Genomic DNA, 144,179 nt, shown 5'->3' on the forward strand with positions numbered 1-144,179 from the left:
TTTCATTCAAAACAGCACGGACCAAACACGAACTTATCTAGCCGTTTTACTATGCTGAGAGAGCGTCAGGTTCGATGTTGTAGGTTTTGGCACATTCTAATCACCACGTGTGTGGTCCGACGTTGTAGGTTAGAGTTAAAATCCATTACTGAATGTGTGAGACTCAAAGTAACATTAGTAAAACAAAATCCTGTTCATATAGATTATAAGAGTTAATTTTCACCTCCTTCGCAAAAGTTTCCTCAGCATATAAATATTCTTCCTTAATGGAGAACAAAGCAGGTGCGTCGGTTTTATTCACAAATTCTTCATAAAAAATATGAGTTTTTGATTTTTTGGGCTTACGTATTCCGTTTTTATTCCTGAACTATATGATCCAAATTACTTTAAAAATTTTATCTTTATCTTATTCATACGAAATACCTACCAATTCAAAAACATTGCCCGACCTCGACCACTTTGAGAATCCCTGCTTCAAAGCATACACCCCTATTCTACATACTGCGAACTCTGCGAACTCGAACGAGTGATAATTTTGCATTCCCTATTTCGCACGTATTGCTCATTTCGATCAAATTATTTCATACAAACATTCGAACAGTTCGCGTTGACGACTCACCGGTGCTGCCACCTGCAATCTGTTGCTCAGTGGGATTGCTGTGAACTCTTTAAATTAGGGTAAATGATCTTGGTTTGTCCAGTCGAAAATATGATCATGGTTTGCCCACTTTTTTGAATGCTCTAGTTCAGCGCTCCTGTGTCAAATAAGGCCTTCGAATGTTTCGAAACATATAAATGAAATTGCCTTTTACATGATTTATAGTAGTTTGATAGTATATTTTTACGAAATCACATGTTTTAAAGGATTATAAAATACACCTTCTATTTGTGTCAATGCGCCCCTCATTCGAGCTAACTTTTAATCGATAACCAGATGATTATTTGGCACGTATTCAGACCTTTTCTGGATTACAACACTTATAAATATTGTAAGCATCATGCTTGCTCACCATTTGTATCGGATTTACATAGCTAAACCATTAAATTAACGCATTTTGATGAACTCAATTCTGATCATGAGTTGTCCAATTCAATAATGTTGTTTTGTCCACATGATTTCTATGGCAACCGCTTGGCGCGCTGCAGATTGTTTATGTTTGTTTATGGTGTGCTTCGCGCATAGCAGAAGTATGGTTTTTCTGTGTTGATTGTGTTGAGGTGAACACTTCTAAAATGCCCAAGAAAAGGCAATATTCTGAAGAAAGCCTAAATTATGAATGAATCAATATGATGACAGTAAACTCAAGCAATGATAAATGCAACATCTAATTGTGAATTCGAATGTTTTCATTCAAAAATGGAGATTTCTAAAACCGGTCAAACCATGATCATTTTTTTGGGCAAACCATGATCAGAGGTGGTCAAACTATGATCATAATTCTTCTTTAAGGAAAATCGTTAAAAAACATAAAAATTTGAATAATTTCAACACCTTATGGTAGTATTAGCAACTAGAGACTTGGGGCTTTTCGACAAACCCAAACTCGTATCGATTATGTGTGATTTTAATGAAGAAAAATCGATTTGCATTTACTAGTTGCGTAAAAACACCCCAAATTGGACAAACCAAGATCATTTACCCCACTATGGCAAAAGACTGTTTTCAATTCTAAAATGGCCAGTGAAAACTGTTACCATATGTTTTTTAAATGCTTGCATATATTCTTTGCATTCTTTTTACATCGATTTCATATACAATATAATCGAAATGAAAAGAAAAGCTTATATTTATATTAGGAACCATCATAAATCACTATTTATGCAAAATGTTATTCCACTAGTTCGTAGAGAACTTATCAAACTATAGTTTAGAATACATTTTTGATACAGACAACTCAATTTTCGTTCATAGCTTTTGTTTTGAAAATTTATATTCACTAAGAATTATTTATAAGTTTATAAGTTCCGCTACGACGCAACCTCTGATCCACCCGAATAACAGTTGTACGTACACGGTAACGTTTCAGCAGATCATACACGGTCGATTTTGCCACTTTCAGTGATTTCGAGATTGTAGTACCTGACCACGCCGAATTTAAATGTGGGTGTTCAAAATCGAATTTCAGTTCTAGGCTTCCATCCTACACAACTTTTTCAAAACAAAACGGATCAGCGTGAAATTTTCACCGTTGAAAAAAAAAACTGCTATAAAATGAACAATGATTCCGGATTCTAACTGAATAAAATCTTATGCCAATAACTCGCGCGTAACACTTTGCACGCCTTGATCAGTTGAGTATATCCGGGAGAATGTCTCACTTGACCTAATTTCTTTGTCCTTGAGTACAGCTGAACTTGATAACTGCAAACCGTGTGTTAATTTTCATTGGTTTTATTTTGGTCATCACTGAATAACAGACACCACACACATCGCTCTCATACTTGATTTGCCTTTTTTGGTTTTATTCTCAATTGCTTGCCCGTCCCGGGCTCTGTATGCTTAATTAGAGTTTAATAATTATATTGTGTCTTTCCTAAAATATACTTCAACTCTAACGGAGCCAAAAATGACCCTCATAATATTCAGGGGGAAAGAGAAAACAATCTAAACCCAATCTGAACGAAGAAGAGTGTTCTGATTGTTTGCGACATAGTTTGTGATTGATCCTATCTCGTAGTGTTCCTAAATCAATGCAAAAAAGTGTGTCGATCTTTAGTGAGAACACGTGAGAAAACAAAAAAATATCAGAAAATACCTTTACAAGGCCTTTCATCCCGCATTCAGAGGGGAACCAACCTCGCGTGCAACTGATTCGACACAGTGGATCAAACAAAATGGCACTTTATATATGTCTTCGTATATTACCTCTGTTTTGTATATAGGCCTATAGTTCGTTTTCGCGAGAGCATCATATGAAATGCACCCTATTAATATGCATTATTTGCTTATTACTCTATGATACAGATTTCACTTTTTTCTTATAATTACTTCCCGCATAAACTGTATGCGGTTTGCCCATACTACTGGGCGAGTGCAATTCATCTTTTATCAGAATTAACGGGCTGCTTACTGAGTGCTTCCGCTTCGACTGAGTAACAGGTTCAGATGGTCCATTTGAGACAAAAGTACAAATTGTTGGTAGAATGTTGAAGAAGAAATTTTGCAAGTTCACCGTTTCAAAATTATATTAGAAATTTCAGCAAAATGCGTTAATGAGGAAGCAATCGTTATAAATTAGAAGCACTATGGTTCACATTTTTATCGATTTCGGATCGATATCCTTACTCACTGTAACGATCACAAAACGATGACTCTAAATGCGTCTTCTTATAGTTACCTTATTCCGTAATGGTCGATGCTTCTCCATTCCCAGTTGACTTCATTTCATTATTCATGGTTTCGATCGAAAAATTTAGCTCTATTTCGTCCTAATTGACTTCATCCATTTCGTCCACACAGATCATAGCCTCCCGGTTCACAGAATAAAATGTTCTCGCAGCGATTATTTTTATTTATTTTTTAATTCAATAAATTCACAAATTTGTTTCACGTAACGTACTAAAATTTGTCGTTTCAGTTGAAGACTAGACCCGAACAGAATAGTTTTGTTGAATGCACTAAATTTTGTGTTCAAGAAAATAGTATTTCAGTTTGCTTCCGTTTCGCTTTACGTAGGAAGCGTATTTAAAGGCTTTTATCAGGCAATAAGTCTCTCTATAAATAAGAATTATATTAGATTTTTCCTCACTAACCAAATAATTTGTTTGTGTTGCTACGGAGCCCCCAAAATATTTCATGAGTGGTGATGTTATTAGCCTCAGATATATAAATTGCTAGTTTTGTTTGGACTTTGGAATCTCTGTTGGTTATAAAAAAGTGGATATATGTCTTTGAGTGAGATCCTGCCAGAATCTAAGGGAACCAACACCGTGATTTTTTTTTCCTAGAAGTGTATATATATAGGTGTGTTTATGTGTGTTTTTTTCTCGAAGCGCTTGTTTCTAGTTCAATGGCAATTGTCGCTTTACTTATAGGGAAAATGTAAAACTGTTTATCCTTGTCACCTAATTTTTGGTACAAAAATAGATCATTTTTCACACTATTGCATTATTCACGTTCTCGTACTCTCGCACAGGAAGAATAAAATTAATTCCTAACAATAATATTCCTCTTTCTATGTTACTTAAAAATAAATAACGATTCTAAAATGAAGAGAAAAATGCCACTGCTATAATATCACTTCCGGACTCTCCTGGATGAAGATGACCGAGCTCGAGCTGGCAGAATCTTCCAAAGTCCGTTTTCCCTCTCCTGGTGCCAACGTTCGGCGCCCAACAGCACCCAGATCATCGTCAATCGCTACGTGCATTTCGTGTTCGCACAGATTCCGGATACTGTCGCTGATTTGCTGCTGTCCGGTCACCGAACATCGCTCGTTCAAAAGTTCCAGCTTGTTGAAGTTGAACAGATTGCTACAGTTTAACCGCTTTATGGTTTTCAACTTTGTTTCCTCCCCAAGAATATCCTCCTCCACGGTGTCATCATCTTCGTTCTCATCAATGTACTCATCCTTTCTACTACTGCTACTGGTATGGTTCCGATGTGATGGTGATTCCGATGCAACCGTTGGAACGACTTCAAGCTCGCCATCAATCACACTAATGGCATCCTCGCTGCCGGCGTCATTCATGCTGTATTCGAGCAGTTCGGTTTGTGTCTCGGCTGATTTCATCGCACGAGACTCGTTATTTGATATGGTCGACATTGCAGTTGGTTGTTGTTGTTGCTGTTTTGATTGCTCTTCTTGCAGTTGCAAAAGTTGGTCGTGTCTCAGCACTGGCCAAAGGACCAGTGCCGCGTGTCGTCATAAGATATCCTCCAGGGATTTTAAATTCGTTTCATAATGATGCGGATCGGATACCACTGCAATGGATTCGTTCTGTGCAGCCGCCTTTGATATAATGTATTCTCCCGTTCCACAACCGGAAATCTCCGCATCTTGTACATACGTTTCTTTGACCCGACTAGACGAAGACAGTAGCATAGAATCGTAATGCTCCTGGCTATGACGATTGATATTATTGTTGTAGTTACTACCTAGGATGTACTGCTCTTTGTAGCTATTGCTATTCAACGTACAATTGGAATCCCGACGATTGCTAAACACGTTACCAGTGATTGTTACGAAGGAACAATTGTCGGGCGCGGTGCTCGAATTAAACATATCTTCGCTCAGTATGCTTACGCGCGCTGTTCGATCTTTCGTGTGCTTAATCTCCGACCCAGAATCCACCGGTTCCCCCAAGACTTCTTTGTCTTTCGCGTTCTGCACGTCGGTATTCAAACTCAGCTGTCGCCTTCTGGGGAGTGGCAACGAGGCAGTCTTTTGACGATCGATTTTCTCCGAATTCGCCCTTCGGTTTTCACCGTTCGCCGTCTTCACAGGCGTGGCTTCCCTCGAGCCGGATATCGAGTGCGATTTGTAGTGCTGGAATCGAGATGTCAACCTTTGTCTGGCCGGCGTCACGGCTGATTTTAACGACGGCGTACAATCGGTTTGTACTGGTTCCGCACTCATTACTGAACTGAAAAACGACGAAGCCGCCGGAGAGGTTGAGTAGGCCATTGTGGCCGAGGGACACGAGGAACGGTTTACTCTGGAAGTGCCCAGAAATGAACTGGACCTTTGGTTGAGCTGAACATGCTGCTTCTGCGCTGGAACGATGGGCATTGTTTGAGTGTAGCTGTTGATTTTGGTGATGTTGGCGGTATTGGTTGGATGGTGATTGGGATTGCTAGTGAAATTGTTATTGTTGCTGCTGATGCCGTTTTGAATATTTTGGGGGGCAAACTGCTAGTCGCCGCGGTGGGTGCTGCGGGGCGGATTCCTACGGTATATGTACACCTGCAGCAGGATGGCGAGATCTAGGCTAACCTAAGAAGAGTGATAAAAAAGGGGTTAGTCTAATGTTATGATCGAGAGGCAGGACAGAGTACGATTTCGAAACGTCTAATCAAAAAATATATCAAAGATTAGTGTATATGGAAATCCACATTGTATTCATCTTGTACTATAAATGCAATGTGGATTTTCGTTTTTAAAACAATGGAGGAATTTTAAAAGACAAATGCCAAACAATTTCTTTGCTGGAGTCGAAGTTGATTTCGAATTAATTCGAATCTATCGTAATATGCAGTGGAATACCAGGATAGCTTAAATGAGTTATCCATCATCCCAAATAGGACGCATTATTCTTGAAATTCAATAGAAAGTAGCACAGTATAGGGTGTAGTGAAAAGAAATTCATTATTTTTGCATGAAACTGAAGGGTAGCATGGGTAGCATGATTAGTTAATTTTGGAGCCGAAAATCAGATTTTATTCACCATAGATGTGAACAATCGATAATCATTTGGTGCCAGATTCAGTCTATAAGGTGGATGCATAAGAATTATGCAACCAAGCTTCCGAAACTCTTTTGCGCTTGTCAATGGTTTTCCACGTTCCTCACATCAAAATTACCACTTTTAAACTTGTTGGACCACTTCCACTTCTTCGCATAGAATGTTGGTACCACCAGAATATGTTGGGAGTGAGAATCGAACTCGTGATCTTTAGCGTGAGAGGTATGGATGTTACCGCTACGCCGGATCGCCTCTACAAGGGAAGCGAGTTTCATTGTAGTTTATAGAAAGAAAACAATAAACGACATCTGCAGATCGTAGTTCTTATGCACAATATCCACCAATGTAACTGCGAGAAACTTCTGATATTTTGAATAGGATATTGTTGACAGTTGGGAAAAACATAAAAAATACTCCTTTTTAGAAGATATTACTCTAATAAAAGTTCTACTATATCTCTAAGTGTGGAAAAAGTGTTTGAAAAAAAGAGGAGTATTGGAGCAAAATGTGATACATTATGTTGTAATCTCTGAGAGAGGAGTTTCCAAACCATGATTCAAGTCTGGTAGTAGTCTGGTCTTTTTATTTTATTTTTTTATCATTTTCATCCTCATCAGCCAATCAAACGTTTTTTCCATCCCGAGCATCTCTTTTCTATTTATATTCATCCTTGTCAATTTTTTCTAAAAAATCCAATACATCCCTGTTTATCCGTCCATTTTTACATCTTGCATTCATTCCAACCAAGCGCTTCCAAGCCATTTTTGGAAAAAAAATAAGAAGCGTTCCCCCTGAAAATTATAAACTACCGCGCATTAAAATGTGCAAGATAAATCACATATTTTGTTCAGTAAATATGAAAAATACCATAACTAGGTTATCCAATCCACAAAGTTTTATTGTGAAAATTGCTGCGGTGACTGATACGCCTCTATGTACAGTATACTTGTCATTTTTCCTCCAACATCCACTTAGGATGATATAAATATATTAGGGAGAGTATCGAGATACAAAACATTAAGTAAAGGAGGGTTGATTGTATTTCTTTCACAAGTTGTCATCGCAAAAGCTAATCATAAATATGGTAGAGATTTTTCCATAATAATTTTACAGGTGACAATTAGTTTCAACTCTGCTGATTTTATGCGTTTAATGAAGATTTTTTTCAGAAATATTTCCCAAAGAAATGTATTCGGAATCAATTTTTGAGCGTTCTAACTTTGGTTTGTGCTCCCGTGGCCGAGTGGTTAGCGTCAAACCTAACATGCCGGGGGTTCGGGTTCGATTCCCGTTCTGGTCAGTGATATTTTTCTTCAAAGAAATTTCCTCTGATTTGCACTGTGGCCACGCGTATTCTAGAGCTTGCCACTCAGAATGCATTCAAGGCGTGTTATTTGGCATAGAAATCTCAACTAAGTACTAATGAAAATGACGCAAGTAATACTACGTTGAGACGGCGGAGTTCCTCTAGGAACGTTAGTGCCATATAAGAAGAAGAAGAACTTTGGTCGCCCTAATTAAACTTTCATAAAAATACCAAGAATATGTGTAAACTTTTTTGAAAACATGCATCTAAAACTAATTTTTGGGTATTTATTTACTTATTTGGCTAGCATTTGTATGACGTCGCTCCGCTGTTTATAGATTATTCAATATTATGACGGCCATGAGTGCCGCACGGCACTCAAAAATTATTCCGCTGGGGTCATGAGTGCAGCACTGCAAACGCGAAATCTGCCAAAGTTTCAAACGTTCGCACTACAGCACACCGTTTACGTTAAAACTAATGTGTTTTTCGTTTTCTACTGGCCTCAATACATAGTAGAACACTCCGATCTCATAGTTTGGCATCACTGCTTATATTATTGTACCAATTACAATTTATCACTGCCCGAAGTGCTCCGAAAAGTTTTTATGTCTGGATTGTTTTAATAGAAAACATTTCACGAGTTTGAAATAATGTTATAAAAAATGTAATTTCGAAAAAGTAAATTGTTTTATAATGATTTTTCTCGATATTTTACTCGTTTACCTTGAGTTGGGGCCGCGTGTGCCGTACTACACACGGGTAGTTTTTACCCTTATATGGTAGATGGGGATGAAATTTTATGCTAGATGGGTTCCTGGCACCATCTAGTATAAGAATTAACCATTGGACCCTCCAGGTTTTTACGAACTTTTTGGCCAAAACAACATGGCCGTCAAAGTATTAATCAGACTTGCAAAATATGCATGAATTCAAAGCCTTTGAGTTTATGCAATTTTTGCAATACGAACTAAATTTTTGATTAGTTTCTGTGAAAAAAAAACTAGAAGTGGGTTATATCTGTGATACAATAATTTTTTTTTTCTGTAATCATTTGTTTGAAATTGTATCAGAATCAATTCTCAATGGATGAATGAATAGCTAATTCTAAAGATTGCTGAAAGTTTTCCTTGTTAGTGTGTGAGTAGATGAGTATGAGTATGAAATTGTTATTACCATGAAATTCAACTATTTCGAACTTGTTGGTGGTCCAGAAAAGAACCGTTGGTTTTACGTGGTTTTGCAAAAGCAACTGAGGACGTTTGATACACAATTCTATTTAGTTCTCGTTAGAATAATACAAGAGAGTTTTCATGATCACTCCACGCAGAAGCAGAATAGAAACGTATGCTCTTGGATACGATTGCATCACGGGAACCGAATGCACAAGTCTTCCTTTGCTCGAGCGCATTTGTAAGCGAGTAAAAGAAATCACAGTCTGCATGTACTCGCGATGACGGTTTCTCCAGGTGGCTTGATTTTCCGTCCGTGTTTGGGAACACATTCCGATCACCACAAAAGCAATCATCATCAATGAGCTAGATTGTTATGATTTCAATAGCCTGTTTCCAAACCGGAAATCAAATGCAAACCGCCCGGACCTGACATAGTGAACCGGATTTCAATGCGGTGTGTGGCGTGTTTTGCCGCGAGTGATTGCAAGTGAGGGTTGCCAGATGATTTATCTATGAATAGCTTCACCACCGAACTCATCGAACAAAAATAAAAATTGAGTTGTTGAGAGAAAAAGTAACCAAATGCCACTGAGAAAAATGTTTCATTTGCTGTACCTTCAATTTAGATATTCGGTAGAAGCTTTTTTGAGCAAAATACAATTTATTATCAAATTAAATATCTCACAATTCAACTGTTTACATATTTACTATCCTATCTGGCATCGTTGTGTTGGGTTGTTTACATGTAGAATGTAGCGGAATGAAACATAAAAAAACGCGCGATGTACGAAGAGAAACAAAGAATTTTGTTCGATTGAAGCTAGCGAATTCGAACGAAGCAAGTGGGAAGCAATGTAACCATACCAATACAACTCAATGTGGTTGTTTACTTTCACTATTCGGGACATCGAAGCTGAGTTTGACCAGGGGTACGACTAAAACGTCAAATCCCTCATATCGCCAGTGTACCCAATATTGCTGCGGTTCACTGACATTTTGGTTCAATCAATTACTGTTGTTTACAACTCGGTCCGGTTATATAGTCGAATAGTGGCTAACTTTAAACTCCATGTTAAATGTGAACACCTCCATGTGAAACCGAAATATGAAAATCGCTCATGCAGTTAGAATAAAGCAGCGCATTTTTGGATTTCAATCCTAGTAAATGATATGTTGATAAACAAATGACGCCATATTGATTTTGATTTTGGGTAGCCTATATTCAATTGATGTCTAACCCCTGAGTTTGACAGCCGATTTATATGAAGCAAAGATAAACAAAACGCAAGGCAAAAAGTGGTGGATTTAAACAAGTAGTTTCACAAAACTAATGAGCTTAATTTTGATAATGGTAAGCGTTAAATGAAAGAATAATAATTTGCAGAGCTAATTAGGTTAAAATATATATATTAGCAACATTAGAAACATCTTTTTATTGCTGTAGAAAATGACACTTTCTTTGCGACGGGAAAAATAAACACATCTTCAGGAACAAAATTAATCATGAAAATCAAATTCTCAGTATCAAATTAATATTTTAAGTAAAAGTGTAACGAGTTTTCTGCAAGTGGTAAAAAATAATGAGCGAAAACAATGTCTGATAATGATTTTTTTCGCGTTTTTTCAGAAGCCATTATTGGGAGAAAACGCAACCTGCAATGTATTTGTGGGCTTGCCAGATATTTTTAATTTCGCTGTCGGAGAAAGTCGTTTGGTCGTCGTTAATTTGGTAATTTTTACATGCTTGGTTTCAGGTTGGTTGATTGGTTCTTAACGGTTCAATATCCATCATGAGCCGTTGAAGCTATTCGAGGTACCAAATTTCATCCGTTCTCAATGAAACGTTACAATATTCTTGGCCAATATCTTAGTTTATAATCAGGAACGACTACACAAATCGAGCGACAGTTAGGTTCAGCGTTATGATCATATTTTTCTGTATCACTATTTCCTTATTGTTAGAGCAATTCGTCCAGTTTTTTAAGTCCACTATTCAAAGGATCTGGTGAAAAGATTTGGAAGTTCTTTTAGTGATGGTTATATACAGATCCGCATTATGTAACCTGACCATGCAAACAACATTTGAAAATGATTTTCATTCAATGTTTGAAAATTTACAACTACCTCTGAGCATGTTAATCTCAATGAAGGTACTCTTTTTCGATTCTGTATTGTGTGAAAACGAAATAAATAAACGGTTCCTGAAGTGAAAACTGCTTTACTAAGCTCCACTCTATCACTACGTATTATAAAATACAAAAGAATTAGAGGAAAAAATTGCTCTCAAAATACAGTTGAAAAACACACGTTTACATTTTCCTCATACATCCATAAAATCCGCTAGACGGCGAAACCGTACCTTCTATGTCGCGAATTGCATACAATTCGTATGATCATTTTTCTGCATCCAGTGTCACCGCCTCCTAAGTGTTTATCGGGAAACTGCTAAACATTATTGCTTCAGGCGACTTTTTCGAATGGAAAGCAATGACGGTTGTTGTAAAGACTCAGACGGCAAAGTGCGAATATGTGTTGATTATTCTGTTCTAGAAACTCATCACTATTCTCTTGCGACATTCGGAGAAATTTTGGCAAAATAACCGGCAGAAGCATGTTCAGTATATAAGTCGATTTTGACACCGAATCGAAGAAGTTCCTAAAGATCAAATCATATCGTGTATTGTTTCAATTCTACCGACTGTTAACCTGACGTAAAATCTGAACCCGGTGCATTTCACCGACTAATGAGTTGCAGGTTTTGAAGGAGTGGACTCTTTTATTCACGCCTTCATATTCACACTACAACAGAAGTTGCACATCAAAGAGTTCTCCTAATGCGACTTCAACAAGTTGGTTTCAATTTACGATTGAATAACTGCAATTTGATCGAAATAGCATTAAATTTATTGCTGTACAGTCGTTTGTTGAACGAATCAATGAATCAAACCTAGAGACGAATGAACTGAAATGTTTAAAGTCTCTTAAAGCCAAAAAAGAAGAAGGATGAATCAAGTCCTAAAATGTTTTTCTCTCGCCGAGAATCACCTTCAATCAGTACCGCTTTTCAGCCCTGGTCTCGTCAACATATTTAACCAAGGCTAAGCGTTAAAACAGCTGAGTAAGGAATGAAAAAAGTCGAAAGTTTTCATCAGTTATCTGGCTACATAATATTGGGTGGGTGTGAATGAAAATTTGGAAATTTGCAAAATATTTTCATTTTTTTTTTCCAGAAACCCCAAGCCAACGGTAGAAGCTCAAAACTACTTCGGGACCAACCCTGTATATCACCCTCTTCTAATCGCACCAAGCACAGAATGTTGTTTGATGGGATTAGAAGTACAATTTGAACATGGATTCCGGGTACCCAAGCAAAGTAGGACCAATTTGTTGATAAATCCCATAATTATGTTTATACACCTGGTGAACAGGAAATAGAGTCTCCCATCACAATTTGTTATTAGCACTGGCGCCATTGGTCACTTGGTCACAAATATTTGTATACGGAAACAATTTAAATGAAGCCCTAAGTAATTTATTCAACATGTTAGAACGATTTTTAGTTATTGCACCCATTAACAGGAACAAAAGAATACTCGTAATTTCGATATTAAAATTGTCAATAAATTAACAGTAGACTGCCGAGAGACTACGTGTTAATAATATGAATTGAATTTTCAACTAACACATTGCATTCCAGGTTAGTTGAATATGAATTGAGGGGCTTACAATGAAAGGGGTGTAAGTGATTTGATCGATTTCTCTACATCGACTCTCTCTTTGGGTCCTAACTTAGCTGCAAATACATTCCCAGCTGTTTTTACCAATGTGGAAAATAGGTCGAAACCTCATCTATCGGATTCTATAGCAAACTTAAATTGGAAAGTTTTTTCCAGTTGAGTTATTAACTAAATAAAAAGTAGATGAAGAGAAATCGATCAAGTCACTTACACCCCTTGCATTCTGAGCCCCTCAATTACTATTTATTGTTGGCATATCCAGCTTGCGGGACAAAATATTGGTTACTGTGTTCAATCGATTGAACCATATCAAACTTAGAAACTTCTGATGTTCAAATTATTTTAAAGTTTTTTTTTAAAGAAACTGTGACTTATTATGTAGATTTAAAAAACGGGCCACCGTTTTCTCATGGACAAAGTTAACCATCTCAATGTATAAATTTTCTTCCGGATACCTCCCAACAGTTTCAATGCTTACCTGTAATGTACCGCAGATCCAGAACTGCGTCGGTGCGTGCCTTAGGATAAAGTAACCAGTCTTGAACATATCACCGGCGGTCCACATGACAACCATGCAGATACTCATTCCGTGCGTGGACTTATTCTTATAATTTCTAACGAACTGGGGTGCGCCTATAAAACAAACAAAATGCTCAGTACGAAAAATTCATCATTACCTCTTACCATGCGAACCAAACTTACCCAACATCGCTTCGGTAAACACAGCCAGAAAGCCGATAGTTTCCATGAACCACGTCACGGACAACATCAGATAGGTGATGGCAGCCCCAACAACCCACACTACCAGCATAAAATCCAGGTAGGACTGGAAGTCGGTCCAGTTCCAGAAGTACCGTGTATCGAAATCTGCGGAAGAAAAAATCACATTAGAACTTGTGGGTAAAGGTGCGGAGAAAACATGCAACCATGCTGGAATGCAAAGCGGCAATCTCGGACAAACTGAACATTAATATATGACCAAGGTTCACTCGGTGCCGGCCTTTTCGACAATTAAATTAGTGCTAATGAGTTCTAATGAGCTTGTTCCCGAACGGCACAATTTTGACTTCTGACTATGGTTAATGGTTGCCTCCCTTCTCTGGTTAATAATTTATCCCAATTATGGAACGTTATGAGGATGAAAATATATGACAGGCCTGTTTTTGTCCTGTCCTTGATGTCCTCCTATCTCCGAGACACACCCATCACGTGTTTCATAAAACGAGCAAAAATGTGTTAGAACATCCATGAAATAATGCTGTTTATACTCAGGAACCGCAAAGGTTGATATGTGGTCGGAAGCAAAACAATGGACGAACGACATAATATGTGAAGTGAAAAAATTAACGCTGTCATCGTGCTTGCCCAGTCCAGTCCAATCAGTCCCTCTGAGTGTTGGCTTTTTCTCGCCATGTTGCATGTTCAACTGTGGGGAAAAAGTGAGTTGTCCCCAACCTGTCAATTTGCAGGCATACCTTACTATACCCCAGATGGCCACTAATAGACGATTGATCATCGCCTGATTTTATCGCTGATTATGCTCTATTTTTGTTGTCGGGCGGTGTCGTGTCACCACACAATCTGCATCGCACGAGATTGGTTGAGCTGCATAGAGGTCACCGACAACGTCGTGATTTGTGCGACGGTACAACAACTTCGGGGTGGTCGAAAATAAGTATGCAATATGAAATTTATGAGGGAAGACTAAAAAACGGACTCGAGTGACACGTTGCAAGGAATTGCATGCACTGCACGTGATTCTTTCGACATAAAACTTTTTCGGCGAGAATTTCAACGACTTCAACGACAATCAATCATCGGTTTATGGTCTGCTTTTGGAAAACATTTTTTGCTTCGGACATGACAGCAATAACACTCCTCCACACTTTGAATAATGGTCGCTCTACTTTGCTTGTTGTTGCTGTTTTGCTCTGCTTCTCGATTCATCGCACATAAATAGGTTCAGTTTACTTCCAGGGAATTTTTCCACCGGAAGCAAGCGAAAAGCTTTCAGCATTTCAGTAACGATGGTTGGTTCAGTTAGGAGATGATACTTTTTTGCGGTGAGCATTTTCCTATATATTTTCTCATTCACTTCATTGAAATTGGATCATCGCTTCTAGAGATTTCATTTTAATTGCATTCGAAAATATATTACAATAAGTAATTTTTCTAATTCATTGGCAATCTTTTTTTCAATTTATTCATTTTACTTATTTATTTATTAACTGGTAAAATTTAGTTTAAGGTACACTGATGAGCGACCCCCCATTTGGAATCAAAGTATTCCAATATTAAAAGATTTTTGAAAATTTTCGGTATTCCTGTAAATACAGGTCGGGCTCGATAATCCGGAGTATTTTATTTTTGATATTTCTTATTTTTAGATCGGAAATTTTGAATAATTTGTATAATAATTCCATATTGAATAATCAATATGGATATCGAATCAAGTGCTTGACTAACAGAACAAAGTTATTTATGAAAAACGTAAATCGAATATGGCGGCCACTACAAACTGGCGGATTACATATTTTCTCAGAACCCCATCAATATGGATATCAAATGAAATGGATTGACTAGTAGAACACAGTTATTTATGAAAAATACAAATCCAAAATGGCCGCCACCACAATATGGCGCCATATATATTTTTTTTCACAACCCCATCAATATGGGTATCAAATGAAAGGACTTGACTAGTAGAATACAGTTACTTATGGAAAATGCAAATCCAAATTGACCGCCACCAAAAAAGGCGCCAAAGTTATTTTCCAAAGCCTCATCAATATGGGTATCTAATGAAAGTTTTCGACTGGTAGAATACAGTAGATCATGAAAAATTCAAATCTAAGGTGGCCGCAGTTTCCAAATAAACAATTACTTTTCAATAGTTTCTTTCAGCTTGCTCTGTTTGTATGTATGCTTGAGTGTTTGTAGGGTTGTCCCACATTAATTGAATTTTTGCCCCGCTCCTGATCACTGATTGATCTGAAATTTGGAACGAATCTTTTGTTCAGTCTCACGACTGAAGAAAAGAGAAACCGCAAGAGAAAACATGTATGTACATGTTCATAAGGAACAAACGCCCCTTTCCTTTGATTCCCCTTCCAGCAGTGCACGTGCATTACATAGCGCAATAACGGCAACAACACAAGAAATAAAAACGCTGTCCATCGCTATTGCAGCATTACAACTATGCGTTTCAGCCAGTGAGACGCTCTTACATCTAAATTTTTTTGGCGGCTCAAGAAGTGTTTTACCTCGAATAGTTTTTTGCAAGTGTTTTCTATATTCTAGATTAAGTTAGTATAGTTCTAAATTAAGCTAGTAATGTAAATAAAAAGTGTAAATAAAATAGTTTAGAAAGACATTCCGTGTGTTGATTCTCACAGTGTTAAAAAGTTTTATTTAGCAGCTGATTCAACGAGAGTGGTCGTCAGCGTAGATCAGCGAGTGGAAAGTTTCGCAGCACGCAGCTTTTCAGCCATCTACTTCCCGGCGATTGTGATTGTCGCATGCGTGAGGCATCACCAGCTGTCCAGTTAATCCGAGGAAAGGGCACGAGCATCTTTGCCTCCTCCCCAACCATATACAGTCCACCATCGAACCACACACTTTAATTCTACTGTAATTATAAAACTGCGTATTCCATGATCTTGAAAAATTCAATTTGGCCACCGTTAAAAAATGAGTGAATGGCTTGACTTGGAGAACACACTACATTATGAACAACATAAATTCAAAAAGGTCGCCGCCACAAAATGATCGCCTATGTATTTTTAGCAATCCCCTCAACATTGGTATCAAATGAAATGGTTTGACTAATAGAATACAGTACATAATCAAAATATTCCGAAGAAAGTTAGGTAAGAAATAAAAATTTAAAAAAAGTTGAATGGTTTTATTGTAGAGAAGTATACTAATGATACAGATAATTTACTAAAAACTAGAAAATAAATTAAGTAAAACTTTTTAAGTTAAACGGTTTAGTGTTCTAAAAGCTAGAAAATAAATTGGCAAGTAGCAGTTAGTAGTTATTACATCCGTTCCTTCATTAATCTAGGACAATGATGAGACTAAAATAAAATCGTGGGGTGTATGATGAAACAACTAACTGTGGATAATTGAAAACCCGAGATTTATTACTTACATAATTTTCTTCGGAATATTTTCATGATGCACTGTATTCTATTAGCCAAATCATTTCATTTGGTACCGATATTGAGGTGATTGCAAAAAAATACATAGTCGACCATTTAGTGGCGGCGACCTTTTTGAATTTATGTTGTTCATTATGTTTTGTTCAGTCATTTTTTAGCGACGGCCAAATTGAATTTTTCAAGATCATGGAATACGCAGTTTTATAATGACAGTAGAATTAAAGGTGTCTTCCAAATTTCAGATCAACCAATCAACAGGAACGGGGTCAATTTTCTATTAATGTGGCACAACCCTACAAACATTCAAACATACATACAAACAGGTCAAGCTGAATGAAACCATTTAAAAAGTAATTAGTTATTTGAGGACTGCGGCTATCTTTGATTTGGATTTTTCATGATCTGCTATGTTCTGCTAGTCGAACACATTCATTGGATACCCATACCCATGAGGTTTTAGAAAAAAATATATGGCGCCATTTTGGATTTGCATTTTTCATAAATAAATGCGTTCTACTAGTTAAGCCCTTTCATCTGATACCCACATTGAAGCGGTTCTGAGGAAATATGTAATCCGCCATTGTGTAGCGGCCGCCATCTTGTTTTACATTTTCCATAAATAACTGTGTTCTACTGGTCAAGCGAATGAAAATTCGATACCCATATTGATGAGGTTTTGGGAAAACCCATATTGATGGGATTTTGATAAAATATGTACGAAATTTTGTAGTGGCCGCCATGTTGGATTTTCGCAGTTTTATAATGACACCAGGGATAAAGATGTGTTCCAAATTTCAGATCAATCGGTGAACAGGACAAGGGTTAAATTTATATTAATGTTAAATTAAATTTTTACTACGTTTACGTAGTAAAAGTAGTAGATAAGTAGTAGTAGATAAATAGTAGACAATTTTGCCATTTCAGTATCATTGATTTATTTTGTTATTAACAAAAATACTTTTGTTCCTAAATGAGTACTTTCATACAATAAAAATCCACTTGTTTAAGTTTATTTTACTGTGTTTTCTTCATCGATGCACCCCTCGGTTTCGACGACAGGTTGTTTACATCTGACATAAACATGATTTTCGTGGCTGTTTAGTCAACTTGTCAACTCGTGCATAGTAACATGTTTTTGAAGCTGAAGAAGCTTCCGAAAAATGGGGGGGTTCAAGTTTTTGCACCGGTCCGAAATTTGATTGTGTGTGACTTCTAGCGTAAGAAGTCTTAACGAAACATTGCTGAAAAGTATAAGGTAAGCTGTGGTGCGGTTCAGCTGGTCACTCGGAGGCATCAGATGCTTGTTTACAGACGCAGAGCATTTCTTAGAAATAGAATAAACAGACTTTTCACAGTCCATCTAACTCCCATTGGCAACTGTAGAATAAAAAAAATAACTATAGAATAACACGTAGAAGGTGTTCTCATTAACAGAAAACTGAAATTCAAAATCAACCACCTGTCCATATTACCCCCATTGTCCGTCTTACCCGCACTTCCCTTACATATGATAAAGTGCTTATTTTTATGTTGCCAATAATAGGGTGACCCAAATTATCGATAAAATAAAAAATCTAACTTTCTTATTTTTATAGACAGAGGTGAACACAGTTCGACAATGTTTGTTCTGTTTTGTTGTAAGTTTTGACAGCAAAGCGACTTCCGCAGCTGTGGGGTGACTCGAAACGTAAGAAATGACAAGTGTGTATTTTAAAATTTTCAAAAAAATGCTTCTAGCTGAAAAATCAGGGGGTGTCGGTTTTTCCTTGATTTCCCTTATAAGTTGAATAAATCATTTGAAACAAAAGGAATAAGCGTAACGCGATATGGAACGATTAGGCGGTACTGGGAGTAAATGAGCGCAATACTAAGTCGGTACTTAGTAATGTCGGCCTCAACCAAGAGCGGTCGATAAAGTGTTAATACTCAATTCTCATGCTTAAAAAATATTTCCGGCTTGGCCATGTCACCCATTTTGCGGATAACTGGGACTCTACTGTACTCATTATCAATCACAATTTCAAGATATTTACGTATACGTATTTTTATCGAATCTTATTTTATGTACCCAAGATTCAAGAATAATTTCCGGATTGCAATATAATCATCCAATTGCAAAAGTGTACCAAACACATAATTCAAGCATTCTTCTTTTGTGGTTTCAGGCTTGAAATAAAAGAATCCGTGTTTCAATCATGCCATCCGGCCATTCGGCAAGTTGTGGATTCCAGAATTTCACTGGATCTTGATGTTTCGGCTTTTGCTATCGGAGTTATTTACAATTTCTCCATTACCTTTTATTTTTTTAATGCTGCTGAAATACCTGTTACTTTTTTCCTGTTTCGATTGAACAGAAAAAAGTCACGGGGAGACTTGCCGTTGAACGTACGTTCAACAAAAAGTTTCTTGCGTTGCGACAGATGAACAGATGCTATGTTCGCATACATTACCCTCTATTAATCGCACAGACTAAAACGAAATATGTAAAATTGAATACGGTATTAAGTGGCTTTTGTGAATGTATAAATCCAGCCATCAGCCGATCGAATTTTTGGATATGTCTCCCGATATTGGCTGTAAAGACGTGATGAGCATCGTTATGTATCATTTAAAGTTCATTCACCATCAAAAGAATGGTTTTGCAGTAGATGGAGCGCGTTTGAATAACTGTTTACTATCGGGGAGCTGAATTGTCGATTGTGCAGTAAAATACACTCAAAATATTTTCAGATTTTCTTACAGGAGAATTTGACGATGATATTTCTAGTTAGTTGAATATGAAAATGATGAATCATCTTCGTGAAATATTTCTGTATAATATCAAAATCTTAGCTAGAAGTTCAAAAAATTATATGATTTTTGCTATAATGCCTGAATAATCATTCTTCATCAGGACTCAACAGTGGGTTTAATGTATTCCATAACCAAAACACAACCTCAAGTTGGGAGGAGGCAACAACGCTTCTGCTATTCCAACATTCAAACATCAAACCATCGTCATCTTCATGCACGTTCTATCCATATCCCCAGGGTCCCATCGTTAGCGGCAGTTACAGCAAACATAAACACCAAAAGCAGAGACTACCTCAATCTGGCTGTACATCGTAGTACAGTTCCTGTCCATTAAATAACATTCCAGGAAATATTCAGTTGACCTGCGACAACGTTGGGCGAATGTGAAATGTTTTTTTTCTCCCGAGCTCAATGTCACTGTTGCTTCTTTATTATTCAGGGTGGCCTATTAAGTTCGCTACAACGTGTTTTATGGTAGAAATTCGTGTTTAACATGGGCACCTGTTTTCAGTTCCGCTAGGCACAGTGGGCAAGCATTCCGACGAAATGATGATGAAGGTTATTGTCGTCAAAAAAATTATTCCGAACAAATAATTGGCAATAAATCCCTTACTTTCCTAGACTATTTTATGCTCAACGAAACTTGTTGACCCCACCATACACCATACACCATGTTAACCACTTTAATTCACGCTGCATCGACCATAACATTTCAGTCCGTACTCCGTGTCCTTTATGTATACAGGAGAACCTTGGAAAGCTTCGTTCAAAATAGCGCACACCCAAGCAAGAGTCTCGTGAAAAGAACGTTTATGGAGCATGAAGGATGGCCAGATACCATCGTCACTCAGCGCCCAAAGTGCGCGCGATGTATCACATTCATCGCACATACATTTCATTCGCTTACGCCCGTCTTCGCATCTGTCTGCTGCTGATAAGCAATCAACACTGTTAATCAGCTGCGGCATCAGTGAATTTAGCCTGCGACGTTGGGTTCTCGGTCAAATGTGCTGACTTGCCCACTGGGAAAGCGAAAATGGCGTGAATGGGTTATAAATAATGAAATACGTGCCCACGGAAAGGTTGGAAGGGGGTGTTAAACGTGCCCCGTGTATTTTACGTGTGCTGCGGGTCAATTTTGACGTCCTTCGGGTTGATGGTGTTATTCATCACTTTTCTGTGGTCCCTCCTTATAAAGTGGGTAGAGGGAAATTCAACGGGGACGCATGTGAAAAACTTAACATACGTCCGCGTTGAATTTAATAGTATTTAATAGTAAGAAGGTAGCCGTCACATGCAATGAATGTGCCTTCAATGTTACACTGATGGGCACAAAAAAAAACCACCCCCATTTGAAATCAAAGTGTTCCAATATTAAACAATTGGTAAAAATAGGTACTTAGTAAACTATTTGGTCATTTCAGTATTAAAAGAAAAAATAACTTTTGTTCCAACCAGGGCTGTGGAATTGGAAAAAAAATTCCCGACCCCGACTCTCCGACTTCCCACAATTATAAGTACCGACTCCGACTCCTGCTGAAAAAACTGAAATAATTCAAAACCAGTGGTGACATTGCGCATTTCGAAACGAGTGATTTTTGTTCGTTTCGACCATTTTCACATGGCTTTGACCAGCTTTGTTTACGAACCCAAAAACTTTACATTTCTCTAGGAGACAAATTTTGCTCTAAATCTAGTACACCGAAAATATGAACTTGAAAAATATACATAATACTAAAACCATTTCGATTTGAGTTCTAATTTTCTCGAAACGAGTTACTCGTTTCGAAATACGCAATGCCACCCCAGGTTTTTCATTAGAACGTTTTATTTATTTTTCCTAATTCATTGCATCGCACAATCACGACTCTTGCTCATGAATTAACGAGATAAATTAAAATTGTATATTTTGTTTTTTTTTCACTTTTCAATCCTATTGTGCTCCTACTAAGATTTTAGGGATACCATCACACGTTTGTCTTATATGAATGTTGTTTGTCGTATCACAACAAAACTCATTTTTTCCAATTGGAACACACAGGGAACGTTATCGCCATTCAAGAAGAAAATGTTACACGCTTTTATGGTTTTTCAAAATTGCAAATTACACAGTCGTAGCCATTTAGACGTAAGGGTATTCTTTCTGTTCTTCCATTGTTCAGCAGACCGGACAGCGGAGACAGTTGATGTGATAATTGTTGTGTTATTTATAGCAGAGCAGAACAGTTGTATGCAGCGTTGCCACATTTAAATCTGTACCAGAGGGGTACAGAAATCTTTCTCATCTGTACTTTTTTTTTCAAAAATCTGTACCATCGAAAATATTCGTTGAAGAGAAAAAAATAATTTATTAACATTAAAAAAATACTCATTTATTTACTACAAATACTACATTTACATTGGCAAGCCATTCGTGTGTTTGATGATGTTTATACATAGTTTTTTTTTTAATTTGATTGCATACTACCGTTTTTGAAAATTTTCGAACTGCCACCACGATGTTTGACCAAATGCTTTGATCTTAAAATAGCGTTCATCGTAACGTTGCCAAGCAGATTTCAAAGCTTATTTTTGTTCTGAATATATTCAGAAAAAAATCGCTCGACAGTTGCCGAGGATTGAGGCATAGTGAGGATGTTACAAACAAGGTATCGAAGTGCCGAAAAGGCGAATGAACCGTCAATTCTGTTTAGGCATCCAATTTTTGTCCACCAACCCTGCACATGCTCGTTTTCTGAAATTGTGATTTCCTTACAAAGTATTTTTATCTAATTGTATCTACAGATTTAATTCTCCACATCTTGTACATTCCCATTGTAGAATCCTGAAAACGCTTCTAACACAACGTTAACACGTTAAGCTCCGACCGAAATAGGGGACCGACAATGAACTTTTCTTCAGGCTCGTGTCGGCTCCAGCGAATCGATGGGGGACTTTTCTAAATATCATTTTGTAACTTTGTTCTTGCCGTTCCCAATGCCGACACTCTCCGAAAGTCTACTGTCGGTCCGGTGAGATCGGCGCGAAAAAGATGAAAAATTCAGTGTCAGACCCTAGGGACCGACGCGGGGCTTAACGTGTTAATGCTAGTCAAATTAGAAAAGTTTCTGGGATTTAACATTGCCGTAGACTTGAGCGTCGTATCATCCAAATCGAGTCTTTTCCTCATTTGTTTGATCAGCTCCATGAAAATACAGCGACAAATATCCTTTGAAATGATCTGCCTTTCGCTGTCCATTGTTCTGATAATTCCTTCTGCTGGTATTCCAACCTAAAATTCTCGTCGCTTTTCAAATGATCTTCATATTTAATAGCATTGGACATTGAAACAACGTAAGATCCCTCGCAGATATTAGTGAGAATGATCAAATAAAAATCTCTCAGCTCTTCATGTAGCATCGTGAATTCAGGTTTTTCTGCCTGGACCAAACGATTCAATCTGTTGATCTGAAGCAAAACATACGTCGCACCGTCCGACGCGAATCCTTTCAGACGATCATTGTAAGGATTTTCGTCATAATTGCATTGTAAATGCTTTTATGAACAGCAGCGCCTAGCGATACTGCGGTGTAAAAGTCGTCATGTACCTCAATGGAGCATTGTTCAAATGTAAGAAAATTCACAAATGGAAAAAAAATCTGTACCTATCTGTACTTTCTGACGAAAATCTGTACTCTATACCGTACAGAACCTGTACCAAAAATGGTGTACAATTCCAGATAAATCTGTACGTGTGGCAACACTGGTTGTATGGATGAATCTATCTGCGTTTCACCGTGGATCGATCTCCATCGCTGATGATTGTTGCGTGGACGAACTTATACTATAACAACAAAAAGATGGTCAATTGAGGGGCCTGAGTTTTGGACTCACGATCGATCGCTTATTAAGCGAACGCGCAACCAAGTGGCTACGAAGACCCCCAAATCTCGATGTTGCTTTCCGTTTTTTAACTTTCGACTGAGTGCGTGTTAGAAAATGAAATTATTACGTAGACTGAAAAATCCCGGGATTTTTTATGGAAGCAATCGTTTTATGGACAAAGCTGTATTTATTCCTCAACATAGTTTCCTTCGAGGACAGTACACTTGGTATCAGGGCCCGAAATATTCGAAGGTGGAAAATGAAGACCGACTCTACTCTCAGTAGCTTCGCTTCGACTAGGACTACAGAACAAAATGTTTACAGAAAGTGAATTGACTAGAAAATGAATTGTCTAGCGTTGAGTGATACATGAGAGATAGTAAGAGGAACGAATTCGCTTTGGGGGAAGTCACATCAAAATGCAATGAAGACGACTTGACTGGGAAGAATGAAATGAGATAATCGAATCGTAGAGGGGGAAAGCGACTAAATACCCTTTAGTCGTTTTGGCGGAGAAATTGCGTGAAGAAGCCAAAAGTCATTTCCAACTGAATACGGATATAGTCAGTCAGATACTGCCCATGTTTGTATAGGAGATGTAAACGATAAAATGAACAAAATCGACTTTTTTCCTGTTACGCATTCTACACAATGTAATACGTATGCTCAATATGCGAACAAATATGTTTTGTTGGAGAAAAATTGAGGAATTTTGAATAAACGTTTTCGAAAAATCACGCATAACAGACGTAGTTCCATACAGCTTTCGTACATCGTTCGAAAATCAACAATTACCAGTATTATGAGCTAAAAGCTAATTATACATTTGAATCACATTCTTTGAAGAGTCCAAACATGCCTTTCATGATAGTATCTTATCACTTAGCGTTTTCTAATAGATGAATATAAGAAACCATTGAAACGCTGCTTATATAGTTGCTATTCTCTGTTCACTGCACTGCGATGAACGTAGAGAAGCAATCTCGTTTTTTATGTTGTAACTACTCAAATTTCTGCATTTGAATGTTCAAGTAATTTGGTTCATAGCATTATCACTCATCAAATTCGACATAGAATAATTCAACGTACTCAACATTTAGTCATAACGTTGGTGTAAATAAAAAAAAATCAATCAGTTTCATTTACTTATTCTTACTATAATCAGTTACATAAATGAACAGCCCATCTTGCCATGCGTTATCAATATAAACAATACTTTTTCAGTCTCAATGGTATCCAGCCGAAGATTTACGATTTATATACAGCCGTTGTATAGAAATATCACTGCAAATTCAGCTGTTTATTTTATTTTGCGAGCATCTATTTTGAATACTTAACCTAAGTTCAATAAAACACATCGACATTTTTTTTATTTCATATTTATTTGCTAATCTAATACAAATAATCTTAAAATTTTAATCTATTTGAGTCTCTGGCAAATTAACCCAATAGTCATGTTTATCCATCGGTATTAGAGCCGAAATTTTTTTAATTATAAAATTCTTTTGTGTTTTTGAAGCTGAAGCTGGCCAATGAAATTAATGAAGGCTGCAAAACATCTTCCGGTTGTTTTTTGTTAATATCTTCAATTTCTTCATGTGATGATTAGATTTTATCCGACAACAACTCGACGGAGACGGTTTGACTATTATCGGAAAGGTAAATGCTACAGACAGACAGAAAAGACACTACAGACAAAACAAACTCGATGGTTACGTATAGCTATACGAACAAATGTTCATTGAAACGATTGATTGTCCGCATAAATAGACGTAAGCGTTTTTCAAATGGAAACAATATGTTTTAATCCGCAAAATCTCCTAGACTCTCTTTTTGTCGATAATACCTTTCAACAGGATAGATCATTTCATTGGAAATATACATAGTTAAGCTTGTAGGCCAAAAATCAACAAAAATGCGTTTTCCAAACAGTGAAGGTGTTGGTGATTACGTATCCTTTGCTAACATGGGCAGGATAGTCAGTTGACTATCCTCGGTTGACTATGACTATGCCGAGCTCTGAAACAGAGTATTGTTAAGCTGCTAGCCGATGACTCATTTGCATCTTTTCGCCTTATATAGAAGCAGAACTTCACGTTACATAGGAATGCCAAAATAACTCTCATTCAGACTTATCAGAATGAAATATGAATAAAATTGGTGAGATGAAAAAAATTATTATTGATATCAAGCCATAACAAATATTGGAACGTTATTTTGAAAAATTTATAAAGCTGTATGGAACCTACAATTCTGTAATCTGTAACTACAGGTTCTTAGTCTCAAAATGTCTGAAAAATCTGTATAAATACAGATTATTCTGTAGATATGGGGCAGGGCAGGTAAAAAGCCGTCAATTATGTTACAAGGAAAAGTAGTAGACCTTTGTAGACAATTGATGTGACACAGTCGCGTTGAACAGAACCAAATATAAATAAATATAATTAGTATCGTATGAATATATGATAATGTTTCGTGCTGTGGAAATGTGTATAATAAACTTGTTCGTCATTTTATGTGCAGGTGTGAATTATGCACTTCTCTCACACACCTAATCAAACGAAACACGAGAGAAGTGGGATTGTAATTGCAACAGAGAATGAATTATTCCCTGAGTCTAGGTAATTCATTTTCTTACTAACAAACATTTGTTTCTATGTATCGAAATAATTTATTCAACGGGAAAATGAAGATTCCAATAACCGAAACTCAATCAATACTTAAAGATAGAGGAACGGTACAGCTTCACAAAGAATTTTAGCTGCAATTATATTGTTGATAGAAGTTAACACAAATCAAGTCCATCCTCGAAACAACGTGAACATAATGTTCAATTGAGTTTGTTCTAAACTGTATGTCACGAAGCTAGCGAACACACAATGCTCTTCGAAAAATATTTAAAAAGTCGACACGAAAAAAGATGCTTTCTGTTTTGTCAAATAAACACAACATGCATGCATGTTTACTGTTTTCCCATCTGTTCCCAACACGAATGTCGCCACAACGAGCCGCCTTGATTACTCACTGTGTGCGATGAGCGGAGAAAAGCCCGGAGACAACACTGTCACTAGAATATATAATTGGAAGTGGTGGACAGAAACAAGAGTTTACCCAAAAGCATTTTTGTTGTTGTACCTCGTTTCCGATTTCCGGTTCTTCTCATGCCCATAACAGACACCGACTGACAGACAGAACACAACACAATGTGATATTATGTTTCTATTTATGCATCGCATTCCCGATTTGCATCCCCCTCGGGTGGGGCAATGTTTACTCATACATCGACTGCGTTTTTGTTTTTGCGAAGCATCAATTAGCGCACAACCCTCACGATTCACGGAAGTAACTGAATACATATCAGCATAGCTGTGGACAAAGTAAGCGGTGTCGATTAGTCGATCCAAATTGTGACAAACTTACTTAATAATCTAATAACGTGTAACAGTGGTTAATAATAGTGAATCATTATATATTGTTGTTATCGGGTTTAATGAAACTCTTGCAACGCAGCAAAATATTCATATTTCGAGTAGCCTAGCACGATCCAAGCGTGGCTCCACGCTTTTACAGGCTCAAGAACAATCCAACTTTGCATCGCTAAGTATGTTTTATCAATAGATATGGATAGAATACTCGAGATGGGAGAGGGAAGCCTTTATCGATGAACAATGCTGCACATGCACACGAACGTATCGCATAGTTTTAGTTGGACGGACAATGAGAGTTATCGTGGGCATATCGATGATGCTTGAGGGATGTTTTATATTCGCACTGCAGGCGACGAGCACATGGCACTTGACTGAAAAAAACGGAATCACTCAATCTGTTCCGCTGGCATACAACACAAATGAGGGACGAATACTTGACAGTTAATGGCAGTGGGTGGTTGATCGGAAGCTACGATAGTTTATCCTAGGGCTCGTAACACGTACCAACAATGTAGTGCCGGGATCGTGACTTCTTAAGATACCCCGGGGCGCCAGCCACCGGTGGCAGGGTGGATCCAATCCCAATGATGGTGCTGTTGGCCAATTTACCAGCTCCTTCGATCGCTGTCGCCGATACCGGTAGCACTCCTGGGGCAGCAGCTCTGCTATTGATTACACCATCACACTTGGGATGCTCATCGATGGCTCTATTAATAGAACCTCGGGCCTCCAGCAGAGTTTCATCTCCTGTGGAAAGGGGTATGTATATGGATTGATGCAAAGTTTTATCTTCTGTTTTTCTTTTTTGCTTATTAAACGCTTCCTACGCGATACGGACTTTCATTCTGAGCGTGCAATTAACTGTACATCAGAGTTAAGTATGAGATTTTAAACATTGTTGTAGTGATGCTACGGGTATTGCTGCTGAACAATTCGTCTGCTGTACATCACTACTTGTGGGAAGAACGGAAGAAGCGCGTGATTTGATGGAAGCTGATAACACAAAACAAGTCTGGCAAAAAGAGAGATAACACTGTCATTCTCGGATATTGAAATGGAGAGAAAGTTCCGCCGTAAACGAGTAGTATTTTCCGGTGTACTTTCTCCCCAAGGGATGAAGCGGACGAGTTCGAGAAGGGCCACCAAACGAAAACGACTGGCAATGCTGCAAAAGGAAGAATAAACCAGCAGCGAACTATATTTAGGATCAGGACAGATAACAAATGACTGTTTCTTTACGACTATCGCTGCCGATGAACAATCGCCTTGTATTGAGTGAATTAAATTATTTCGTGTTATTGTAATTCGATCATAGAGTTTCACTTCGATACTTGTCGCTTCAACATAAAGTAATTACGATGGAATGCGAACCCATAATCAATAGTATTGTATTATTAAAATTTCTTATCTCTAAAACGGTTGGTTCACAAGGTCGTTCATACAAATATGTAGAATCTAATTGTTTTATTCGCATACAAATTACCACTTTTTCAAGCTCTAATATTCCAGAGCTCGAAGTTTCGGTTTTAGAGTAACACTGCATAATAATAAGCAAGAATATGGCGGGTCAAGACATGACATGAATTGTTTGGCCTCTTTCTTCGTTATTAGATTTCAAATATAACACACCATTAACAGGAACAATTCGCAGACTGAAATGTAAGTTATTGAAGCAAGAATGACCGGGATAAAAATATATATAAGTCAATTCAAGTCAAGTCATACACGCTAAGTATAACTTCTTAAGGTGAAGGTGGAAGGAAGCCACAAATGGCTGTCACAATGGCGCTCATTTCTTTCATCTCGCTCCCTCACCCCTCGCCCGAAAATCAATAATTTTGCGAAACAGTCTGAAGAAAATGATCGTTTTCGTAAACTTCCCATCAAGTAATATCAACCAAACTCTAATTGATTACTCACAAGATATTAAATTTGCATCTGCCGTCGCACTGTATAGTGAAAAACGTCGGAAAACTCGAGCTAGTGCTCCGAAAGTTAAATTTTCATTTTTTAATTTTCGGCAATGGTTTTGTTTGTATTGGTGAAAGCATCGTTTTTTTCGACACTGATGCCAACCAACATCATCGAAACAGCTATAAAAATCACTCAATAAAATGTTATTCCTGAGTCATAGTGTTTATGTCATTGTTCGCGCCCGACGCTCCGAGTGCCGAACAAATATTCAGCAACCTAAACCACGCCCACCGAATATGCGCAACAATGCAATCCGCTATAAAAGTGGCGAGCACGATGCGCTCCACGTTCAGTTTCCATTCCACCACCAAGCAATATTCCGAAATCATCGTACAGAGTGCAGTTTGACGTCGACCACCGAGCAGTAAGCAGCAGCAATAATAACCACAGCAGCAGCAGCAGCAGCAGAAGAAGAACAGCAAAGGGGGTACAGTTGCATCTCTCCGACGGTGCAGCTACCAAAAATAAAATACTTTTTATTATTAATCGAGACACCATTCGTTCGTCCTAATAACGTTGAATTCTTGAGTCACAATTATCACGAGCAATTCATTTAAGAACTACCCTTGAAGAGTTTAAGTTTTCCAGCGAGTGATAATTGTGCAAATAATTTGACGGGTCGCGCCTGCGCCCGAACATGGTCCTTCGAACCGGATTCCATCCTGTGAGGAACAGTCCAGCCAACCAGTGAGCTTCGAAGTTATTTACCAGCGAATAAAAATCCAGCAAGCATCGAAATTACCAGCGAGTACAGCTATCCACGAGACGCAGACCAACGCCCAAGGAGATTTTAATTTTGCGATTAGAGTGGAAAAGAAATAATTGGAAATCACAAGGGTAATCTATACGTGACAAAAGTGTTTTCCATTTTATGAATCTGAGTGTTTTGAATTTAACTAACGATAAATTCAGTCGCGGTCGCCGTTCAGTTGTTCGTGGCTGTATATGCCAGTGCGTGTTTTATTGACTTCGTATCGATCCGCGTGTGGTAATCTAACCGTGATTCGTCAGTCGTCGCCGCCGGTTTAGTTTTCGTAGCAGTACAGTGCACGTTTCACCGATTAAGTTTGTTCGCGTGTGTGATGCCAATTGAACATTCCCCGAAATCAAAAGTAATGACAAGAAGTGAAGCCATGGAGCAAATTAAACAACTCGTTTATCAGCGCGGACAAATAAAGATGCGCGTTACCGCCATCGTGAAGCTGCTCGACGAATCATTAACAAATCCATCTCGTATTAACGTGGCTCAAATAAAGGCATATTCAAAAAAGTTGGAGTTGCACTATTCGGAATTTGTGTGCAAACACAATGAGATTATCTCGCAAATCGCCTTTGGGAAAATAGAAGAAGAAGACCAGTAGCTCGATGAATTCGATTTTATTCATACAGATGCTATCGTAAAAATCAACGAATTGATGGAATTTTTCCAAGCTCAAACCACTCCAACCCAAATGGCGGTTGCCGGTGTGAACCAGGCAATGCCCCAAATCATTGTGCAACAACAACCTTTGAAGGCGCCGATACCGACTTTTGATGGAAGTTACGAAGGATGACCCAAGTTTAAGGCGCTCTTCACGGATATCATTGGGAGATGTGGAGACTCCGACGCGACCAAGCTGCATTACTTAAACAACGCCTTAGTGAATGAAGCAGCAGGCATTGTAAGTGCGAAAATGATAAACGATAATAATTATGAACAAGCCTGGTCGCTTCTGGTAGAGCGTTTTGAGAATCCCAGGGTCATCATCGACACCCACATCAATGGATTATTATCTATGAAGGTGATGTCAAGAGAAGGCTATAAGGAATTGAGAAATTTATTAGAAATCTGTGCCCGACACGTGGAGGGATTGAAATTTATGAATCAACCCATAGACGCAACCTCCAGCCTAATTATAAACTATTTATTGACTAGATGTCTCGATACTGAAACACGTAAACATTATGAGAAAACATTAAAGCATGGAGAGTTACCCGACCTGGAAGAAACCATCAGATACCTGAAAGATCATTGTCAAGTTTTAGAGAGATGCGAGTCAGCGAATCCAACAAAAGTAATGAATCCAAACAATAACAACCTCAAATTTTCAATGAAGGCACCCAATCATCCATTGAGTATATCACATGCTGCAACAACCTCAAATGTATTATGTGAAATTTGTATTGAAGAACATCAAAACTACAAGTGTCCATCGTTCCTTAGTTTGAGCATAGAACAGCGACAATTCAAGGTGAGGGGAGCCAACTTGTGCTTTAATTGCCTTTAATCGTGTATCGTCGTGTCAATCGTCCAAAACATGTGGAATTTGTGCAAGACGTCACCACACATTGCTCCATGTGCAACAAACTCAGATCGAAGAAAATCCAAGCCAATCCAGGAAGGAACCAAGTGACGTTAATTATAACCCAATCGCTATGGAACGATCCGTATGCTCTAGTGCAATCCAGCAGACAAGTAACCAAGTGTTCCTAATGACAGCCATGGTGAACGTAACGGGTAGAAATGGTCAAACGTATCAGGTTCGTGCATTACTCGATTCAGGTTCCCAAGTGAATTTTTTGACAGAATCGATGGTTAAGAAACTAGGTTTACAAAGACACCCTGCAAATGTACCAGTAATCGGAATAGGAGGATCAAGGTCAAATGTTCGTCATCAAGTTGGCGTACATATCAAATCCAGATGCAGCAATTTTACAGCCGATATTAATTGCTTAATAACGGAGAAGATCACTGGCATAATTCCCATCACCAGAGTGAACGTAGAACCTTGGAATATCCCGTCCGGAATTGTACTAGCTGATCCAGAATTCCACCGTCCGCATGAGGTAGATATGATTATCGGGGTAGAATTATTTTTCCAAATCCTTCAAAGAGCTCAACTGCAGTTAGCAGATAACTTGCCTACACTACACGAGACCAAATTTGGATGGGTCATTGCTGGATCGTACAAAAATACCGAAGATTTGCCGAATCCAGTATGTGCTAATGTTGCAGTGAATATTACCGAGCCTGTGTTATTAGAAGGTAAAAAAATTCGAAACCATTTTCATCAAATTTATCAACGTGATGAAACTCAGATGAGAAACTCCAGCGCACTTGCTCCGAAACGTTTCCTGTTCTTGGAAAAACGACAGCCGAAAGGGGAAAATCCAAAAACGCCATACAAACCAGTCATCGATAAATACAAAAATTTGAATCATTGTCGAGAAATCAACGAAGAAGAATATCCGTCCAGAAAACATCCACATCATACAGTTTTGAAACCAATTCATCGTTCGTGTAATCCGACTTTCATCACAGAACTTCAGAATTCTGCAGCAAGAACAACTTCACGACGATACACTTGGACTTCTGGACCAGCGGCTATCCTACAACGATTTTGAGTGACCGATGACAACTTCAAGGAACCTTCCTGACGACCAGCAAGCTTGCACCTTTACCAATCGAAGACAAAGAAAATCAACAACCATATTTGCAAATTGAAAAATAATTTCCAACCGGGGGAGAATGTTCGCGCCCGACGCTCCGAGTGCCGAACAAATATTCAGCAACCTAAACCACGCCCACCGAATATGCGCAACAATGCAATCCGCTATAAAAGTGGCGAGCACGATGCGTTCCACGTTCAGTTTCCATTCCACCACCAAGCAATATTCCGAAATCATCGTGCAGAGTGCAGTTTGACGTCGACCACCGAGCAGTAAGCAGCAGCAATAATAACCACAGCAGCAGCAGCAGCAGCAGAAGAAGAACAGCAAAGGGGGTACAGTTGCATCTCTCCGACGGTGCAGCTACCAAAAATAAAATACTTTTTATTATTAATCGAGACACCATTCGTTCGTCCTAATAACGTTGAATTCTTGAGTCACAATTATCACGAGCAGTTCATTTAAGAACTACCCTTGAAGAGTTTAAGTTTTCCAGCGAGTGATAATTGTGCAAATAATTTGACGGGTCGCGCCTGCGCCCGAACAGTCATAGAAATCAATAAAATAAAATTGTGTTGATATGAACACAATTATTATTTTTTTGTTTAGTGAGTCTATAATGTTAGTTTTAGCAACTTTAACATTGGTTAAGCAAATTGTATTGCAGAGCTCGAAACACTGCCAAGACTGCCTATGCTGCCAAATAGTAAACGGAAAAGTATTACATTCAATCAAAATGCCTCGGCCAACGAAGAAAAAGATTAAGGCTCTCCAACGTGAAAGTGAAAACGTGAAAGAAATGAACGCCATTGTGGTAGCCAATTGTGACTTCCTTCCACCTTCACCCATAAGTTACCTTAAATTGAATTTATTTTCCCAAATTTTAAATTGAGTTTTTCTCAAAACTACATTTTTCAGTTTGCATGTTCGATAATTTAAAAAGATTCTATCAATTGTGCTGAAATTTTATAAACATCTATTCTATGAGTTCTATGTTCTAAGTAAGCTTATTTATTTAGAAAAATTAAAAAATTAATATTTTTTCGAGGCAAAAAAAAGGGAAATTTAATTGAAAATTCTTTTTTTTTTATAAAATATGGCACAGTCTGATATTTTTGTTTCCATAGAGTGCAATTGCACTGATTGCATCCACTGAGCTACGCGAACGATTTGCACAACCCCAAAGAAATAAAAAACAATTTTCACATTCTCAATTTAACTATCAGCTTCTATTTCTCTTTGCTGCTCGCTGTCTAGAGCGAAACTAAAAAAAAAAGTTATGGGAATTTTTATTTATGCCCTTTTTTGCTCGCCGCTATTTGCTCGTTTGAGACAGCACGACTGAGAAAGCACAGATTGAATGCGCCAATCAACCTATTACAACGCGAGATTTTCACTTGGATAATGGTTACCATTTTTCAATTGCTCAATAGTTGGTTTCAAAATATATATCATAAGTAATGTCCGATGTTTTGAGATATAAAAGTTCTCAATATTTAATGCAATTTTTGTGTAAGATTTTTCAACAGTGTATTTAAGAAGCCATTTTCCCAAATATTTCATTAATTTCCAAACAACTTTGACAAACACCATGTTTTTATTTGAATTTCGAGTCACGATTTTTTGAAAAAAAAAACATCAATGATTTGAATTACCCGATTAAAAAATCAATCGTAATTAAAAATGGTCTTAGGATAATATCTTTCGGCTGATTGGGCGTGGAATCGTTCCATAGCAACCATAATCAAGAGACGCCACATTTAATACAGATTGCTGTCCGCTGATAGCGGATACACGCATGGTAAACATCGTGATTATTGCATCAAATCACGTTCATACCATTGACATAAAAACTGTTTCGATTGCATCTTTATACTACAGCCAGTATGATTAATAATGGATGCACACAAACTAGCGTTGGCTGAAAACATTTCATCTCCGGCAGAAACAAATGCTGTTTGGTGTGCTGAAGGATGAAATGAACACAAAAAAGCACCTTATTCGGAAGCTTTAAACTGTTTGTGTGTATGGGAGCAGAGATTTCATTCTCCTAAACTGAATGGCAGTTGTACCCAGAAAAATGTCCAAACTATGCCAACGGGGATAGAACCAGGGCCGGCTGGAATGCAAGGCTGTTTTACACGATCACGCTATACACATAGCTACTGGTGCTGTTGCAAAAATACTTGACAATATTATATCACATTATAAAATGAAGTTGGAAAGTGTTTCTAAGAGTAAAAACAGCTTTATGCAACATCACGTCATCTTGGCGGCTTGGGCCGCCTCGATTCTTCATCCTCGATAAATGGGACTACGTCTACATTACATTGAACTCAGAATAAATGTCGAAAAACGAAAACGAGAGAATAAATTTATAATAGAAATGTGAGGCATTTGTACACATGATGTTTTTTCCGCGCAACATTATTTCTAGCCTACTACACTTTCCCTAAGTGTTTATTTCTGTTGCAGTTGGTTACTGCGGCGATTTATTCCGGCCACGGTGACAAAGTATGCGTAAAGTTTAATTGCGTGCTTATTTGCAATGTGTCTCTCGTCTCGCTCGCTCATATTGATATTATATTGCTTATATTGCGAAAAACAGTGCATGCAAATTTTAATATAAATACTTTTATGTAACATCATCCTAACAGCGAACGGTGACTTGATTTGAATCTACTAATTGGTCGTTTTTCAGATACCTGTATAATTCAAACAAGAAGAAGGACGTTCGCGATGCAAACTAAGTGCAGTCCGTGCATCGGCATAACGGAACAAATTGCGATATTTGGCCAGCTTATACAGTCTCACGAGAGCACAAATGAATCATGGATAAACCATCTCCAGCAAAGTCTAAAATACCGCACAAACCATCGGCCCTTTTCTGGGTAGCCGAAACTTTCTACTATAAAGTTAATAATATCCGAAGTGATAAACACGCGAATTAAATAAAATAATATCCTAGTGCTACTTCAACAATGCGTTCGCGTGTCCTGTACACAACCTCCCATTTATATTTTTTATTCTTTTATTCTGTACATTAGATGGTAACAACCCAAAATTAGAATTTTCATCATCAATTGACAAATTTGCATGAGACTCATTTTTCATACGATTATGTATATTCAAAATTTTTGTCTTTTAAAAAAATCTAAATCCAGCTGATTGAAATATGGCGACAAAATTGTTGGAACGTCAATAAATTATCATATTAAATACACTTTCCAGGGAACCTGCACGGAAGTCGATTTCATATTGAAGACAGTAAAATTTCAAGATATCGCCATAAATAAATTTATTTTTATTTGAGTAATGTTTAAATTTAGCAAAGCTTGACGGCTTTAAGTGTCGTGCGGAACTCCACGCCAAATGAGCCGTCACAATTCACAAAATCACAATTTTCATTATCTTATGATCAATTGAAATTACGACAGCTTTTTAAAAAAACGTATTCAAAATCATTGATCTTTATTTCAAAAAATCGTAACTCAAAATCCAGATGTCTGATTAAAATATGATGTTTGGTTATAAGGAACTGGTTATATCTCAGAAACGGTTGGTCCTACTCCCAAAAATTAATTTTTAGCACATGTTTTGACATCCCGATTTATTCCGACATTATTTCATGAGCTTAAAAATAACAAAAAATGTGCTACCCTCCCATACTAGTACAGCATTTGTATAATATAAAAGCCATAGCGATATAAAAGCAATATGAGAAAGCGAAACAGGAGACACATTACGATAATTAATCATTTCCTCATACTTTGCTACCTACACGGCCCACGTCCGAAAAGATTTACTTTCAGGCTTTTCTTTTTACTCTTAGAAAACACTTTCCATGTGTGCTTTTAAGATTCAACTTCCTTTTATAATGTGGTGTAATATTCTCACTAATTTGTACAACAGCACCAGTGGTTACGCAGATAGCGTAGCCGTGTAAAACAGTCTTGCATTCTAACCGGCTTTGGTTCGATCCTTGCTTGGCCATCGTTTCGACTTTTTTTTGTACAAATGTAAGCTGACGTTCAGTGTGAAAGAAAGAGAGGTCTACTCGAACACATACAAAAATTTTAAAACTCTCTAATTTCTCCTTCAGCACACGATAAAGCATTTTTTCTATCGAAGATGAATTTTTTTTCTGCCAACTTTCTGCCAAAACGATATATATAGTTTTTCATGTTGAATCCCATGTAGATTCTATTTTTTTATGTTACTTATTTCACGATTCCACAAAGTATTGAAATTTCAAAAATAAAAAAAAAATTATAATATTAACATTTTGGTGAGTTTACCACGGTACCACTACGCGTCAGACTTTGGACATTTCAATAAAATTTCACAAACAAATCGTAGGGCGGTGTTTTGAGTTATAAAATTTTCTAATATTAATTTTTCTATTAATAAAATTAAATTCACTTTTTGAGTAAGATTTTTTAACAGTACATTTAAAATGTTACTTTTCCTAAATAATTCATGAACTTTCCAAAAATTTTGTAAAACATCACAATTTTTGGGTATGTTCCATCATATGCAGCAAGTTTAAAAAAAATTAAGATGATCGCGTCAAAATTTGCTACAAATTGTGAAATGGCAAACCTCAAACAAAGTAAATAACAAAAAGCAGCCGACATTAACACTTTGACGGCCGCAATTTTTCAGCATGCTTTGAACTTTTCGCCGACATATATTTATGAAAGCACTATTAAAAATATAGTTGATGAAGCAGACATCAATTTGTTTTCAATAAGTGGAAATCCGTTACCTTTAAAACCGTTAAACGTAAACGTAACGTAACTGTACTGTATAACCCTTCGCTCTCCTAACAATAAGCTCATTGTCAGTCCAGTGCGACCGACATGTTAAAAACCCTGACAATCCAGTGCATAAGACACCTTAATCTATTCTCAGGCTCAAGGAAAAGAAAGGTTCATAAAATTATGTAAAACTCTCATCTTTTCAATATGAACGATATGAACAGCTACGGTCTCTTTGTTATCAATTCCTCAAAAACCAGACCTAATCAATTTTGTCGATGTTTCGCTCAAAAATTAACTTTGGGAGTGCAGGGCAATATTTTTCATGGGAAGTTCACTCAAATCCCTTTCGTTGGCTAATAAGCCATGGAAAATGGGTCCGGCAGTGCAAAACAAACGAATTTTCTGAAATGTCTACATTTGGCAAAATCTGCACAAACGAATTCTCAAACCACCATAAAGATCGGTCCGCAGTCCTCCCGGATTGGACAAGCCAAGGAATAAATACGTACAGATAATGGGTTAAGTTGTTTTGTCCAATAATAATCTATGTGTGTGTAAAAAAACCAATTCGTTTCCTTTTCAATTTATGTTGCTTACTGGATAGTGTGAGTTGGAAAATTGAGCTGAAAAAATTAACCGTACTCATTTATAATACTTATTATTTATTTGATTTATTTTTAAATTCATATTTATTTCAGCGTTTTTTTTTTTTTTGATAGAGCATATGTATTTTAGAACGCTCTCTGTCCAATTCCTATGAGGCAAGTTGAATTGCCATCTATTTCGTAAGATTTCTCCTTTTTGGTTTGTTTATTTACGGAAACTGTAAATCATTCGATTCAGTCGTTTCCGATCAGACAAAAATCATTTCAATCTATGACTGGGTATAAGTGTATTGATGACAATAATGTAATTTACGGATTTTCATGTGTTTTGTGTGTGCAAACTCACGATTCGTTTTCGCTTTTTGCAGTGTCTATCCTATATAGGGCCAAGTAACTGTTCCATAATCCTATTGTTTCTTGAAAGAGAAGTCTGCAAAACGATGAATGGAAAAGTATCTACGCATGAAAAGGGACAAATTGCAACCCTTGGTGGATTGGATCACCCTGAATCGTAAAAATTGAGGAATTGTTGCTCAAATTTTTAAAACCCATCAAATGCTACGCAATAATCCGTTGAATCCAGAAGAATACTCAAATGAAACTAGTAGGACTAATAGGGAACGATCTGGCGTTGTCCGTAAATCTCGAGCTAAAGGTCACAAGATTAATTCTCACCCGCGACATTCTTCCTTAGGATTCTTAAATAATACATGGCAGATCTTTATCTAAATTTTGGAACAAATTTATGAATATAAGTCAAATTATGTTTGAGTTTTTCAAAAGCACGCGGCTGTGGACCACATAAACTCAAAAATGCATGCTAAAAATCATTGCATATCTTTTTTTTTCTTCCATAAGCATGGGTAAAATAGAGGTACCACATGAATAAATATTGATGATAACTTCCGATCTAATAACAGTCTAGTTTAAAACATGAAACATGAACATGAAATACATGAAATTTAATTTTAACCTACAAAAAAAACTATCCTTTTTATTGAATCCCATAAATGATAGATCATGATGGATTCAAACAAGTCTTTAAATTAATTTAAAAATAATTATCTTGTCCATTTTGGACAGAGAAAAATCTGTTAAAAAGTGATAACATGTTAACACGTTGAGTGCCATGTCAGTCACCGGTGATTGACATCGAGTTTTCGCTCAGGATGCGTCAGCCACCGGTGACTGACGGTGTAACTATTATATGTTAAGGTAACTAATATAAGCATATAAGCTTATAAACATTCCTTTTTCGAACACAAATACCTTCGACTACAATAAGAAACGATGGCCCTAATACGTTTAAAAAATTCCATAAAGTCGCTATAAAACCGTGGCACTCAACGTGTTAATTGGTTTTTTTTTTGCACATAGCCATTCATTGAATAAATATTTTAGCCGCTAATCAACATCAGCCCTTCCGCAACGTCTATGTGCGGCGAACGACGAACGAATCTTTTAATACACTCAATTGGAACGAATAAAATCATTCCTCCCCATTGAACGCCAGTAATTCTTAGCCGCTGATATCGCAGCCGCGTAAAGCCGCGGAAGATTCTACAGATTCCACAAATAAGTGCGCCGAGACAAAGCGAATCGTACAGCAGTGAATTGATTCAAGGTCTCTACGAGTCCTTCTACTCGACAAAACAATATAGAGAGAAAAAAACTGGATTCAGCTTGCGAGATGGTGAGATGTGAGATGTGAGCTCTTTATTAATGCATGATTCGTTCATATCATTTGATTATCCGCCTTAACCAAATGGATGTGTTGCGAAATGTGCATGGTAAAATCTAGACCATGTTGGGGCGGCAACATAATCACGAAAGTATTTCTGTGTTTGTTCTAAAAAAAACTAGACAGCAAAAACCTAAATCAAAAATTTTCGCAATATACATGAGTCATTGATCCTGTAATCGATACTAGAGGCTTCCGGTCTGAATGGACTCTCACCTGAGAAAACCCGTTCCCGCGTCCGCATGATTGCGTTGTTGCGCCGCACCGTCACGCACACGTGAATCATTATGAACATTGCGATGTTCATAACCACACTCTGCACCAGCAGAGGAATTTCGAACCGACTGGAAAACCTGAAAAAAGGAAAGGAAACGAAAAAAAAATTTCAGTCGCGACATTGCACTATTTGACTAATGGGATATTTTCCGCAATGTGGCGCGCGTGAAGCTCTCTCTCTCTCCGGGACGACCACAATGATTTTGGTCTCGTCTTTAATGAAATAAAAACAGCCATTGTGACGACGACGTTATTTTAAGACCACGTTGTGTTTTTTACCCCCCAGCGCTGAAGGATGAACGACGAAATCGATGCCATGGGAAGCTGAAGCTGGGTGGAATTGTTGGTTCTTTTGGCAACCACCGGCAGTACAATGTCTACAGTCAAATGAAATGACGATGAAGGCAAAGTGATATAAGAATATTTTATTTTTGTCATCTCACCGCCATTGATCACTGCTGACCAGGTGAAGGAAGGGGGTGTGGTCGACATTGAAAGCAAACGTGTTTCTGCTAATTTAAAACATTGGCGGCGCTGTGGAATATTTTTTATCTTTTGCGTGACTCGGACATCACTCAAATATTTCTGAGACAACGCAGATTTAGAAATTGTTGAGACGAGACAACACGTGGTGCGACCAAATCAAATAGTGGAATGAAGTCCTCCATTGTCGTGGAACTAAGGTATATGAGAGCACACAGATAATATGCTATCATTAAACCCATACATTTCCCCGTGCTCTATTTCTGAAAACGACTTCCATCTACAAGAGCACTCTTATCTGGACAGCCTCGTTTTAATGATACATAATATAATCGCGTGATACGATTGCGAGTGTAGCGAGTTGGAATGGCTTCCAAAGATTCCATAGAGCCGTTTAGTTAGATCATGACCGTAATTCATTGCTATCATTGTTCAAAGTTTACAGCGAATAAGTTAATATGCTACTGTTTACGGTGACAGTTCAGCTTCGTAACTCATCAAGCCTACCACTGATTACAACCACAATCCATAATATCTTCACTCGCCAGAGTCGCATGTATTCGGTTCACCAACATTATTCTTCAGGTGGAATTAGGCTCTGTAGTTGTTGGTTAGACAAACCTCTCAAATAAAAAGTTAGGAAAAACATTGCTCGATAGAGCCTCGACCTAATCGTACTCACAGTAGGCCAACGAGAAATATATATACATATATTGAAAGTAGGAACCTCCATCCGGTGGCTGATACCATAGAAGAGAGAAACAAAAAACTGGGATGCAACAGGTTTATGTTCTCTGGCAATCGTCCTCATTCGGTTGGTTCCAGTGCCGGATACATTCGCAACAATAGCTACAGTAAAAGTTGAGTGCGGGTTGAGTGGGTGGAGAGCAGATTTATGTACATTCAAATAATGCTTGCGTTTGCTTCGCTTATAACACACATATTGCTGCTGCTATCCTTTTTTGCTGCCAACAAGTGTAGGTATTCGTGGCAAACGATATACTTCAGGAGACGGTCGTTGCGCTGAATAACAATCGCAATGATGGTCTTCGGGGAGGCTAGGGAGACTTTTAAGACACAATTCGGGTATCGGGTTTGTCTTGTAGAAATGTAGATTTGGCAAACATCCCGTATGGTGTCAATGGTCGTTAAGCTGGCGCCTAACAAGTGCATCGGGGGGTATGAGAAGAATGCAAAACACACGTGGGCAATTATTTTTCTGCATGTATGGAGGCGTTGGAAGCTCTCGTCCGAAATTTAAAATTATAGCGGTCGAGAATTGTACAAAAAAAAATCATGAAAATATCACATTATGAGGAGGGTTTGTGGTTCTTCTTATTTGTATATCCTGTTGACAGTACCTACTATTAATGACATTCATGCCAAGTACCAGCTTAACAGCTGCTCGTTATTCTTGAGGACAGAAATTCATTTCAATCAACTTTTTTTCGTCGCGGCTATTGTTTCGTTACTTACTGTGTATTAGAGATAGGAAATTGCGTTACGTAGGGGGTAGGGGGTCCAAAATCTGGTTTTTTATCGTTACGTTATTTTGTGAACGACGCCTATCATTAAAAATTTCCAAGAAACTTGAATAATATATTCTTATGATGATGGGAAAATGGAATCACAAATTAGATTCGTGATCCCGCGTCTAATACAGAAGTGAAAGAACGCCAGAAGACAGCACCATCACTGCTCATGAAATTGCTCCTACAGTAGGTCCAAATCACGGAACACGGTCTACACTAGATCAGAAGTTCTCAAAGTGGTCGATATCGGATGAAAATTAATGTTGGGAGTCGACGAGGCACTTAAATGTAAATATGGGTTATGTAGAATAATCAAAAAATCAAAAACATAAAAATATAGTTTTCATACTATACTTTTAAACGGGATTATTTAGCATTACCTACTGTAAATATGTTTGTATGTTTATCTGCACGGTTGTCAATAGAAATTTAACCTCCTTCCTGTTGACCGATTGATAAAATCTAAAATCTATAATTTGGAGCACGTTTTCATCTCTGCTGTCGTTATAAAACTGCGTATTCCATGATCTTGAAAATCCAAGAAGGCGGCCGCTACAGAATGGCGGACTACACATTTCATCAAAACCCCATCAATATGGGTATCAAATCAAAGGGCTTCACTATACAGGTAAACTTCGATATAACGTACATTTCACTTTCAAAATTGTACGTTGTATCGAATTGCACGTTATATCGAAGCATAATAAAGTACTCACAAACGTAGTCTATAATACATTATTGTGTTGCTGTTTTAGTCAAGTTAATGAATAACTTCAATCAGAAGACGAAGCCAGCCTTTCTCATTTTTTTTTTTTTTTTTTATTAAATCGTTTATTTTTACAGGCTCAGTTACATAAGTTTAAAGGAGCCAAACTCCTGACTGTATTGTTACAAGTATATATAAACATTTTTCCTTAATTCTAATGTTAATGGTGTAGAAAACCGATTACTCGCGGTCTACTCGAGTTTAGAAGGGTGACATATTTTCTTCAGGAAAAGGAAGGGATAAAAGGATATGTTGACAATGTTCACTCTCACATTCACACTCACATTCATTACACTCAATTCTTAAGCCTATCTTATATCTAAAATGTTTTTACAGTTCACCTTATTCTATTGTTAATAAGAAGGGATTTGATTTCTCGCGAAGAAAAAGGAAAAGGAGAATATAAGGATATAAGGATAATCAGACACGAAGATCGATAACTTTTAGGAAGACATATATTTGGGACATGTAATCAAGGTCTAAACCAGCCAACACATCTCTCACCGGCACATTGGGCTGCCTTCCTCTAGCCCGAAGAGAGTTTTCTAAATTCGATCTGGCAACAAGATACTCCTCGCACGACCAAACAACGTGTTCGACGTCGTGGTAACCTTGGCCGCAGGCACAGATATTGCTGTCGGCAAGATCAAAACGAAAGAGTAGCGCGTTTAACGAACAGTGATTGGACATGAGTCGGGAGAAGGTGCGAATAAAGTCCCGACTCAAGTCCAGACTTTTGAACCATGGTTTGAGGCTAACCTTAGGGATAATCGAGTGAAGCCACCGGCCCAATTCACCTTCGTTCCATTTGCGTTGCCAGTTAGCGATGGTATTTTTACGGACTAAAGAGTAAAATTCATTGAAGGCGATTTGACGCTGATAAATATCGCCTTCAATCGCACCTACCTTTGCTAATGAGTCAGCCCTCTCATTACCCGGAATTGAGCAATGAGAAGGGACCCACACAAAGGTAATGACATAACAGCGTCTGGATAAAGCACTCAAATTTTCTCGTATTCTCTCAAGGAAGTACGGCGAGTGCTTTTCCGGCCTCACTGAACGGATAGCTTCGACAGAGCTAAGACTATCCGTTACAATGTAATAGTGTTCAACAGGTCGTGAGGCGACGCTGTCCAGCGCCCAATGAATTGCTGCCAATTCAGCAATATACACTGAGCAAGGATACTGAAGACTGTGTGAGGTGCTAAAAAAATTGTTGAACACTCCAAATCCTGTGGACTCATTCATAGAGGACCCATCAGTAAAGTACATATTATCACAATTGACACGCCCATACTTTGCTTCGAAAATCGTAGGAACGATCCCCGATCGATGATAATCTGGAATTCCATGGATATCCTGCTTCATGGACAGATCAAAATGTACAGAGGAATCGATGTAGTCAGGAAAACAAACACGGTTGGGAATATACGAAGAAGGATCAACCTGCATGGTGATGAATTCATGATATGAGCTCATGAATCCAGAATGAAAATTTAGCTCGATCAGCTGCTCAAAATTTCCGATCACCAATGGGTTCATGACCTTACACCGGATGAGGAACCGAAGAGATAATAAATTGAAGCGATCTTTTAGTGGGAGTAGGCCTGCCAAAACCTCGAGACTCATGGTATGCGTTGAGGGCATACATCCCAACGCAATACGGAGACAAAGATACTGAATTCGCTCGAGTTTAATGAGGTGTGTTTTGGCAGCTGATTGAAAACAGAAACTGCCATACTCCATCACTGAGAGAATAGTTGTTCGATACAACATTATAAGATCTTCGGGATGGGCTCCCCACCAGGTGCCGGTAATTGTACGGAGAAAGTTTATTCTTTGTTGACATTTTTTACTCAGATACCTAATATGGGCCCCCCAAGTACATTTGGAGTCGAACCATACCCCAAGATACTTGAATGACATAGCATGAGTGATCGGTTTACCCAAAAGTTGAAGCTTTGGTTTTGCTGGTCTATGCTTCCTAGAAAAAACCACCATCTCTGTTTTCTCCGTGGAGAATTCGATCCCTAGCCCAATGGCCCAGGTTGAAAAATTGTTCAAAGTATCTTATAAGGGTCCTTGCAGGTCGGATTCGTTTGATCCTACGACAGACACCACTCCATCATCTGCAAGTTGTCTTAGGCTGCAATTTTGTGTAAGGCAATTGTCGATGTCGCTTACATAGAAGTTGTACAAAAGGGGGCTTAAACATGAGCCCTGGGGGAGGCCCATGTAAGAGAACCGACTTACTGCCGAATCTCCGTGAGAAAAGTTCAAATGTTTCTCACAAAGCAAGTTATATAACATATTATTCAATAGAGGCGGCAGACCCCGAAAGTGTAATTTGTCTGACAAAACCTCTATTGAAACAGAATCAAAGGCCCCCTTTATGTCCAAGAACACTGAAGCCATTTGTTTTTTTCCGGCGTAAGCCATTTGAATTTCTGAAGAAAGCAACGCAAGACAATCATTCGTCCCCTTGCCCCTGCGGAACCCATATTGTGTATCTGAGAGTAAGCCATTCGTTTCAACCCAACGATCAAGGCGAAACAAGATCATTTTCTCCAACAATTTCCGTATACAAGACAGCATTGCTATTGGGCGGTACGAATTGAAGTCGGACGCGGGTACGAATTGAAGCTATAACTCGTACTTGTCTCCAATCATCTGGAACAATATTATGCTCCATAAACCGATTGAATAAATTCAACAAGCGATGTTTCGCCACATCAGGGAGGTTTTTCAGCAAGTTGAACTTAATTCTATCCGATCCCGGCGCAGAATTGTTACATGAAAGGAGAGCAAGAGAGAATTCTACCATCGAAAACTCGGAATCAAGATCGCACCTATCTTGTGAAATATCTCGAACAATTTTTTGTACAGGAACGGAATCGGGACAAACCTTCCGTGCAAAATTTAAAATCCATCGATGTGAATATTCCTCGCTTTCATTCGTTGAAGAGCGATTTCTCATGTTTCGAGCCACTTTCCATAATTTTTTCATTGACGTTTCTCGTGACAGACCTCCCACGAAATTTCGCCAATAAGCACGTTTTTTCCCTTTGATCAAGTTTTTAAATTGATTTTCAAGGGATAAATACGTTTGAAAATTCTCAATGGTTCCACTTTTCCGAAAAGCTTTAAATGCATTCGATTTATCCTGATAAAGCTTGGAACATTGGCTATCCCACCATGGATTGGGAGGCCTTCGACGAATAGTGGAACCTGGGATGGGTTTCGTTTGAGCGCGAACCGCGCTGTCATAGATCAAACGAGAAAGGAAGTTATACTCCTCCAATGGAGGTAAACCATCTTTGGAATTGATGGCTAGAGCAATCGCGTCCGCATATTTTTTCCAGTCAATGTGTCTTGTGAGGTCATATGCCATGTTTATAGATTCAGAAGAATTCGACCCAATGGTGATGGAAATTTCGATTGGCAAGTGATCACTACCGTTGGGATCCTGGATTACATTCCACTTGCAATCTAACGATAGTGAATTCGAGCAAAGCGAGAGGTCAAGAGCACTTGGGTTAGCAGGAGGTTTAGGTACACGTGTTGTTTCCCCAGTGTTCAAAACGGTCATATTGAAGCTGTTACAAAGGTCATATATCAACGATGAACGATTGTCGTCGTACTGTTCCCCCCAGGCAGTTCCGTGAGAGTTGAAGTCTCCCAAGATCAATCGTGGCTCAGGAAGGAGTGAGCACATGTCAACAAGTTGCTTGCGGCTAACCGCAGATCTCGGAGGCCAATACAAGCTGACTATACAAAGGTCTTTGCCTCTGATGTTTGCATGACAGGCAACAGCTTCGATCCCTCCAATAGGTGGAAGGTCAATTCTAAAAAAAGAGTGACACTTATTGATCCCCAATAGTACCCCTCCGTATCTGTCATCGCGGTCCAAGCGTATTATATTAAAATCGTGGAAAGAGAGATCATTTTGAGAAGAGAGCCAGGTTTCGGACAGTGCAAAAATATCACAATTGACTTTATGAATTAGAAATTTGAATGTATCCAATTTAGGGGTAAGACTACGACAATTCCACTGTAAAACAGTGATATCTCCGACCTCTCTATTTAAATTAGACATCAAGAGAGATAATCATTGCAAGGAGGGGCCATGTTTGCATCAATTGTTGCAAAATTGTCTTTAATACTGGAAGCATTGAGATGACAATGGTTCTGATGGAGTCGGAAACATTAAAACACTTGAAGATTTGATCCAAAAGGTCAGACAACTTTATAAATCCCGATTGGGAAGTTGAGCTGGACGGAAAAATAGGGACAGTTGGGGTTTTTGATGTCCCCTCGAGTGCTGGGTCGTTCGAAGATGAACTATTCCCACGGAAACCAGGGGGAACCTGATTTTGCTTGTCCGCTGCACTCGATTTTTTAGGCAAGCTAACAGGGGGTATCACCGGAGGGACTTGTCCTTGAACTTTGGGAGTGGTCACATTTTTGCGCCGGGGATTCCCTTTGGAAATAACCGTTGTGCCCCCGCTAGCTGTGTCCGCTTCTATTTCGTCAACTGGCAACGTAGCGAAAACATTATGTGTGTTGATTGGTTGTTGCTCTTGAGCCAGTGGAGAAGCGCCCTTCAAAATTTCCGCAAAAGTGCGCTTCGAGCGTTCCTTCAAAGAGCGCTTCTGTTTATCCCAGCGACTCTTGTAAGTTTCACAAGCTGAGAGCTCATGTGGGGATCCCCCGCAATATGGACATTTATGCTCAGTCGCACTGCAGGATTTCCCCTCATGTTGCTCTCCGCAAGTGGCACAGCGCTCCTTGTTGGCGCAATAATCTGCTGTATGACCAACTGACTTGCATTTGTTGCAAGTCATGGGCTTTGGCACGAAGAGTCGCACTGGAAGCCTTAATTTATCCACCATAACGTAGTCAGGGAGGGCGGAACCAGCAAAAGTTACTCGAAACGAGTTGGACGGCGTGAATTTTTTTTCTTCCCCATTCTGGGAAACTTTTCCTAGTTGCTGGCAGTCCAATATTTTAATTTGCTTCAAAGGGAGCTGTTTAAATCTGCCATCTCCCTCTTTTATTATTTCGCTCGTCAGACCCGTTTCTGTAATCACCCCCGCAATTTCTACGTTATGGCAGGGCACATATACGCGATATTCTATTACAAAACGATTGTCGACAACAATATCGTTAGCGTGCTTCCGATTAGCCACGACAACACGCAGTTTGTTCGGTCTAGCCTTTCTAATTTCGACCACGGAGGAATAATATCTTGCCAGATCTTTAGAAATTTGAATGACATTTAGAGATTTTCCTTTTGGTTTGGGCCGGAAGAAAACAACCCATGGGCCAGATCCAGGTGAATCTTCTGGATAGACCTTGACACGAGGAGAGGAAACAACTGAGGGGGACGAGGTCGATTGTTGAGCGGGATCAGGAACAGTAGGGCTGGGAGGCAAGTTCGGGAGTTGATCGGAAGCGGGAGCAGGAGATTGAAGGGGTGAAGAGGAAAGGTTTGCAAATTTTCTTGAGGGGGGCTTGTTTAGGTGACTTAACTCTCCCTCTAAAGAGACATCCGAGGGGGGAACGCGTTTAAGCGACTTTCCAGCTCCCGTAGATATGGAGGGGTAGACAGTGGATTCAATCTCCATGTCAACGGTTCCTTCTTCATCTGCCATTTAAAGTGGCAGATGTACACTTTTTAGTTAATTTTTCAATTTTTTGTTTGTTTTTTCTTTCTAAAGCTAATAAACTTAACCTAATAAAATTATTGATACTTATAATGCACACCACACCAATGCGGATAATCTCCAACGCGTATCAATCCTTCGGTGCAGCTGAACCGGTGTATCGCACCACAGCACGATAATGGTGTCGATGACGAGAGGCGATAAATTCACCAGCACACAGCACACAGCGCCCGCGCTGCAGGCCTTCTTCCTCCTGCTTGTTGTGTCCGCTTCAATGCAATCCAGCTACAATCTAGGGAATCCCGTTATTGCGCACAATCACTTGACCAGTCACGAGAATAACGGTATCACTTCAACGATACACGATCACGAAATATATGCGTCCGGCGGCTTCGAACTTAGGAAGACGAATCAACCTTTCTCATGATGTTTCCCTTCGTACTGTTGATTAGAGCTAGATTCATTTAGAATCTGGAATCACAAAACCAGCTGTATTTCGAGATTGATTGAAGGTACAAAACTTGTTTTAGCATCACAATACAGATAATTCATTGTTCTATCAGAAAAAAATATTGAAAAAAATTTTCTTTTATACTTTGAAAAGGTGTACGTTGTATCGAGGTAAGATGTACGTTATATCGAGGGTACGTTATAACGAGGGTACGTTATATCGAAGTTTCCCTGTACACAGCTATTTATGAAAAATGTAAATCCAAAATAACCGCCTTCACAAAATGAGACTTTTTTTATTCGTCAATATAGGTATCAAACGAAAGGGCTTGACTAGTAGAACATACTTATTTATGAAAAATCACATTTTAAATGTACTGTTGAAACATCAATATCTTTATGTTGTCTATAGTAAGTTCTCCTAACATGTCGTCCACGTCTTCACTTGCATATAGTTCCTCAATATCCTAATCGGAACTCGATGAAATAATACTCGAAACTTTTCTTCTAACGCATCGCACTATTTCGTCGTTACTACCTTCCTCGCTTTCAGATTTACTATTACGCCGTCCAGTGAACATTTGAGGGATGAAAAAAAAACACATGTGCGTCTAAGAAAAAAAAATGCAAAATGCAATGTGCAATTATTATTCTCATTCTCTGAAAAAAAATTTGCAACTTGCTTCTTCTTTCAGCTTTTCATCTACCAAGCGCAAAGAACAATGAAAACGATTCACATGAAAAGTTGGAATTGCCGAATGTGATATATTTTGTGATGATTATTTTCCCACAAAAGAGACATATGAGGGGCTTAGAATGCAAGGGGTGTAAGTGACTTGATCGATTTCTCTTCATCAACTTTTTTGACGTAGGACTACGTCTTTCATTTCTATACCGGGGTGTAAAATCAAAGTTTCGAAAACGAAAGCGTTACGCCGGAGACCGAGATTTTGAGCGTTAATAGCTCCTAAACAACTGAACGAAATGGTATGATAAACACTTCATTCGAAAGATAAAATGTCTACGCGTTATATACTTGTTACTTTTTGATCCAAAAACTTGTTTCAATAGTCTTAAAATTGCTTTCAAAACAGGCTATTGAAATCACCAATCGGTATATAAGCGAGCGGCGCTCGGAAATCCACTCAGTTCTAATTGAACAGCGATTGGAGCATGTTGTCGCTGTTGTGGTGAAGCTCTTCATTTATCATGAAAGCGCGGATGAACGGTGTCACCAAGAGCCTGTTTGTGCACCCTAGGCCAGAAGGGAATCTATCAGGAGGAGAGTGATGCCACAAACGGTTCCCTGGGAAGACATCGCTACACACACATACACGCGCGGCTATTAACAGGTGGTTAACGAGTTGGCATTAACCACTGGTGGGCTTCCAGTATCGAGGAAAATGTGGAAATAACTAATCGTTACTGAAAATAATCTGCCAGTTCCTCTGGGAATTTTCAAAATATATTCATGTGAAAGAGTTTAATTGAATGTTTTCTATCCATGTAACACTGTGACCAAATATGTTTCAATCAAGTGCTATTAACAGGTGGTTATCGAGTTGGCATTAACCACTGGTGGGCTTCCAGTATCGAGGAAAATGTGGAAATATCTAATCGTTACTGAAAATAATCTGCCAGTTCCTTTGGGAATTTTCAAAATATATTCATGTGAAAGAGTTTAATTGAATGTTTTCTATCCATGTAACACTGTGACCAAATATGTTTCAATCAAGTGCTATTAACAGGTGGTTATCGAGTTGGCATTAACCACTGGTGGGCTTCCAGTATCGAGGAAAATGTGGAAATAACTAATCGTTACTGAAAATAATCTGCCAGTTCCTCTGGGAATTTTCAAAATATATTCATGTGAAAGAGTTTAATTGAATGTTTTCTATCCATGTAACACTGTGACCAAATATGTTTCAATCAAGTGCTATTAACAGGTGGTTATCGAGTTGGCATTAACCACTGGTGGGCTTCCAGTATCGAGGAAAATGTGGAAATATCTAATCGTTACTGAAAATAATCTGCCAGTTCCTTTGGGAATTTTCAAAATATATTCATGTGAAAGAGTTTAATTGAATGTTTTCTATCCATGTAACACTGTGACCAAATACATTTGGTTTTGTGGTTTTTCAATCAATCGCAATCAACAGGATAGCTTCTGAAGATTATTCTTTCCCATCAGTAGGATATTTCCGTATCCAATATTGGATGCATAAAACCTTGTGCCTCCAACGTAACGCTCTCGTTTTCGAAGTTCTCCAAATATTCATTCATTCAGAATGAATTCAGATTCAACTTCATACAAATGATCTCTAAATCAACGATAGTCCTACGTCACCCTTGCGGTTATACCATAGATATAACCCACTTCCTGTTTTTTTAGTTAATAACTCAATTGCAAAAACGTTCCAATTTATGTTTGCTATAGAATCTGATAGGTGAGGTTCTGACCTATCTTCTACATTGTCAAATACAGCTGGGAATGTATTTGAGGTTAAGCTATGACCAAAAGAGAGAGGCGATGTAGAGAAATCGATCAAATCACTTACACCCCTTTCATTCTTAGCCCCTCATATGTTCTTGGTATGATATATTCACGGAATCTTCGCCAAAGATTGAACAGAATATTCCATATTCTACAATAAAAATACAGTTATTCATCGTCATCGAATATAGTATATGAAGCAAGTACGTTCTGTTGAATTTCATTTTTTATTATCATTGGCAACACTACAATTGGCTGAAAAATTACCTTTATAAGTTTTCTATACAGCAGTCAGTTGATTTCATTCGGATTCAACAGAAAAGAAGTCCTGAATCTAACACTAATTCATTACTATCGTTGTCCGCTTATTTCTCTAACGCACCGAGAGTTGAATTTGGGCCCCGCAAGAAACTCAACCGAATCGCTCTGGGCGACAAAAGTGTTAAAAGAAATTGTCCATCGCTATTCATTATGGAGTGTATTTGCTTTAGTTCTGCCTTATGCTCTTCGTATGCGTGTAAGCATATTCCAGATGAAATTGAGCAAACCAATAGTTGTCTTAGCTGCAGTCCCTTGCGAACTAGTAAGTGTGATGAGATTCAGGAAATTCTTGAATTAAAACCCTTGAAATTGCTGCATCCATGGCTTTCACTGCATGCAGTGGTGCAAATAGTGCTTGACAGATATGAATCACTTTGAATCTACTTTGGAAGTGAAACATATTAATCATGTTGAGAACGCCAAAGTGGTAGGCTAATATTTATTTGACATTTTTGTCATACATACTCAAATGAATTAACAACATGAACAAACTATTTCAAAGTGAGAGTCCTACTGAGCATTTCACGACTTTTCCGCACGGTATCGGATTTTTTTCACAAATGAGTTCATGCAAACGCTAAAAGATCTGAATGAAGTTGCTTTTGATCAACAAAATTACGAAAGCTTGGAAAATGTATAGGTTGGGACAGTGGCTGAACTGTTGATTACACATCAAACCATTCTACCGTTTACTAAAAATTTTCCTAATCTGGATCCCAGATAAATGATTCAGCCAATTGATGAGGAATTCAGAGGGCTACGCAATGTTGATTTTTCAAACTATTCTCCGGATAAACGAACCAATGCCACAACTACCCGTGGTGGTGAAATGACATTCCCGCAATGAAGAAAACTTATCCCAAAAAATTACTGAGCCCCGAAGAGAGTGGTTTGTAGCATATGTCTGCAATCATCAAGTTTAAATATAATGCGTCGATATATGATAAGAATAAATAACTATTAAACCATGTTTTACACATTAGACGTGAAAATGTTGTTTGATTGATTGTGTTGAATTAAAAGGAACTTTAAACTTTTGCAGTTCTAGTCCTGAGAAGGTCTCGGATGGGAGGTTCTTTTGCATCCGTCGTATAGTCCGGACCTTGCACCAAGTGACTACCACCTGTTTTTGTCCATGGCGAACGAGCTAGGTAGTCAGAAGTTAGCCACAAAAGAGGCCTGTGAAAATTGGCTATCCGAGTTTTTTGCCAATAAGGAAGCGAGCTTCTATAACAGTGGTATTATGAAGTTGGCATCTCGTTGGGAACAAGTCATCGAACAAAACGGCGCATATTTGACTTAAAACAGATGATTGTAACTAATTTTATGAACAAATGAAAATTCAAAAAAAAAATACCGCAGGACTTTTTTGACAGCCTAATATAAAAACAAAAAATTTATTTTCCAAAATTTAGATTTCTGTTCAATACACTTGGCAACACTAAAAAATAGACAAGGAATCAACTCAAATTTCAGAGAACATAATTCTTACATAATACGAACACATTATCTTCGATAAAAAAAATAAACTAAAAAATTGGTGGTAGTATAGTTGACACTATCAGTTAAACCCAAAAACACTGCTTGCCGCTGCCTTGTAAGCTCATTTTATTGTGGCTTTGGTTATAGAAAAATTGAAACAATATCTCTAGTGGAGCGATAAAAAACATTTTTATATACACTTACAATGAAAAAATATAAAATTAGAATTTTTCATCAAATACTCCATTTTTTTAATTGAAGAAACTGCATGAACTTACACAGTAGTTCCTAAAAAGAACGCTTACAGTAAAAAAAAATATAAACTTGTTGCATGTTTAACAAATTTAACAGAATTTTTGACTCCCAAATAATTATCGTACATTTTAAGCAGCCCTAAAAAGTGAATGTCGCCAAATATTTTAGGAAGTATTTGGTTAAGCAAAATATTGAAATAATATTCCAAGTGCGACAAAAAATATTTTCTGTGGGTGGCCTTACAAAAAATTAACCAAGTTTTTAAATAAGTAAAAATTTTGTATGAATCAGACAGAAACTAGAAATAGATTTTTGTTCAAAAAAATTGGCTATGGGGGTCTAAGGTATCACTTAATTCTGGAAAAGAGGTCAATTGCCCAAAATAGTTTGAGCACCCCTGCACTAAATGAACTTGGATTCATGATGTAGGCGAACGAGCCCAGGAGGCTGAAAGCCTCTCAAATAAAGAGTAAAAAAATGGATTCTTGAAGTGGAATTAGGATGTTTTCAAAGCTAAACAGATTAAACAGATAAACTTAATTGAAGAATCAGTATATTGAACATATATCTTAATTTTTTTTTCCAAGCAATGTGTTTTTCATATCGGATTACGTATTTCGAATACATATTGAGAATACAAATTGAATAGAGGTCACGTCACAAAATTTTCCCGGTTTAAACACATTAGGCTTAGTCATTTCGTGATGAATTCACGAGATACCCCAATTTAGAGACTCCCTAGCCCTTTATGACAACACATTTGGCGATTTATTTTCATTCATATGGATAGAATATAAGAGCACGTTCTTTCAAATTCATTACCATTTTCATACGAAGATCAATTTCGTCAACGCGAATATCAATTGGACTGACAAAGAATGTCACGATGCTATTGTATATGGGAATTCAATTTATCGAATTTTCCCATTTTTTTTCGATTTTTCTCGCCGTTACATTGATGGGTAAAGACGAACATAACAAAATAAATACAGCTTAAATCGGATGATCCGTTCTCGAGTTTTGCACTTAGCAGCACACCTAGCGATTAATTTTTATTTATACAACCTCTTCTTGATAACGATATGATCGAAATATGGAAATTATCCAATTATCAATTATCCGAAGAAATGTCCCCTTTACTAGAGGATTCGACCTTTCTCGAATATAAGCAGCTGGGCTAATTCATTAAAGCAAACCCAAAACTAAAGGGTGGCAACAACATTTTTGGGATTTGTTTCTCAAACTCAAACTTAACACAAACATACGTGAAGATGATCTGATTTATTGAAATTGAAGATACATTGTCCATTGTTGAAACAAAATGAGTAAACATTCGAAAACGGTCCGTAATCGGCTGTTCGGCGAAGCTTCCGTTTGATGTTGGCAGGGTTGCCAACTATAATTTTGAAAAATCAGGAAGAATGAAAACAATTTTTTTTTTTTTCTTTATTTTTGAGACTTTCAGCCTCCTGGGCTGGTTCGTCTCAGCGAATGAAAACAAAAATCAAGATAGCTCATATTTGTTCGGAAAGTTAATGCTGATTTTTGGGGAAACAGAAACATCATTTTCAAGACATACATTTATTTTATTTTATAAGCATCGTCTGTCCAAAGAATTGAAGTTTTTTGACCTTGAGTGAATTTTTAAGGGACCTAACCCTTCCTCTCCAATTCCACCAGCCACAGAGTATTACTTTCTTTGGATGCAGACTGGCTTTGGGGTCATCTAATGATGGTCTATTACGCCTACGCCAAGTTTTTTTTGTCGCTAAACATTGTTGTAAATGACCCAATCCATTAGAGTTTTTTCGGTCAACTTGTGCGGAACTCACGCATCGTAAGGATTAACGTAACCATGCTTTACCAGATGCTGATGAACGGTGGTTTTAGATATACACTGAAGTCGCTTTTTACGTGGTAATTTTTAACGGCTGTCTTTACGCGGTTTTAGGAATTCACGCGGTTTATTTTTATACGGATTTCGCAATTTACACGGTTTTTTCACGCGGAATTCGAAATTTACGCGGTGATGTGACTTTTCACGAAACAAGTTTGTATTATATCACTGATTAAAAGGAGAAACAAATCTCATTACTGTAGCATGCAAAAAAAAAACAGTAACCAGTTGTTAGAGTATGGGTTGCATTTCGAACTAATAATTCACTGTTTGTTAGTTTTTTACACGTATTTTGAAATTTACGCGGTTTATTTTTACGTGGATTTGGAATCTACGCGATTTTCTTTTACGAGTTTTTTTGCGCAGCACGTATTCCCGCGTAAAAAGCGACTCTAGTGTATGTAGTTAATCTGCTAATGCATTTGTCGTTTACCTAGGAAAATTCTTGATCAGCTTTTCCATTCGGTCATCATCGGCGGCGGTAAGAGCGTTGCGAACAATTAATATATTTTCCTCAATGAATAAAAAAAAATCATTCTAACGATACTGAGAAGTGCGCAAAAAATTAATAAGATTGGTATAAACTCTTGAAGAAGTGGGAAATCAATTTTCCCAAAACCCTACAGCATGTTTCCAAGTTTTATTATTAATTGGTTCAATTATAGATATAGTTCCACTATGGTAAATATATCTATAATATATCATCATTAAAGTTTGCTCTACTTTGAATGTGCGGAGCATTTGATTTTTATACAGTGAGGTAAATTCGTTTAAACGCAAGCTAATGTTTGTTCGAAGTCCTCAGCGATTATAAATCTGTCTTCGCAACTTTATTTTTTTGGTCGTCGTGTGTAAAGTTTAGACCTACAATCATTGAATTTAATTCTATTTTGAGGAGAGAAATTCGTTTAAAAGCCCACAATTGAACATAAGCGACTGGCGCACCTATGACATCCAAAGCCTTGGCAATCTGTCATTTCAGTTTTGTTGTTGTACGGCAGACGCAAAACATTTGTTGGTGCTGGCAATTTGTCGATCCGAGGTGAAAAATGCCGAAAAAAAGATAGTTGAGTGTATCTGAAAAAAAAGTTGTTCGTGAACTGAAGAAAACTGGTATTTATAACCGGGAAATAGGAGGGAGAGTAAACAGATCCGAAACATCGATTCGAAATGTGCTGAAGAAAAGTGAAAAATATGGCGTTAAGAAGAAAACTAAGGCGATTACCAAAATAAACAATCGTGACAGGAATCGAATTCTGGAGCTAGCCGGAACTGGAGAGTTCAATGCATCGGAAAATAAGAAGGAATTTGGACTCTCGATTATCAATAAGCGCATTGCACAGATATTGCGGATCTGGCTACTAAATATCATGTAACTTTGTTCATCCAAAATATAACAATTTCAATCTACTTTCCTTAGTATCTTCCTTCCACGTCAACTTAAAGCTTTAATAAATATTGACAGCTTCGGAAAAGCGAATCGTTCGGAATAGATAAATAAAAAACGAAAGACAGTGACAGTTCTCATTTCCAACCAGGAAAACTTCGGCAGGGATACCAACATTTTTATTACCTATAATAAATATGATAAAAGTAAAATAAAGGTAAAAGTATGAAAATCAGGAAAAATCAGGATCATTTCAGCAAAATCAGGGAATATTGTGTGTTTGTCAGGAAAACTCAAAAAAGTTTGGGATATCCTTAAAAATCTGGAAGATTGGCAGCTCTGGGTGTCGGAACAGGAGCGTTGTACGGCTTTCACGTCAACTTCGCCAATGCATCTCTTGATTCTACCAACCAACTGTTGCAATTCACGGCTTTATTATTTTTAAACACCAAACAACTCTAAAACCCGCAGAAACACAGAGAAAGATTTGTCAGGTTGAGGTTTTTGGGTACAAATGGGATCGAATGTGTTTTAAATTTTACACTTCGAATAGACTCTCATAAACGGTGTCGATGTGTAAGGATCAAAAATTTTATAAATGCCATGATATAGCTAGAAAAATGCATAATGTGGGACTGAACAATAAGATAAGTATTCCTTTTTTTGAATCGAAACGAAATGAATTAACTTTCTGAACGAACGAATGTCATATCATTTCGCAATAGGGATTTGAGAAAGCATACGGAAAATATGTAAATTGTCAATGCAATATCGTTTGCATGCAAACTCGAAGGTTCATCTTATCTTTTATGCCACTCTTTCCGTTCGGATTCAAGTTTGACGACCACCGTTCCGGTTATCGCACAACTATTCTACCGCGAAAATAGTTTATTGGAGAATGGAATAGATTTGAATGCATTGTTCCATCTCAAAACTTTTGTATGATATAAATCATTGCTAGAAATAATAATTGAATTATTCGTACCACCAGAAGATGAAATCGAACCAAGATTGAATAAACTAGTGGAAATTTGCCAAACTGCTGCCAATCATTCCCAGAAATATCACCGACAAAATATGGTTGCATACAGCCATAAAATTAAGCCCTGTAAATGAATCATCAATCCGTATGCCTTGTGCCACCTGATGATGCACTCCAACTCTCCACCCACCCAGAACATCTAAATCTCCATATTCAAACAGTCCCGCTCCCCACATAATTCAATTTCATCAGATCGGCTTGTTTATAGATGAGACCCCCCATAGAGTGAGGGCAATTGTCTTGTCTCTGCCGCTCCCACAAGTCGATTGTATTTCTCGATCGATGATGCTTTCGTGTTTGTATCTCACCGCTACCGTTTTCAATTTCAGATACTACTGTGACGACTTTGATTGTTTTCGATAAGGAGGAAACACCGTAGCAGTATCCCATGAGCAACCGGCGTTTTCGAAGCTGACAGAGAAACATTTCTCATTTCATCGTCGTGCGCGAAGCTGAGTGTTTAATTATCACTTGATGTAATTATCATCCATTAGCGGGACTGACGTTCGCGACAGCGAAATTAAAGTTTTTTTTTGCTCTCTACTAATTTGATTTTGGGTTTTTTCGTGAAAGCAACTCTTTTCTTCTTCGTACTGAAGATAACCGAATACAGACGAAACAGACTAGACAAATCGATTGACTGCGGGTCAATTCGGAAAGTCAGACTTTGTTCAACAGAAATCTGTTTATGACTAATTTGCTCTGTCTGTTTGGCAGGCAGAACCGATTTATAATCCGGAGTACGCGGAAGTGTGTATGGGAAGTCTGACTTATTTGAGTGGAAATCGCGTACAGCAGATCAGGAAAAACAAACAAGTCTAATGAGAAGAAATGGAAAAGAGATATTCGTTGCCAAGAAGTACTTTTGCGTACGAGATTTGTTCCGGGCTAGACGGAAAGAAATAGCGCCAGCACTGACGCCCACTTTCGAATGAACTTGTTTGATTGCAAACGCGCCACCCCAGGTAATGCGCATAAACGCGAAATCGGTAAATTGTAAACAGGCATCGGTCGGAAAGGACTAGGTAATTGGCTATCGTGAAACCAAAACATGGTGTAAGCAATCTGTTTCAGATGACAAAATTAGAGTATGTGTTTTTGTCAGTTGATGTCTTTTTCTGAATTTCATTCTCAGTTTTCTATGTCTGACAACGCGCGCGAGGCTCAAACTGTTGTCGACTTCACCGTAATTTCTAAATAAATAACAATTCAACAACTAAAACTACTTAAGGTGAAGGTGGAAGCTAGCCACAAATGGCTGCCACAATGGCGCTCTTTTCTTTCATCTTCCTACCATAATGTTGTTTGGTTATGTAAAAAATGCAATTAATTTAGAAGTTCGAAAGGGTATACTCACGCATATCAGATTATGATAGCTTGAGTAGTAACGAATTTAATATTATGTGCCCCATATATGTCTTCCTTGGAAACCCGCTTCAATTTCTCGAACGCACTTGCCCATTCTGCTTTCCCTTTTCTATACATAAGCAGAACTTAGCATTCAATGAGATCAGTTCACTACATCAGCTACACGGACATAGGTATATATTTATGTGGATTTTAACTATTTAGACTTGGGTTCAAAAATGATAAATTATGATTCCTTGTCTTCTTCTGCATGATTGAACCCGAAAAAAGGGTAGTAATGGCTTTATTGGTACTTTTGTGTACAATTTTTGAACAGAGTGTGGTATCAGATTCTACCGCGTTATCTTATCTAACCAGTTTAACACCTTCGTCGCCCAGAGCGATTCGGTCGAGTTTCTTGCGTTCCAAATTCAACTGTCGGTGCGCTAGAGAAATAAGCGGTCAACGATAATAATGAATTCGGGTTCGATTCAGGACTACTTTTCTGTTGGATCGGAATGAAATCACCCGACTGCTGATTACAAAACTTATAAAAATAAGTTTTCAGTCAATTATACAGTGTTGGAAATGATAATAAAAAATGAAATTCAACCGAACGTACTTGCTTTATATGCTATATTCGATGGCGATGAATAACTACAAATTTATTGGAGAATATGGAATATTCTGTTCATTCGATTGCAAAGATTCGGTGAATATATCATACTGAGAATATATGTCATATTTGTGGGAAAATAATCGTCATAAACTATATCACATTTGGCAACTCCGATTTTTCACGTAATTCGTTTTCTTCGTTCTTTGCGCTTGGTAGTTAAAAAGCTAAAAGAAGAAGCAAGTTGCAAGTTTTTTTTCTGAGAATGAGAATAATAATTGCGCAACGCGGAAAAGCTCCTGTTTATTCCAAAAAACAATATGTTTATTATGTATATTTTTTGGACACACATAAATTTTTTTCATCCTTAAAATGTTCACCGGACGGCGTAATAGCAAGTCTGAAAGCAAGGAAACTAGTAACGACGAAATAGTGCGAAGTGTTAGAAGAAAAGTTTCGAGTATTATCTCATCGAGTTCCGATTAGGATATTGATGAGCTATACGCAAGTGAAGACCTGGACGATATGTTAGAAGAACTTACTATAGGCGACATAAACATATTGATTATTCACTAGTACATTTAAAATGTGATTTTTCACAAATAAGTATGTTCTACTAGTCAAGCCATTTCGTTTGATATCCATATTGATGAATTGAAAAAAATGACCCATTTTGTAAAGGCGATTATTTTGGATTTACATTTTTCATAAATTACTGTGTTCTACTAGTCAAGCCCTTTCATTTGATACCCATATTGATGGGGTTTTGATGAGATATGTAGTCCGCCTTTTTGTAGCGGCCACCATCTTGGATTTTCATAATCATAGAATACGTAATTTAATAACGGCAGGAGAGATAAAGGCGTGCTCCAAATTTCAGATCAATCGGTCAACAGGAAGGAGGTTAAATTACACATAAACATATCTACAGTAGGTAATGCTAAATAAAAGTATAGTATGAAAACTATATTTTTATGTTACATCCCATCCAAAGATTAAATCTTGTTCGCAATGTTTCGCCAATAAACCCGCTCCATGGCAGTAATACCTCAACCTCGGACCAAACCAAATATTCCCAAGTCTGACTCCACCTGGTCCAGCCAGCTCGCACACTGGACTCTTCTCCACCGCATTCGATGCGAACACCATCTTTGCGGGGCTGCTGTCTGACAATCTTGTAAATCTACCGCGTGGCGCGTACTTCGGAAACCTCAAACCAAACGTTGGAAGAACTTCATAGGAATACCATGAGGGTTTGGTCAAATAGTTGGGTGCCGCCCGCAGTGCAATGCGAAAAACACGGCTTCCGGCAAATTTTAACACCTACCAAGCCAACAAATAACATAACCGTTCGCTTAAACAGAATACTTTGGCCGGGCATCGTGCGGGAATACTCCTGGACGATGAAACCTACATGAAGACCGGATTCGGACAGATCACAGGATGAAAATTTTGCAACGGCAACGGCTGGTGGACATGTTCCTGCAAAATACAAGTTTGTTTTAGCTCATTAATTCGCACGAAAACTAATTGCAGATCATATACATGTGTGTCCAGAAAACTGATGTTTTCATCATAGATAAGACGATGAGCTCGACAGTGTACAAGAGGAAGAAACGAATTCTGCCATTCATCAGATTTAACGATCGCTCCGTAATGTTCTGGTCAGATCATGCGTCACAGTGAGGATGTACTACAATGGTACGAGGTGAGCGAAGTCAATTTTGCTGTGAAAATCCCCAACCCATCAAGATGTTCTCAGTTCAGGCCGATTGAAAAAAAAACTGAGTAATTATGAGGTCTTTGCTAAGGCTCTAAAGGTAAAAAGTGTAAAGTGAACAAAAACAAAAACATCAATAAAAATATGATGGAACAAAATGACCACACCAATGGACGATAGAATTACACGCCGTTAAATTTTATGGTATCTTGGAGAATTTCTTCATACTTTCATGAAAACATATTTTAATCAAATCCAATCAAACTTGCCACGAAATGTTAAGCGCTTATTGGCCGAATATTCGGCTCCAAGATTCGGTATCCATTATCCGGTCAATTTTCGTAAATTCGTGAAGATCAAAAACCACACGGTAGCGAACCTGATTCCGGAAGTGAAGCTCCGAACATTCATTTCCTCTTTAATTGACGGAAACAATATTCGTGAAACATTTCTGGAATGTATATGCGAGCAAATCAACCAAATGAATAATCAGATATAATTTTTGAAATTGTGCATTTAACCGCACACGGAAATTAAATTCCATAGCTATAATAAACTGAAACATTTTCTGAAAAATTGACCCGAGCTCGCTTTTCTACAATCGTTCGGTATAATTTACAGGTAAAAAGGCAAACAGGTAAAATTCATACCTAGGCAGGGGAGAAGGTTTAATAAATTACTACCCACAGTCTGCTTATATCATTAACACATATAAAATCAATGATGCTTCAGCCATTTAAATCAAACAATAATTGTACTCCACAACGAGCAGTCAAAGTCAACATAAATAGTTCAGATGGCAGACAAAATCGAGATGAGTTTAGATGATATCATCAATTCACAACATAGCAATAGTGGATTTGGAAACAATCGTACAAATGGTAGAACAGGGAGGGGACGCCACCATAGTGCCGACAGCAGACCACCACATCCCCGCAGGAATATTGACAGGAGCGGTGTCCTCAAGGGGGGAATACGTGGAGGAATTCAACGCCCAAGATATCAGTCCCAGAACACCAGATTTATTGCCGCCGAAATGCGTGCATTCGAAAGCACTAAACTGAGGATAGCCAACCTAGAGTCCAGCGTGTCGGAGTGGGATATCAAGGAACTTTTCCTAGAGTTTGGACCAATCAAGAGCGCTGTGATACATTACGACCGGTCGGGAGTATCCCGTGGGACGGCCGACGTGGAGTACGAACGACGTGATGACGCTATCCGAGCAATGAAACAGTACAACGGAGTGCCCCTGGATGGACGACCAATGAGCGTAGAGCTAGCAATCTCGGACACATCGACATTCCAGTTCCATAGTAGTGCTACTCAGACACGACCATACCACGATGAGCGACGAAGCATTCCACCGAAACACCGCAGCGATGGAGGATTCCCTCGGGGTAGCAAATCGAACTATCGTAATGACTATAGGTCACGAAGGGGTCAGACCAATCGCTATAACGGCAATAGAGGAAGCAAACCAGGTCCACATAAACGCACAGCCAAGACTGCCGAAGAATTGGACGCGGAATTGGAGGCATACAAAGCTTCCAACGAAAGAAAGACTGGAACAAAAATGACGAAACCTGGTACGAAAACAGCAGAAGAACTAGATGCCGAGTTGGAGGCATACATAAATGAAGCAAGCAAACATAGTGAAGCTGGGAAGCAAATAGAATAATAAAACAAAGTCTAGATTAAGAATATTGTATTAGAATGTGAATAAAATTGAAATAATAAATAAAATATGAACATATAAAACATGCATTTATAGAGGTACAAAACAGGGCACGAACTTCTGAATTAATATTAATCTATAATCTAGGAAATCTATACCGAAACGGGTAGGTATAATTTGCGACTACCGAGCAAAAAGAAACTGAATTCGTTGAAATCAGCAAAAGTATAAAAGCAAAACTTATAGGCAATCCAGTATCTTATTTGCAAGTTGCACAGTTGTAATAGCTAAAGCAGTTCACCGAATATAGCTTTGGTAGCTTTGGCGTTAATATTGAAGAGGTAACGATTTGTAGCAAGTTGTTTTGCCACCATGTTTTGCCGCCATATTTCGATGCGAAAAAGGCTTCTTCTTTTAACATTTATGAAATGCATTTTTAAGTCCCTCGACGTCAGTTTATTTGACATCCAATCTGTTTGATTTCGAGCGAATCTAAATGAACTTGATCACAATCAGTTTATATGTTTTCAATGCTAAATACGCTAGCGCCTCTGATATTTATTTGAAAAACATCAAAACAAAAAAAAAAGTCAGAGATTGTATCTAGAACACGACTGCATTTTCGACGTAGAACTACAGAATTATATTATGCAATCCACTTGTTTACAACTTCGAATATTATTGTAGAATGCATCGAAATTTTTTAATAACCTTTTTTTTGTTACTACTTCAGTAGTAACAATTTTCATTTGAAATTCGAACAATTTCAAACCGGTAGGCCTGGCCTGGTATAATATGGATATCGCTACCAGTCTGTAGATTTAAATATTAGATATATAATATACTAGCTGACCCGGCAAACTTCGTCCCACCCAAAATTTGTTTTTTGTTATCAATACCTTCAAACATTCACGTTTTCTTACTAAGCGCTAGCTCATGAGTCCAATCGCAATCGACCCCGTTGAATTTACCTTTTACTAAAAAATTCCTAGTACTTCTACCAAAACTCACCATTATTATATCAGATTATTTTTAGACACAATTCTCACTCAAGATTTTTCAACCACTTGCAAATAACATGGTTCTCCGTTACATAGAATAAATGTTTTATACAGAAAATATGATAGAATAAAGACAGCCCTAAATCCGACAATTCCTTTCTCGAGTTCTGCTCTTATCCGGCGATCCTTTTTTTTTTGGTATAGATAGAAGAAGATATAGGAGTGCGTTTCATCACATTAAAATCCTTTTCCAGTTTCGAAAAAAGCTCAATTTCGCTAGCGCAAACATCAAATGGACTAACAGCACTTGCCACTATGTTATTGTAGAACATATGGGAATTTAATTTTCCGAATTTTCCCTGTCTCTTTCAGAGTTTTCCGAAAATTTTCAATTGTCATGTTTGGAGGGGTGTCATACCATCATAGAAACATTTCTCATACCCAAAAACCCTCACATCCCAAATTGTGCTTGATTAGTTCTCGAGTTATGCAGAAGTTTGTGTTTCGTTTGTATGGCAGCCCTCCTTAGAGAGGGGGAAGGAGTGTATTCACCATAGAAACGTTTCGTGCCCCGTAAAACCTTCACATGTCAAATTTGGCTCCATTTGCCTGATTAGTTTTCGAGTTATGCAGAAATTTGTGTTTCATTTGTATGACAGCCCACCCTTAGAGAGCGGGAGGAGTGTCTAACCACCATAGAAACATTTATTGCATCCTAAAACCTCACATACCAAATTTGGTTTCGTTTGCTTGATTAATTCTCGAGTAATTCAGAAATTTGTGTTCCATTTGTATGGCAGCCCCCTTTAGAGAGGGGGATGGAGAGTCTAACCATCATAGAAACATTTTTTGCACCCTAAAACCTTCACATTCAAAATTTGGTTTCATTTTCTTGATTAGTTCTCGAGTTATGCAGAAATTTGTGTTTCATTTCTACGGCAGCCCCCCCCCCCCACTTCCTCAGAAAGGTGGGATGAGTGTTGAACCACTTTAGGAATGTTTATTGCCCCCTAAAACCTACACATGCCAAATTTGGTTCAGTTTGTGGATTAGTTCTTGAATTATCACCATGGAAACGTTTCGTGTTCCTTAAAACATTCGCATGAGAACTTTGACTCCATTTGCTTGATTAGTTTTCGAACTATGCAGAAATTTGTCTTCCATTTGTATGGCAGTTCCCCCTTAGAGAGGGAGGTGGAGTGTCTCACCACTGTAAAAAAAAAATTGCACCCTAAAACCTCCACATGCCAAATTTGGTTTCATTTGCTTGATTAATTCTCGAGTTATGCAGAAATTTGTGTTTCATTTTTATGGCAGCCACTATATTCCAAAATTCTGCATACTCTTCCATATCCGCACTAGCACAAAAATTTCCCGTATGCATCTTTTTTGTCGTAGCAAACTTTGATACAGAGGGCTTCCTCTTCTTATATCGAGCTGTGTGTATATGTATTTGAAATCCTAGGCTTCTCAGTTTAAAAACACGTTTTAGGGAAACATATTCCGGTCTGCACAACGACAAGCGAGCACAAAAGTACTTAACACCAAAAAATACCCCTGACTTGCATGTTTTGACAAAGCGGATTTCCACAGGTACATCGATTTTGATGTCTGTGTTAGGGAAATCAGGCTAATCAAAACTTGGCAGTTAGAGCGTTCAGACAACACTTGACATTTTACAGTTATTCAATTGTTCATCTCATGAAAAATAACATCTTAATAATTAGGATAGAGAAAAATATGTCCTATCAATTGATGCAAACATCTTTCCGATCTATTAAGAAATGTTCGAGTTATGAGCATTCGAAATATGGGTAGGGTTAGCACACAAATCGGCAGAACAATTGTATGGGAGAAGGAAATCCAATTTTCATTAATTTAAACCGCTTAGAGATTAGCGAATTGTAATGTATAGCATATCAAACAAATCTTAGAGAGTCTCCGATTCGATTGGTATGCAAATCATTAGAATCCGTTCACAGTGAAAATAGTTGTTAACGTTAATTTTATTTCTTTAAAACGTGACCTGATAGACGTAGTTCTACGTCAAAATACCAGAATTTTCAAAAGAGGTTCCTATTTAATTCTTCAGTATAGCACCAACTGTAAAAGTAAATTGTAAACAAGTGCACCAACAAAAAAAAACACAACCGGTCAGTCGTATGTTACACAGCCAGCGAAAATTAAAAATTCACGCTATTCTTACAATCAAACCTCGTACATTCGTGTGTCCAGAAAACTGATGTTTTCATCATAGATAAGACGATGAGCTCGACAGTGTACAAGAAGAAGAAACGAATTCTGCCATTCATCAGATTTAACGATCGCTCCGTAATGTTCTGGTCAGATCATGCGTCACAGTGAGGATGTACTACAATGGTACGAGGTGAGCGAAGTCCATTTTGCTGTGAAAATCCCCAACCCATCAAGATGTTCTCAGTTCAGGCCGATTGAAAAAAAAACTGAGTAATTATGAGGTCTTTGCTAAGGCTCTAAAGGTAAAAAGTGTAAAGTGAACAAAAACAAAAACATCAATAAAAATATGATGGAACAAAATGACCACACCAATGGACGATAGAATTACACGCCGTTAAATTTTATGGTATCTTGGAGAATTTCTTCATACTTTCATGAAAACATATTTTAAATATGTCAATTTAAATCCGAAATACACGCAAATGTCGATGTTCCATTACTAAATTGACCATGTTTCACAGAATGGCATAGAAATTTCAAAATGATGCAAGAAATAATACGTTGAGGCAGAAAAATTCCTATAGGTACGTTAATACACGTTAATGAAACAATATCCGGAAACTATCTGTTATCCAGCCAATGTTTACTATCCGATCGTATGCCGATTATTAAGAAATCATCAATCTACTATCAGATTGTCAAAAATAGTCTACAAATAACATTTATGAACCTCGAGTCTTAAAAGGTTCTTCTTCTAGAACACGTTGAACGGTTCTGTGCGGTGCCATAACTCCAATCAAACTTGCCACGAAATGTTAAGCGCTTATTGGCCGAATATTCGGCTCCAAGATTCGATATCCATTATCCGGTCAATTTTCGTAAATTCGTGAAGATCAAAAACCACACGGTAGCGAACCTGATTCCGGAAGTGAAGCTCCGAACATTCATTTCCTCTTTAATTGACGGAAACAATATTCGTGAAACATTTCTGGAATGTATATGCGAGCAAATCAACCAAATGAATAATCAGATATAATTTTTGAAATTGTGCATTTAACCGCACACGGAAATTAAATTCCATAGCTATAATAAACTGAAACATTTTCTGAAAAATTGACCCGAGCTCGCTTTTCTACAATCGTTCGGTATAATTTACAGGTAAAAAGGCAAACAGGTAAAATTCATACCTAGGCAGGGGAGAAGGTTTAATAAATTACTACCCACAGTCTGCTTATATCATTAACACATATAAAATCAATGATGCTTCAGCCATTTAAATCAAACAATAATTGTACTCCACAACGAGCAGTCAAAGTCAACATAAATAGTTCAGATGGCAGACAAAATCGAGATGAGTTTAGATGATATCATCAATTCACAACATAGCAATAGTGGATTTGGAAACAATCGTACAAATGGTAGAACAGGGAGGGGACGCCACCATAGTGCCGACAGCAGACCACCACATCCCCGCAGGAATATTGACAGGAGCGGTGTCCTCAAGGGGGGAATACGTGGAGGAATTCAACGCCCAAGATATCAGTCCCAGAACACCAGATTTATTGCCGCCGAAATGCGTGCATTCGAAAGCACTAAACTGAGGATAGCCAACCTAGAGTCCAGCGTGTCGGAGTGGGATATCAAGGAACTTTTCCTAGAGTTTGGACCAATCAAGAGCGCTGTGATACATTACGACCGGTCGGGAGTATCCCGTGGGACGGCCGACGTGGAGTACGAACGACGTGATGACGCTATCCGAGCAATGAAACAGTACAACGGAGTGCCCCTGGATGGACGACCAATGAGCGTAGAGCTAGCAATCTTGGACACATCGACATTCCAGTTCCATAGTAGTGCTACTCAGACACGACCATACCACGATGAGCGACGAAGCATTCCACCGAAACGCCGCAGCGATGGAGGATTCCCTCGGGGTAGCAAATCGAACTATCGTAATGACTATGGGTCACGAAGGGGTCAGACCAATCGCTATAACGGCAATAGAGGAAGCAAACCAGGTCCGCATAAACGCACAGCCAAGACTGCCGAAGAATTGGACGCGGAATTGGAGGCATACAAAGCTTCCAACGAAAGAAAGACTGGAACAAAAATGACGAAACCTGGTACGAAAACAGCAGAAGAACTAGATGCCGAGTTGGAGGCATACATAAATGAAGCAAGCAAACATAGTGAAGCTGGGAAGCAAATAGAATAATAAAACAAAGTCTAGATTAAGAATATTGTATTAGAATGTGAATAAAATTGAAATAATAAATAAAATATGAACATATAAAACATGCATTTATAGAGGTACAAAACAGGGCACGAACTTCTGAATTAATATTAATCTATAATCTAGGAAATCTATACCGAAACGGGTAGGTATAATTTGCGACTACCGAGCAAAAAGAAACTGAATTCGTTGAAATCAGCAAAAGTATAAATGCAAAACTTATAGGCAATCCAGTATCTTATTTGCAAGTTGCACAGTTGTAATAGCTAAAGCAGTTCACCGAATATAGCTTTGGTAGCTTTGGCGTTAATATTGAAGAGGTAACGATTTGTAGCAAGTTGTTTTGCCACCATGTTTTGCCGCCATATTTCGATGCGAAAAAGGCTTCTTCTTTTAACATTTATGAAACGCATTTTTAAGTCCCTCGACGTCAGATATTTGACATTTAATCTGTTTGATTTCGAGCGAATCTAAATGAACTTGATCACAATCAGTTTATATGTTTTCAATGCTAAATACGCTAGCGCCTCTGATATTTATTTGAAAAACATCAAAACAAAAAAAAAGTCAGGGATTGTATCTAGAACACGACTGCATTTTCGACGTAGAACTACAGAATTATATTATGCAATCCACTTGTTTACAACTTCGAATATTATTGTAGAATGCATCGAAATTTTTTAATAACCTTTTTTTTGTTACTACTTCAGTAGTAACAATTTTCATTTGAAATTCGAACAATTTCAAACCGGTAGGCCTGGCCTGGTATAATATGGATATCGCTACCAGTCTGTAGATTTAAATATTAGATATATAATATACTAGCTGACCCGGCAAACTTCGTCCCACCCAAAATTTGTTTTTTGTTATCAATACCTTCAAACATTCACGTTTTCTTACTAAGCGCTAGCTCATGAGTCCAATCGCAATCGACCCCGTTGAATTTACCTTTTACTAAAAAATTCCTAGTACTTCTACCAAAACTCACCATTATTATATCAGATTATTTTCAGACACAATTCTCACTCAAGATTTTTCAACCACTTGCAAATAACATGGTTCTCCGTTTCATAGAATAAATGTTTTATACAGAAAATATGATAGAATAAAGACAGCCCTAAATCCGACAATTCCTTTCTCGAGTTCTGCTCTTATCCGGCGATCCTTTTTTTTTTGGTATAGATAGAGGAAGATATAGGAGTGCGTTTCATCACATTAAAATCCTTTTCCAGTTTCGAAAAAAGCTCAATTTCGCTAGCGCAAACATCAAATGGACTAACAGCACTTGCCACTATGTTATTGTAGAACATATAGGAATTTAATTTTCCGAATTTTCCCTGTCTCTTTCAGAGTTTTCCGAAAATTTTCAATTGTCATGTTTGGAGGGGTGTCATACCATCATAGAAACATTTCTCATACCCAAAAACCCTCACATCCCAAATTGTGCTTGATTAGTTCTCGAGTTATGCAGAAGTTTGTGTTTCGTTTGTATGGCAGCCCTCCTTAGAGAGGGGGAAGGAGTGTATTCACCATAGAAACGTTTCGTGCCCCGTAAAACCTTCACATGTCAAATTTGGCTCCATTTGCCTGATTAGTTTTCGAGTTATGCAGAAATTTGTGTTTCATTTGTATGACAGCCCACCCTTAGAGAGCGGGAGGAGTGTCTAACCACCATAGAAACATTTATTGCATCCTAAAACCTCACATACCAAATTTGGTTTCGTTTGCTTGATTAATTCTCGAGTAATTCAGAAATTTGTGTTCCATTTGTATGGCAGCCCCCTTTAGAGAGGGGGATGGAGAGTCTAACCATCATAGAAACATTTTTTGCACCCTAAAACCTTCACATTCAAAATTTGGTTTCATTTTCTTGATTAGTTCTCGAGTTATGCCGAAATTTGTGTTTCATTTCTACGGCAGCCCCCCCCCCACTTCCTCAGAAAGGTGGGATGAGTGTTGAACCACTTTAGGAATGTTTCTTGCCCCCTAAAACCTACACATGCCAAATTTGGTTCAGTTTGTGGATTAGTTCTTGAATTATCACCATGGAAACGTTTCGTGTTCCTTAAAACATTCGCATGAGAACTTTGACTCCATTTGCTTGATTAGTTTTCGAACTATGCAGAAATTTGTCTTCCATTTGTATGGCAGTTCCCCCTTAGAGAGGGAGGTGGAGTGTCTCACCACTGTAAAAAAAAATTGCACCCTAAAACCTCCACATGCCAAATTTGGTTTCATTTGCTTGATTAATTCTCGAGTTATGCAGAAATTTATGTTTCATTTTTATGGCAGCCCCACCTAAGAGAGAGGGAGGAGTATCTAACCACCATAGAATCATTAATTGCGCCCTAAAACCTCCACGTGCAAAATTTGGTTCCATTTACTTGATTAGTTCTCGAGTAATGCAGAAATTTATGTTTCATTTGTATGGCAGCCAGTTTCCCTTAGAAAGGGGGGTGGTGAGAATAACCACCATAGAAACATTTATTACACCCTTAAACGTCCATGTGCCTATAATTTGGTTTCATTTGCTTAATTAATTCTCGAGTAATGCAGATACTTGTGTTTCATTTGTATGGCAGCCCGCCCCTAAAAGAGGGAGGAGGAGTATCTAACCACAAAAAAAAACATTTATTGTATTACATTATAAAACCTCCATATGCCAAATTTCGTTTCATTTGCTTGAATAATACCCGAGTAATGTAGAAATTTGTGTTTCATTTGTATGGCAGTCCCCCCTTATAGAGGGGGGTGGAGAGTCTAACCACCATAGAAATATTTATTGCACCCTAATACTTCAATATGTCCAATTTAGTTTCATTTGCTTGAATAATCCTCGAGTAATGAAGAAATTTGTGTTTCATTTGTATGGCAGCCACTATATTCCAAAATTCTGCATACTCTTCCATATCCGCACTAGCACAAAAATTTCCCGTATGCATCTTTTTTGTCGTAGCAAACTTTGATACAGAGGGCTTCCTCTTCTTATATCGAGCTGTGTGTATATGTATTTGAAATCCTAGGCTTCTCAGTTTAAAAACACGTTTTAGGGAAACATATTCCGGTCTGCACAACGACAAGCGAGCACAAAAGTACTTAACACCAAAAAATACCCCTGACTTGCATGTTTTGACAAAGCGGATTTCCACAGGTACATCGATTTTGATGTCTGTGTTAGGGAAATCAGGCTAATCAAAACTTGGCAGTTAGAGCGTTCAGACAACACTTGATATTTTACAGTTATTCAATTGTTCATCTCGTGAAAAATAACATCTTAATAATTAGGATAGAGAAAAATATGTCCTATCAATTGATGCAAACATCTTTCCGATCTATTAAGAAATGTTCGAGTTATGAGCATTCGAAATATGGGTAGGGTTAGCACACAAATCGGCAGAACAATTGTATGGGAGAAGGAAATCCAATTTTCATTAATTTAAACCGCTTAGAGATTAGCGAATTGTAATGTATAGCATATCAAACAAATCTTAGAGAGTCTCCGATTCGATTGGTATGCAAATCATTAGAATCCGTTCACAGTGAAAATAGTTGTTAACGTTAATTTTATTTCTTTAAAACGTGACCTGATAGACGCAGTTCTACGTCAAAATACCAGAATTTTCAAAAGAGGTTCCTATTTAATTCTTCAGTATAGCACCAACTGTAAAAGTAAATTGGAAACAAGTGCACCAACAAAAAAAACACAACCGGTCAGTCGTATGTTACACAGCCAGCGAAAATTAAAAATTCACGCTATTCTTACAATCAAACCTCGTACATTCCATTTTTAAAAAAATCGCCAAAATTCGTCGTACCACAGAATGAATTCGACCCATAAATACAGCCGTGGGACATCAATACCTACTCTATCCAAGCGCCTAATTTCAATGAAAAAATGTCGCGTTCATCGCAAACGACGTCGTCGTCGTCAGTTGGAATTTCGCAGCAGAAATTACGCATTGGGATGATCACAAACAAACAAGGCGACGAGGCTGTAGTGATTAATTCACTGTAAATAAAAACGTGACGGATTTCTCGTCGAATAATCTATCGGCTTCTCATCTGCGATTCATGGCACGATGAAATCAACCCCTATTTCTAAGCCCCGGCCTCAAATTTCCGTAGAGATAAAAATAAACAACATCTATTCACAAAATAAAAGGCTTTTTTCGAATTGGATCAGTCATTTTTCAAACCACTCTTTGCACTTGGTGGAATGCAATCACTCGGGGCCTCGGGGCCACCTGAGCATGCAAATTGTGGAATAATTTATGTGAAAAACGAGCCAGCTTCTACCTACTCATGACTTTGGATAAACAGCCGGAAATATATACGTGAGCACGGTGGTTTTCTGGCAAGGGAAAATCGTTTTCAAACCCCTCAACTATTCTCTGATTTTTTCGTTATCGTTCCATTTCGGGCCGTCGGTTATTCAAGGTTAGGGCCACCCTCTGCGGTTAACTTCAACAGCAATACGAAGCAGGGGGTAATGATTTGTTGAAACTAGAACAACATTGGGAGAGCATGACCACGGATTTACTATTTTGATATTTATGTAAGATTTAATTAGGGTCGATAAATTTCTTCTTCTAACTTGCCAATGCCAGCACTAACTCCTTTGCACGCACCTCTGTTCAGCGCTGTTTGCTTTACCTGTCGTTTCCTCAGAAATTCAGGTTATGCCGAAACGTGTGCAGAAACGTGAGCCCACCAATAGGCCAAACACATTAATAACCGAAGAAAATTGTTGAAGAAAGTGCAACGATTGAAGGCGTGCTGAAGCGCAGAAATGGCGAAGAGCACGACACAGCAGAGTAAGAAGCAGCAGCAGCTACCCATCAGCGCCCCGTAAATATACTTTTGAATACACTTTGCACAGGCAATCCAACCAGTTGCCACATGCAGAGATTTAAGGAGCCAATGTTTTGCTTCCTTCCATCCGTCGGTCGCTCGCCTTCACGGTTCGAGGGCATGCGCTCGCGCCGAAGGCAGTGAGCTCTGTATGAATGGTTTAACAGCTGAGATCAGTATATAAATATCATTGCTTTCATTGAATGAAAATGTATGAGGGTGATTCATTCTAATTTATCCTCAACAATTCGAGAATTCTCAATTCTTTACTTTAAATAAACCCACGTAGATTATGTCCGTAATTCAGCCAGAACAGACTAAGTAACATGATTATTTTTTCGAGTAAATCGAACTCAAAGTTTGAAACTGTATAATTTAACCCTTTGCGGTGGTTTGTGTGCTCTCAGCCACCACAGCATACTTAATACTTTATTCAATGATGTAATAGCTTACATTTTTTCTTAGCGAATTTTGGAGTCTAGAGAACTTTTTCACGAATGTATACGAAGTTTTGATGGGTAACGGTACTCGGTATAAACAAAATATTATCAGCGTGGAAAGATAAGTTGATCTCTTGCAAGGGAAATTAATTCCGACCGCAAGGGGTTAAGGAGCTTTCAATAATTCTCCCCAATTGTTCTTCTACAGTTCTTAGTTACTCTTTAACAATATAATGAAATTATATTATTGACGAATTTCATGCCAACTCGTCTTAGGAGCATACTTTGCATATTTGAAATATTCGAAAAACAATTAGACTTGGAAAAAGCAAAATTTCTTTTCTTAATTTTTTACAAAAATTTATAACTCAAAAACTATGATACCTACATGTCAAAGGATGAAATGTAGGAAATTGTTTCAATTTTCACAAAAAATTACCAAAAAAAATTTTGGAAAAAAATTTCGCTAACAAGAAAGTTATTTTAAAAATTAAAATTCATTTTTCTCGAAAACGTATTTTTTCAAAATTCCCAAAAATATATATATGAATAGCACTTTCAATTTCCAACAAGTCGTTCATACATCGGAAGACGGGCACTTTTACAGGGAAAAAGTTTTTCCAGCAACAACTTTTTCATGTTTTCTTTGAAAAAAAAAATCCTAATTTTGTTCAAAGTCAAGATAGCGATATAGTGTATTCGACAAAGTTTTAGATCTTGTTAAAATATAAAGTTTTGTCGAAGACATCAACTTCCTATCTGTTAAAGTTTTTGGAATATATGTCATTTTTGTATGAAGACTCCTGAAAAAAAAATATGTTTTGCTCGTAAAACTTTTGTGTGTAAATTCTCACGTTTGACATGTTTCTAAATAGAGAAAAGTTTGCAGAGCATTTAAAATGCGATAATTGATGCTTAAAAATGTTACGGATTGAACATTATTTCAAAGAAAAACGTGAAAAAGTTGTTCGAAAAACTTTTTCCATGTAAATGTGCCCATCGTCCGATGTATGGGAAACTTGTTGTAAAAACTATTTATATCTATTTCTTTCAGAACATTGAAAACATATGTTTTCGAGAAAAATGAATTTCAATTTTCAAAATATTTTCTTTTCAATGAAATTTTTTTCCAAAAAATTTTTGTGATGATTTGTTATGAAAACCAAAATAATTTCCTACATTCCATTCTTTGACTAAAATTTTGTAGGTCTATTTTTTTGCAGTTTTTTTTTAATTTTGAGTTTTTTCAACTTTTTTTTCGAAAAATGTTAATTTAAAAACTATAACATCTACAAAAAGATGGTCAGAAAATGAAATGTACGAAATTACTTAGGTTTTCATCAAAAATTATCAAAGAATTTTTTGGAAAAATTTCAATGGAAAAAAAAATACTTTGAAAATTAAAATTCATTTTTCTTGAAAACATATGCTTTTAAAATTTTTGAAAAAATAGATATAAATATCCCTGAGAAGTTTTCCATACATCGGACGATGGGCGCATTTACAAGGAAAAAGTTTTTTGAACAACAACCTTTTTTTTCTTTGAAAAAATATTATTAATGTTCAATTCATAATATTTTTATGTGCTCTGTTAACTTTTCTCTATTTGGAAACATATCAAGAACATGTCAAACATGAGAATTTACACACAAAAATGTTACGAGCAAAACATTATTTTTTCAGGAGTCTTCATACAAATACGTTTTTGAGAAAAATGAATTTTAATTTTTAACTCTTTTTTTTCAGAGAAATTTTTTTCGTAAAAATTTAAACAATTTCCTACATTTCATCCTTTGACATTAATTTTGTAGATATCATAGTTTTTGAGTTATAAATTTTTGTAAAAAATTAAGAAAAAAAATTTGGCTTCTTCCAAAAAGTTGTCTAATTATGTTTCGAATATTTCAAGTATGCAAAGTTGTTTAAATGACCCATGTCTTTACACGCACAACGTTCCACTGCTATCTGAGATGGTGCTGTCAACGGCCAGTCGAGAGTTTTTTTTCCTCTATTACAAAAGAAAAACCTCTTAAGGTCAATCAAGAGGGGTTTACGACCGGCTATGTGTAATTGGTCCACTCTGACTGAGCCGAAAAATATTTTCCAAAGACTTGGTTCAAAATGACTGATCAATTTAATGATGAAATTATATAATTTATCCAGTACGTAGTCGACATGTATTTTAAACTGTTGGATTTATTCAACATAACCTGTACAATTGAAACAGTATTTTAATTTCCAAAAATAAACCATTAGCATCACTTGAAAACTACTCAACAAAATTTAGTCTAAATAATCATTCTTGTTCAGTTTCTTCCCTGATCTCATCGGAGAAGGACGTGTTGCTTCTATCACTCCAGAGTTGAAAGGAAGTATCAGATTAATGTTTGCTACATAGCTACATACTAAATATTCAAAATTTGTATCTTTGCAGGTATATAGAATTACATACTCCCTTGGGGTCAGGATCTAAACGGCGCATCAATCGATTACCCGGCTTGTTGTAGGCTAAGTTCTGCTACCCCCTTTAAGCTTCTTCCTTTCTATTTTTACCGTCCTTATGAACGAGAAATTTACTTTTTGCCTCCACAGCGGAAATGGATGCTACTGAACACCACTGTCCTTCTGTCCCCACCATTCTGAATGACAATTCAATTATCTTGGAGACAGGAAACCCACTTTCTTCATTAAAAATAACCCATCGCATAAAGAGCTACCCCAAACATTCCAGTGGTCCTAACCTCATGTTTTTTTCGACTTCGCCAGAATATTAACGATGGCCAGAGAACTGAACAAAAATATTGGTTCGGTCGGATCCATGAAACTAATTCGGCAGAACAAGCTTCGCGTGATTGTTCAAGACCGCAAGCAAGCCACTGAAATTACTCAATGTAAACTTTTTACGGAGGAATATTTTGTTTATATTCCTTCCAGGTACCTCGAAATTGATGGCGTCATCACTGACCCCATTCTAACGTGTGATAAAATATTACACGAAGGAAATGGTGAATTCAAGGATGCCATTCTTGATCCACTGAAGATACCTGGTTGTAAGAAATTGCATTCGATGGAGGTGATCTGGCGTTGTAGTGATACCCCTCACGCTATTGAGCATGAGTTCAATTCTCACTCCCGACATTCTTCCAAAATGGATGTGACAGTGACGAACCAGCCAAAAGTGTTGAAAGTCACTATAATAGAGAAACAAAAATGCATTCGATATTTTATTCCAAAAACGGAAAGGAGTACATCCATACCACGCTGTACGGCCTAGATTCGTTCCACGAAACTTGGCCGCAAAGCGAAAAGCCGTATAAGGAATTAATTGTTCTAATACAAATTCATTTGGATCGGTTCCATATTTATAAAATATGAGACAAGGTTTATCAATCAAAATGCATTTCATCTTTTTATTTCGTTTGAATCAAATATGCATACAAAAAATATTTGTAGATTACAGTAGATCTCGACGTTCCATGCAATTATAAGACATTTGGCATCAAAAATGAATTCGAAAATACAATATTCATCGATATCGAAAAAAAGTTTTTTGCCGTTACAGCGAATCATTTTGGGCCGTAAATCGAAACGTGCCTTAATTGAAGAGGGCCGTCATAGCGAAATGCCGTATAAAGAGCGGCCGTATAGCGAGGTATGGGGGTAATCCGAATCGGGTTCGTTTCGGGTAACCTTTCCCGGAAAAACTCTTCCACAATTCGTGGAAATTGAAAAAGTTTTGCTTCCGGTGCGCATTCACGTACCAAAAGTGATAAGCAGTCTGAAATGCAAACAATTGGGGCATACAACCTTCCACTGCTGCAAAAAGATGCGCTGTGCAAAATGTAGTGAGAAGCATGAGGATTAGCTGCACTTTTTGTGAAGGTGATGTTCACGAACCTCCTGCGTGTCCTGCTTTTGAATTGGAAAAAGTTAGGAACTCTTCAAACAATGCTCCAAGATGTCTTATGCTGAAATACTCAAAAAGGTTGTGGCAGAATAGACCCCTAATCCTGTAGCACACGAGAACTGTCACGCAATGCTGCCAACCGATAAATATGAAGATTCTACATACAACGAAGAAGTCATTGCCGGGAGACTCGAAAAAAAAGAAATATTTTCACACCCCTTACACTCTCGACTCCTCGTGAGAGGCAATAAAATGGGGAGTGAATGACAATTGAATGAAATATCCAAAAACTTTTGTGTCGCCTTCAAAGTTCAACCAACCATCAAAACAACAAACATTGGTTTGCGCAATAGATAAAAAAAACCTCTTTCATCTTCACACAGTCACACAGATACACGGGCCGAAGGTTGTGCAGTCCACTGATGATTCAACAAGAGCCAAAGGTTGTACCGCTCATGACAACTCTACACGCCGATTGCGCCGGCTAGTGACCATTCTATCCTGGATTCCTCGAGTCGAGAAAGACGCACCACGCTAGATATGGGGTACAGACTAGGGGGGCGTTGCTGATTAATAGTCAGCTGCATCCCAATAGGAAGTATCCCGTGTCGGGCACACGTACAGAGCATTGGAGACAGCAACATCCCAATTACGAGAACACTTGTAACACTAACCTCGAGCCGACCGCGAGTAATCGGTTACATATTACTAACATAGATAATAATAAACACTGTCAAAATATTGAACTCCGGCCCCGTCAGGCTAACGCCATACGAGTCTGATAAAAACATATATTTTGAAAAAAAAAACATCTTCACACAGTCACAGTCTTATTCCAAACGAGAACGAGATCAGTTCTAAAGGGTGTGTCACATCAAATTGCATCACGGAAAAAACGCAGTAGAAATTTAATTTTTAGGAATTATATCTTCAGCTTTCGCTTATAATCAGATAAGAGTGTATAGATCACGTTGGCCATGATTCACTGTCAATTTTTCGTAAATTTGGAAAAATGTCGTCGAACGAAAAAGAGCGTCGTGAATTAATCCTGTGCACTCATTTCGAGAATCCGGAGTTGTCACATCGGGACATCGGTAAGATGCTGGAAATCGTCCAATCCACGGTCAGCAAAGTACTAAAGCGATACTTCGAGAACCTAACCATCGACCGGAAGGTGAAGAACGGCAAAAATGGATGCTTTGTCAGTGAAAAAGATCACAAGCGCGTAGTTAAGCAGTTTAGACGTGATCCGAGAAGTTCGGTCCGGGATGTCGCCAATAAGCTGAATTTGTCAAGTTCATTCGTCCAGCGGACCAAGCAGCGGGAGGGCCTGCGTACATACAAGGTTCAGAAGGCTCCTAACCGCGACGAAAGGCAAAACATGGTGGGGAAGACGCGAGCCCGGAAGCTGTACACCGAAATGCTGACGAAGCCGCATTGCCTGGTAATGGACGACGAAACCTACGTCAAAGCGGACTTTCGTCAGCTGCCGGGCCTGTTGTTCTTCTCCGCAGAGGACAAATTCAGCGTTCCGGAGGAGATTCGCAAGCAGAAACTATCAAAGTTTGCCAAAAAGTACATGGTGTGGCAAGCGATCTGCTCTTGCGGAAAGCGGAGCGCCCCCTTCATGATGACCGGCACGGTAAACGGGCAGGTTTACCATAAGGAGTGCCTACAGAAGCGCTTACTACCACTATTGAAGCAGCACGAGGGCCCGACCATCTTCTGGCCGGATCTCGCTTCGTGCCACTATTCAAAAGACGTGTTGGAGTGGTACGAAGCCAACGGGGTCACCTTCGTGCCAAAGGAAATGAACCCGCCCAACGCGCCGGAGCTTCGCCCAATAGAGAAATATTGGGCGATTATGAAGCAAGCCCTCCGGAAGAACCCAAAAGTTGTCAGATCGGAGGCGGACTTCAAGAGAAAATGGATTTCTGTTCAAAAAAAACTACAACCTGACGTTGTACAGAACCTTATGGATGGGGTAAAGAGGAAGGTGCGAACATACGGGCTTGGGCTCGAAGTATGAATAAAAAGAAAATGCCAAAAGTTGTTTAATAGTTTTTATTTTACTGTCTAAAATTTTCAAAAGGATCGGTCTACTGGGCGAATTTCTACAGCGTTTTTTCCGTGATGCAATTTGATGTGACACACCCTTTATATTATACCCAATCCATTGTGTGTGGACGTGAACGGTGATTAAACGAATTTTGAAATTGTATTAAATCGAAAAAGGTGTCTTTTGAGGAAAATTCCATCGCTGAAGGTGAAATAAATAAAATCAGCATCGTTATAGACTATTATTACAGTCTCAGCTCAATATAGGCAATCCGCTCAATGAAAGTTGATAAACTCTCATCTTATTTCCTAACAAGAATTAGATTCCGGGGAATGAGAAAGCGGACCCGCTAGCTAAGGTGGGCCTTTTAAGAAGGCACACTTTTTGAGAGGCAAATTGCTTATAATGAATTTTTCCACATTCCTCGTCAGCACACGCTGTCTGTGGAGTGAAGATGAGTTCGGTCGTTGGCTACACACGATTATCCCTAAGGTCTCGACGAGTGCATGGTTCAAGGGATTGAATGTAGGTCGTGATTTCATTCGCGTGATATCTCGGCTTATGTCCAATCTCTACAACCTAAACGCGCATCTTTATCGCATTGGGCTCGCAGCAAACAATCTATGTGATTGTGGCGTTGGCTACCACGACATCGAGCATGTTGTCTGGTCGTGTATCCGGTTCCATGCTGTCCGCTCTCAGTTCTCCAGAGCATTGAGGGCACAAGACAGACAATCGGATATCCCCGTCCGGGATATCTTAGGTAGCCGTGATCCTGATCTTCTGCTTCATCTATACCTGTTCCTCAGAAACGCCGATGTCAACGTTTAATGATATTTCCTTCGTTGTGTCCCTGTTTCATATCCCTCCTATCCGATATATAAACTTTTACTTAGTCGCGGCAATACATACACACACTCTTTACAGATACACGGGCCGAAGGTTGTGCAGTCCACTGATGATTCAACAAGAGCCAAAGGTTGTACCGCTCATGGCAACTCTACACGAGCTGATGATTCTGCCGGCTAGTGACCATTCTATCCTGGATTCCTTGAGTCGAGAAAGACGCACCACGCTAGATATGAGGTACAGACTAGGGGGGCGTTGCTGATTAACGGTCAGCTGCATCCCAATAGGAAGTATCCCGTGTCGGGCACACGTACAGAGCATTGAATACTGCAACATCCAAATTATGAGAACACTTGTAATACTAACCTCGAGCCAACCGCGAGTAATCGGTTACATATTACTAACATGGTTGTAAGCAAACATTGTCGAAATATTGAACTCCCGGCCACGTTAGGCTGACGCCATATGAGCCTTAATAAAAATATATATATATTTTGTATAAAAAAAAATAGGCTTAGTGCAATTTTTACTCTGCTCTACGAGTTATAAAAAGTGTCCGAAAATAGCACGTGAATTGCGGTGGTTTTAGTCTCAGTTTGTGGCTGAGATCATAAACTGGAAAATTTCATTCAAACCTTTGGGCCGCTTCAGGAAGCGGAAGAAAATCCTTCGTCACCGGACCCCCTCTGGTAAGCCCCCATCAGAGGGTAAAATGAAAACCTAAACACAGAACATCTAGGAAAAAATAAAAGATTTCGAATGTTCATAACTTGAACATTTCCTAATATATCGGAAATATGTTTGCATCAATTGATAGGAAATATTTCTATGCATCTATCAAATTAATAAAATGTTGTTTTTCCTGAGATGAGCAATTCATTATCTGTGAAATGTCAAGCGCTAACCGCCCCGTTTTGATTGGCCCGATTTACGGTTTTTCCAACGGGTTTTTCCCCAAGGTGCTTAGGAGAAATCGGCATTGCAAATACATGCAGCTAGGGGGAATTTTTGTTCCCACCGAAAAGTGTTCCCCAACACAGCCATCAAAACAAAGGTGCCTTACATCACATTTCGTTTGTTCAAATTCTTCACTTACACAGCAAATACGTTGAATTCAATTGAATTTGAAAATTGTTTCATTCAATCAATAATTTAATCAATACAAACAAGTGATTACTAAACCAACGGTAGTCCCATGACAACCTTGCGGTTATATCATATATATAGTCCACCCATCGCTGAACCCCCCACTTCATCAGCTTGTAACTATTCTAGTTATGAATATTTATCTATGTTCAATTTCATTGTTAAAATATAGATGAACAACTGATGACATAGTGGATAGTAAAAATAGTCTTCGGTTTATTCCTCCGGAGCTCGAAAAAACGTCCGAAACTGGTGCCGCCTCTACACTAGAATACCCCCTTAATAGCAAAATACGGTACTTTTCACAATACAAATCAAAATCTCAAAGTAAGTTGACAATTTGATGTTGAGAGAGTATATGAAATGCAACAGCGTTTTATGAGTTTTTTAAGCTCAAGATCTGGGAAAATGGCGGGCGGAAAAAACATCATGCGTTAATTCAAGGTATAGGATGAATATAAGCTAAAAATTATAACTGACATCTCTGAAACTGAAAGAAGCGTAAAGCGAGTATGTGATGTGTTTTAAGGGGGTATTCTAGTGTAAAGACACGAATTCCGGACGTTTTTTTCGAGCTCCGTAAAAATAAAACAGAGAATATTTTTACTATCCATTATATCATTATTTGTTCATCTATCTTTTTACAGTAAAACAAAAATTAAACGGAAAAAAATATTCATAACTAGAATAGTTAAGAGTTGATGAAGTAAGTGGCCTCAAAAAAAAGTTGTGCCATGGCGTACACGATTCCAGCCCTTCTGGTTATCTGAAACAGAAAAATCGAACAGATTCTGAATCAGTAAAGACGCCGCTATCGCATGAACCTCGAACAAGTCAAAAACATCTTGAAATTTGCCAAAATGACGGCCGGTTGGAAAAACAAAATGCGGTTTAAAACGTTTTTTCTTACGTTCCCCGATTTTTCAAAAGAAGTAAAATTTAAAAAATATTATTTTTTTAGAGGTTCATGCGATAGAGAAATGCCTGCAGATTGTATCCATATAAATTCGACGTGAATCGGTTCAATATAACTTGAGATATCGTGTACGCCAGTTTGAAAAAACATGTTTCGAGAAAAACGAGTTTGAAGTTCATTGTTATGGCCGTACCAGGTTACATACCGCATAACTAAAATGGCTCTAACTCGGTAAATAATGACTGATGAACTATTCTAGCAAATGGTTGTTCTAATTGACTTGACTAATTAATAAAAATCTGTCTCTCCATTCAACTTGACTTTGATCCGAGCTACTACTCCCCCTGACACGAATCTCGTTACCCGCGAACACAACCTTATTTTAACCAGGACCAACATGAACTTTGCAAAACAGTTACGTAAACTATTCCCTGAACAATGGGTTTTGTGTAACGCATATTACTTAATTTAGTAACACCTATTCCGCGAAGTTCGTTGAGCGACTCTTCCTCTAACTTGGATCGAAAAATTAGCAAAAAAGATTTTTAACATTTATTGGATCGAGATCAAAGTCACAGAGGCTCGAGTTTCCGATCAATTTGTTCATAAACATATTAAACTTCTGCCAGGTACCTGGAAATCATAACTGGAGGTTGGTTAATATTTCTGGCTGAACCACCGATTAAGGGTACCTGCACACGAATGTTCATGACAGTCTAATTCTTCACGAGACCACCATTCCAAGGCAAAAGCACAAAGCCTACATGGGAACATACTCCACCTAATCCAGCTATGCAATCGCAATGTACAGTTTGCATTGTTTCTGTGGAACTTTTTGAATAATCAATTTGCTTGCATTCATATAGGTCATAGCCATAACAGAAATTTCTTTTTTTCTCCGTGTATCTGGGTTTGACACTAAAAGTAAATATTTTATGTAAAGATACATATGTTCGCATGTTATTAATATAAGTTAGCACGTAATTTTTGTAACTTTTTCGCTAAAATAATGATTAAAACCAGAGATCGAAATCCTCGCTCGGATGCACGATAAATATTCAATCAATCAATCTAGTTTTCGATGAACCGTGTATTGTTGATATTTTCGTCTCTTCTTTTTCACCGAAAATTCTTTTTCAGAGAGAAAGAGATGTGGAAAATCTCGTTCTCGGAAGTTCAACGAGAATGGTTTATCGTCTCTCATTTAGAACTGAAAATATGGAGCGAAAAATCATAGCTAACTTTACCAACGTTAATCTGTTAGGACAGCGTCCAAACGATCTGCATTTGGACAGCGTCTGAATTGTACAAATGTTAATCCATCTCATGTTCACTTCACGATGAAACCCAATATTGCCGCATATTTTCATGCAATGTTTTCAGCTGCACTGAAGAAGTGAAAAACCATTATCGGCATCAAGGAGTCACTGAAAACGAAACCATTTTTCGGCAATCATAACTCGATGAAAAATAAAAATCGGCATTGAAAAAACTGGGAAAAAACTGGAAGAATTGATTTTTTATTTTTCCTCATTTTTGTATATATTAGCAATAAAAGTCTAGACATACAATGACATTGGTACTTACATATTGATGCCACTGGAGTGTAAGTTTCATTATGAGTTAATTTTTTTTTTCGTAACGAAATTTATTCTGAGGTCAATGTTGGGGTCGCCTTGGTTCGTTATCCTCGTTAAATGGGGACTTTGCCCCCTATTCCATTAACATCAGAATAAGATTTATTAGGAAAAAATAAATTTACAAAAAATTGCGTGTTATTCCATAAGTACCGCAGCACTTTTAATTTTCCTCATTCTGTTTGGGATCATTTTTTTCCCCTGTTGGGTGTGAACCACTGCGTCCATTATTTACTATTGTGGTATACCCCTTTTTGACGTAGGACTACGTCTAACCGGAAGATATAGGGGGTGAAATGGAAATCTAGGCACTGAACAAGTAGGAAAAATGCAAGATTTGGAACGCTTATAACTCGAGCATTTCTCAATAGATCGCAAAGGTTTTTGCATCAATTGATAGGAAATATATCCACGCATCTATCATAACGAATAAATTTCATTTTTCTTGAGATAAACAATTGAATAATTGTGAAATATCAAGCATTGTCAAAATGCATTATGTGCCCATTTTTGATTGGTCCATTTTGTGCTTCTCAAATCGTACCGATCGAAACGGGCAACCAGAGCAGCAGCGAAATACAATGAAGCACGATTGGAAAGGAAAAAGAAAAAAATGAACGAAACATTGGTCGCAGTCTCACACATGCGTAATTCTCGAGCCAGCCAGTCAGCTTAAAAATCCCCGCTCCGCTGCCGTAACGATCATTCTCATTCAAACCGTACACCACATCGGTTCGCATCACAACACATCAACAAACCAACCCAAGCAGCCATGTCTGAACATGGTAAAGGAGGAAAAGTGAAGGGAAAGGCAAAATCCCGCTCGAACCGTGTTGATCTGGAGTTCCCCGCAAGGGTAGCTAGGCCGAGCGCGTTAGTACCAGTGCACCAGTCCACTTAGCCGGCGTTATATAGTTTCGGCCGCCGAAGTGATCGAGTTGGCTGGTAAAGCTGCTCGCGACGATAAGAAAACCCGCATTCAGAACAGAACACATCAAGACAACAACAGGCAGTTGCAGCGAGTGGCGAGTGGCAAACGCAATCGCAAAACGGCATCAGGTAGCAGAAGAAAAAAGTTTGTTCTTTATACAAACTGCTTTGGTGGCAAATCCAGAACAAGGCGGCATCGAGGGCGTTCGAAATGGTTTTTTTCAAAACCACGAGTACTAAGTTTTCTAAATTGGAACCATTCCATAAAACAAGGCGCTTTTCAGGGCCATTAAACCTTCCAAAAAAGAGTTTAGGAAATACAGTTCAATGCTTTCTAAAACATTATCCAAAATAATAATAAAACACAAATTGATTTTTTCATAATTTGTTTGTCAGGATATGATGAGTATGTGAATTTGGCAGTTGTTCTGAGCTTATTGATTTTCATCAATTCTTAAATTGCTTCTAGATTGAAAGTACAGTAATTTACACTTATCTCGACATTTAGCTAATTGGACGGACCTGTAATGTGACATATTTAGTTGGACATTTTTGTAAACATAGAGTTCGGGGTCCAAATTATGACCCCACATTGAAAGTCGACACTGTACCGCTGTCATCGCAAATGTTCAATTACAGGTTAAAATTACCTCCAATCCGATACTGAGTGGTAGTAATGCGACGTGCCATTGAATGTAATTTACTGTAAAATATGTCACAAGCTGGATGGGAAGAAATTTTGCAACTGTGAAAGCTGTGGCGAGGGCAAATGCAATCGCTAAACAGAAAGGTTTAGACGAACAAGATGGGGATATCGAGTGATAACAAAACAATAAACTCTTTAGATTGAAGATAATTTTGTGATCCTGAAAAGGACCCTTTTTAGCCTGCATGTGAATCCAACGAGCGAACAAATCGTAATGAATGTATTTTTTTTTTCACTTAAATTCTTTTTATTTCTTAATTTGGTTTACATTATAATATAATACTACATTTCAAGTGATCAACCTAGGGTTCTACATCTTTAAATTGAATGTATTTTTTTGCCATCGCTCCCTTTTAACGCTGATTCGTTCGTCTCGTTGGACTCGCCCCTCTGGCTGAGTCTGCCGATTTGTCTCTATCCTGTGAGTGTGTACCGCTAGAGTATAAAACACGCGGACCCCAAAAAAATATCTTATTTTCTTTCAAACCGTAAACCCGTGTGGTTGTACGGCATCGGCATCGTGGACGTAACAAAGGAGGACAAGTTAAGGGAAAGGCAAAGTCTCACTCGAACCGTGCAGGTCTCCAGTTCCCTGTTGGTCGCATTCACTGATTGCTCCGCAAGGGTAACTAGGCCGAACGGATTGGTGCCGGAGCACCAGTATACCTAACAGCGATTATAGAGTTTCGGCCGTCGGAGTGCTCGAGTTGGCTTGCAAAGCTGCTCACGACAATCAGAAAACCCGCATCAAGAACAGAGCAGCTTCGGTTCGGCGCTCATCAAGGCAACAATTAGTTTCAGTGAGTGGCAAAGTGTTTCTCCGGCACGCGCATTAAATGTAATTTACTGAACAACATGTCACAAGCTGGATGGGAAGAAATTTTCCAACTGTGAAAGCTGTGGCGAGTGGCAAACGCAATAGCTAAACAGAAAGGTTTAACCGAACAAGATGGGAATATCGAGTGATAACAAAAACACAACACCAAAGGTTCTTTTCAGAACCATCAACATATTCATAAAGAGTAAACAGTAAACTAATCCATTTTTCAGGTAGATAGGTAGGTATTCACATAGGAGAAGAAAATAAAACAATATATTTAGAATATATATTTAACAAAAGCTGTCCCCTTTGTATAGTCCTACGTCACTCCGGTTATGTCCCCGACATTACCCACCCGTCTTTTTTATACTACACTTCAAGCTTATCTGCTACTTATTGATGAAGGAGTAGACTGAAAGCTATAGCGAGATAGGTGCCAATCAGGAATAATCTGTTTGACAACATTTTTAATCCTGATCGGCGACGCAGACCAAATTTCCTTGGGCTCCAGAATAGCCTTATCAAGGTGTTGAAGGTGTCTACGTCTTATTAGTGCTCCGCAATTGCAGAGCAAATGTTCCGAGGCTTCGCTTCCGGCATTACAAAAGCGACAAATATCATATTGTGCTAAACCTATGTTTTTAAGATGGTATTTACTCGGGCAGTGTCCTGTTACAAGACCAGTGAATGTGTTGAGGTTTTTCTTACTAAGGCTTAGCAGCTGTTCAGTAATTTTAGTACTCGGCGTAATAAATTTTTTCTCCTGTTTCAGTTTTGCAGCCATCCAATTGGCTGTCACTTCCCTGTCTTCCCATTTATTCAGCCGACTTTTCAACACACAGTCAGAAAGTCCACAGAATGGTTCTGGACCAGTGAATGGTGAGTTTGAGCCGTTCCTGGCAAGTTCATCTGCTCGCTCGTTGCTCTCTATATCGCAATGACCAGGAATCCAGTACAATTGTACCGAACTTATCTGACTTAATTGCCGTAAAAGGGAAATGCATTCCCAGACAATTTTTGAAGAGCATTCAAAAACATTTAGAGCTTCAAGTGCCACTTGACTGTCTGAGAATATGCAGATGTTAGGATGTCTATATTTTCTTTTGAGGCAGACATTTAAACATTCTATTATTGCAGTTACTTCTGCCTGAAAAACTGTTGGCCAGATTCCCATAGCCACAGAGATTTTTGTTCTGGAACCATACACTCCGGCACCTGATCTGATTCCCATTTTCAACCCATCAGTGTAGAACATGATTGAACCATTACGAACCTAGGCCTAGGCCGCACAATTGCAGTGTAGACCCACATAACCATTTTTGGTTTAAGGTCCCATGTTATTCCTATCATTTTTGAGCATGCCCATAGGGCTGAGTTGGCCTTGCTGATTATTGAATCTAAGTGCGCGTTCCAGTTTAGTTCGGCATCTAAGATAACACCTAGATATTTCACTGAAGCGCTGCTTTTTGTTTCCTCTCCTTCCCTTATCAGAAGGTCGTCAACTACAAATGACCAAAGGAGAGGTGATAGAACCCCTCCTTGTGGGCAACCTTTCGTTGCAATCACAGATGTCGACGGCCCGCCCAGCTCCGAGGTGATTCGTCTATGTGTGAGCATGCCCTGGATCCATTGGACTATGCAGTTATCGAAGTGTCTTTTTCTCATAGCTTGTGCCATTAATAGATAAGAAGCATTATCAAAGGCACCTTCGATATCAAGAAACGCGCATAGAGCGGTTTCTTTTGACGAGAGAGATTTTTCAATTTTTGTTACAAGCGTGTGTAGCGCTGTTACTGTGGATTTGCCTGATGGGTAGGCAAACTGGTATTTAGATAATGGGCATTTGGACATGAATACAGACTTATGTATTCATATAAAACTTTTTCCATCGTTTTCAGCAATATTGATGATAAACTATTTGGTCTGAATGCCTTTGGGAGTGATTTGTCACGTTTACCCGCTATTGGAATGAAAACTACTTTAACAAGCCTCCATATCGAAGGAATGTGCTCTAGTATCAGACTTGCCTTAAAAATCTCGATAAGAGGAGGTATTAGTTTTGATTCTCCATTTCGAATCAGGGTTGGAAAAATCCTATCTGCACCTGCAGATTTGTAAGGTAGAAAGGATCTCACCACGTTTACAACTCTGGCCCTCGTGAAGACTAACCCAGCAACTATGTTAGCGACACTTTCAGGTTTTATGAGGTACCTTCGGGAACTTTTGGTGTCGCTATTACAGCCAGGATTTGTATTCTATAAATACAATCTGTACGTTGTTCAGATTGGTTATACTTTTCATATAGTCTACATTAAAAAAAATTATAGGAGGTTGTGTCCAAGATACGACCGCATTGTTGACGTAGAACTATGCTATTATTTTATATAAGTCGCTTGTTTATACTTTCGGATATTATTCTATAATGCTGTGACCAACGAAACCCTTATGATGACGGAAAACAAACAATGTTAACTGCTTGGAAAAGACTGAATTATGCCACACAGCTTGTACTCTGCTGTAACACCCATCGATGCGAATTCGCTGATGAGTTTGTCAAGAGCGACCGCCTTCACCACCAGCGGGGGGAGCTTGATTTTGGTTGCTGCCTGGGTAACGGCGTTTACATTTTCGACTGACGCGCTGAAATCGCCTACTTCGCTGTTGTTCGATGCGGTGTCACACTCGCGAAGGCTCGGTTCAGTGCGAGCGCTTTTCACTGCACCAACATCGTGTGCATCATTAGATGACGCTTGCCTCGAATTTTTATTGTCCCTGGATAGTGCATTCGTTTTTTTCAGGGCTCGAGCCTGCCTTCCACTTCTTCTTGTCCATCACACACTACGCGAAGCGTCCAATTTATGACGCGGAAAGAAAAACACACGATACGAATAACGCGAAAAATGAACTGAAAACACCACACGACGATATCCAAGTTGGATTACCACTGGTGGGGTCCAATCTTAGAAGCGCAGCTAAAGCAAAGTGAACTGGATTGCTCAACATCTGGATTGCCGTGAACTGGATTCTCCTTTGTTCACGGAGACTTTAAATCCTACGATTTCCCCTTTGTTGGTCGTCGATAAGTTGCTCGCTCTTGACAGCTCTGTTCGGGAAAGCACACAAATGGACAGAACAAATGTATGGGAAAATGGAAACGCTTAAAGTTTTCATGAATTTTAACCATTTACAAACCAAGGAATTCTAATGTATAGCATATTAAACAAATCTTAGGGAATTTCCGATTCGTTTAGTATGTAGTCGCCAACATCCGTTCGCGACAACTAAAGTTATTAACGTTAACTTTATTTCATAAAAACGTGACCTGTTTTCTGATTTCATGAAAGACGTAGTTCTACGTCAAAAAATATCCAAAAGTGTCCTGAATAATCTTGAAATGTTCGAATGTAAAGTAGATAGTTCCCGACTTCCGGAGCATAAAGCCCTTCAACCCTCATTGATCGATCTTACAGGGATCTTCTCTACATGATCACCATTTGAAATAAATCCAAAATAGATTCGAAGTGGTTCGTAACGTTCCAATATACGTTTGACAACACTTTCTAATTAAATTTCAGCAAATTTACTGTTACTAACTGTGTTTACATGCATATGCTGCACATGGGGCAAACACATTTTAGTGTGAACAAGTCTGGGCAGTCTTCCCTTAAGCGGACCTTACACGGTCAACTTTATTGACAATATGATGACATTTGAGAACATAATGACAGCTGAAAATGGCCGACAACGCAGAAATCCGGATTTTCTGATTTTCGGGCATCAATATCGTGACATTTCATATGAATGCATGATGTTGACGTTTTACCTCACGAACTTCCAGACTGAGTTGCCAGATCTGCAAGCGGAATTTTAATTTTTGTTAGTCTTTTTTGCGATTGCAATTAATATTTATAAACTTCTGAAATTGTAGGAATCATAAATGAAAGCATTACAGGTCTGTCCAATTAGAGAAATGTCGCATTAAATGTAAATTACTTTACTTCAAATAGCAAAATACAGTACTTTTCACGATACAAATCAAAACCTCAAAGTGAACTGACAATGTGATGGTGAGAAAGTGAATGAAAATTAACAACGTGTTAGGAATTTTTTAACGTTGAACTCGGTCATTCTTTGCGCTAACTAATGCACTTTAGTCTAAGTTGTGTGTTTCTTCACACTCCGCTATAAAATGTGGAGAATGAGAAGATCTGGGAAAATTACAGATGAAAAAACATAATTTGTTAATTTAAGCTACAGTAGAATTCCGATTATCCGCGGAATAGTCAGGCAAACTCACCGCGAATAACGAAAATCGCGGATGACCCATTGAAGGTCTTGCCTTTTAACCTTCTAATCTGATGGATCATAGTTTGGATCCCAAACTCGAATGTCGCCACTAGTCATCGCGGATACTTTCGTTGTTTCGGGTTGAGGGCGATATTGACCGTGTAAGGTGGCAAAATATTGATTGAGGTTAGATCGGATGTCGAAAGCCTAGCTGTCACGATATTGAAGACTCTTATTGTCACTAATTTTGATCGTGTAAGGTATCCATTAGATACCCCTCCCTTAGGTTGGCAACTCTGTGCCCAACAGATTACTAACCCATATACACTCTGCAAGCAAATGTTTACGCAAGGCGGCGCTTTAAAAGTAGTGATCGCTTCATACATAGCTGACTACATTTGTCCTGTCGCACTTGAAAATACAAAGAAGTGTTTGAACGACAGCGGATTCAGATGAAAGATTTGAACCCGGTAGTTATTACTGATTATTTCGTAGTTTTGTGTTGTGTTGCGTGCGGACTGAATGGTGTAGTCAAGTGTAGCCATCAAATTACATTCTTCACGGTGGAGAAGTTTCATCCAAACAAAAAAGAAAATAAGAATATAAGAATAGTGTTGTTAAGCATTCACGGCCAGAGGTTCCACACAGTTCCTCAAAACCTGGCCTTCTTACAGGGTCGATGAGATCCGTGTTCTTATACGTTAAGTACGGCCATAACAATGAACTTCAAACGCGTTTTTCTCGAAACCAATTTTTGCAAACTGGCGTACACGATATCTCAAGTTCTACTGAACCGATTCATGTCGCATTTGTATGAATACAATCTGCAGGCAGCTCTCTATCGCATGAACCTCTAAAAATGGCAGTTTTAATATTATAATATTTCCAAAAAATCGGGAAACGTAGGAAAAAACGTTTTAAATCGCATTCTGGTTTTTAAAGGGCCACCATTTTGTCAAAAACGATGTTATTGACTTGTCCGAGGTAGTTATGAATATTTTTTCTCCGTTCAAGTTTTGTTTTATTGTTAAAAGATAATAATGATATAATGGATAGTAAAAACATTCTTTGTTTTATTTTTACGGAGCTCTAAAAAACTTTCGAAATTCGTGTCTCTACACTAGAATACCCCCTTAAGCACCGGGAAGCAAAGAATGTTTGATTTAACGCTTGGGTATAAGGATTTCAAGACGAACCGTTGAAAAGCATATTTGTGGAATCGTGCTTCTCGTGGAATAAACAGCAATAAATAATTTGAAAAATATATTTAAAAATCTCCAAATTATTCTGCCGTGAACGTTGATAATATGGCTCAAATGGTGCATAACCAGTTCGAAACGTGTATCAAAGAGTATAGTTTTTAGTCGACGAATCATATTTTGTAATTTTTCTGGATTTTTACAACAGAATACATAAGACCGGAATACCCTTGAAACTCAAAATTTAATTCAACGTAATTGATGGTCGTTTTAAATTGATATCAAATGTCTATAACATATCAATTATTGAAGTGACATCTTGTGGTTTTTTACAAGTCGCTTTTGAAGCGATAACACATCCATGACTCACGACCGCGATTAGATAAAAGGAAAAATGATACACGTGGTAATTTTAGCATAACTTATAAACCGGAAAGAACTCGTTCTCGAATAAATGCTCCGACTTATTTATGACCAATTAACATTGCGTGTGCGACCACGAATCGCGTGGAATGCCGCCCCGAGATAATGCCGCACGATTGGACTAAAGTCTTCGTGTTAAATACTGAGCATAGATTGTGCCATCGAACTGACGCACTTCTTCCGGGTTCGCCCAGCGCAATAGTAATAGCTTTTTGCTGCCTATCGCGCGCAGCTTTGATAACACTGTTATCGTCCAATTTCCATCAATTATACCCCATGCTTTGTCATGTAGCAGCTTCAACTCAATACTTACCAAAACAGAATACGTAGCGTGTTCGCTATTAGCAGCGCCAGGCAGACATGCAGTGAGAAGCCCTCAGGATCCTGCGTCCGCTTGATCTGTTTGTACTGCGGAATGTACGGCAGCACTCCACCGACGACCATGAACGAGGCGGACACATAGCCCACGACGTGGCCTACGGTGAGGCCCAACTCGTCGTTGATGATCCAATCCATGGCAATTTGCTGCTGCTGCCGCTTTTGTGATTGACTCCTATCTTGATTCTAGCAACGTGTATGCGAACGATTCTATCCCATCGAAGCAGCACTGCTGGGACCAATATGGGCTTTATCGTGACCTTACGCTGCTGCGCCCTTACTCACGAAGCCAAACAAGGGAAAGCAGACGGAAGCAACTTTGTGTGCTATTCCTTGAGGTGGTAGACTTGATTTCAGTCAACATCCGTAATCTCCTCCTTACGCGACACATGCATTCAATTTGATACTGTTCTTTGTTGATCAGACGAAACAGTAATAACGACTACTCACTTAGCTGCACTCAGAAACAAGATAAGAAATAAATTACACTAATAAAAGCAAATTGTAAACATTCGAACACAGCAGGAATTCTCTCTTGCCTAATTGGACAAACTACATTTCACACATAATCGTGAACCGAAACACAATTTTACTCGGTTGAATTATCGGATGCTTTTTCCATGCTGCTGCTTTTGCACTACCCCAACAAATTGGTCAAGTTTGTTATTACTAATTCATCGAACCAGTTCCAGGTTTTCACCACCGAACCAATTAGTTATCTCAACCACGAAAGGGAAAATTTTACCCAATTCTTATATTTACATCCAACCTCCGTATCACGGTTGTTTCAATTATGAGCCGATGCCACCCATTTCGGACAAGAGTTCACTTAAAAACACTGCCCGAAAACGAAAAAAAATCCACCCACTTGGATCGATGACGATTTTCAAGCAACACACGGAATTTTTGTCACAGACCCATCGCTACTTTTGTCTAGAGTAGTGTTTTTTTTCACGAATATGTACACTTTTCTCACACACGAAACAAGATGTTTTTTTTCTGTTGTCTTCACTCTCTTAACACACTTTTTCCGACCATCCAGTAGCAGTGCCTCCACATCCGCGACGCGTTCAACGCGTTTCAATGCTCATCGCCAGAATGCGAATGCGATTGTCAGAATTGGGACCGAAATACTCGATGACTCTCCGCGGATTGTTTGGGTCCTCATGTGTCGCTCTTCTCTCACGCAGTGTTTTGTTTGTATATTTGGATCCACGGGTTGAGGTAGTAGAGTAATGTTTTCATTCTCCGAACTGTCAAAACTCGTGAAAATAGATAGATTTTGATAAAAATGTCGATCGATACAGTTTGTAGCTTTCATACAATATATTATTCTTAGTTTATAGAATAGTGGTGGGCTATTATTCAAAAAATGTTAAGAAAACATGCCATCCATATTTTGTTTGCTAAAAAAAACAATACTATCGTGTATGGTTGTTAAATGATACAACCTTATGCGCTATAAACGTTCATTTTTCATTTAAGTATGAGCTATAGTTTTGAGCGAAGAGTTTGGCTCCTTTAAACTTATTTTACTGAGCCTGTAAAAATAAACGATTCAATATAAAAAAAAATAGTTTTGAGTAAAATAATCGTAGAAGCATTATCAAAAGTACGCAAATTGCTTGTGATTAAAAATCCCTTTCTCGCTTCATGCAAAGTATCCCTCTCTTTTTTGTTATCATTCAGTAAATACCCCAGCAAACAGCAAACAGTGGAAACGATCTGGCGTAGTGGTAACATCCATATCTCTCACGCAAAGATTACGAGTTCAATTATCATTCCCGACGTTCTTCCAAAAATGGAAGTGAATGGAAGTATAAGATAATTATTTTTATAATCTCATAAACCTCATCATTTATATATATGACAACATTTATGTTTCTAGGAATATGAATTATTCAATTGACTTTAAGTGAGAGGGGAGGAGGTATAAGCCACCACTAGTCTTGAACGGCGTTCACGTTCCCTGTGGAACTTTTGCCGTCTCAACGTATGCATTAACTAGCGTCATTTAGTAATACTTAGTTGAGATTTCTTTAGCCAAATAACCCGCCTCGAATGTATTCCGAAGGGCCAGCTCTAGAATACGCGTGACCACAGTGCAAGTCGAAGGATTTTTCTTTGACGAAAAATCCCCCGCCCTGAACGAGAATCGAACCCAAACACCCGGCAAGATAATGTGAGACGCTAACCACTCGGTCACGGATGCACCAAGCCACCCCTTGTATAAATATTTAAAATGAGTGGTGGTGATGTTTAAGAAAAATTGTTTCGATGGAATTCGAACTCCGGTTGTTTGGATGCTACTGTTTTCTCGCACGGCTATCTGAATTATAATTCTAGAGTAGTCTAAACTCGCACAATGATGCGAGAAAGATGTAATCATATACGTCGTTCCTAGTCGCCTATTTTATTTTATTTTGATTTGATCTCACTTTATATACGACTTAGAATATGCCAAATTATGCAATTTAATGTTGGCGGGGACTCCTACTCTAGTTAATAACGCCAAATCTTCGTAGCTAATAAGATGTTCAAGAACAGACAACCATGACTCTGCACAGTCATAGTCAACTGAGGATAGTCAGCTGACTATCTGACTGACTATATCCGTATACAGTTAGTAATGACTTTTGGCTTCTTCACGCAGTTTCTCCGCCAAAACGACTAAACGGCCAGTCGGGCATTTAGTTGCTATTTTCCTCTACCGACTCGACTATATCATTTCATTCTTCCCAGTCAAATTGTCCTCATTGCATTTTGAAGTGACTTCCCCCAAAACGAATTCTTTTCTCTCTTTCTCTCTCCCATGTACGTGTGCATGCATCGATGTTTGAGTTCAACGTGGTTTGACATACACTACAGGTGAGCTAGTTTTTTTTGTATCGTACACGAAAATGACTCACACGTATAAAATAACGTGCAGTGTGTGGACGCTATTTACTAATACTAACGCGAGGACTTTTATAGCATAAAAGTCTTGATAAATGTCTGATGGGTAGACAATAAACCGTCCATTGATGGGGTAACTACTTTTTTGCATCAGAAATCATGTTTTCGTTCCTTTTTATATTGACGGTAAAATAAGATTGCATTGCATGTATTCAGTCAAGTCAGTTAAAATAACCATTTACTGGACTAGTTCACTAGCCATCCTAGCTAGTTAACGCTAGTCAATTCATTTTCTAATCAAGTCACTTTTTGTTGTGGGTGACTGCCGAAGCAGTTCTAGTCGAAGCGCAGCTACTGAGAGTAGAGTTGGTCTTCATTTATCACCTTCGAATATTTCGGGCCCTGCAGACAACTCCTAAGAAAGCTTAGGATGCATTGGAAGTGTTTTCGAGAGACGCAGTGTTGCAAGCCAAATGAATCTCAAACGTCGAGGTTGTTACAAGATTTTTTTTGCGGTTTGAAAAACTGGTTCACTAGTACCACGGGACCGAACAAGATATGGAAGAGCTAAACATTTTCTTTATCATATGTTATTTCTATTGAGTCCGACATTTTCCACAGTAGTCAACTGCATTGGAAACCATGCTTGAAGATAATCTCAATATAGAATTGGGCAATTCATAGAAACAGAGAAACGACAGCGCAAGCGCCAAGAAACCGAAGACTTTGTTCGTTAATTCGTTTTCAACTGATAAGATCGACAAATTGTTCAGGCGTGATTGCGGCACAGTTAATCTCAAATATATTTGGTTGCCGAAAAGTAAATGCCGATTTTTTAATTACAAATAATTTTTTTTTGTACATTTAATGAAGGCATAAAGATGAGATGTACAACCTTTCCAAAGCTTAATCTCGGTGAGTGTTATGTATGTGTGTAGATGTGGTGGATAAAAATATTTCTTTGATAATAACAATTATGTTCAATGAATAAAAATTGTTCAATAATGTTCATTCAAACAACAATATCTCTGTTTTGAAAGGTCGATTTTTTATTTCTTCCCGATATTTTTTTCACTATATCTACACACCAAAACAAAAATTTGTTTTGTTCGTAAATATTCCAAAACTTGACAGTTTAAGCTTCAAAATGATGTACACCCCATTATTATGCGTTCATTCTATGTAAACAAAAAATACGTACAAATAAGTGCAGAAACAGTTTCAGACACATAGCTGATAACGGCAATGTATCTAAGAAATCCCACTCCACGTTAAAAACAAATCCCTCGGGTAAATTCCAATTGAGAACGTTATGGAAAATTCCTGCAAAGATCACATGTCTCCTAAATCTTGATATTTCTATATCTTGCTCCAAATCCCCATCGTAGAATGGAGACAGCTTTCGAACAAATTGACCCAATTGTTATTCATCCTTCAGAGTTATTTTTTCGTCTTCCTGGTATGCACGTAAGCCAAGCGACTAGTTGCAGAGGTAAAAAACTAGTAATTGGTCATTGATCATTGGTCAAAGGTATGATTTCGATTACACTGAGACCTACTCGTCGGTATCTTAGCTTGACACATTACTAACGGTCACGGCTTACAGAGACAAGGCTAGCTACTCCGGATCAATCATTTTTTAGTGACGTCATCTGAGTCGTTGAAGTAAACAATGTGTTCTTATTTTTTTTTTTCGTGCTTTGTAAGTTTGTGCGTTGATAATATAGTTGATTATATTTAACACCATTAATAATTTGATAAAACATTTATCCACAAAGAACAACATTCTCGGTTTTTCGGAAAGCGAAAGAATCTCTTCTTTGGTCCGATAATGTCATTTTCATAATTTATACACCCGCTCACAGCGCATTGAACCATTTTCGATTTTTCATTTCAGGAACATTTACGCGTAAGTCGGAAAACAAAATACAACTGGCGACTGTTTACACTGACAATTCGGATGACGTCATCAAAAAAAATGTTTACTCGCTAAAGAACTAGCCTTGTCTCTGTAAGCAGTGACTAACGGTATGGGCTTTGACATTCCATGAAGGTATGGTCATACACAAAAAGGGTATCAAGACGGCTTATCTAAACAGAGCGTTATAGGACGATATTTTCATGTCGCTGCCAGAAGGATTTCAGTGAAAGGGGAATGCCCCTTTATAGATGTTTATTTGCGGACTGAAACAAGCTTTGCAGGCATGCAACGAGCATCGTGCTAGCATAAAGTTGATGTATTCCAATAATTAAGAAGGCGTGTGAAGAAATAAACTAGTGCTATCTTGGCAACTCCTCTCTAGCGGATCCCACTATGGAAAACGATAATTTGACTACTAGAAGACAAGTGTACACGTGTTTGCTAAAATAATAATTGTGGATTTTCTCGACTGGATTTTGCATTTTTCAGATCCGAATTTCAAAAGCTTTCGTAAAGATAAGTTTGATGTTAACCACTTAGCCACGGGAGTCCTGCTTGCAGCCAAATCAATCATAAGAAAAGAAGTGTTCCGCCAATATAGTAAGAAACCTCCTTGAAATTTACATCTCACATTTTATATGCATTGTCACACTTCTTTCAGGTTTTCTCTGGTTTTTCGAAACATTTGAGATGTCAAAATCTTTACTACACTGGAGAAAAACTTTAGTAAATGCAGCTACCAAATCTTTAGTAGTTGAAACATTGGTAAAATGTACACATTTTTTGTACATATTACCAATCTTCGGTAAAACTGATGTCAGATGTAAAGTACATTCCTACCAAAGATTCGTATATTTTACTACATAGCATTTGTAACCTTGTGTGTTTTCATGCCTAGCAAATGTGTGTGCAGTCGCCTTTTTTCTACTAGAAGCGAAGCGATTTGGAGGTAAACGTTTTGTTTTTGCTCTGATTCACTATATCTAAATATCTTTTTTCAGCTTCTAAGCGTAGATAACAATTTATTTACATATTATATGGCACGTTGGAGCAGCGTAACAGTAACGAAAATCAACGAGTGGAAAAACTAAAATTAATCAACAAAAATAAAGTCCGTGCTCCGCTTGTTCGTAAGGATTTCACCAACAGCACTTCCTCGCGATCGAATTTTTCAGGTAAACAGGTTCATGATACAATTATAAACAAGCCTCTTTTGCTAAAATCCGCCACTTCTTCATTTCTACAGAAGTACTCTAGCGAAAACACCACACAAGGGAGTACCGAAAGACAAAATTCTTCCACTATTTTAACCCCTCAGGAAGCGGCGTACAGCTGGGATGGAGAAATCTGACTCCGAGGAGATTTGCTAGACAACAGCTGGACAACAGTATAATTGCTTATGTGCAATTTGGAATTCGGAGGTAAGTATTTTGTTTTCAATAAATATAAATTTGAATCCGTGGACCAATAAATCTGTCATTATTAAACCGACGAATCGCTTTTGTTCGACCAATATTGATCCAATATCGGTATAACAAATCGTAATTTTTGCTTGACATATTTGCCTACCAATTGTTTTTCGTAAAATGTACCAATGATTAGTAGGGTCGAAAATCACTAAAGAGTTGGTAACATGTACCAAAAAATTGGTCATATTTACTAAAGATTTCTCTCAGTGTACAAATAGGGCCGTCAAAACAGCAGAGATATCTAGATCAACATGTCAAAAGGGCCTATCTTTATTGATTGATTCTCTTCATCTACATTCTCTTTCATTAATGTCTCAAAAGTAACAGCATTTCCTGATGTGTTCGACGATAAGGAATGTGAAAGGGAGTCTTGTTTATTAAACTACATGGCAAAACTGGAGCAAAATCTATTTGAAAGGCCGTGGTTATCGAAAGAGAGTGTTGCGTCACAGGTCTGTCCAATAAGCTAGATGTCGAATTAGAGGTAACTTACTGTACTTGCATGAAAGATAGTATACCATTTCCTATATGTTCCAGGAGAACTTATCGAACACCCTTTTTCTATGACAAGTACTAGAACAAATATTACGTCTGCTGTCAAACTATCGGCAAAAGTTAAATAAGGATCAAAACAATAAATATTACGATTCACTAATTTCGTCTGCATTAGTTCTTGCAGCAGAAACAACAAATCATATCAATACTTTAGGTAGGCCCGTCTATAACATCAATCAACAACAATTATGCGTTAATAATTCTATGTGGGGACATATAAAAGTAAAAGGTATAAATTCTAGCTCGATGAGAAACCATGTCCGCGAGGACGAAGCTTAGTCGAATGCAGTTTTAAATCGTTGAAATTTGAATGACACTCTTTATTTGGTGATTTTGTCATTTTTTTAAATAAACTAAACTAAAACTCATCATTTTAATATGAAATCATTCACAATTTTCGCTCAAGATTCTGACATCGCTTGCAAAAAAACATGGTGCTCTACTATGAATACACAATATATATTTAGTCCAGAAAGTTAATTTTCATTCATTTATGTTTATTCCATCTGAATTTAATTCGCTCCACAAATTAGAATCCTAAAAAAAGAATAGTGGCTACACAATTATAGTATATATATCATATATGTAAATATCAGCATTTTGGTAGAAAATACAATTAGATAATATTTCTCTGCTACGAATCCAATGTGGTAAACATGGCAATAATAAACATTTGTTTCTCAGATTAGAATACTATCAAGACGTATAATTTATACGACATTATGTATATAAATCATATACCCCCCGAAATTCTTCAATAAATTTGATAAATGGATTATACTTGTCATGAATCTAATCCTTTTGTATATTCAATTAAAAAGCACCTGCTATTTCTAATGTTATAAATTCAGGGTCAATACACCAACGTAAGCGCAAATCATTTAACCGAAAATGGGAATATCGCGTGTCACCCCAATCTAAACGTTGTACCGCGTGTTACTACCGTCATGAGATTTTAGGTGTAATCGGATGACGTATTGCGATTCGTGACAACCAATCGGCACGATTGTAAACTAATCGCGCTTTCTATTTCCAGCATGTCCTTTCTAGCACTTCGCCCATTGTTGCTAAGAAGTCGCTTCATAACATTTTCGCTCACACGAGCTACCTCAGTTGTCGGGCAAACCCGTGGCCATGCGGACGACAAACGATCGCCTGGGACAGCTTCACTTTCGGCGTCCTCTCATCGGACCGACTTATCGACTGATGTCCGGCCACTCGGAGAACGAGTGAAGGAGAACACCAAAACTGCCAGCTATATGGGAGTCATTGTGTTGGGGGTTGGTGTGACCGGGGCTCTATTTTACGTCATCTTCCGTGAGCTGTTTTCCTCCAACAGTCCAAATAATATCTACACGGAAGCGTTAGAGCGAGTGAAGAGTGAAGCTAGGGTCAAGGATGCTTTGGGAGCACCGATAAAAGGTTTTGGCGAGGAAAGTAGGCGGGGTCGAAGGACACATGTTGCCCATACCTCGTACATAAAGGATGGAGTACAATACTTGCGAATGCAGTTCTATGTGCAGGGCATAAGGAATAAAGCGACGGTGCATTTGGAGAAGAAAATGGTGAGTTGTTGCTACCTTGATTCGTCTTACGGAATTTCGTTTACCTGGTTTTATTGCAGAATGAGTCCGGTGATTATGATTATCGATATCTGTTCGTTCAGTTGGATTATTATCCTCACACCACTATTGTTCTCGAGGATAATCGACTCCAGCAGGATAGTTTAAGGAAGAGCAACAGCTTGCAACCGATTTTATGAGCTTAATTTTTGTTAATATATTTTGTAAATATAGTTTTTTCACATAGCCATTATAGTTGATGTTGAAATCTGATATCCCTAAGATGAATGTAATTGTAAAAGTTCAAAGGAAACATAATCAGTGCTTTTCAATCGATGATTTCACTATATTTCTCATTGAAATTATGTTGTTACAATCAACCGCCATATTTTTGAAACTTCTTGAATGGCGTTAAAGTTCCCTGTGGAATTTTTGCCGTCTCAACGTATGCATTAACTATCGTAATTTATTAATACTTAGTTGAGACTTTTTAAACCAAATAACACGCCTCTAGAATACGCGTGACCACAGTGCAAGTCGAAGGAAATTTCTTTGAGGAAAACTCCTTCAGCCAGAATGGAAATCGAACCCGAACACCCGGCATGATAATGTGAGACGTGACGTCAACACCAAACCACTGCTTGGACAGTGTTGGTTTTTGTTTTTCGTGGATGTTTCAAAAAGTTTTTATCAAGCAAGTAAGAGAAAAGAAATAAATATTGTTACACGTACAATGGTAATAAGTTAAAATTTGTCGAAGAAAGACATTGGGGGAAATAGCAGCTGCTGTAGCCACTCTACAGTGAAGAAAATCATAAACAAGTGGAAATACGAAGGAACCATGGAAAATCTCCCGGGTGAAGAACGCAAACGGATCCTATCTTCTGATGATGAACGAGTAATTCTGCGAACATTGCAATAGAACTCTAGAACAAACATTTCTAAATTGACTACCGAAGTAGCCGGCATCATTGGAAGACCTGTCAGTGCAGACACTGTCCGGAGAGCAGCATCCACGAACAATCTGGGAGGTTGTGTTGGCCGTGAAAAGTATTTCATCTTAAACTTTGAATAATTTAATCAATACAAATGATTATTAAGCCGACGGTAGTCTCACGTCAACCTTGCGGTTATATTAAAGTGACCAGATGGTCAGAGGTCTAACGCGGGACACAAAAAACAAACCGTTTTTTTTCCAAAATATATATTGACGTAGGACTACGTCTTTCATTTCTATACCGGGGTGTAAAATCAAAGTTTCGAAAACGAAAGCGTTACGCCGGAGACCGAGATTTTGAGCGTTAATAGCTCCTAAACAACTGAACGAACACTTCATTCGAAAGATAAAATGTCTACGCGTTCTATACTTGTTACTTTTTGATCCAAACACTTGTTTCAATAGTCTTAAAATTGCTTTCAAAACAGGCTATTGAAATCACCAATCGGTATATAAGCGAGCGGCGCTCGGAAATCCACTCAGTTCTAATTGAACAGCGATTGGAGCATGTTGTCGCTGTTGTGGTGAAGCTCTTCGTTTATCATGAAAGCGCGGATGAACGGTGTCACCAAGAGCCTGTTTGTGCACCTTAGGCCAGACATGAATCCATCAAGAGGAGAGTGATGCCACAAACGGTTCCCCGGGAAGATCTCGAAGCAGCCGCTACACACACACATACACGCGCGGAATTCTTTCCGTTTGGATGCCATTCAGCATCGAGAAAGATCCGGAAAATAATCTGCCAGTTCCTCTGGGAATTTAAAAATACATTCATGTGAAAGAGTTTATTTGAATGTTTTCTATCCATGTAACACTGTGATCAAATACATTTGGTTTTGTGATTTTTCAATCAATCGCAATTAACAGGATAGCTTCTGAAGATTATTCTTCCCCATCAGTAGGATATTTTCGTATCCAATATGGTATGCGCCCGCAATCGATTATTGCTCAGTCGCCGAAAGTTCCGAGCTCAGAGAGTTCATTCCCCTCTAGTTTGCCTTCCAAATTGCCATCGTAAACCACGCTTTCTCTCTATTCAATCACGCACAAAAAGCATACTTAAGCGATATTCTGGTGGTGAGACGCATTCATTTCTTTGTGTGGACACCGACTGGACAACATCGTTGCTGGACGAGCTGGACGGCGAGGGATCGAGTGCCTTTCTCAAGGCAAGAGGGTGGAGGTGGTAGCGCTGGAGTAGATTAGAGTTTTCAAAGGGCCTTTCTCAAGGCTAGAGACGAATGAACTGCTAAAGTTTAAAGTCTCTATAATACAATACCTTACCTTACCTGAGACGCATTCATTTTTCGTGAGGACATCAACAAGACAACATCGTTGCTGAGGATACTGGACGGCGAAGGATCGAGATCTGCCCTGAAACGCAAGCAGTTTGTTTGAAACTGTGAGGGAGCACAGAGAAGCCGATCCTTCAGGAGAAGAGAAGGTGACCATCGAAGCAGCCGCTACACACACACATACACGCACGGAATTCTTTCCGTTTGGATGCCATTCAGCATCGAGAAAGATCCGGAAAATAATCTGCCAGTTCCTCTGGGAATTTAAAATTACATTCATGTGAAAGAGTTTATTTTGATGTTTTCTATCCGTGTAACACTGTGACCAAATATGTTTCAATCAAGTGCTATTAACAGATGTTTATCGAGTTAGCATTAACCACTGGTGGGCTTCCAGTATCGAGGAAAATGTGCAAATATCTAATCGTTACTGAAAATAATCTGCCAGTTCCTCTGGGAATTTAAAATTACATTCATGTGAAAGAGTTTATTTGAATGTTTTCTATCCATGTAACACTGTGACCAAATACATTTGGTTTTGTGATTTTTCAATCAATCGCAATTAAAAGGATAGCTTCTGTAACCGTAATATGTAACCGATATACTCGCGGTCGGCTCGAGGTTAGTATTACAAGTGATCTCGTAATTGGGATGTTGCTGTCTCCAATGCTCTGTACGTGTGCCCGACACGGGATACTTCCTATTGGGATGCAGCTGACCCTTAATCAGCAACGCCCCCCTAGTCTGTACCTCATATCTAGCGTGGTGCGTCTTCTCGACTCGAGGAATCCAGGATAGAATGGTTACTAGCCGGCGCAATCATCAGCTCGTGTAGAGTTGTCATGAGCGGTACAATCTTTGGCTCTTGTTGCATCATCAGTGGACTGCACAACCGTCGGCCCGTGTATCTGTAACGTCTGCACAACGTTGACATCGGCGTTTCTGAGGAACAGGTATAGATGAAGCAGAAGATCAGGATCACGGCTACCTAAAATATCCCGGACGGGGATATCCGATTGTCTGCCTTGTGCTCTCAGTGCTCTAGAGAGCTGAGAGCGAGCAGCATGGAACCGGATACACGACCAGACAACATGCTCGATGTCGTGGTAGCCATCGCCACAATCACAAAGATTGTTTGCTGCGAGCCCAATGCGATAGAGATGCGCGTTTAGGTTGTAGTGATTGGACATGAGCCGAGATATCACGCGAATGAAATCACGACCTACATTCAATCCCTTAAACCAAGCACTCGTCGAAACCTTAGGGATAATCGTGTGTAACCAACGACCGAACTCATCTTCACTCCACATGCGCTGCCAACTAACGAGTGTGTCCTGACGAGGAATGTGAAAAAATTCATTATAGGCAATTTGCCTTTCAAAAAGTGTGCCTTCTGGAGCGCCTACCTTAGCTAGCGAGTCCGCTTTCTCATTCCTCGGAATCGAACAATGAGAGGGAACCCATGCTAAGGTAATCTTGAATAACCAAACCAAAACACTCAATAGATGTCTTATTCTTGTTAGGAAATAAGATGAGCGTTTATCAACTTTCATTGAGCGGATTGCCTCTATTGAGCTGAGACTGTCTGAAAAAATAAAATAATGGTCGATGGGCAGTGTTTCAATGATCCCTAGAGCATAGTATATCGCACCCATTTCTGCGACATACACGGAACAAGGATCTTTGAGTTTGAAAGAGGCACTGGAATTTTCATTGAAGATGCCGAAGCCAGTGGACCCGTTTATGAATGAACCGTCAGTGAAGAACATTTTATCAGATCCAACTTTCCCATATTTTTCCGAAAATATCGACGGAATAACATTGGAGCGTAGGTGGTCTGGTATTCCATGGATTTTTTGTCGCATGGACAGATCAAAAATGACAGAGGAATTGCAAAAGTATGGGAAGCAAACTTGGTTGGAGATGCCTGGTGAAGGGTGCACGTCGTGGGTAAGGTACTCATGGTATAAAGACATAAAACTTGACTGAGGAGTCAGTTGTAGTAGATTTTCGAAGTTTTCAATCACCAATGGATTCATGATCTTGCAACGGATGAGAAATCTGTAGGATAATTCTGTGAACCGAAGAGTAAGCGGGGGTACTCCTGCCAAAACTTCGAGACTTATCGTATGTGTCGAATGCAAACACCCCATGGCTATACGCAAGCAGCGATATTGTATCCTCTCCAGCTTGAGAATATGAATCCTGGCAGCTGATCGGGAGCAAAAACTGCCATATTCTAACACTGACAATATCGTTGTTTTGTACAACTGAATGAGGTCTCCTGGAAGGGCACCCCACCATGTTCCGGTTATTGTTTGGAGAAAATTGATTCTTTGCTGGCATTTCTGTTTCAAATACGCAATGTGTCTCCCCCAGGTACATTCAGAATCAAAATATACACCCAAGTATTTGAAAAACATAGAGTGTTGGATCGTTTTGCCGGATAGGTAAAGCTGGAATTGGGCGGGTTCGTGCTTCCTAGAAAAAACGACCATTTCAGTTTTCTCCGTAGAGAATTCGATACCCAGCTTGAGGGCCCACGTGAACAGATTGTTCATGGTATCTTGCAACGACTTTTGCAGAGCGACGGGATTAGTACCCGTGATGGAAATAACTCCATCGTCTGCAAGTTGTCTCAGCGTGCAGTCTCTAGTTAGACAATCATCCATATCATTGACGTAAAAACTGTACAAGAGGGGGCTTAGGCAGGAGCCTTGCGGTAGGCCCATAAAACTGTAACGAGAAGATTTTGAGTTGCCATGAGAGAAATTCATGTGCTTTTCTGACAGTAAATTGTACAGGAAATTATTCAGAATTGGTGAGAGTCCACGATTATGAAGCTTCTCTGAGAGAATTTCCATGGAAACTGAATCAAATGCCCCTTTGATATCGAGGAAAACGGAAGCCATTTGTTCTTTGCGAGCAAACGCGATTTGGATTTCAGAAGATAGCAGCGCGAGACAATCATTCGTCCCTTTACCTCGGCGGAAGCCAAACTGCGTATTTGACAGCAAATTGTTCGTTTCGACCCACTTGTCCAAACGAAGTAGAATCATTTTCTCTAACAATTTGCGAATACAGGATAACATTGCAATCGGCCTATACGAGTTGTGATCGCAAGCCGGCTTGTTGGGTTTTCGTATGGCTATCACTCTCACTTGTCAACAGTCATGCGAGACAATATTCAGCTCCAGAAACTTGTTGAACAAGTTCAGCAAACGCTGTTTTGCCAAGTCGGGAAGATTCTTCAACAAGTTGAATTTAATCTTGTCCGACCCCGGAGCTGAATTGTTACATGAGAGGAGGGCAATTGAGAATTCTACCATCGAAAAATTCTCATAATCGCATTGGAGCGGAATATCGCGTACGACGCTTTGTGCAGGAACAGAATCGGGACAAACCTTCCTTGCAAATTTGAAAATCCAACGGTCAGAGTATTTCTCACTTTCATTGGTATGGTTCCAGCCACGCATTCTCCTAGCCGTATTCCAAAGAGTACTCATAGCGGTCTCCCTTGACAAGTTATGTATATACGTTTTGTGAACATAAACCATAGTTTAGCGAGTCTAAACTGATCAGTATTATTTCTTTTTGAGTATCGGCACTTATTTGTGATTTTTCGGTGGTTTAAATTTTGTTTACGCCCGAAAATCACTCGCTCAATCAGAGCATTTTCGCCTGGCAAGCACGATTCAAATTCTACAATTTTCTTCAAATTACCGAATGAAATGGTCGAAAATTCCAATTCATTTTTCATCGATTTTAGTGTTAACGTAAGCATTCAAAAAATGGACTAATTACGGATGGCGATGAAAGATAATTTATAGGAACAAATTTTCTTTAAATCTTACGTTTATTAAGTCTACAACAAAAATGATTCAAGGCTGTTGATTCGCTGCAGCAGCACTGTCAAGCAACTGATTTTTCCATACTGCAAGCTCCATCCCACAGCGAAAGTGTTGGACATCCTGTGGGCCTTTGTGTCCGCCAGATATAGCCGATCTGGTATTTACAATACCATCTCTTTGCCGCTCCTTAAGCCGGGAGATCGAAGCAACCGGCCAAACGGTGGAGAAGCATCTGGCCAAAATGGACCTTTTTATGCGGAAGCGTCAGTCGAGACCGGCCGTATCTGAGCAGCAGGCAATCACCCAGAAGGAGTAGCTTGAAGTGCGGGGGAAAAATAAATAGAGAGACAGACGATCACCAAAGCCACGAAAAGGTAAAATAACAGGCCGATATACATCTTTTCATCGGCCATGGTTCAGGTTCCGGTCAACTTCCGTAAGACCGCCCAGCGCTTCATTTACGATACTTCATCAAACAACTCTGCCTCTTCCTGTCGAGTATACATTAGTAATTCCGGCTTATTTGAAACGTTAGGCCCTGACCGAGCTAGGGGACCAAAGATGAACTTTTCGTCTGACTTACGTTGGTCCCTGCGGATCAATAGGGGACTTTTATAAAAAACATTTTCCAATTTTGTTGCTGTCGCTTCCAGTTGACACTCTCTAAACAAAAAGCCCAATGTCGGTGCGATGAAACCAGCTCAACATATTAATCTATGGATGTATTAGAAGCGCTCTTGAACAGTGCCAAATAAAAGTTTTTTTTGAGGTTCATCCATTTAAGAAAATCAACATGATCAAATTGTGATATTGAAATATATTGATATCGCGGGACATTTTTGTTTCTTTTGCCAAATGCGGGACGTTTCGCGGGACGGAATCTAACGTGGGACATTTTGTTGAAATGCGGGACTGTCCCGCGGAACTCTTGGTCAGTTTAGGTTATATCATAGATAGAACCCACCATTTTTTAAATTTATATTTTCACATGCGACGGACCTACTGGAGTACAGGGTGACTCAAAAGTCATGAAACTCAATGAACTTGAAGCAGTATTCTAGTTTAGAAATTTGAAAAAAATCAATTTTTTTTCTTCATATTTATGTAATTGAGGCATTCAAGAGTATACCCTTGAAAGGATTTATAGAAAAGGCTATTGTTTACCTAGCTAAAGCAATATCAGTGATGCGGTATCTAATCTGCTACGGCCATAACAATGATCTCCAAACGCGTGTTTCTCGAAACTAGTTTTTTCAAACTGGCGTACACAATATCTCAAGTTCTACTGAACCGATTCGTCTCAAATTTATATAGATACTAGTTGACCCGGCAAACGTTATTCCACCAAATAATTTATTTCCAGTGAATATTTTGGTGATTGAATAAACAATAACTAATATATTCTAAGTTTGCTTGAATGGTTTTACGTTTTTGATCCATTCATTGGTGAAGATCAAACGAATATATGGCGATAAGAGCTATGACATACAGCGGAATTGAGCGCTTTAAACGATAACAATAAAAAAAATCAAATCATTCAAACCACCTTATTTCAATGTATTGACGTAGGACTACGTCTTTTTTCTTTTTTTTCTATACCGGGGTGTAAAATCAAAGTTTCGAAAACGAAAGCGTTACGCCGGAGACCGAGATTTTTAGCGTTAATAGCTCCTAAACAACTGAACGAAATGGTATGATAAACACTTCATTCGAAAGATAAAATGTCTACGCGTTCTATACTTGTTACTTTTTGATCCAAAAACTTGTTTCAATAGTCTTAAAATTGCTTTCAAAACAGGCTATTGAAATCACCAATCGGTATATAAGCGAGCGCCGCTCGGAAATCCACTCAGTTCTAATTGAACAGCGATTGGAGCATGTTGTCGCTGTTGTGGTGAAGCTCTCCATTTATCATGAAAGCGCGGATGAATGGTGTCACCAAGAGCCTGTTTGTGCACCTTAGGCCAGAAGGGAATCAATCAGGAGGAGAGTGATGCCACAAACGGTTCTCCGGGAAGACATCGCTACATACACATACATGCGCAGAATTCTTTCCGTTTGGATGCCATTCAGCATCGAGAAAGTTCCGGAAAGATCTAATCATTGCTGGAAAATAATCTGCCAGTTCCTCTGGGAATTTAAAAATACATTCATGTGAAAGAGTTTGTTTGAATGTTTTCTATCCATGTAACACTGTGACCAAATACATTTGGTTTTGTGATTTTTCAATCAATCGCAATTAACAGGATAGCTTCTGAAGATTATTCTTCCCCATCAGTAGGATATTTCCGTATCCAATATTGTATGCGCCCGCAATCGATTATTGCTCAGTTGCCGAAAGTTTCGAGCTCAGAGAGTTCATTCCCCTCTAGTTTGCCTTCCAAATTGCCATCGTAAACCACACCTTCTCTCGATTCAATCACACACAAAAAGCATACTTAAGCGATATTCTGGTGGTGAGACACATTCATTTTTCGTGAGGACATCGACAAGACAACATTGTTGCTGAGGGTTCTGGACAGCGAAGGTTCGAAATCTGCCCTGAAACGCAAGCAGTTTGTTTGAAACTGTGAGGGAGCACAGAGAAGTCGATCCTTCAGGAGAAGAGAAGGTGACCATCGAAGCAGCCGCTACATACACACATACACGCACGGAATTCTTTCCGTTTGGATGCCATTCAGCATCGAGAAAGATCCGGAAAATAATCTGCCAGTTCCTCTGGGAATTTAAAAATACATTCATGTGAAAGAGTTTATTTTAATGTTTTCTATCCATGTAACACTGTGACCAAATATGTTCAATCAAGTGCTATTAACAGGTGGTTATCGAATTAGCATTAACCACTGGTGGGCTTCCAGTATCGAGAAAAATGTGGAAACATCTAATCGTTGCTGGAAAATAATCTGCCAGTTCCCCTTGGAATTGAAAATTACATTCAAGCGAAAGAGTTTATTTTATGTTTTCTATCCATAAAATATCCATATAATACATTTGGGTTTGTGATTTGTCAATCAAGTACAGTTAGCAGGAAAGCTTCTGAAGATTGTTCTTCAGAACAAGGTTTTTCGTATCCTATATTGGATGCATAAAACCTTGTGTCCCAACGTAACGCTCTCGGTCTCGAAGTCCCCCAAATATTCATTTATTCATTCAGAATGGATTTAGATTCAACTTCAAACAAATGATCTTTAAATCAACGATAGTCCTACGTCACCTTTGCGGTTATACCATAGATATAACCCACTTCCTGTATTTCATTTACGCAACTGGTGTGTTTGATGTAAAGTGTTAATGTGTAGATAAGTAAAAAATGAATAATGATAATAAGTAAAATGTGAAGTGAAAGAAAGTAATATATTTTTGTCTTAAAGTAGAAAATGAAATAAAGAAAATTAATATTAAATTTGTTTAATTACGGTCTCGTTAGTGTAAATAGGCTCTCTGAATGGACAAATTGGACATGACTGTTGGGTTCCGTTCATGAATTGTGGACCAAAGATATGGCAGACAGATTTTTGCTGATCTATCAGCCAATTTGTTGACGCATTATTCAATTGAATTGAGAAGTAGTCACATCGATATTCTGAATTTAAAACACAGTCATATTGCTTCCCTTTTTCACGGACTTTTATTTGTATTTAGTACTTTTCGCCGAACAGCGAAACTCAACATTAATATGAACATTAAATTTTTTGCTCAGCTGAGGCGAATATAGTACTACCTAACGATTTCCAGTCCGTCAACGTCTGCGTTACTGATATTTGTCAATGGTTGTCCGTTTCTTCTTTTTTTTTTATATTGGATCTACCCTTGTGCTCGTGTTTTCCATCTGCAATGCAAGGCGGTAAAAGCTTCAGATCACCGCATGGGCCATGAACCATGATTCGATTGGTCTGAAAGTAGATCGGATTCCACGATTCGAACGAAATCGACTTTTGCACTCTGAAATCTGTTCGACTCAAATTTAATCGATCTATGGAAATATGGCAACCTTGCCTTGATGAAATATAGAAGTTGTGGAGCAATTTACTCTCTATAAGATTAGCAGACCGAAAGCAATTTTAAATTGTTAACATTTGAATGAAGATTATTACATCGTTTTATTTGAATACTTAGATGACATAGTCCTGACCCTAACTCAACTTTTTTTTTGCTTTAGTTTTTAACTACATTTCCGTAAAAAAATTATAAAATATATCAGACACACTTTTTGTACACGATTTTTACTAACTTGCAAAAAATGTGTTACTGTGTTGAATACAAAACATATTTGAAAGAGTATAACTAATTTCCATCAATATTTCTCGTTTTAAAAACGTTCCACCCGAAAATCCGTTTCTATTTTTACAGAAATAGAACACGAAGCTCAATTTCGTCTATGTCAAATTGCCATAATGCATGGCAATTCATTGTACTTATTCGATAAGGTTTCCAGTACCTCGTCGATGCTCCTAGCTTTAGACGAATTGAGCTGACTTCAGCATGTGTGAGTGAAAGTTCGATGAAGCGTACGTAGCGCCATTTGTCATTCAACAACGAAAATAAATTCATCCTGTTGGAAAATAGAGAGCCGGTTTTTTTTATTTGAATATTGTGTTCACAAAAAACAACTAAAATAGCGAAATGAAAAATAAAAAAAATGGGACGGGATTAAAAGGATGAAAATTTGGGCTATCATTTTTTTCTGAGACCAAATTTATAAAAAAAACAAAAAAAATTATTGAATTTATTTTGAAAAATGGATTTTTTTACATAGTTTCACCCTAATCGGTATTAAATATACGGTAATCGGTATCCTAGTGGTATGTAATATAGTTTACGACCTATTTTCATGCCTAATAAACGTTTTGTGCATAATTTCTTCGGTCGAGCCGTTTCGGAGGAGCTCGGCCACGAACATCGTGACACGAGATTTTTTTATATATATAAGGACAACCTCTAAAAAATGTTACTTTTTAAATTTTACTATTTTAAAAAATCAGGAAACGTAAGAAAGAACGTTTTGAACCGCATTTTGTTTTTCAAACGGACGCTATTTTGTCAAAAAAGGATGTTTTTGACTTGTCCGAGGTTCACGCGATTGTGGCATCTTTACTGATTCAGAATCTGTTCGATTTTTTTTACGTAGAACTACGTCTTTCTGGAAGGGTGCCAAATCAGAAAACAGAAATCCCAGATCCCAGTAGGAAAATGTTATTGTTGCATGGTGTGGGGCTCGATCCCACCTCAAGAGGAATATAGGAGCAATGGTGTCTATAATTCGTGATCGATATCTGAGTGGGAAGAAGAAAATCTGGTGCGATTTGGCCGCGTAGTTCAATTGCAAAGTGAGGACGGAACCAAATAATCGAAAAGCGCTGAAAGCTTTCGACAACTCTCTTCAGTGTTCAAATTCCAAATGAAAAATTTTACTACTGTAGTGGTAAAAATAACTAAAAGTTATTTAAAAAACTTCGATGCATTCTAAAATAATATCCGAAGTGAAAAACAAGCGGATTGAATAATATAATTCCGTGGTTCTACGTCGAAAATGCGGTCGTGTCCTAGATACAACCCCTTACGATTTTTTGTTTCAGATAACCAGATGAGTTGGAATCGTGTACGCCATGGCACAGCTTTATCTGAACCCTCTCACTTCATCAGCTCTTAATTGAGGGGCTCAATGCAAGGGGTGTAAGTGACTTGATCGTTTTCTCTTCATCAACTTTTTATTTAGTTAATAACTCAACTGCAAAAACTTTTCAATTTAAGTTTGCTATGGAACCCGATAAATGAGGTTCTGACCTATTTTCCACGTTGGTAAATACAGCTGAGAATGTATTTGCAGCTAAGTTATGACCCAAAGAGAGAGTCGATGTAGAGAAATCGATCAAATCACTTACACCCCTTTCATTCTAAGCTCTTCAATTATACTAGTTATGAATACTTTTCTCCGTTCAACCTTTGTTTTATGATTGAAAGATAGATGGACAAATAATGATATAATGGATGGTACTTCTTTGTTTTATTTTTACGGAGCTGGAAAAAACGTCCGAATTTCGGGTCCCTACACTAGAATATCCCCTTTAGGTGAGTATCAATAGTTATACCACCAAACAAGCAGGTGGCCACCTTGCCCCCAGTGACCAATTTGCCTTCACTACCCCTACACAAAAATAATTTATCAGAAGAAATAAGGTAGCTAGTGTAAAATAGTGCATTTTATTTCAAGTGGGTGGAACTATGCTGGTTGGTGTAAGGGAGCTTTACGGTACATAATTTTGAACACACAATCGTTAAAATTTTACATCACTTTCATCTTTTCCTTCCATGGTACAATTTCCATCGCTCTGATAGTAGAACTTTCAAATAACCAATCTTTCACTCTGTTGGCGATCCAAAATGACACCGCTAGCACCGAAAAATACTGCACCCAGAACTGAGCAACCATTTGCCATATCGAGGAGTTATAAAGCAACGCCGTGTGTCTGCTATCTTCTCTCCCAATCAGCACTTCGACGCTTATTGTGATCTCCCCGGAACCATCCCGTTTCCAGTGGATTTTCCGCTGGCCAAGATGAAAATGGGCCGCGTTAGAGGATTCAATTTTGTTTTGTATCGATTCCGGGAGGAAATCTTCCACCGATGTAAAATTTTCGTTCGGAAAGTAATTGTGACTGAAGTGGGTTTTGATGTTTCGCATGAAAAACGGACACTGGAGAGAAACCATCTGACTGGCTTCCAGGTGACCAGCGTGGTGAATTGTTCCTGACGTGAACGGAGCCACGGGTGGAGAGAGCTTGTTTAGAGATATAAACGTTGGAATTAAGAATCGGCAATTACTCTGTGAATGGAAAACATTTTAACTGATTGGTGATGGATTTCCATTAAATTATTTACCTCTAGACTTGTTTCCAGGAAGAAATATAAAGAATAAAATGCCAACCCAAGAGAATCATCCGGCAGATTAAAGCTAACAGACGCTTTGAGTATATCGGTTTTTCCATCCACGTTGCTATCATGTTCTGTTACCTACAATTGATCCAAATTTGATTTCATCGCGTCAATAACGTCAGGGAGTTGCCTTACCTTTATCGAAGTGCATTCCTGGCGTTCTTCGGTAAGCGCATTGTATGATTCAAATGAGCTACACGTAATGATCTCATTGCTTCCCTCGAGACGATTCATTTCCGCCAGGAATAAATAGCGATAAGTGAATTGCACGTCAGGTTGTTCATACACAAGGCGGTATCGATCCCAGAGAGCACCAGGATTAATGAATTTCAGAACACAATAGGGAAGGATGAATGAAAGTAAAACTACGGTGGCGATGAAAAAAGTTGAAAATGAGCAAATGCGGTTCCGATACTCAATATAAATTACTTTTCTATGGAGAATGAAAAGTTTCATTTCGAAACTGTGCTAATATGACAGTACAGACTGAAGAAATAAACATTTCCGTTTGTTTGCTTTATTTCGTAGCTATAGCAACCCATGTTGGTTTGTGTCCTCTGACACAACACTGGAAGCAACGAGAATTGATATGATCAATTTCACTGTTATGGTTATTGAGTTATAAGGAATTTTAACAGACGGTTATTCATCCCTGAAAGAGGTTTTCGTCCGTGAGTAAGCATCTTCAGTGGCTCCCATGGCCGAGTGGCTAGCATCACAAATGTCGTGGCATCAAGCTCGGATCTCTAGGGGGAGAGGGCGGATTGCTTGTTTCGTTCTTCCGGTCTTAAAGGGTACACACGTATTATCCAACTTGTCACTCATTCATAGTGTTTATTGGGTCATTCAAAAGTATCCCCGTTATTTGTTATTAGTCATTTATTACCGGACGAATTATTCGTACCACAAAAATCCCACAAAATCCTTGATAAAAAATACCCCATACCTTTGGTATTTGGCAAACACGAGTAAAATTTACATATTTACTGTACACATTACCAACCGTATGTAAAATTAATTTCGGATGAAATACATCCCTACCAACGATTGGTACATTGAATTGGTAACTTTGCGGATAGCACCAATTCATAAAGAAAAATTATTTTCAATAATTTTCAAACATGTTTAAGGTATATGTAAAAATCACGTTGAATCGACGACTTATACTGCCGGTTTGACATTTTATTTCACTATTTTTATCGCGTAATATGCACGAATAATTCGTCCGTCAAAACATGATTAATAATTGGCAATATTTACTAAAAAAAAATCGTCAATATACCATTTTTTCTGAGAGTGTGTAGGTGCGAGTTTATTAGATAGATTATAAGAAACAATAAAGAAAAAAAAAAGGAGGTTATGTTCAAGACACGACCGCATTGTTGACGTAGAACTACGCTGTAGTTTAATTCAAGTCGCTTGTTTATAACTGCGGATATTATTTTATAAAGCTACGAAAATTTTGAAATAACCATTCTACCATTATGATCAAGATAAGCGAAAATGCAATCCTAGTTGAAAGCAGTTTTGAGACTGGCACGCAAGCCCAAATAAGTTGATATTCCCCAAATAAACTTTTGGTGCACAACCCTTACACCTGCTTCACCATAGCGTCAGTTCAATGCATTGATGACAGAAAACAAACAATGTTAACTGCTTCCAAAAAGGCTGAATATTTGCCTCAGCAGAGAATCATTACCAATACCCTAGCGTAAATATTTCCCTCCCGCTATCTCCCCTCCTTGTTTAAATTTATCATCACGACTGCATAATTTGCAACACCACACAATCGTCAATCATAGCATAAAAAATTAGGCAATTGTTGCATCATTACAGGGCCAATGCACACGGGAGCAGTTAAAAATGGGGTTTCAGCGTAGCGAAGATGCACTATTTTTACGTACGAGTTATGAAGCACGCACGTACGCATACAAATATCCACGATGGCTTGAAGCAGCTAAATATGCACACACTTATCTCCGTTTCGCGCTCTTTTCAACAGAAGCCCTTTCTGTTAATATTGCCAATCTGATTAGCTTAGCTGTCATCCTTTGTGGAGAGTGTTTCTCTACCGTCTAGCGAAACAAAATCACTGACAAAATTCCAGAACATTTATTTTCTTGGTGGGCTGACGATAGCCTAGCTTGATGATCCCCCACACAATTGTGTAGCTCAAAGCTTTAATGCAATGGCGTCAGTTTGATGCAATGATTGCAATGCCAGAGACATCAGCGAGTGAGTAATTTGGTCGCGTCCACAGCTCAATCCGAAACGAAGACATATGATGACGCAAAACAAGGAAGAATTTTGCTTTGAATACAGAATGATACTGAAAGTTTGTCTTCCTTCCTTGCTTGAGACTTTGAACTTCTTCAGTTCATTCGTCTCTAACCTTCTGAAAAGGCCATAGGAAAACTTTACTTTATTCATAATATTACTCCTCCGCCCCCATTGCCTTGAAAAAGGCATTCGATCCCACGCCGTCCAGCTCGACCAGCAACAATGTTGTTCAGTAGATTTACTCACGAAGAATGAAAGTTTGCCACAGCGAGATCCACTGTTTATACTCTGAGCAAATATTCCCCTTCGTTCTTCTTTTTTTTCCTATGTCCCTATGTTATGATTTCCCCTTCGTTGCTCGTCGATAAGTTGCTCGTTATTGATAGCTCTGTTCGGGGAAGCACACAAATGGACAGAACAAATGTATGAGGAAATGGGAATTTTTATCAATTTAAACCATATACAGACTATGGGATTGTAATATAGAGCATATCAAACAAATCTTTGGGAATTTCCGATTCGTTTGGTATGTAAATCGCCAAAATCCGTTCGCGGCGAAAATAGTTATTTACGTTTACTTTATTTCATAAAAACTTGACCTGTTTTCTGATTTGGCACCCTTAATGAAAGACGTAGTTCTACATAAAAAAAAGTCAAAATTGATCATATTGGTATTGTTTTCCATCATGACAACGCATCACCTTTGATGACGTGTCAGAAATTAGAAATGTTAGGTTGAGAAGTTTTGATGCCCCCAGTTTATAGCAGAAGTTGCACTGTCTGACTATTCCTTCGATCCCTGCAGAATTCTCTATAGTGTGCAGTGTGACTTACAGTTTGTGGTTTCACGTTCAACTATCGACCCCCTTTTATTTTTCCATTTTTCTTTTCAGAACCTCCAGTGAAGATGTGTCTGCGAAGTTTGCTATTCCTATTGGAAGATCCTTCATTGGACTCTTTCCTATGTTCTGGCTTGATCCATTCAATTCCCTTCATTAATTCTTTTAATTATTTCTTGAAAATATTTATAGAAGGGCGCCTAACAACGCTCCCAAAAACACAATTTTCCAAAGAAACAATCCACAGATTATGCTATGCGTAATTTTCGGCAACAACAACAAATTTTCATCTTCAATTTTTTACCGAAAAACACAGCTTTCAATTCTAATTGAACCTAATGAAGCATTTTTTTTAGATTTGGTTCATTATGACTGAATAATTCCAAAATATTTCTCAATCAATCAACACTTGTGAGTCAATGTGTGCCATTTTGTTATGAAGATTAGAGTGAGAACGGCTGTTAGGTTGTAGCTGCATACACATTTGGTTGCCTTCAGTATAAAAGTCTCTGCCATCTATTAGAGGCATGAATATGATTGCACGGCAAACATTTAAAAGCATAAGCTTTCCATTTTCGATCATCTTAGACACTATTCGTCAATAGAATAATCAAATTCGAATACATTGGGATTAGCTTCCCACTAAACTTATCATTATAATATCAAATTATCTTGAGATGAAATTTTTGTATGACATGAAGAAAACAAACCCACATTAAATACCAGTTTGATACGGAGAAGTTAATTTTCATTAATGATTTTTTATTTGAAAAGGGCTCATTCTGCCTGAAAACTCATTATTATCTTCGACACTTCACTAACTCGAAAAACGTAGTTCGATGGCGTGTCGTTTATTTCGTTTCCACCGTGAAGTGTATTCGAGAATCAGGCCCATTGTCTTCGCTACAGTCTAAATCGCACTCTTAAATAGTATATTTTGTGATCATTCACAATAAAGATCAATCCGTTCAGTCAGAGTGGACCAAGTTAATTTTTAAATATACTCAGAATGTGATCAATTTGCATCAACTGGTTCAAGTACAATTCAACAAGGTACCTTAACATTCGTTGGGGTATAGGCTACAAAGTTTTTCATAAAAAACTGTGTTCTCCTGGTCAATCCCCTTCATTTGATAACCCATATTAATGGGGCTTTGAGAATATATGTAATCTGCCATTTTGTAGCGGTCGCCTACTTGGATTCTCAAGATCATGAAATACGCAGTTTTATAATGACTGCTGAGATAAAGGTGTGTTCCAAATTTCAGATCAATCGGTCAACAGGAAAGGGGTCAAATTTAAATTAATGTGGTACAGCGCCGTAGACAAACATGTTACATACAAATCTACAAATATGTCACAGCTAAATAAAACCGTTTAAAAACTCCAGCATTTTATCAAATCGAGCGCGATTCACCTTTCCTTCACCCGGCTCGACACTTCCACCGCTTTTAACATACTTCGATAGGTTTTCCTGCTCCACATCCCATAGAATCTCCTGTCTGTCACTCTTGCGGTATCGCACCGCACATCACCTGCAAATGTAGCGACATATCTTATGCTGAAAATCAATCTCAAGATAGCGTCTTTCCTGCTTGGCGTTCGATGATAGAATGTGGCCAAGCAAGTAAGGTAAGGTATTGTAGCTTACATAGTGCTTTACCAAATGTAATCAATAACTCGAAATTTTCAATTTTGCTACTTGGTCCCCTCTGATTTAACACCGACCATTTGATATCGAAAAAAAAACGATTTTCCAAATTTCCTTTCCCCTTTAACTTCCGATAAATTCATGCATCAAGAAATCCAAAGAACTTCGGATATATAGTTATTCTTTTCATTCTGTCGACGAAATATCGCGATAAAACATTATAAATGTTATTTATCGGCTAATCATAAATAATTTTCTAATGTAATATGCAATATTTATTCTCACAAATCATAATCATTAGACACAGGTATTCAGTCTTATGCTAAACATAGAATAAAACTAAAAAAAATCTGGCATGACTCAGTTGACACAAGATCCATATAGCTAGTCTAGGTAACTATCGTGATACGCAAATGCAAAAGAAATATGCTTTCAGCCAAAAAGCTGAACTTCTAGCTTAACCTACTCGGGGTTAAGGGAATTATTTCGTTTTAGCAGCGGTTTGCTGCTTCTGCTGGCCGTAGTACTCTTCCCGGAACTGTTTGTTCATCATTCCGCCGATCATGGTTCGGATCCACTCGGGAGCCAGTCCTACCGCGCAATACTGGATCCCGTGGGACCAGTAACCAGTGGTTTGCTTTGATTTTCCTAGCGTGAAGACCGCGTGCTTGGTGTACGTTTCGGCATCGGGGATGAAGATTCCGCCCTCCATCACGCTGGCCGAAAAGTTATTCATCTGGAATGATGGGGATGTTTTTAATTAGTTTTTTTTCTCGTTGATGCCTTCCGCAGCGGAGTTTTATCAGTTGCATTTGCGATTATTAGTGGTATCTGTTACAGAGGATTGAACTGTACAAAGAATCAGGTTCCGAGAAACGCAAGCAGCACATCCAGTCAGCGACGAAAAAAAACTGCATTCAACCCGAATGAGAGGAGAACGTGAAACAATTACTATTGATAGGAACGGCGAACACCCCTTCAGCTTACAAGAAGTGCAGAACGTGAATATGGGTTCCTGAACCGGTTTTTAAACAACAAAAGGTCGATGTATCGTATTCAGATACGAGCAAAGTGCGTGTATACTTCCTTATTCATTCATGAGCAGAATCAATGTTGTAGGTGTAAGATGTTTTAATTGTAATGAAGCTCAAACGAATCCATGAAGCAATTTTGTATTCCACTGGGTTTGGGATTGAGATTGTTCACGTGCGGCCAAATTATTAATTTGGAGCTGTAATGTGAAAATTCGGACGCCTGCCTCAGACATCTTCGAAAGATCAAACATCTCCCAAGGCACAAAACCCGTCAAAAAGATTCTGATAATGATGTGGTGAACATCGTTCGATGTCATTCGGTTTGAAACAAGAATCAGAAAATTGAATCAAAGCATGAGCTCGATTGGGGGCTCCAATCTGAGCTAGAGTCTAAAACATACGATACATCTGAGCTAGAATCTAAAACATACGATACATCTGAGTATAAGGTCAAAGTAACAAACTCTACTAGTTTCCGAAGCAAAACCCAAGACGGAACTTAGTTCCGAGGCAGAATAACAGCTAAAACGCGATTTGAAGCACAAAATATAACCAGTTTTTGAAATGCAACTTTTGAAAAGTAGAAATGTTAATGACTTAGTAACTTAGTTCTGAGTAACTGCGACACAATTTGAAGTCGGGACTGCTATAATATTTGAGTCATTCCCACAGTATGAGTTCGCGATCACATGCACATTGCAACAAATTGCATTCGCGCCCCATAGGCATTTAGCTAAACGCTTTCGTTAAAAGCCGTTTTAGCTAGCAAGCCCGAGATCCATCATTCAAATTTGCACCACGGCTCCATTCCCCCGCACGATACTGCCATTTAATAGCAGCTTGATAGTTCGAGATCACCATCGATACGCATCGTATATTGTTTTAGTTGGTTTTGTTTTTCCCACGTAGTCTTCAATTAAACACTTAAGCAAAAAAAAAAGATTAACCAGTACTTGACCCCAACGATGCCCTCCCGTTGATGATGGTTTTTTAGCGATTGATACCGGCGGCGGGACAAGTTCTTGCTCACCTTGGTCGTCACAAACATCGGGCTAACCAGTTGACAGGTTATGCCGAATGGCTCCAGCTCGTACTGCAACGCGAGGGTAAAGTTGTGGACGTAAGCCTGATGGAAAAGAAGAAACAAAACATGTTAGAGGAAAAATCAACATCGATTAACATTGAAAGCATGCAGAATAGAGAGGAACGACCTGCAATTTAGAATGTCATGTGTATGTATCGTTTTTGTATTTCATAACACCGCCAAGAGCATTTTCATTCGAACAGATGATTCAACCGATCTTCAACTATGCAATGATCAGTCGAAAGTTGATTCATCACTGCATCGCTGTGTATAATATTCAATCAAATATCGTTGGTTATATCAATGGTAAAATGTTTCTGTCGGTTTCTATATAACTAACTGCTACCAGAAACAAACTTTTCGATGTCATTAGTTATTAGACGATTCAATCATGGATGGAAGAACCAACTAACCTTCGAAGCGGCATAGACCGTCATGTAGGGCAGTGGCTGCCGTTCGCTACCGGAGGAGACATTCACGATCGCTCCCTGTCGGCGTTGCTTCATCTCCGGGAGCACCAGCCTCGTCAGCATGGTCACAGCAGCGATGTTGACGTTCATGATGTCCCACAGTTTGTCCTCTGGAATCTTATCCAGATCGTCTGGGTAATCGACATTGGTTCCAACGTTGTTCACTTTTCAGTCCGAGAGGAAAAGATATGAATTAGCGAATATGAACAGATGAAAATTTCAAGTTAATCAACTGCGTTTATGTAACGCTTTATGATTGCTATAAAAAAATTACCGCACATTTAGGGGTTGCAGCGTTTCTCGAAGCCGAATTTTTTATTTTGTTTTGCTTCACAGACAAATGGGATGGTGTGTTGTGAAATGCTTCATCAGTGATTAAGTAATAAGTCGAAAGTGTGACTGAAAGTGATTTGAATTTCTTTTTCAAAGTGTTGCGTCACTATTATTTTTTTTCTAATTACACTGCTATTATCAACAGAATTATCCTGTTCTTCTGCCTAATTTTTCGTGACTGTGTAATTTCGAAGCATACAATTTGAATGTTTTGATTGGTAAAACACTTGGAAATAGATATGTTGATCCATTGTGAATTGCAAAAAAGGATGACCTTTCATATTTGACTGTTGCAAACAAAAATGTTGGAAGTACATTGAGCTGTCCAGGTTATCGAATCGAGATGCTGGTCAAGACCAGTCCTCGGTTCACAAATCGTGAATTAGCCGATCCACTACAAATTTCTAAAAATATCGGAATGGAGGAAGTGATTGCGTTAATTAATGTGACATAGGGGAGAGGGGGTTGCCGTGATCGTTACGTAACAAAATTCCATTTTGACCCCCACACCCACACCCCCCCTCTCTAAATCAAACACAAATTTCTCCAATACTCGAGAATTATTCAAGCAAATGAAACCAAATTAGGTATATTGAGGTTTTAGAGTGCACTAAATGATTCTATGGTGGTTAGACTCTCCATCCCTTCTCTAAGGAGGGGCTGCCATACAAATGAAACACAAACTTCTGCATTACTCGAGAATTAATCGAGCAAATGAAACCAAATTGGGCATATTGAGGTTTTAGGGTGCAATAAATGTTTCTATGATGGTTAGACTCTCCATCCCTTCTCTAAGGAGGGGCTGCCATACAAATGAAACACAAATTTCTCAATTACTCGAGAATTAATCAAGCGAATGAAACCAAATTTTCATGTGAAGGTTTTAGGGTGCAATAAATGTTTCTATGATGGTTAGACTCTCCACCCCTTCTCTAAGGAAAGGCTGCCATACAAATGAAACACAAATTTCTGAATTACTCGAGAATTAATCAAGCGAATGAAACCAAATTTGGCATGTGGAGGTTTTAGGATACAATAAATATTTCTATGGTGGTTAGACACTCCTCCCGCTCTCTAAAGGTGGGCTGTCATACAAATGAAATACAAATTTCTGTATAACTCTAAAACTAATCAAGCACAATTTGGGATGTGAGAGTTTTTGAGTATGAGAAATGTTTCTATAATGGTGTGACACTCTCTCTCCTCTGGAATGGAGAGGGGTCCCATAGAAATATTACACATATTTCAACCATCAATTTTCCATCCAAACATGACAATTGAAAATTTTCGGAAAACTCTGAAGGAAAAAGGGAAAACTCGGAAAATTAAATTCCCATATGTTCTACAATTACATAGTGACAAGTGCTGTTAGTCCATTTCAGATTTGCGCTAGCGAAATTGATATTTGTTCGAAACTCGAAATGGATTTTAATGTGATGAAACGCACTCCTATATCTTCTTCTGTATATACCAAAAAAAAAAGGATTGCCGGATGTGTTGATAAGATCAGAACTCGAAGAAGGAATTGTCCGATTTAGGGCTGTCTGTGTCTTTATTCTATCATATTTTCTGTATAAAACATTTATTCCATGTCACGGAGAAACATGTTATTTGCAAGTGGTTGAAAAATCTTGAACGAGAATTGTGTCTGAAAATAATCTGATATTATAATGATGAGTTTTGTAAATTCTACGGGGTCGATTAGAAGATCAATCAATGAACAGTTCTGCGATTGGACCCATGAATTTGCTCATAGTAAGAAAACGTGAATGTTTGAAGGTATTGATAACAAATAACAAATTTTGGGCGGGACGAAGTTTGCCGGGTCAGCTAGTATCGTATAAAATGCCAAAATTGAAGGTGATATACATATATCCAAGACTTATTTTCTTTGTATTCTGGTGACTTTTGACTGGTTCGACACTTTACTTCCGCCAAGACACATTTAGGTGATATATGATGAGTATAACCGGTAAATACATGCAAAAGTGGAGGCCGACAATGTTATATACAGAGTGGCGCACAAGTCATGCAACGCTCTCTGAAGGAAAAAAAATAACGATCGCGCCGCAACTATCGAGCGTGTTGGTTCATAAGCGGTTCAGTTGTTCGACTGCCGTCATAGAGGTAATATATATATATATATATATATATATATATATATATATATATATATATATGTGTGTGTCAGAGGTATATTTATGTAAATCGGTTAAGTGACTTATCTACGTATATAATACTGTATAAAGCAAATTAACGATGCGCATTATACCAATCTACGACTTATTCCATCAATGATATAGAAATTCGTGTTTTTACAATTTTACGATTTTGGATACACATGATGCATACTTTGATTGATATTTTATACAATTTTGATTTGATACGAATTCCAATGCAACTTTGCATGTGCAAAAATTTCACGATACAATGCTTGCTAGGTATTCTTAATCAGCGTCTCGATTTAGTCATAATCAGTAGCGGCACGAACTTCTCGAATAACTTTATATTTTTTTTATATATGATGTATTTCTTCAATAAAAAAAAATACATTTTTCAATGACAAATACATTATATGTAAAAGTCATGGTTACATATTCTTCCCTGCTAATATTAAATCGTATAAAGTGCCAAAAAAAATTAAGGTGATATACGTATGTGCAATATTATATACATATACAGCCATCCCATGCCAAACCGATATAGTGGTTCTCAGATTTTCGTGAAAAGCGGTAGTTTGGTTTCTTTTGGCAATTTTTTATCGATTTTATGGTGGTCCGAAAAATCATCTTTTCCAAAAATGAATTTATTTTTCAAAAACGAGCTAGTCTTATTTGAAAAAAAAAATCACATTTGCGAAAAATTGGATTTTTTTTGTAATTATTGATTGTATTTGTTTTTTATAGTTTACATGGTTTAAGATAGAGAGCGCTATATTTCTTATATTTAAGCTGAGGTTTATTTGCATATCACATCCAAAAACCAGAGATGTGTTTCGCTTCGTTTTTGAATTATGATTTTTCAAAACAATCTTTTTTTCAGTCTTTGTTCAATATTCCTATGCAAACATGCTAGATCTATGTGACTTGAACCCTTTTTTTACGCCAGTGCAGTATTAAAAAAAAACTCATTGGCTTCAATTTGATATGTCGGTTATCTAAATTGGCACAGTATTTAAAAAGTAATGTGTTTTCGAAAAAGTCATTTTTGGAAAAAAAATATTTTTCGGGCCATTGGCCATCGAAAAATCATGTCTTGAAAACGACAAAAATCACATATCTGAGTTTCAGATAAATTATGTAAAAAACCTCAGCTTTCAGAAAAAATATTAAAAAAAATATAACGCCTTTAGTCCAAAGTCATGAAAACAACAAAAACAAATACAATCAAAAATTACGAAAGCAAAATTTTTGTAAGTATAATATTTTTCCAAAAAAGATTAGATAATTGGGTTTAATTTAATATGTCGATCATTTGAATCGGGCTGGAAGTTCAAAAGTTATAATTTTTTGAAAAAAGTCATTTTTGGAAAAATGTGAAAAAATTTGATCGGACGAGTCTAAAATGGAAATGGGCACCCTAATAAAAAAAATCTGAGTCTAATATTTTGCGATGAAGGAAAAAAACTACCAATTTTAACGAAAATCTGAGAACCAGAGTTTGGCATGGAATGGCTGTATATAAAGTCGTATATGCTTGTTACTCTGATATGCGACAAGGTTATTTAAAATGAATAGAATTTGAGTATATTATACTGCATATAGCAATATTACGAAGCTCTTTATACCGATATACGACTTAATCCATCAATCATATAGAAAATCATGTGGAATATAAGAACTATTTTCGTTTATAAGAATAGTTTGGTTCAATGAAAAGGGGCTTCAGATTAAGGACTGGTCAGCTTGTTTACCAGATCAAAACCCAATTGAAAACTTAGGAGAAGTAATTGTACGAAGAGTAGATGCTGTGTGGTACGAGACAAAAATGTCAACATGCCGCAGCTCTCGTCCCGTGATACATTGACTACGAGACTAATTTCACTACATATCAATTTCAGAACAACATTCCCATTGGCCTCCAATAACATCTAGCACATTCATCTCAGTGGATATCCACTCAACCATCATCAACTGCTTTTACCTCGCAAACCGTTCGCTCTTCTGAAAACCATTAAATATTACAACTGAACGTAATTCTAATTGTATTTTTTCTAAAACATTATCCTGAATTTTGGAGGGTTGAAAAAAGGGCGAACTATGGAAAAAAGCTATATTTTCATTGACCATATTAACTGAAGAGTCTAACTTCCACTTTGCAACAGTCCTCTTCAAAATGACATAGTGATAATAATGATGGGATTTTTTTTATGTTGGAAGGTTTGCGAAATTTGGTTTTGTACCAATCGGAAATAGGAATGTCCAAAACATCCTGTTTGAACGCATCATCCGCTTCCTCGTTGACCAAACAATTTATTTTTAATGTGCAGAAGTAACATGATGCCAATGTGCTGTATGACGGGTAATGCATCTACTTGATGTTTTGAGGAATCCAGGAGTAATTTGTTAACACGTTGAACTCGGTGTCGGTTCCTAGGGACTAACGTTCAGCTTTTCGTTAGAAAACGTTGATCACTGGGACTGGTAGCTACGAAATAAGGGAAAATTTAAAAAAATAAAAGTTCATTTTTTTTATACAACAAATATCTTTGGCAGCGGGGCCGATACTGATATTGTGCAAATGTTCTTGATACGGGCTGAGTGGAAAGCGTAGCAATAACAATTAGGGGCTCAACGTGGTAACTGGTTCCAAAATTATGTAATATCAATCGTTAACAAATCTTTACGACGCCCAAATGTACGTGCAATATTGAGTGTACATTCTGTCAAATATACATCGGAAGTTTGTAATTGTAAATCTTCCCGCTGATCATTTCAGAATTTTGTTTATTTATTTTTAAATTGGTACTACTGTCGGTGATCTTAATGTGAATTCTGTGCGCGATCTGTCATTTAGTCATTAAGCGTCATTAAGAACAAGTTAACGTTATTGTGTTCGACGATTTTCGTATGATGTTGTTCATTTGGAATTCCTTCCGGAGGGCCAAACGGACAATAAAGAGTATTACTTGTAAAGAGCATAAAGAGAGTATAAATAGTATACCTTAGAGTTATGAGGCGATTGAGAGAAAAAAATCGTCGCAAACAGCCAGATTTGTGGAAGGATAACACTTGCATTTTGCACCACGATAATACATCAGCTCATTGATCGATAATTGTGAATGAATTCTTGACCAAAAATGATACGAATATGGTTGAACCAGCACCGTAATATCCAGATATGCCCTCGTGTGACTCTGAAACATCGTGGGACCCGTTTTGACACCAGCTCGGAACCATCGACAAAAGTTGAAACAAGTTGATCGGTACAGTTGTTGAGAAAATACACAGCGAAAATAATGAGTTTTTCAGTTATTATTTTGCTGTGAGAAATTTTAAAATCACTGTAAACACCACAAACAGCACTTGACTGTCAAAAAGTTCTGAAAAGACCCATCACACTCGACATACTGTAAGAGATAGCTGCGTATCTGAAAACTCATTTTTTGTAAGCAGACATTGTTTTCTGTTGTTCATTTAATAAATATTTTCGTATACAATGAAATCACGATTGTCACACTTTTCACATCCCTTCCGTCTCACTCACTGTCTCTTATTCAGTACCGTAGCTTTTATAACAGTCCTTCCACCACTCCATATTCTCTTGGATACATCCCCAAGTTATTCGGCTCGAATCGCATACATTAAGACCACTCACCTAATACTCCGATCGGAACTCCTGCCAGCTCCTGCTGAAGTTTTTCATAGATGGGCCTTCCTTGGCTAAAATCCGCTGCTATCCATTTCGTTTTAACCTGATGGCACTTCTCGATCTCACCGGCTACGGCTATTAGTTTCTCAGCGGTCCTTGAGATGAGCACGATATTGAAACCCCGCGCGGCCAGTTGGAATGCATACTGCTTGCCGATTCCATCGGTGCTGCCTGTTATTACTGTGCTCCGTCACAGACAAATAGAATATGTAATAACCACACGTTGATTGGGAATGAATAAAAATAAGCAGGGCTGCTTACCTGCCCATTTCCCAAATCTCTCCGTGAGGCTCTTGTTCTCTGAGGGGACGAAGTAGGGAGCCAACAGGGATTGTATTATCTGTACGAACGACTTTAGATTGTCGTAAAGCCAAACAATAAGAACCCAAAGTCCTACGATAGACAGCGCCGTGACGCTCCCACTGAACAACATGTTTGCACACTTCAGTTCTTTTTTTCTGTTTGGAACTGTAAACCACAGTCGAGGCGTAGCAGCTGCCCAGCTGCAAATGTCTAGCTGTATTCAAATACTACTACACGTGTTGAAGCCCAGTCAATGTCAGTGAGCTACTAGTTTTAACCTCACACGCGAATCGCGTTTCCGATTCGCAGTGGCGAAGGCACCCGGCACACGCGACAAGGTCGTCAACTCTGCAGAACTTAACAAACAACGATGTTCACTCGGTGAGACACGGCGCAGCACTGAGCTCAGTGTCGATGCTTGATGGTCTGATACTAAGAGATCGCGAGCAGTGGTAATAACACAGCATTCAGCTTCCAGCTTGAAGCGGAAAAAAAATAAACAACACACAATCTTCTACTTCAACTGAGAGACAAAAACACTTAAAATGATGATTGTCGATCTACGGACGCGTGAAACACCTCGTCGCGTAACCTACATAACCTTCTTTTGCTGTTTGCTTCTGCCGTTCCGCTAGAGTTAGAGCCACAGAGAAAGTGTTTTGAATCATCGCTGGCGCACAGATGTTATTATCCCACCGAATATGGCGTGTCACGATTGAATGTCAGAAATTATTATGTAAATGTAATCAACCAGTGTGGTTGAGACTGCGCATTGTGACTAATGAATGAGTGAGCAAGGGGTTTCGTGACATACACCAACGGACGACTGAGCAGACTGCTGATAATCTAACAATTTGGTAGGATCATATGACAACATTATACTTAAGGTACCTTATCAAAAACCGCTGATATGGATTTCCTTTTTCACAAAATCAGTTGTTTACTTGCACTTTTGTTCAAACCACCTATCAGTGAATGAAGAAAATTTCTAAACGGCTTTCAAAATTGATTAGAAATAAAATTAGAAACTTTGAAACTTCAAACAATTTTTTAATTAATACATTTCACTTTCTATATTTTCTATTCATTTACTGCCCGATTTTTTCTATATTATTTTTTATTATTTTTTTTCTTATTTTTTCAATTTCTTTAACTCTTTATTCTTTGTTTAACCTGAAAATCGCATGCACACTAGCGTTGTCTACTACCATGAGCGGTTTTTTGACCGCTGGATAATATATGAGTATTTATAAAGTTATTTGCATTGTAAGTCTGAGATTATTACACATTTTAATTTTTAACAGCAAAAAAAATCCAATTGTTCTTCGGTACACTCTATATGTTTATGTTCAGTTTGTTTTATACAGAATATAAAGGGTCGACCACCATGAGGTAAAATCATCGATCGGTCATTCCTATCCAATCATTTTCAAAGAAGACTAGCTTCAATTTTATGTGTTGATCATCTAAATCGATCCAATAGTTCATAAGTTATTAATTTTTGGAAAAAAATCATATTTGGAAAAAGGGTGAAACAGTATTTTTCGGACCACCCAAAAATGTAAATGAGTACCCTAATGAAATAATAAAAAATACGGGTTTAATATTTGGCGATAAGCGACAAATTTTTTTAATGAAAACCTGAGAACCATCATACCGGTTCGGCATGGAATGGCTGTATAATAATTAAATAAATAAATAAATAAATGAATAATGTTAAATACTTAAATGCTTCTGCGAGATTTATACCCAATTTCATATGCACCTGGTGCATATGGAATAAGAAATGGGGTCCTGCATCTTCAGACGAACACAGACCAGGAATCGTTTTTCGGAAATCATCCTATTTATGCGTTTTGATGGAAGAGACGAGCGAACCCAGCATTCGCGGATTGACAAATTTGCTCTCATATCGGAGGTGTGGCATACAAAATAGCTAAAATTGCCACAAACCAGTCGGAAATGTTATTGTTTGTGAACATCAATTTTCGACAAAAGCAAGATGCAGATCCTCTCAATATAAGCAACCAAATTGGTATCAAAAATATTAGTAGGAACTGTTTGATTGAAGGTAATTGGTCAAACCTACAAAACAAAAGAAAAAACAAAACGGCACTTTTTTCAATGTATTTTCACAATTACCAATTACCAATCGAAAATTCGTTTTTTTTTCATAAGCTTTTAAATTCTGAAATTTTGACGGGACCAAAGTATAAAGTAAGTTATCTGTAAATAATTTGCTTCATTCATTACAATATAAGGAGGTGAAAACGCTTTTTGTACAAAACCTTTTTTTTAATCGCACCACATTTATTTCAGGATTTCTGCGACCGATTTGGCTGTATTTTTTAAGTATTGAGAAATCTAATTTATATCGCATAGTGTAACGGTTTTTCGGGGAATGGGGGATGATGAACTCTCATTCCAACCCTATTTAAACATATTAGCTAATGAAATGTTTATAATTATCTGAATTCTGTCAAATATATACCGGGAATTTGTAGTTTTAAACCTTCCCACTGAACATTTTTCTTAATGTTAAAGCATTCAAGATTGTTTGTTTACAGCATCTTTAACAACAAGTTCAATTTTTTTGCTCGTAGATTGCTTATATGATGTTGTCTATTTGGAATTCCTCCCGTAGGGCCTAACGACGTTATGAGATGTTGGAGTTTTTTTTTATGAAAAATGGCATACATTTGATTGAAAAAGCACCGTACTCTCCAGATATGGCTCCGTGTGACTTTTTCCTGTTTTCGAAACACAAATTACCGCTTCATGGGACCCGTTTTTATAGTACTGAAGACATAAAAACGAATTCGCTGCGTGAACTGTACAGGTGCGGGTAAGACGAACAGTCGAGGTAAGATGAACAGGTGGTTGATTTGTATAGTTACATAATGAATATCAAATTTCTGTTAAGGAGAACCCCTTCTACATGTTATTATATACTATATAAATCACCCTATGACAATGAATACTGATCAAAACAAGTCCATATCACACGCATCGGTAAAAATGTTCTTCTTTTCGGCTTGTTTCAATTTAGGTAAAGAATATTGAAAAATACATTTTTATAAAACATTTGGCCAATTATGAACAGTATATTGAATTGCAAAAGGCTGCTTTGGGTTTTGGGAAACATGAACTTCAAGAGAACTTCAATTGTATCTTTGGAAAATACAATTGAAGTTCTTTCTAACATGTCCGTCATGCTCCCACTTCCACTTATATAAATAGTAAATGGGATAACTGCCGAAATGTTCTTAGCCACACGAAGCGTGAAGGTGTTGCCTTATGATACGACTTAGTTGAGTTCAGGTGATAACAGGTTATTATAAACCCACACCCAGAATTGATTTTTAGCTCATGTTTTGTCATCCCGATTTATGACATTAAATGAGACATAACATAACAGAAAATGTCATGACTCACAAATACTGGTAAGCATTTGTATAATATACAAGGTACAGCAATATAAGATTAATACGAGCGAGCGAAACAAAAGACAAATAAGCTTTCCACATAAACGGCCCAGACCAAGATAGATATTGTTTTCCTTCGTGCGCTCCTTTTTTACTCTTAGAAAACACTTCCCAACTTCATTTTATAATCAGGTGCAATATTATCACGTATTTGCTGAACTTCTGCTGAAGCATCATTAGCCATGTGGATAGCGTGGTCGTGTAAAATAGCTTTGCATTCCAACCGACCTTGGTTCGATCCCCATTGACGTCGCATGGACTTTTTTTTTGGCACAATCCCAAATGAAATGAGAAAAGAAAACAGAAAAAGATGCCTGCACGCATACATACAAACCATTTTTAAGCTTTTAAAACAGCTTATTATTTGCGGCATTTGACTCTCCAGCACACTAAATGGCATCATTTCTGCCAAAGATGAAATGTTTTCTGCCAACGCTCGTTTGGGTGTATAAACTAGTAGACGACCGTGTGGAACATATTTTCACTGGTCAAAAGCGCAAACGAAATGTTGCATCCAATACTCTTCCATTTGGGCCTGAAAGCTAATGAGCAGGTTTATAGTTATAAATGTAAACTAAATACATTCGGCTAAATTTTCCTGGTTTACATGAAAATTAGCATCATCGCAAAACGAATGTTATAATACTTGCGATACCCAATAACTGCAACCCTTCCAACGTTTCCTAATGACGTCCAATCGAAAATCTCTGGGCTGACCTGAAAATACGAATAACTGACATAAAAAGAGGACTGTACTCAAACACAAAATAAACATGTTCTTGAGAGGTACGTCTGCGGTGTTTACGTTTTCATTTTACCCCCCATATATTCCGGTTAGACGTAATTCCACGTCAAGAACCCGTATCGAGTACGTGTATTCAATTATAAGAACTCTCACTAATTTAGCATAACCGTAAGAATATTTAAATAGCTATATCATTGCTCTAATCAGGATCCTGTACCCGTTGATAATAAATGTAAATGAATGACCTCCGGACGTAAGGGCTTGGTGCTAGTAAGAGTAACAGATACTGTTCGAACAATTTACCGTCTTGCCTCATTCGACATATTACGCTGACAAGTCGGGGCGGAACATTACATTTGCTTCGTTCATTTTTTTTTTCCTGAAATGAGTATTTAATGTCGGACGCATGTAACAATCTATCATTCAAAATTATTGAATGGAAACATCATAAGCATACATGTTCTAGTAATGATAATTTAGCTATGGCCACTCTGCGCTGGTGTTTCAAAATAAAATTGCGCCATCGATGCGTAACCTTACAAAGCGAACACGTGTAAAAACTGTTCGCTTCTACGGGTTAAAGTGTTGCCTTATGATCAGTGCCTTCTTGCTCGTCAACCCAAGTCCTAACATCGATTCACATAATATATAAACAGTGTTTAGTGTCCAACGCTCAGGTGGCTTCTCCGAGGTACTTGGGTAAACGCTCCATCGGCCAATTATGACTAAGTCTAATTGACACACTGACTCTGGGCAAGGACGAATAGTTGTTCAAAGTAGTGCATGTGTTTTTTGTTTCATTTCACGCGAGCGCTTGTCTTATGGCGGGTTTACATTAGGGAGATCTATAGCTCTAGATGGATTTATTCACGTGAAAATAGGTGTAAACGGGTGAGAATAAATATGATACACTTATTCGTGGTATATATAACTTGAATAAATTCAGCATATGTAAACGCTTGTGAATTTCTCACTGGTGAGAAATCACTAAAGTTGGATGCAGTTCTACTTCAGGTGAATAAATTCACCGAAAATATGAATATATTCATTATAGAAGTTCACACTAGTGTAAACGGTTGATGCGATTTCTATAAATCTCATCATATTTCTTCACATGAATATATCACTAGTCTAAACCCACCCTTACAGTTGGTACACTGCGGTAAAACATGGCAACAAACCTTGAGAGATGCAGTACATATTGGCAAAAATTTGCTCTTCGGGTGGGAAAGACTCAGCATCATAGAAACTTGACTGAGTCGAAACGCTAGCAAGTTCTTGCTTACGAGAATACGAGTTGAGATCACTTTCATGTTCCAGCTGAGTAATCCACGAAAGGACATTTCGAAACAAACATTGTTGAATCAATCACGTTTTTCTATCGATTATGTATGTATGTTGCAAACACTGTGATGCAAATCTGTTTCATGTTGTTTCATAAAGCAGTTCCGATCCAAATCACAACTGGCTAAGACGGAAGGAAGGAAGGTATTGAATTAGAGAGACTTTAAACTCTGAGAGTTCATTCGTCTCTTAGGCTAAGACGATTATATGGAGGTTAATTTAACCTTCGTGATCGTTCTTCCTTGGCGACATGGTGAATGACACAAAGCATTTCGAAAAACATCGCAATTAGAAAACGAAACAAACGTTGAAATCTGCACGGATAAATGCATCACGATTTTTGTTGTCTTTTTTTCGCAAAGATTCTACGATACGTTCGAGCGCAATTAAAACATTTCGAATGGAAGCAACGTAATCATTTTGAAACGTTCTGATGGCTCGAGCCGGCATCTACGGGCGGTCTTTGAATTACAAGTATCACTTCGAATGCTTTGTTCTTATACCTTTCCGGTGCTCGCTGTGGGAAGCTTGCAGCACTATGGCTTATTAACCAACAGCGCTGTTTCGGCGGCGTTGTTTTGAAGCCGGTTCCTGAATGTCAGGATGACTTGAGAGATTGATATTGGTATGCAACCCGTTTTTTTTTGCAAATTTGATTGTTTTGCAATATTTTTATGTTGCGTTCAAAATTTGTTAGTGGCGTAAGTGAGCTAGTGCGATATGGCATTGGAATATCGGCCATGCGTCAATCATAATCAGTCAAGCATTAATTTATTGAGAAGGTGAAGCACCTATGCGGGGCGTAGTGACATTCGAAAAGTAGGGGCAAGTTCGTCACATGGAAATACATGCCATTGAACTTCATTTCCACTTTGCAAACGAGACCGTGAGCAAACAAACACCGTACATTCTGCTTTCTGTTGAACAATAGTGAGCTCTATTGCTAGTACATGTTACACGTTATAAATTAAAATCAGCTTCAAAATCGAACTGTAACCGTTCGAGGAACCCAAGTCCAATATTACTTGGGTTCCACTTATTCGTGCATCCTGCCATCATGGAGTGGTTTGCCACAAACAAGGTAGTGCCCAAAGACAATGCCAGAGCTCCTCCCAATCGAGAAATTTTGAGTCATCGTCAAGCGGAATCTGAAGACCCTGTTGGAAGCGGAAATCAGTTGAAAGTAAACTGAATCTGAAGGCAGGAGTAAACTTCTGTACTGGAAAAAAGTTTTGTGTCATAATATTTTATCAATTTCAAAATGAATCCAAATCAAAGGTGAAAATCATTTGATGCATTTAGTTCAAGAATATCTCGTTGATGACTACAGTACAAAGGGAGTCACAAAAATAAACTCTGTTTGCAGCACTAACATCCGTGTGCTAGATCTCTATTTCGTAAGTCTGGATCACAACCGGGAAACAATGGACTTTGAAGCTCGATCCCCACTCGTTTAGCAGTATCGTCATCACCCCCTCTTCAATTGTTCATCAAGAATGTCGCTGCTCATCTATTCATTCGGCTAAATCTGTCGACTGGAAATACATGTTACTGAATTTGATTGTCGAATCAACGGTCGGAATTTTCACTTCCGTGGAGTCCTATACCATCGACCAGTCTACTCCAAAAATAGTATACTAAAGGTGGAGACAGAATGCTGCGTTGTGCGTTACTTCTCATCAGCTGTCATTGCTTGCGTTTTGTACTAAAACATTCGCCCGACGCAGTCTGTTGATTTGTAATCATAATCTAGCATTCGCGTCAGCACTTTTCATTTAAACAAAAACAAAAACAGATTCAATCAACTAGTAAATCTGTAATTTCATTTTTTAATTACGCATGAATTTCCGTTTATTCACCATTACCTTAAATATAATGAACTTTGCATGAGTATGAATCCCTCCTGCTCGCTGTTCTGGTTCGTAGGTAGAACCTATAATCTAAGGTTTATCATCTGTCGGTATATCATCATTAAAAGTATAAAGTATAAAGTCAAGTATAAAGTATATTTATGCTACCCGGAATAATATGCGAGGCGCCGGCTACCGTAGATGATAAGTTTTACCCAGAAAACAGATCTAAACTTTATGCACAGGTTTTATTTGGTAAATATTTTCAATAAATTTGTTCAATATGCTTTCAAGCTTTCTACTTTGGTACCTATTTGATTGAAAACATAATAAAATGATCGAATAAAACGCTTTTCAAATGAAGCGAATAAAACTTCGGACACTAAATCAAATTTCGGACAGATTGAATTCAAATTTCGGACACATTATTTTGTAATTTTATGAACGAAAATTACATTACACTTGATTATATTTTATAGTCAATTGCGAAACACTCACCAAGCAATCACAGTTAACTGTTAACGATGATGAGAACTGATGAAACACGGGAGAAATTTGAATATTTATGAACGGGTAAATTCTACGTGCTCACACAAAACAATCGTCAAACACAAACGATAAAGAGTGGTGCTGTTGTTTTTTTTTCCTACTATGTGATAATTCAAATGTAATTCTCAAATGAAGTGATAGTGAAACCAAGGGATCACACTAAAGAAGCAATTGTGATATTAAATTTATAGTTATATCATCAGTGCATGAAGCATTTCAAGAAGTGTCCGATGAGATATGATTCAGAACGGTATCATTGTAGCTATATTTTTTATAAATTGTATACTTGTAGAGTTAGAATTTACCACCATTTACGGATGTGTGTTCATCATATTTAAAGCTTCAAAATGATGGAACTGCAGGCGGTGCTGATCCTGGAATTGAAGCTTGTGATAACGCATTTATTCCGCGAATATCAGAGCCTCTTCTACCATCCTTTCATCATTTCCACTACAAAATAAAAGCATAAAAACAAATAAAATATGATATCCAATTGTTTAAAAAATGTTTAGCTGCAACTTACTTCCTTGTTTCAGTGCATTGTCTATTATACAGTCGATGTTCCTTCGATTTTTGCACTCGTTTGCTTTCACCAGTTCGATAAGATTTGTTTCAAACTCCATTTTCAACGAATTCAGTTCGTATGAAAATCTTGTTCTTGTTGTGTCCACGGATCAGTTGAATGTTTTTAAAAACAACACATTGACATTACACATTGACGCAAGCAGTTTAGAACAAATGTTAGCGTTTAGTACAACGATGCTAATGACGCAACGCATTATTGAGGGCGACTAAATGGAAACATGCATATTTAAAATGAAGTGTCAAATCACAATTGTCGCGACGCGATGCATAGCGCGGCGTTCTGGTCCGCATAAATTGTTGCACTCCAGTCCAACTTCAAGCTTAAGTTCTTTCATTATCTCCAAAACGTCTTGTAGATCCTCATTAAATTTACAGGTTGCTATATTTTCTGCAATTACCACAACAGTTGTCTTTTTGTTGCATGCATCAATATTACAAATCCACCGCTCTGGTAGCGATAACAAGCGAATCATGTTGTTCGAATCTTTGAATGACAAATGAACATAGGACCAATTCAAAAATAAATCTAGATATATCCATCCATTATATGCGTATGCGTTGCGCGCATTCTTCAGGCGCTCCTTACGCAAAGACTTAGGTCCACTTATTGGCTTGTAACTTCGGAACGGAGCATCGGGCAAATCTGGGACAAAAACCAGAGTAAAGTAGACATCCCAGAGAACATTTTAAGTCAGAAATATTTTTTTAAATTTGTTCATGTTTCCATATTGTACTGCATTGGTTATTTCCTGACAGCTTGCATGCTGATCTTGCTCGATCAGTTGCAAAATTTCATCAACTTCATTAGTGACAGGTCAGCCAGACATCAACATTCTCAGAACGAAATGAAATAAATCACTCCTGCGTCCTGCGTTCACTCAAGCATCCGTGCCGGAAAATTGTTCTGCATGTTTTCGTTGTGCATTTGTTTTTCTGCAATAAAAATAATCCCATAGCGTATTTCTTCAGAAATTATATAATTTCCAAAGGAATATAACTGTTGGCACGATTGGCGCTATACTAATCGAATAGTTTACAAAAAATAACTTAAGTGTCATCTTTGCGCTTTGTTTTGGCACAATTGGATTAGTATTGTCCAATTTAAGACCTTGACGAATCTAAGGATAAAACAAGAATAAAACAAAAACTAAAGTGGGGCCGGTTCGACATAAGCGAAACTTATAAATTAAATAAGGGCGCTTCATTGAGTTAATTTGCATGTCCCCAAAATGAGCATCAAACATGCTGCCACCACTTCAAAAGAAGCGTATTTAAGCTTAACAGGATATTTCGGTAGCTACTGGATTGCAGTTCATACTATTTCGATGTTATTTCTTCTTTTTTTCACTGTCGACTAAGTAATGAAAGAGGAATCGCTTGCTGTTTTTGGCGACACAAACACAAAGTTTTGTTATTTGACCTTTAAAGATCTAACACATTAACTATTGAGCAGAAGGCATAACCTTGAATTAGTTCTTATCGGAAGTAAGTGAGCAATCATAATTCGACAAATAATTATTTTGTGTGTTGGATTCAAGTATAAATGAGACAATAACAACATCTATTGGAATATTAATTAACACTCCTATACTCGCGCATTGGTCTGTCAGACCGAGAAATCAGTAATTCGTTCATTTCTCAGAAAATATCAACACTACGACTTTGCGATTCTCTCTAGCTTCGTTATTCGTCGTTCGTCATCATTTAGCGTATCGCATGTGTTGGTACAAAGGGGAGGTGTGCCACTTTTTTAACACTTTCGGTCTGACACACCGACGCGAGTATAGGAGTAACTTTTTTGGACAAGTGCCATTTTTCATATTCTAGAATATTGTTGAATGAAATGTATAAATTAATTATAGTGGCGTGGAATATTTATTGAATATAATGCATAATATAATTACCTGACTATTCTTATTTGATTTCAGTCCCTTTTTTAACTGGATTGAACGGATCTATATATTAACTGTTCGTCGATATATTCGTTGTTAGATTCATACGTTCAAAAGCAAAATATGAATGTTTGACTTTCGTATAGTTATTCGCTAAATATAATGGTCATACATATACACACTTGTGAAAGAATTTCACTTGTGGAAGAATTGTAAACAGTAAACTATAAACTAATCGGTGGCTTATGGTATTTTTTAACAGTCAGAGTTTCGGGGATAAATTGTTCCACTCCAGTTTTTTATAATGGACAATAGCTACAAGAAAACAAGAAAAAGAAAAGGAAGTTCCTAGAAATCCCTTTATATAATTTTTTATTCTTACCATTAATTCATTAATTCTTAGATGACCAAGAATTAAGAGACAAATAATATAAGAAATATGCAAACTTTATATTCCAGAACCTTTATCATCTGGTAATTATCTAGAATACGTTATACATTCTTCTCTTTGATAAAAAAAACCTGAAAAACACGCAACAACTGCATGAAATGTAAAAAAATATATATACTTCGAGCATGCAGTTATGCTATGTTCGGATTCTAACTCCGATGGAACCACAATCGATTAATACGTTTTTATGTTCTTTTCTAGCTCTTTATACCTCCATGAATTATATTCAGTTGCTTACTTTTAATTAATAACAGTGAAAAATTCGAATTTCGTTATTTGTGTTGGAGTATCAAAAATTACTCTATTTTGATGAGGCTGAATTAGATGACTATTAAAACATAATAAAGACGAAAACATATTTTTAAGAGTTTTTTCATTCCATCATACCCTCTTCTTCAAATAAATGCCAATAAAACCTGAAAAATACACAATGGCAACATTACAGAGAAGTTTAATTTTCGGTCTGTGACACCGTGCGCGATTATACGTGTTATGATTTTGCACGCGAGTATAGGAGGGTTAATAACAGTGATGAACTGAAGCAAAACTGATAAAATTATTTGTATTTTTAGTGCTGAGCCATATCTACATTCTACTGAAACGAGAGTTCACATTCTTGCACGCTATGAAGGTGAAATTAAGATTCAGAATAAATTACCCACCGGTTTCCGGGGAACCATAGACGGCAAATCTAAAGGTGATTGTTTCATCACAATCACTCGAACACCATCGTACCCATGTTGGATCACATCAAATCCGTTGACAAAGTCAGTGTCAATGTGAGGAGCCCCATTTACTGCAAACGTCGAGAGAAATCCCATCGTGAGCGAACGATGAAAAACTTCTTGCGATGTTTTAACCACGCTCATGCTATAAATACGGTCGGTGCAGGAAGCTGACACTCTGATGGAAGTTTCATTAAACATTTCTAAGCTTCTCTAAATTATACAGTCAAGCTTACAAGCTTTTAAATGGGAGTACTAGAAGGAAACATCGGAGTACCAGAGGGAACATTTGATTAACACAGACACAATCAGAAAGAAGTCCTATTTGTGGCACATAGAGTGCAGCACTTGTAAAATGAAGTGTTTTCCTTTGATTGGTTCATTTTCCAACTGTGAATTCAATGGCGAATTTACGTTAGATTTACACCCAGATGGCTTTGGACTAGAGGGCGCTATATTTTTTTAATATTTTTTCTAGAAAGCTGAGGATTTTTACACATCAAAAAATCAGAGATGTGATTTTTTTCATTTTTATGTTATGAATTTTCAAATCGATGGTTTAAAAAATCAAAATTTTCCCACTTTTTCCAAAAAACTTTTGTACAACTGCACCGATTCTCAGAATCCAATTTATCCGAAAGAGAAGTGTTTCTTTAAAGAAGTCTAGATCATTGACTTCAATTTGATATGTTGATCATCATAATCAACATATCAAATTGAAGTCAATGATCTAGTCTTCTTTAAAGAAACACTTCTCTTTCGGATAAAATGGATTTTAACTTCTGTAATTTTTGATTGTGTTAGTTTTTCATAGTTTTCTCGGTTAAAAATAGAGGGCGTTATTTTTTTAAATATTTTTTCTTGAATGCTGAGGTTTTATATCCAGAAATCAAAAATGTGTCTTTTCTCATTTTGGAGTTATGATTTTTTAAATTTAACTTGTTTTCAGTCTTCATTCAATATGCCTATGCAACTAGACTATATCTATGCGACTAGAATCCATTTTTTCCGCAAGTGTAATATTTTTTCAAGAAAGGCTAGCTCATTGATTTCAATTTTATATGTCAATTATCTGAATCGGTCCAGTAGTTCAAAAGTTATGAATTTTTGAAAAAGTAATTTTTGGAAGAAAAGACAATAAATAATTTTTCGAACCATCGCACAGTGGGGTGACTCCATACAAAGGCTGACCAAGCAAAAAAAAAGTGTCGTTAAATGCGAAAAAACATGGTATTTACATAATTTTGGGATGCTGAACACGAATCTGGCATCCATTTTGTATTTGAGGCCGTCCATAGAGCACGTTGTCCAATTTTTTTTGGGATTTTATAGCACCCTCTTCTGCACAGTATTCTTTACATACTTTTCTATATAATTTTATGATCTTTGAGCACAAGCAAACTCACTGGGCGTTAAAAAAGATCACGTATTTCATGGACGGCTCCTCAAATCAAAAAAAATTGCTATAAACGTAAACGATTTTTTAGGTTACAAATCAACCTGTATTGTGTTGTATATTGAAAAAAAAACAAATCAAAACAATAAACTTTTTCTTCTTCTTTATAACTGCCATCAGATTCATAATCATCTTTTCCTGATTCAACAATTGTGTCCTGCAATAGAGATATTATTTCATCTAGAAGTTTTTTGACGTAGGACTACGTCTAACCTTTCAGTATAGGGGCCCATTTCAATATTTCGGTATGAAAAAGTGTTCAGTTTTTGAACGCTAACATCTCCTCAAATAATGAATTTATTTTGGTTCCAAATACACACATTGATAGGAAATATCCTCAGCAATTGTTTATATGCTACACATTAAGGGTTTTCAGCTCATATAAAGTTCAAATTCATGGAAAAGACGGGTGGGTAATGTCGGGGACATAACCGGAGTGACGTAGGACTATACAAAGGGGACAGCTTTTGTTAAATATATATTTTAAATATATTGTTTTATTTTCTTCTCCTACGTGAATACCTACCTATCAACCTGAAAAATGGATTAGTTTACTGTTTACTCTTTATGAATATGTTGATGGTTCTGAAAAGAACCTTTGGTGTTGTGTTTTTGTTATCACTCGATATTCCCATCTTGTTCGGTTAAACCTTCCTGTTTAGCTATTGCGTTTGCCACTCACCACAGCTTTCACAGTTGGAAAATTTCTTCCCATCCAGCTTGTGACATGTTGTTCAGTAAATTACATTTAATGGGACGTGCCGGTGAAACACTTTGCCACTTACTAAACTAATTGTTGCCTTGATGAGCGCCGAACCGAAGCTGCTCTGTTCTTGATGCGTGTTTTCTGATTGTCGTGAGCAGCTTTGCAAGCCAACTCGAGCACTCCGACGGCCGAAACTCTATAATCGCTGTTAGGTATACTGGTGCTCCGGCACCAATCCGTTCGGCCTAGTTACCCTTGCGGAGCAATCAGTGAATGCGACCAACAGGGAACTGGAGACCTGTACGGTTCGAGTGAGACTTTTCCTTTCCCTTAACTTGTCCTCCTTTGTTACGTCCACGATGCCGATGCCGTACAACCACACGGGTTTACGGTTTGAAAGGAAATAAGATATTTTTTTGGGGTCCGCGTGTTTTATACTCTAGCGGTACACACTCACAGGATAGAGACAAATCGGCAGACTCAGCCAGAGGGGCGAGTCCAACGAGACGAACGAATGAGCGTTAAAAGGGAGCGATGGCAAAAAAATACATTATATACCATTAAATTCAAAACCACTATATTTTATTCAAACTGTATTTCATTTCGGCTAGGTGGACTGGTGCACTGGTACTAACGCGCTCGGCCTAGCTACCCTTGCGGGGAACTCCAGATCAACACGGTTCGAGCGGGATTTTGCCTTTCCCTTCACTTTTCCTCCTTTACCATGTCCATACATGGCTGCTTGGGTTGGTTTGTTGATGTGTTGTGATGCGAACCGATGTGGTGTACGGTTTGGATGAGAATGATCGTTACGGAAGGAAGGAAGGTATTGTATTATAGAGACTTTAAACTTTTGCAGTTCATTCGTCTCTAGCCTTGAGAAAGGCCCTTTGAAAACTCTACTCTATTCTACTCCAGCGCTACCACCTCCGCCCTCTTGCCTTGAGAAAGGCACTCGATCCCTCGCCGTCCAGCCCGTCCAGCAACGATGTTGTCCAGTCGGTGTCCACACAAAGAATGATCGTTACGGCAGCGGAGCGGGGATTTTTAAGCTGACTGGCTGGCTCGAGAATTACGCATGTGTGAGACTGCGACCAATGTTTCGTTAATTTTTTTTCTTTTTCCTTTCCAATCGCGGTTCATTCTATTTCGCTGCTGCTCTGGTTGCCCGTTTTGGTCGGTACGATTTGAGGAGCACAAAATGGACCAATCAAAAAAGGGCACATAGTGCATTTTGACAATGCTTGATATTTCACAATTATTAAATTATTTATCTCAAGAAAAATGAAATGTTATTCGTTATGATAGATGCGTAGATATATTTCCTATCAATTGATGCAAAAACCTTTGCGATCTATTGAGAAATGCTCGAGTTATAAGCGTTCCAAATCTTGCATTTTTTCCTACTTGTTTAGTGCCTAGATTTCCATTTCACCCCCTATATCTTCCGGTTAGACGTAGTCCTACGTCAAAATTGGAAGAATGAATTCCCTACTTTCCCATACATTTTGTCTGCGCTCCCGCAGCAAACAGCTATTCATTACAAGCAACCACAGGAACGGGCGAAACGTAGGGACAAAGCGAAGAAGGGAGACAAAAAAGAGATTATAAATAAATATAGGCGGTCGCTACAACATTAACTATAATAAAGCTATATAAAGTAAGCGATGGTGGGGCTTGGCCACATTCTATCATCGGACGTCAAGCAGGAAAGACGCTATCTTGAAATTGATTTTCAGCATAAGAGATTGCTGCATATGCCGGGGATGTATGCGGTGCGACACCGCAAGAGTGAGAGACAGGAGTTTCAATGGGATGTGGAGCAGGAGAGTGGTTAATCGCAGTCATTATAAAACTGCATACTTCATGATATTGAAAATCCAAGATGGCGACCGCTACAAAATGGCGGATTACATATTTTCTCAAAGCCCCATCAATATGGGTATCAAATGAAGGACTTGAATAGTAGAACACAGTTATTCATTGGGAGGGAAAAGCCCAATTATATCACGATATCAGACGATAAATTCCTATTACGATATGCTTGCCATCGAGTATGTGTTTGTTGCCGGCTGAACAATAACCCCTGCAACATTTGCACCGCACGACAAATTTTGATTTTTTCGTATTTGAATTTAAACGTTTGAGTGTTTGCTGAGTGCTGAGGTTTTATTTTATCCTTTGATTTTTTTTCTGCAATTTTGAACATGAATAGTTAATCATTCTGGGATCTGTGCTCCATGATATTCGAATAATGGACACCCCTTGGTGTAGTCCT

At 38.0% G+C, this 144,179-nt stretch overlaps 4 protein-coding genes across 10 annotated transcripts; 1 reads left to right on the forward strand and 3 right to left on the reverse strand.

Annotated features, from left to right (window-relative positions):
• Positions 1–2,430: 2,430 nt before the first annotated feature.
• LOC129775840 (solute carrier family 66 member 2) lies at positions 2,431–93,948 on the reverse strand. Of its 4 annotated transcripts, none has more exons than XM_055780982.1 (7): positions 93,516–93,948; positions 92,706–93,224; positions 39,600–39,736; positions 27,376–27,618; positions 13,326–13,490; positions 13,102–13,256; positions 2,431–5,936 (listed from the first exon to the last, which is right to left on the reverse strand). In XM_055780982.1, exons 2-7 carry the CDS (start codon positions 92,906–92,908, stop codon positions 5,856–5,858), a joined length of 984 nt encoding a protein of 327 aa, XP_055636957.1. In that variant the 5' UTR covers positions 92,909–93,224; positions 93,516–93,948; the 3' UTR covers positions 2,431–5,855. The 4 variants fall into 4 exon arrangements, with proteins under 4 accessions (XP_055636957.1, XP_055636958.1, XP_055636956.1 ...); XM_055780983.1 differs by having other exon boundaries at positions 93,796–93,931; XM_055780981.1 differs by having other exon boundaries at positions 92,706–93,948.
• Positions 93,949–99,649: 5,701 nt separating this feature from the next.
• On the forward strand, positions 99,650–101,418 carry LOC129778143 (mitochondrial import inner membrane translocase subunit Tim21). 2 transcript variants are annotated; one of them, XM_055784872.1, is made up of 3 exons: positions 99,650–99,764; positions 100,647–101,175; positions 101,235–101,418. In XM_055784872.1, the coding sequence occupies exons 2-3, from the start codon at positions 100,648–100,650 to the stop codon at positions 101,370–101,372; spliced, it is 666 nt and encodes a 221-aa protein (XP_055640847.1). In that variant the 5' UTR covers positions 99,650–99,764; position 100,647; the 3' UTR covers positions 101,373–101,418. The 2 variants fall into 2 exon arrangements, with proteins under 2 accessions (XP_055640847.1, XP_055640848.1); XM_055784873.1 differs by having other exon boundaries at positions 99,709–99,839.
• An 11,743-nt stretch (positions 101,419–113,161) lies between these two features.
• Positions 113,162–115,808, reverse strand: LOC129777614 (uncharacterized). Of its 3 annotated transcripts, none has more exons than XM_055783986.1 (4): positions 114,889–115,808; positions 114,384–114,816; positions 114,195–114,326; positions 113,162–114,138 (listed from the first exon to the last, which is right to left on the reverse strand). In XM_055783986.1, exons 2-4 carry the CDS (start codon positions 114,702–114,704, stop codon positions 113,599–113,601), a joined length of 993 nt encoding a protein of 330 aa, XP_055639961.1. In that variant the 5' UTR covers positions 114,705–114,816; positions 114,889–115,808; the 3' UTR covers positions 113,162–113,598. The 3 variants fall into 3 exon arrangements, with proteins under 3 accessions (XP_055639961.1, XP_055639960.1, XP_055639962.1); XM_055783987.1 differs by having other exon boundaries at positions 113,164–114,138; positions 114,384–114,613; positions 114,678–115,805; XM_055783985.1 differs by having other exon boundaries at positions 114,384–115,808.
• A 3,459-nt stretch (positions 115,809–119,267) lies between these two features.
• On the reverse strand, positions 119,268–128,907 carry LOC129779378 (inactive hydroxysteroid dehydrogenase-like protein 1). The gene is made up of 5 exons (XM_055786809.1): positions 128,072–128,907; positions 127,757–127,990; positions 121,550–121,770; positions 121,083–121,178; positions 119,268–119,754 (listed from the first exon to the last, which is right to left on the reverse strand). The coding sequence occupies exons 1-5, from the start codon at positions 128,241–128,243 to the stop codon at positions 119,500–119,502; spliced, it is 978 nt and encodes a 325-aa protein (XP_055642784.1). The 5' UTR covers positions 128,244–128,907; the 3' UTR covers positions 119,268–119,499.
• Between the last annotated feature and the right edge of the window lie 15,272 nt (positions 128,908–144,179).

The sequence above is a fragment of the Toxorhynchites rutilus genome, chromosome 3, assembly GCF_029784135.1.
Source record: "Toxorhynchites rutilus septentrionalis strain SRP chromosome 3, ASM2978413v1, whole genome shotgun sequence".
In the NCBI taxonomy this organism is placed as follows: domain Eukaryota; kingdom Metazoa; phylum Arthropoda; class Insecta; order Diptera; family Culicidae; genus Toxorhynchites; species Toxorhynchites rutilus.

Bases quoted from the DNA above. Each gene is read 5' to 3' on its own strand.
- LOC129779378 (XM_055786809.1), bottom strand. From the start codon at position 128,243: ATGTTGTTCAGTGGGAGCGTCACGGCGCTGTCTATCGTAGGACTTTGG. The intron at 121,179-121,549 runs GTTAGTTGGTTC...CTTTTCCATCAG, and splicing joins CGGTCTATGCCGCTTCGAAG to GCTTACGTCCACAACTTTAC. The intron at 119,755-121,082 runs GTGAGCAAGAAC...CCATCATTCCAG, and splicing joins CGATGTTTGTGACGACCAAG to ATGAATAACTTTTCGGCCAG.
- LOC129778143 (XM_055784872.1), top strand. From the start codon at position 100,648: ATGTCCTTTCTAGCACTTCGCCCATTGTTGCTAAGAAGTCGCTTCATA. The intron at 101,176-101,234 runs GTGAGTTGTTGC...GTTTTATTGCAG, and splicing joins TGCATTTGGAGAAGAAAATG to AATGAGTCCGGTGATTATGA.
- LOC129775840 (XM_055780982.1), bottom strand. From the start codon at position 92,908: ATGGATTGGATCATCAACGACGAGTTGGGCCTCACCGTAGGCCACGTC. The intron at 39,737-92,705 runs GTAAGTATTGAG...TCCTTTTTTCAG, and splicing joins ACGCTACGTATTCTGTTTTG to GTTTTCCAGTCGGTTCGAAA. The intron at 13,257-13,325 runs GTAAGTTTGGTT...TTTGTTTTATAG, and splicing joins GTTTACCGAAGCGATGTTGG to GCGCACCCCAGTTCGTTAGA.
- LOC129777614 (XM_055783986.1), bottom strand. From the start codon at position 114,704: ATGAAACTTTTCATTCTCCATAGAAAAGTAATTTATATTGAGTATCGG. The intron at 114,327-114,383 runs GTAAGGCAACTC...GATCAATTGTAG, and splicing joins AGGAATGCACTTCGATAAAG to GTAACAGAACATGATAGCAA. The intron at 114,139-114,194 runs GTAAATAATTTA...TTCCATTCACAG, and splicing joins TCCTGGAAACAAGTCTAGAG to AGTAATTGCCGATTCTTAAT.